We start from the raw sequence: 125,506 nt of genomic DNA, 5'->3' as shown, positions 1-125,506 counted from the left end.
GGACCCAAAATAGTTGTGATTAAGGCTGAATTGAATTGGGTTGTTTTTAAAAGAAAGAGTGCTTTCATTTAATGTTTTAGTCCTTCCTTGTATGGAATTGATCCTGCTAATTTCTTTCTTTTCTTCTTTTTCCTTCTTTGGGTTGGTTTTGGGAGTGGAAAAGTAAAAAGACAAAAAGGATCGAAGGATGACCAAACTCTCTTTAGACTAGTTGTTAATGGAATGGCACTGGTGCCTAGTGTCCCCTGACTATTGTGAATTTTAGCAGGTTCGTTGTTTCTGTTTCCTTGTTGTAAATGATTGGTACTTGCCTATCCAATTTTCTTCAAGTTTGGTTGGATATAGTTGCTATGGACTGAGGGAGAAGCTGAGGACTGCAGTGGCCAAAGCAACCTATTCCCTTATGGGGCCCCAATACATATGTACCAGTAAATCATGAATCACATTAAGAAACTACATCATTTTTTTTATTATTTAGATAATCTTTTTGTATACTCATAAAGAGATGATATAATTTGATTGGTATACATGTGCAGTTGTATTTCACCTATGTAAAGTGTCTCAATGTACAGGGGTGTCTCTTTGCATCATTTTGGATTTCTGAGTACAATACCATCCTTCATGGTTTCAAAAGAAGAATCAATCACATGTAAAACAAATGTAGTTACCCCTCCTGTTTTATTTATTTCCTGTCGATCTTACTAGAACTTAGAAGTGAACACATGACAATATGTTATATCCTCTACCACTTAAAGTTCAAGACTCCCAAGTTAAAATGCTAGTATGTTCTTGGAAAACCATACTCTGATATGATATGGATTCTTGCAGGTTGCTGGTGAGGTAAAATGCCACAAATATAGTAGGAGGTGCCCCTCAGAAGGCTGGAACTTCAAAGTTGAGAAACTAGGTTCACGTGGAAAGCGAGGAAGTGGAGGTGGCTGGAAATTTGTCAGCTTACCTGATGGTTCCAGCCGCCCGTTGAATGAGATGGAGAAGATGTATGTGAAGAGGGAGACAGTCAAACGCCACCGTAGGATACTTCCTTGATCTGTCCTTGAGTGAATTCTTCAATAATTCAAGGCAGCTGACTCTTTGTCAGCCAAGCTCCTCGAACAAGCAAGAAATTCAGTCTGCTTTTGCTTTGAGTTTAACAAAGGCTCTCATTCTTCCTGTGGCCTATGGGTAGTAGCACAGGACAACTGGTTATCCTGGTCTAAGCAGTTTTATAGTCTTGGGCAGGATTATCTCAAATTTGCCAGTAATAGCTTATGGCTTGGGTTGGTCGTTTAGACTTTAGAATTGGATCAGCGTAACTCATGTTTCCTCTGTTACTGAAGAAGGTAATGTGGCAGAATGAGATAGTTTATGTAGAAAGTAAATCTGAAAATGCATTTTTGCATTTATTTTTTAGTACTTATTTGGATCTCCACGACTCCCTATATATGAAACTGATTTTTTTGGGTATCAAATAAATCACATCTGGAGACATTTACTTGCACTGGTTTCGGCTCTGTATGTATATACACTGCAGCTCTTTGGATTTGATCTTTATTTTCGTGCGGACTAACTACTCAAGTTAAAGGACCATATTTTCATCTTTTTAGTTCCCTATATGTATCTTCTTATATGCTGATAACTAAGTAATGCACTTTATCTTGCTTCTGTGGGAATAGTAAATTAAATTCCACTGCCCACTGGCCATTAGTTCAGCTCCTTCTGAGTGTTATTTTTAAGTATAGAAAAATAACTAGTTAAACAAGCATGATGAGCATACTTAACCTAATAATTATGGTTGTTTGAATTTGAACTAATAATACAGGTTCTTCCTATAAAAAATAATAAAAAAAACCCATATTCTGAAAATGATCAAAAAAGAACCGAAGTTCTCAAACTGAAGTAGATCTTGGGTTTCATTTTTCCTTATTCTAGCTGGTGTTATGATTCAAAGAATACTTCGACTGTTCAAGTTACTAAAATTATAAGATATAGATCAGATGTTTATTTAACCACAGAAACAGTCATTAGTAGTTGCAGGCAAGATGCAAAATATTGGCATAGCAAAGCATCAATAAGATAAAGAAAAGGATACATATTGGTATTGTGATCACTTGATATTTGCATTGATATAGTAGAAAGATTTGGATACGCATGATACATCGAGGAAAACCTCAAAAATCCCATAAGCACGTTTAACACTGAACCATTATCATATCATCATCATTCAAGGAAAACCACACACACACACACACACATATATATATATATATATATATATATATATATATATATATATATATATGTTACGAAATTGCTCCTAATTAATTGTTCGGGCGTCATAATTGTCCTCACTCGAGCAACAACGCTTTTATGCTATTTTATGGTTATTTCTTAGAGCAAAAGAGAAAAAAAAAACGCAAGCCAACCCTACGAGAATAATGAAATGGCAAAAGGAGATGAACATAGATTTTATTCTGGGGTGGGGGCTGGGACCGTTGAGCTACTTTTAGCTGAAAAGAACAAGTCTGTAATTTTCTTAGTGGACTATGGACGGGAAAATCAGGCACTCGGTTCTCTGTTTTTTGGGTCGTCGATCTGACTCCGACACTAAAGTGCAAGCTGACGCTGCTCTTCCTTACTTCCGAACAACAAATTGGTTCAACTCTCCTCCGCTTTGCTGTAGCTAGCGAGTTAGCAACTCAGAAGTAGAACGTCCTCCTCTAAAGTTCTTCCAAGTGCATAGCACACATCTTCACTCTGCAACGCCAATATCTCAAATCTCGACTTTCAAGGTTTTTGCTTTTTTCCTTTAATGGCCAAGCATCTTGGATTTCTCTGGTTTTTTATTTTTAATTTTCTTGTGGAACGTGGTTTTGTTCCCAGTTTGACGAGATCTTCTATGGTGGATCTAGCTAGTGGAGTTTGTACCAACATAAATTTGAATGGAGTTGCCCATCTTCGGAGCGATGGGATTCTTCAATTAACAAACAAGACGAGTCATTTAGTGGGTCACGCCTTCTACCCATCTCCTCTCCGGTTCAAAAACTCCACTGATGGCACAGCTTTCTCTTCATCTACTTCTTTCGCATTTGCCATCGTCCCCAAGTATCCGAAGCTTGGTGGGTATAGCCTCGCTTTCGTGATCTCTCCAATGAAAGAGCTCAAAGGAGAACTTCCGAGTCAGCACCTCAGAACCAAATCCAACGAATGAGCTCAAAGGATCGGAATTCAAGTCCAATGAAAGAGTTCAATGCTAGTGATGTCAGGAACTTCTCCAACCATGTTTTCACTATGGAATTTGACACGGTTCAAGACTTCCAGTTTGACATCAACGACAATAATGTTAGGATCAACATCAATGACTTGAAGTCGAATGCATCTATTACCCTCGCTTATTATACTAATATCTCTCAACAAAGGAAGACCTTAATCTCAAAAGTGGCAAGATGATTCAGGTGCAGGTAGATTATGACTCGGTTAGTTTACGTTCTTTTTTCTTTTGCTCTGAAAAAGGACTACAACAAAGTCTAAAAGTGTTGTTGCTTGAGTGTGGGCAAGTCCAATATTTTAAGATATTTTTAATGATGCGCTGACGATTAATCAGGGGCAACTTTGTAATTTACAGCTTTTCCGTCTATTTCAGTAACCCAAGGGAGGATTTTGTTGAGTTATTTAAAAGTTTAAGGGAGGTTTTTGTTAAAATGAAATTAAAGGGGAGGTTTTTATGATTGTCAGAAACTTCAAGGGAGGTTTTTGCATTTTACCATTCTTTTTATTACATCTCATTTTTGAAACAACCAATGATATGCACTTTTCCAATAACCTAAATAATCTATTCTCCTAAAATTTCTCCTAAACTACCTCTCCTATTTTCTCTAAAATTATCTCTAATTCTTATTTATCTTCTAAATTATCTCTAATTCTTATTTATCTTAAAAATTATCTCTAATTTAGTAGAGAGTTTCTCTCCTAAATTATCTCTAATTCCTATTTATCCTCTCCCCTGCTTTTTATCTATTTCTATCTAAAAAAGTTTGTATTAAAAAATTTAAGAATTATTTAAATATTCTAACAAAATTATATAATAACTTTAAAATATTTATTAAAAACACAAAAACAATATTTCTATATTTTTACAAAATATATCACGAAATTATGTACTAACAATTTAAATTCTGTTTTTTATTGGATTATCAATTTAATTTTTATTCAAATAATAAAAACTTAACATTAAAAAATAAAATGTTATAATAACAAATATTAAAAACATATAAATAACTATATAACAAAATATTTAGTAATATGTAATAGCTTTAAATAAATAAAATTAAAATAACAAAAAATTTGAATATTTTACACATTATTTAAATATTTAACATAACTAGATTATAAATAGTTAAAATAACAAAATTATGTAATAAATTTAAAAAATTTCTTAAAAGTAGAAAAATAATTATAGCACAATATTCAAATTAATAATAATTCAATATCTTACAAAATTAATAATAAAATTATGTAATAATAGTATAAATTATAATTTAATGGATTATTAAATTCAATAAATAATAAATATTTTAAAGTTTAAATATTTTACATATTTATTTTAGTAGTTAAGTAACTAAATATTTTAAATAACAAAATATTTAACATAACTAGATTTTAAATTTAAACAATATGAAAAGTAGAAAAATAATTATAACATTGAAAGCAATAATAATTTAATATTTTACAAAATTAATAATTAAGTAAATTTAATAATAATTTAATATTTTTACATAATATTGTAAGTAACTAATTTCACTTATATCAATTAATAATTCGAGAAAATAACTTTCATAAAAATTAATATTTATTAATAATAATTTTAAACACTTAATACATATTTATTATATAATTATATATTCTAATATTAATATTTATTGTATTTTAGTAATTATTTATTGTTTCCTATGATAAATGTATTTTCAATATAATTATGTATAAATTTATTTTTGTTTTGTTACTTTATCAAAAAACTTTCAATAATTATTGTATATTAAATTACTATTATTGAAATTTTTAAATTTTGTTTATTGTACTTATTGAATTTATTGTATTTTTTATATAACTTATTGATTAATTTTTATTAGAGATTATACTATTTATTGATTAATTTAATATATTTTTAGTACTTATTGTATTTTTCATTATCAATATATTTTTCAATAATTGTGTATTTTTGCTATAAAATTTCAATAATTATTGGAGATTAAAATATTACTATTTATCAAAGATGAGACTGAAATTATGAATGTTCATGAGTTGGTTCGGTTCGGTTCGGTTATAGGTTGTTTTGCCAACCAAATTGACATGTTCAGTTGAAACTGATTAACCATTTGTGAAAACTGACCCACTCAAGTTATATTAGTTTGTGTCAATTTTTTGGTTTGGTTAGTTGGTTCAAAAAATTTAAACTTGAAAATTAAATTTAAATTTTAAAAATTATAGTGCAATTGTTAAAAAATAAATTTTAAAATTAAATTTATGATATACAACATTTTAGACTAAGAAATATGGGAAGTTTTTCATTTTTTCATATTAAATTTTATATTTAAAATATAAAATATTAACATATATCAATGGTCAAGTCATCCGATTTTGGTCGATTTACAAATGGCTACAACAAAACTGATCCAATATGGTCAAGTCAAGTTGATTAGGTTGGTCAGTTTCTTCAATTTAATGAATAAACCTAACTGAAACTAATTATTGTTATTTTTGTATTATAAAAATTTTATTAAAAATAGTATATAAAATATGAATAATTATTAATCATTTATAAATTTGAAAATATAAAATAGTTGTATACTCTTATGTAGGGGTGTCAATTGGACTGGATTTGGTCCAATCCGGTCCGGTCTAATGTGAGTCCATTACAAATGGACCTAGTTCAATGAATATTTTGGACCAATCCAAAGACTGTCTAATCTATTCAAATTCATATTAATTTAGATTGGTTTCAACTCAAACCTAGTCCGTTGACACCTATGTTCTTATTTTCTATCAATGGACCAGATATTTGTTCAATCCAATATAAATTCATTATGGACGGACTAGGTCCAATCCAATATGTCATATTGGTCCATCCAATCTGTCCAAATTCAACATGTCTTATTGGTCCGTCCAATCCATCCAAATGGATTTTGATTTGGACAGAGTCCAACCCAAAACTGGTCCATTGACACCCCTACTCTTATGTGTTTCTATTAGGGTCATTTAGTAGAACACACCTTAGAGTTTTACATATTTACTTAAACTTACCTTATAGTTTTCATTTTAATAAAATATCTTATATTTTACAACTTATTTACTTACTCAACATTTCATTAAGGAGTGTTTGTTTTGTCATTAGGGCCATAATTTTTTATTACAAAAATACCCTTATCACTTTTTTTTACAGAAAACAAAATTGACCAAATATAGCCAATAGAGTGGTTGCTTGTCTTATTAGGGGCAAAAATGGTATTTTTATTTTCTTTTGATAAAATTTATTTAAATAAACATTAGATCGACACTATCATTTTTCACTATCATCTAATGGAAGATTGATTAAATCCATAGTAAATTATATACAAACTATAGGGTAAATTTTAGTATATCCATGAAACTATAAGGGGTGTTTTAGTAAATGACCCTTTCTATTATTTAGCTTTCACTTAACAAATCCCATTACTGCATTGTTAAATTGTGGGTGCTTACATCAATTCTTACTCCTACCACCTATGTCTTTATATATATATATATATGTATGTATGTATGTATATAATCGTTTAAGCTAAATAACCATGAATAAGGAATAAATACATAAGAAACATATACTATACATTACAACAAGTACGTGGGAAAGTCAATATCATACAATAACTTCGCTAATAATGCATGTTAGTGACATTTAATCAACAAAGAGTCTAAGACACATTATATGGCTTTTTACAATTTATTACCTGTATAAGCCATTAACATATTATTAGTTATCCGTGTTAAATGTTTAATTAACAATTACATAAATATATAATCAATCTACATATTATAGAGCATAAGACAAATCATATGAAACTATATTTTTTAATTATTAAATAATCTATTTTAGATTTTATTATTTTTACTTTATATATATATTGCCAAAATAAGTTAAGTCAACTTTTTGGGAAGAGATCAAATGTCGGTTCATTGCATGTTTGCATTAGTTCAATTTTGCTTGTGTTTGATAGGAATCTATTTATGACTTGAAGATGACAACAAGTGATGAAGTGAACAAATATGGATTTCAAAACATGTTTGCATAAAAAATCGGATTCTTTTGGATCGGATATGGGTGATCTGACCCATCCGGTCCGAAGATCTAAAATAGGGATATTCAATTCCAACAATATAGGATTGGACTTCAGATCGGATCATGATCCAATCCATTTGCACCCCTATCAAAAGGGTTAAAACATCGTGTATATTGAGCATTTCGGTCTTCTAGATCCACTGTGGCTGCGTTTTAGCATCTAAGGGATTTTCTCTTTGAGTCTAAGTAAAATTTGACACATCAACGGTTACTGAATTGGATTAAATTTGCAACTGGCCGAAAACATTTTATTTTATAAATATAATTAAAAAATCAATAAATAAAATAACTAACAAAAGTCACAAAACCTCACATTCCCATACCATATTGTACGAGCAACAGAAAACTGATATTCCAACCACTGACGGCAACACAAAGCCTCCAAAGATTTTAGCGGAGATTAGAGTGATTATTTGAAAAATAAGTACTTATTGAGCAAGTGTTTAAAAATAAGTGATTATAAACATTCCACAAAAAAGCATTTATTTCAAACAGAGATGGAGATAGTATAGGTATTTTTAGCCCCTATTTGATCTCACTTATTTTAAGTATTTATTCAAATAAATACTTGAAGTAGTGGAACCACGCAATTAGTGAAAAATAAGCACTTATTCTTGTTTGACAAATAAGTCAGGAATAAGTGCTTATTTTGAACAAGTACTTATTTGAAAGTAAGCACTTAAAAAATAAACATGTTGAACGTGGCTTTTTTAAGAACTCTAACCCATAAAACTTTGGTTGTTTCATCTCCTTTTCCATTAAAATATACCACCGGCCGGCAACCAAAAATCGATATCTTCTTTTGATTTTTCATTAATATACACCGAAATTTAGTGCAATATTGTTTGTGTTTTTTGGTATATTTTGTTTGCGTGAATAAACAGATTTTTTTTTTTTTTTTATGTTCGTTTTGGTTGAGTATTACACCAATAATAGGCCATTATCGAATTTTTTGTTATTTATTTTACATATTCCGAATTTTTATTTGATTTTTGGAATATTAATGTGAATATTTTACATTTTTTTTAATTCTCATTGCAAACTTGTGGTGTGCTTCCATATTATTTTCTTCTTGCATAATACATATTTTTATTTTGGGATAATATGCAAATATTGATTTTCTAATTATTACTTATTATATGAAAATAATTAATTGTGTATTGGTGAAAACATTCCTTATTATTATTATTAGTAGTAGTAATAGTAGTTTTAGTGTTGTATTATTGCCATGTGTGGGTCCACATGGCACTCCATGTAGGTTACATGTGAACCCTAATGTGTCACAAAGCAATTATGTGGCAAGTTTCTTTGAAACATATAATAAAATATGTGAAAACCAATATTTATATGAGTGTGTATAAAATAGGGGTTAAAAATGTTATTTTCACAAAATCAAATACTTAAATACTTATTGAAGGAGTGGCTCGCCAAACATCCTCAGTTCAATAAAAACTTACAAGTGGTTTGGAAAAGGGGGTTATAGTGCAATGTGCAATAAGCACTTTTCATAAACCACTTGTTCATTAAATAGGGCCTTAAAATGATATGGCCTGCCAATACAGGTCTTAAAGGAAATAAGCCCAAAATCTGAAATTCTATAAGCACTTATTCGGGCTTATTTCCCCAGCCCAAACAATTGCTTATTGGTGTGGTTCCGGCCCAAAATAATTGCTATTATGCACTAAGTTTAAGCACTCTCGATGAACTGTTACGGCAAGTTGTGTACGTCAACAGAATTGTAACTGTGAATTGGCCCGCGTTCTCGTCTTCTCTTCTTGAACGCCGGTAAGAGAATCATTTTCTGCAATCTTGTTAATTGCTGTCAAACGGCATTCTCCTCTTTATATCTGTGAAAAGGAAATATGGGCACAGTATTTACAAGGATTGCCAGGTCCATGTTATCAAATATGATGGTGATTGGTGACGACGGTGAATAGAATTTGATCCACTATCTCTGGAAAAGTAATTATACGATTGGTCCTTGTTTTCCACCTTCTTTGTGCGCAACCTGAATGCCAAGGGAAACCTGCTCGGCGTTCGGGTTGGGATGCCTGGTCTGCATTTGGGTTTCTATATTGTGATGGTGCAAATATGGTTGGAAAACATGTTCTGCATTAAGCTTCTTCCCATGGTGGAAATCATGGTTCGGATCACTGCTAATCTATCCACTCTTGCTTATCTATACAGTACCAATCAAACATTGTTTTCACTTAAGAGATATTTGCTTTCTAAAACTTTAATCACTGTCGTTGTTCTGTTGCAGTTTGGTCTGAGAACTCCAAACTTTGGATTTTTTTTTTTTTGGTTGTCGTTGATGACCAGGGAGAATACGGTCTGTGAGGATGAGGGTTTTATTCTCTTATTTAATTATTATTTTTATTTACAAAGCATTAAGCCTGTAACGCACCGGATTCGGAGTGATATTCGAATAATTTTCCTTTGTACTGTAATTGATACTTTAACTGTTTAACAGCACAGCGCTTGTTAACTCTTAACTCGGGGGCGAACAACAGACAATCGAAGGAGAACAGAATGGCTGCCGTACGAGGAGTTCTCCTGGATGAGTATGTTCTCGTCCGTGAAGACGGCAATGGAAATATTTCCCTCCAATCTGGAGCAGAGGGTCTGCTTCGTAGACTGCAGTATTCCAAGCTTCGTACGGTATGATCGGGTGTCTTATTTTTCTTCTCTATCTCTGATCTCTTAGTGGGTAGACAAGCAAGGGGTTCTTGTTTATTACTGTCTTCCGGGGTTGTCTTTGGTCGATGATATTTTTTGTTTTCACTTTTCTGTTTGTTTTATTAATGGATTCCGCGCGTTTGATGAAATGGATATTCTTAATTCCCTTCGGAGTGCATGCGGATTTATTTTTTTTCATTAGTGGATTCAATGCAATTAAGAGATTTGATTTTTTTTTTTTTCATTAATGGATTCCATGCAATTGAGTTAATGGGTAATCTTATTTTCTCTTCGAAATGCTTGTGCATGTGATTGTTTATATTCATTTTGTCCATGGCAAAAATGGTGGGAATTTTTGTGGGAGGAAAAGGTAAATAACAGAAATTGCATCTAATTTGGTGGTTTTCTTATGACAACGATTCTTTTTATATTCATGTGAGGAAATAGATATCATTTAGTTGTCTATGAGGGGTCTTTGTTTCCACCCCAAAAGTAGGGACTTACTAAATCTGTTGGTTTTGTTTTTTCATTTTTGCATGAACATTCGTATGATAGTTGATAAAGTAGTGTCTCTTGTTTTCGAGGCTTGACAATTACGGGTAGATGTCTAGATTATTATATATAAATACATAACAGATAAACTAAGATGTTTTTTCCATGAGTACTGTATGATGATAGAGAAAAATCAAACTGAAGGGAAACTTGATAAGTACTGTTAGGCTGACCATGCTTTATGTGGAAGAAGATTTGGCAATCAAGACAAATCAGCTATAGACATGGCACAACTGAGATCAGTATGTTGAGATGCAAGATGTGAAGACTATGGTAAAAATAGAAAAAGGTTAGTTGAAGAGAAGTTAGAAATAGGCCCCATATATGAACAGGAGTGATTTACTGCAAGTTGCTAGCTGTGGAAGGACAAGGGGAGTTTAAGGAGTTGATTGATATTTAGATAGATGTTTTGAATTTCTTATAGTTTTATAAGTTTCAGATGTTTGATGTCAATTTGACAAGTGTGCATGTCACAACATTTTCTTGACAGGTTTGCACTTCATCTGCTAATCTCCTGCAATTATATGTCTAGTGTATGGGATAGATTCTTGTCTTTGACAGCAGGTGGTCTACCCCAGGGATATAGAGCTGTTGTTTCAAAAGGAATTCTTCAACCCCAAGACAAAGAGGGGCAAAATCTTGTGGAAATGTGCTAGGGGCCTAGGGTGGCCACATTGTGGTCCCTTTGGGAGGAGAGAAACATCAGAATCTTTAGTGACAAGAGAAGACCCAAGAAGGAAGTCATAGAAACTATCCAATGGACAGTTGTAAATTGGGCAAAACATATTATACTCTTTGACCCATTTACAAAGGATGATATTCTAAGGGGCTTGCAGCAGGTGGCAGATTCCTCTACCTCTAAATCAGTCATTTTAAGGAATGAATCTCCACCATCAACATACCAATGGAAGCTAAACTTTGATGGTTGTAGCATTAGAAACTCAGGACCTGCAGGAATTGGTGGGGCTACAAGAAATATGATTGAGGATTTCATTGCTAATTTCTTGTCTTTTTGGGACCAATAGGAACTACAGATTCTACGACAACAGAATTGAAAATCTGACTTTTATTTTTTTGATAGATAAAATAAAATTTTCATTAATAAAAGGAAAAAGTACAAGAGAAAGGTGACAAGCTATGACCCACGAGAAAACACCAGCACCAACTGAACTACAACAAGATCTATCAAAAAAAAAAAAAAAAACTGAACTACAACAAGCATCCATAAAAAAACAAAAAGAACTCCAAACTACAACTGAAACACTGAACTCCCCATAAGCCTCCAACCTCCAACACCACTCCCAAACCACGGACAACTGCCTGACTCTGCCAAAACAATACAAAATACAGAGTACAGATGTCATCACTATCCTCCCCTTCGAGCATCTCCTCCTGCCCCTTATCAGCCTTGTCCCAGACCGCTCTTGAAAGGCTTACTTCAAGGGCTACAAATTTCTGAAGGGATGAGTCTGGGCAGCATTGTAGTGGAAGGAGATTCAAGGGATATAATAGGCTGGTTAAAGAAGGAGACACAAGACACATGGCCACAAAGACATACTTTGAGGCTGGCTAAACAATTAGCTAGAGAACTGGGTGTGGCTTGGATCTAGACTAATAGATCAACAAACAGTGTGGCTGTTCACTTGCAAAACAAGGAGTCAGTAGGGATGATTTGTATTGGGGGAGTAATTTTATGATATTGGTTTGAGTTAGGTAGCTGAGCATAGCCTAAATCTTGTAATTACTCTGCATAAACCATTTTTAAATCAACAGATATACTTTTACTGCTGCCTATAAAAAACAAGTAACTTAATGGAACATTGGTTCCATTTTTCTAATATATTTTTCCATGAAAAGAAAGCCACAAACATGTACAGTTTTTTTTTTTTTCCATTTTAGTTTGTTGATATGTTTTTTTCATAACCAATGATACAATACTAAGGGAAAAAATAGTAAAGCTAAATCGCAATTGGAAAGATTTCGTGTTCCATTAAAAGCTCAGTAATATTAGTTGTTTTCTTTTGTGGTATTTTAACCCCTAGATCTCTGCCATAAGTGGTCAAGTGACTGTAGAAATTTAAATAGAAACTCCTTTTGTTTTTTCATTTCTTGAAGCTATGATTTACATACCTATCATTTTTGGTGGTTCTATCACACTTTTTACACAGCTTGGAAGCATAGCAGTAAAGGGGAGTTTCTATTTGACCTATGTAATGTCTGTTTATTGCAGGGAATTTCTTATGGAAAGGGTGTCTCAGACCAAAAGGTTGTTTTGTTCCCAATGTTAAATGCTCTTGCATTTCATTTACTATTTCTATTTTTAAATTGTTTATATTTCATGTGCTTATAGGATGTTCATCAATAAGAAAGCTTAGCTTTCAATTCCAGTGCTTCTAACATTTTACTGAAGTAGAAAATTCATTTTCCATATAACCATATCTCATGCCTCTAATGTTAACTAAAACCTAGTCAGATTTTTGGAATGAGTATATTGATACTATTATCTGTTTCATAATTGGTGCCATATCTTGCATCTTAGGGAAGATATTTACTAGTTTGTGATGATATTAAAGTCACATATGATCCTTTGCCACTTCCGTTGATGATTTTTCTAGATTCACTTAGTTATACTTGATTACTTGATGAAAGATAGATCGGAGTTATTTTCTGTTTTTAATTCATTTTTCATGGAAATAGAAACCTACTTTGGCCTTACTATTTGTGCTTTCCAATCTAATAATGCCAAAGAATATATGTCTTCTTCTCTTTCCAATTTCTTTGATGAGCATGATATTTGACATCTAACATCCTGTGTTCATACACCACAACAAATTTTCTTTTTGAAGATCAATAGAAAAGAAAATTTATTAAGAAAAGAGGGAAGAGTTCGAATAGGTGATAAGGCGCCACCTCCAAAGTACCGATACACCCGATACACACAAACAGGGTGAAGGTGTCTAGAAACAAGGTAGGCAGTACTTGACCTCACAAGTGTAGCAGTGCTAGCATTGGAAGAAGCAAACCGCTGAAGCTTTTCATACTCCTCAGGTGAGATAGAGATTGTATCTTTATTCTTACCAACATTAAAAGCAGGAGCATCTTTAGTCACACTAAGATTCCCAAAATCATCTTCCACCATGGCATGATTAGCCCAAGAAGATGGAGGCCATAAATATCATAACAAAAGTTGACTATGTGACCTTCTTGTCCACAACGTGAGCACTCATGAGCTGAACTACGACCACCACCACTATGACCACTACCACCTCTTGCACCTTCTACCTCTCTACTACCTTTGTGTCCACCCTTTGGGCCCACAGCCAAAACCCCTCACACTACTTTTGCCTCTACCAGTAAAACCTCCTCTGGAAGCTACCATGGCTGATCCCTCTGAATGTGGAGCATGATCACTATGTGGAGTTGAGTCTCTCCTTATGTGAGAGAAAACCTCGGACAAGGATGGAAGATCACTGCTACCTAAGGGCCTGTTCGTTTGCTCTGAAGTCTGACATCTGAAAGTGCAATAATTACATTAAAAGGTATTGGTATTGGTAAACTTTTCTTTCTTCTCAACTCTGAATGCAGAGAATGTTCTAAATTTTGAATTCTGAAAATGATCAAATATCCATTTTGACCCCATATATGAGAGCTTTTGTTATTATTTTGAGGGTATCATTGGAAAACAAAAATTTGTATGATTGCATTTTAAGAGATTAGATATAAGATGAAATGAACAACCGTTTTTCTCTTAAATTTAAAAGATTCCTCTTAAGAGATAAGAGTTAAGAAGAAATGAACATGCCTTAAGATTTGGGCCCACATTGGTTCAAATTCAGACCTCAACCTAGATAAAAACCTTGCAACATCTAGATGTTCTCTTTGGCCTTGTTGTGTCTTCAAATTAGTGGATATGTGTTGATAAACATTAAGTTCATTCCTTATGCTTTTTAAAGAAGCATAGTATTCTTAAACACTTTTATCCCCATGTTGAAGAGAAAAATAGTCCTGGTATAACTGATAAATTCTTGTTACATTGTCTTGTTCGGAATTCAGCTACTTGGCATGGTCCCGAATCTCATTGGTTGTGTCTAGAAACATGAGATTCACACTAATATGATCCTCTATACTGTTCCAAAGAGAAGTCATAATTTGGGCATTCTCTTGTACCCATTCATTGTACCCTTATGATTCTCCATACTGTCCCAAAGAGAAGTCATAACTTGGGCATTCTCTTGTACCTATTCATTGTACCTTTCTGATCCACTTTTCAGTGGCCCTCCTTGTACTTCAACTTACCTCTTGCAATGAGAGATACCTCAATTGACTTGTCCCGTGGGATATAATTAGTATCATTAAGGTTTTTTTGATACATCATTAGTACCATTAAGTTTCACTGTAATTAGTTGAGAAGTCATGAGATCTAATTCCACAACTACTATAGGTTCAGTGTTACTACTTGATGAAGCAGTGAGTATGAGAAGAAATTACTGGTGTATCACTTAGGTAAACTGTCAAACAGCTGGTATATACCTACTATAGCACACTTTTTCTTAGAAAAAACACCAAGAATCACCCCACTTTTACTTTAGAAACACTAGGGAAGCATCACACACTTACTACAAGATGTCACCAAACCAAAAACCACCAAAAAAATCACCACACATTGAGGAGCATTACCACACAAATTGAGACATCACAAGGCTGTCCTCTTTGAACTGCCGAGTAGAGGGTCCTTGGAAAAGCTCCAACAACTCACACAACACTGCAATGAGGTATTGAAGGCTCTTTTCCAAGGGGGCGATCAGTCATCTTGAGTTCTTTTCTCTTCCAATAAAGAGTAGAGAATGTTCTCTATTCCTAGGGCACAAAAAGGAGAGATGTGAACAGTGACAGTTGCCCTTAGAGCTCTAATACCATGTTCCAACTTCATCAATAAAGAGAAGTGAAAGAAAAAGAGAAAAAGAAGCAAGGGAAAGAAGTAGCAGAGAGATAGAAAAGAAGGAAGACAAGCAAGGAGAAGTCGAATTAACTCTCCTCACTGTTGACCGAGCTTGTATTAACATTTTACTGATTGCTGAAATGACAACAATGCCCCTAGATAAGTTACAGCAGATATAAGAGATTAAAGTAACAAGGGAGCAGACAAGTATGGCCCTGTCACTAATTCTAACAATTCTAACATCTTTTTCCCTCACTTTTTTTTTTTCTTCTCTTTCTATTTACTGTTCTGACCATATAACAGTCCTGTTTACAAGATCCTCTAACATTCAACCTTAGTTTTGGTTCAGCACTTCAATTTTGACTTTTTGTTGGATTATCCTTTTGAAGTTGACAGTTATTTCTTGTAGTTTTTTAAAACATTTTGTTTTGATGAGTAACTTTAGAATTTTATTGATTTAAATGAAAGAATATTGTATATACAATATGCCATGCACCCCAAACATAGGCTACTAGTTACTACCTATTCCTTTCCAAAAGACTGTATTACAATCCGCTCAAAATAACTTTGCCTGTTTACCTTTTCTTTGGCCAATCAATGAGCCAAACAATTTTCTAATCTCCTTACCTAAAGAAAATTGACTCCATTCCCCTCTGTTTTATGCCCCAATCGTTTCACATGCCTTGTACAGTTAGAGCCTATAAAGTGCAGTTAAAATATTAAATAAAGAAAAGAATTATTTTACCTGCCACATCCACCATATATGTATTTATCATACAAAGTTTACCACTTGTGCCCTATAACATAACCATAAGAGGATGTATTCAAGTTTCACTTCAATGAGAATAACCTACATAAAATGGCTCCTTAACCTACATATGATGCAAATATTCTGAAAAAGGCATTTTAAGAGGTTAAACAACCCGATAAAGTCTTCTTCTACTTGAGGATTGGTCCTTCTGGTCTAGATATGTTCTTGTCTTTTTTCTCTGTTGCTGTTTTCTAATATAAGTATTATTGGCTCTATTACCTATAAAAAAAGATGCAAACTGAACTAAACAATTAAAATAATTTATAGATAAATATATTAAATTTATAAAGTTACAATCATGATCTTAGTCTAAGAATCTTAGTTTTGCAGTTGTTATCACAGACTGCAGAACAAGATCCTTCTAGTGTTATGTTATGTAGGTGGCATTATGGGAGCTGCTATTTCTTCTTTCAAGAATTAAGATCTGTCTCATTTTCTTAACAGAGTCTGGCATCTGTAATTATGCATGCCATTTTTGTGGTTTGCCACTACCTAATAACCATACATATGGCGATTATTTACCTTTATTTACTAATTGAAAAGGAAGGAGAAATTATTCACCTACATTTAGTTATTAACACTTTTATCTGTTTGTTGTAGGGGACCTTTGTCAAAAAGATGGCAACACTATACTCAATGGATTGCTTCTTGCTGGATGTATCTTGCGTGGATGATTCTCTTAATGAGATCTTGCTAGCTTGGGGTGATGATGGAGGGAGTTTTCTTTACGTAACTTGTAGCAAGGATGATGACCTCTTTCTTAAACTGAGCAATCATGGCTGGGTGACTGTTTTTAAATGTGAGCACTCAATATTCAAGTTATGAAATTGAAAGTTTATGCCCAGTCTTAAGTAAATTTATACAAGGAACTGCCATTTGCTTTGATATGGGAGATTTATTGGCCCAAATCTCAACCTCACCAGCAAAACCTAGATTGGTAACTTGAGAATCCCAGGTTAGGTTTAGGGCCAATTGAAGCTCATCCTCCTCATTAATTAAAATTTACAAGAATTCCCCCTCCCTCTCAATAAAAAAACAGCTAAACCCAATGGAGCATAGCAACTTCTATTTCCCCCAATACAAATTTTTACAATTCAGCCCAAAAAGCTTGGTTTCTATTAACTCCTTGCTTAGCTAGCATACCCGCCATTCCATTTGTCATTCCTATTAACCCATTGAACCTTGATTTGTAGATTCCTAGTCAACCACTTGAGCTTCTTCATCAGATTTCTGTATGCCCAAATAACTTGTCCCCATCCAGTAACCAACTTATTACCACATTTGAATCACCTTCTGTAATTAGATTAGACACATCCATTTCCACAGACTTCTACACTCCAAACATAGCCGCCATAATTTCAGCTTTATTGAATCCCCATTACCAATTGGACCTGAAAACATTGCAACTAAATTTCCCTCATTTCTGAAAAGACCCCTATTTTGGAAAGCCTTGTATTTCCAACACTGCTGCCATCACAGTTCAATTTTAGGAAGCTCTTGCTCAGTCCTGTCCGTGCACAGATCTCCCTCCTCTTTTTTGAAGATGACCTACTACCGTGGCCCAATTTCTTATGTAATCCATAGATAATGGTAAAAACAGCTCCAGAGTTTTTAGCCAGGAAGCTGTCCTATAAGTGACACATTCAAAGATTTCTTATTATTTTCTTGTCATCGGATATTCTGTCATTATTTTTCTCCCATAAAGTCTGCAACACTGCTTCCCTTGCACATCTCCACATAATTCTTCCCCTTCCTTTTGGCCATCCACACAAGTAGGAGTATTACACTTGCACTAGAAAAGAGAAAAGAGCCTTTCCCAAATACTAAGAGCAATACATGAGATTAGTAAGTGTAAGCAAGATTTTTTTTTAATAATAAAGGAAAAGATTTCATGAAAAGAAAAAAATATTACAAACTGGTCAGGTGTTAAGGCAACACCTGGAAACATCACGAGATAGGGGGAAAAACAGAACAAATCCAAAATACAAAACTATAATCCCAACACTTCCCTGGGCCTGTCCCCATCATCTTCTCTTTTGGACTTGTGTGAATTCAGGCCACACCAAAACCAGTCTGAGACAGCTAGTGAGCTAGGGTAAACAAGACTGACTGTTTTCAGTTAGATAGAAGAAAAGAAGAAGAGAGAAGAGGAAAAAAAAGAAGACAGAATTGAGAGGGCCAAAAGTTCTGGCTGGAGGCACTGGATTTTGTTTATATAGACTAGGGTGACCGTACAAAATAAAAGGGGGGAAAAAGACATAAATGCTCTTATGATGTATAATACATATTACATCACTCCCCCTCAAGTTGGGGCGTAGATGTCAATCATCCCTAACTTGTGACAAAGATCATAATGCCACAATGAGTTTAATCCCTTAGTAAAAACATCTACAAGTTGTTCCTCAGAGCTAATGTAAGGAGTGCACGCTTCTACCTTCTCAATTTTCTCCCTACTAAAATGCTTGTCAACCTCAATGTGAAAGCCCAATTCATCCAATAGGTTCTTAATACATAGCAATTCAGGAACTTCATGTGACATGGCCCTGTATTTTGCCTCTACACTTGATCTCACCAACGCACTTTGTTTCTTGCTTCTCCAAGTCACAAGGTTTCCTCCTACAAAGGTATAGTATCCGTTGGTGGATTTCCTGCCATCTATTGATCTGATCCAATTAGCATCAATCTACACCTCTACCCTCATATGTCCATGCTTCTTAAAGAGAAGGCCTGTCCCTGGGAATTTCTTTAACTATATGAGAACCCTATTTGCTACCTCTAGGTGTGCTGCCTTGGGTGCATGTATGAACTGATTGAGGACACTCATGGCATATGCAATGAAGATACCCTGTTGGTATTGCCCACAAGTCTTTGGTATTGCCTTGGATCTTTCAAGGGCTCACATTACAGTCCCCAAGTTTGTGATTGACATTTATAAGTGTGTCAGCAGGTTTAGCTCCTAGCTTTCCTATATCCTTTAGAAGATCTAGGGTGTACTTCCTTTGGGAAATGAAGATACCATGTCGAGAATGGGCAACTTCAATTCCAAGGAAGTAGCATAGAAGTCCTAGATCCTTCACTTCAATTTGTGTAACCAAGAACTTCTTTAACCCTTGAACCTTTGAGACCTTGTCTCCAGTGATAACAATGTCATCTACATAGACAATTAAGGCTATTGTTTTTCCTTATTCCTTCTTTATAAAGAGCGTGTGATAGTTTGCCACTCTTTGTAAACAACAACCTTAATTGTCAATGTGGATGACATTGTTATCACTAGAGACAAGGTCTCAGAGGTTCAAAGGTTAAAAAAATCTTTATAAAGAGTATGTGATAGGCCTACTAAACTGAGCCCTTGGAGACTATATTAGGCCATATAAAGATATTTTTTCCAATTTGTAGACTTTATGTTCACTGCCCTTAGCACAAAATCTAGGAGGTTGATTCATGTATACTTCCTCCTCCAAATCACCATTTAGGAAGGCATTTTTATGTTTAGTTAATGGAGTTCCTAGTCAAGGTTTGCAGCTAAAGAGAGAAGAACCCAGATAGAATTCATTTTTGCAACCAGAGCAAAAGTCTTAGCATAATCAACCCCATACACTTGTGTAATCCCTTTTGCAACCATCCTAGCCTTGTATCTCTCTACAGTGCCATCTACTTTATGTTTCATAGTGAACACCCATTTGCACCCCATTGGCTCATTTCCCTAAGATCTACCAACTCCCACGTGCCATTTTTGTTAAGGCATTGATTTCTTCATTGCATCTGTCCACTTAGGAATAAGTAAAGTCTCTGCAACACTCTTAGGGAGGGGAACACTATCAATGGCAGAAAGAAAGGCACAAAATGACGATGAGATATTCTCATAGGACAAGAGATGAATTATGGGATGGTGTGTGGTGCATGATTTGACACCCTTTTTGTAGTGGGGAGGTTCACATCATAACTTGAAGTGTCAATATCAATGGGTTCCGGGGTATCAACTAGAACAATGGTACTTGGGTGTGATGAAAGATTCAACCCCTAAGAGTTCGATGGCATTGGTGGCATAGTTTTTGGTGGCTTTGTGGTAGTTGAACTTTGTTGGCCTTGACTTTTGTAACATTGTCTTCGAAAGATACAAAATGGAGGAGGATCAGGAAGATGAGGTAATACAACTTGTGTCTGTTTTTGTTTCTCCTCAATTGAACTCTCCCCCTGAGGGGAAATAGGAAAATAGGGAACATTTTCAAAGAAAGAAACATACATAGAGACAAAATCTTTTTTGGACACGAGGTCAAAGCAACGATAGACTTTCTGAGAAAGAGGATAACCTAGGAAAATACACAATAGCTTTGGGGTTGGGTTTACCACAAGTAGGAAAGAGATGATGAACAAAATATTGACACCCAAAAACATACATAGGTATAGGAAACATTGGGGCCTTAGGGAAGAGGAGTTGATGAGGAGACCTATATTCCAATAACCGAGATGGTGCCTTGTTGATAACATAGGCAATAGTCAAAACATCCACCCAAAATCTTATTCATTTGTAATATCAGCCCTCGAGAAACTTCTAGAAGGTGGCGACTTTTTCTCTCTACAATCCCATTTATTTGAGGGGTTCTGGCAAATGTGCTCATGTGATGGGAGCAATAGGAAACAAAGGAATATGTGAGGTCATTGTGAAAGTACTCCTTGGCATTGCAGGATTGGAAGATTTAAATCTCTATATGAAGTTGGGTGTAGACCATACGTTGAAAATCTATCACAAGTTTAGGGACTTCCCATGAGTGCATAGGATAAACCCAAGTGTATCGAAAAAAGTCATCAATAAAGGAGATGATATTTTTGTAGCCATTCTCAGTTGGAATATTAATAGGTCCCCAAACATCAAAATACACAATATAAAAAGGAAACTCTGATCTTTTATTGTTTAAAGAAAATGAAGTTCTACAATGTTTACTCGGTTGACATACTTGGCACTGAAAATCACTGACTGACATATACTTAAACAAATCTGGAAACAAGTACTTCAACGACTTAAAAGACATATGACCTAAACAATGGTGCCACAAAAGAACTTGACTCTTACTAGACTGAATTAAATACTCTGAGACTGCAAGACCAACTTTGTTCTCTAGCACATAGAGACCATCGACCATGTTACCAATTGTCCTCCTGGAGGCCAAGTCCTAAAATATACAAGAATGTGGAAGAAAGGTTACTGAACAATTCAAGGCACGTGTAATTTCGTCTTGATTTTAATGAAATGTGATATATAATTTATTAAAAAAAAAGATTAATGGGTAACTTTGGAACATGTAAGACATTGGATAAGGAAAGACCAAAAAGGCAAATATATAGATCTTCGACCAACAATGGAGAAGAAGGATCCATCGGCTAACCTCACTTTATATCCGCCCGAGAAAAGAGTATATGATTAGCAAGGTTGACTTACCAGTCATATGGTTGGAGGCACCTGAATAAAAAATCCTTGGGGATTCTAGGTTTTCAGTAGATACATGGAAAGCAGAGGTTGAATTACTTGAGGAGGAAGCAAATGAAGTAGAAGGTGTAGATCCGGAATCTGCCTATCCGAGGGCCTTACCATATTGCTCCAAGTTCTCTCTTTGGATGCAGATGGACCCCCCCACAAGACATAGCGAGTCTATTCAACCCAACCTTACTAAGATAGTAGAAAGTAGAGATTGAATTACTTTGGATGTATGTGGAAGACTGTACATGCTGCTGTGGTTTGGTCAATTTGTGAAGAGAGAAATCAGAGGATCTTTTATGGAAAAAGTAAATCCTTAGTGGAGGTGATTGAAGCCATCAAAATCAGATCAATACATTGGGTCAAAACCTTGGATTTGCTCAAAGGTATTCCGACAAATGACTTCTTAACAAATTGGATAGAAGTGGCACTCTCAGAACCACGGAGAGAAACTATAAGAGTGGAGTGGAAACCACTAGGGACAAATAAATTGAAACTAAACTTCGATGGGAGTTCCTTTGGCAACCCAGGAAGAGCAGGAGTAGGGGGAGTCTTTCGAGGTCATCATGGAGCACGACCTTGTTCTCGGGGCCAATCAGGTCTGCAGACTCGATCCAAGCTGAATCAAAGGCTCTATGGAAAGGACTGAAGTTTGTAGAACAGCTGGGGGCAAGAGAGCCAGAAATTGAAGGAGACTCACTTCTGATTATAACATGGACAAAGCAAATTGAATCAAAGGCTAATGGATTGACCAACTTGCAAATAGATTCAACTCTTTTTTCAATTGGGTTAAAAGGGAAGCTAATGGGTTGGCGGATGTATTAGCCAAACATGGAGTTAATAGACCATCCTTATTTTAGGCAGTACTGTAAACTACTTTGCTATGGAAAGTAATGTATCCTAATTTCAGATTTAAATCAATAAATGATTTTCTTTGCTGATAAAAAAAATCCTCAGGATCAGAACAAGGGGGTAATCCTGAAAGAACTCATGTTAAAAAGAACACCTTGATGTTCATGGGATGCTAAGTTTGCTGAAGTGAACTTCTTCTGATTTGGCTTCTCGCTCTGTTCTTATGCTGATTTCTTGCGCCCACTTTGGTTTCCCATTCAATTCCCAACAAGTCTTGCGGGTATGCCTGGATTTTTGACAACGAGTGCACCATAGTTTATCTTTGTCATCTACCTTTTTCTGGTTGTCCCTCTTTCTTGTTGAATCAATATTACCTCTTATAGCTAAAGCAATGGTCTCCCCCTCAGAAGGATTCATAGTAGACTTCCTACTTTCCTCAGATCAAACAAGTGCATATATCTCTTGGACAAAAGGAAGATCCTTGCTGCCCAAAATCTGTACCCGAATGGGTTCATACATGGGATTTAGATCACTCTTTGTTGTGAGACTAGCTGTTTATAGGCTTTGGCATCTTTCTCACTCTCCCATTGAAAGCTTTGGTAGTAACCTAACTCTTTCCATATTGAAGTGAGGGCAGGAAAGTAAGTTGATAAGCTCCTTTCTCCTTGCTTACATGTTGAAGATTCTACTTGCAACTGATAAATTCTAGCATAGTGCTGTTGTTTTGAATATGTTGCCTTCGCTTGTTCCCATATTTCTTTTGCTGTCTCGGCCCACATAAGGTTCTGCTTGACAGATGGTAACATAGATGTCAAGAGACAGTATAATCATATTCAGCAGTACCAGCCTAGGTTCCTTTATTTTCCCATTAGTTTATCCTGCCGTACCCCTGGCTGTAATATACAGCTGCATCTCCTTAGACCATGTCAAGTAATTTCTGCCGTCCAAGGGGGTAATAGTCATTGGAAAATTCAAGGAATTATGACCACTGTTAATTCCACCCTGATTAGTGGTGGTTCCTGAGGTTGCAGAGTCTTCAAAATTCATGAATAACACTTCCAAGAAGACAACAATCCTTCTCTTCAATTTGGACTCTTTGGGAAGAAAGGAATGCTAGAATTTTTCAAGAAAGGAAAGGAGCAGTGAGGAATTGAAAGACTGTGCTGAATAGGGCAATACCTTGGCTGAAGACTTTGGAAATCTTTCATCAATTCTTCTTTAATGACCTTTGGAGAAATTGGTCAGCAGTAGCGAGGTGTTCATCCCTAAAGGACAAATCAATTACAAGCTGGTCTCTTCCATCCGAAGGGTCACTAAAGTTGAACTTTGATGGAAGTAGCATGGGTAATCCAGGATTATCTGGAATAGGGAGTGCTTTGAGAAATGAGAAGGGAGAGATTTTGTTGCTCTACTCAGGTCCCTTAGGAATTGGGGACTCCAGCAGGGTAGAACTATTAGTTGCTGTACAAGGGGTGCAATTTGTAAACCAGCTGGGGGTACAACACCTAATAATTGAGGGGGATTCCAAAGTGGTGGTGGGTTGGTTGAAAAATCCTGAAGAGGCTATGTGGCGTTACAAGAAGGAAATGAAGAAATTTAGTTGGTTGACAAGGAATGTATTGGTCACTGTACAGTGGGTGGGGAGATCAGCAAATACTTTGTCAGATGTGTTAGCCAAGCAAGGGGTAAATAGGGAAGAATTGTTTTGGGCTCAGCTGTGATTCTTGCTTTTCTTTCCTAGTTTACTTGTAAGATTCAAGGAGGGGCTGCAGCTTGTGCCTCTCCCTGGGATGTTGTATGAACTCACTCTAAATCAGCTTCTGAATTAATAAATTTATTATCATTCATAAAAAAAAAACAGTCATTCTCTTCAATTCATACACACAAAGGATAACACAGCCCTCACTTTAACGTTTTTTTTTTTTTTTTTCCTGCTAAAACACAAACACAGCCCTTGCTGTCACACACATTCACTGCTGCTGCTGTACCAGCAAGCTGAACTAGGTCATCATGACCTACACAAGGTTCCACGTGCACACAGGTTTCTGGATCATCAGACCCACAGAAAAAGGGTTAAAACTTAACTTGTACCATTCGGTTAAGGCAAACCTTAACCTGTTCTTGGTAACAACACCGAGAACAAAAGAAGAAAAGAGTTTAGCTTCTGTCCCTGTTCAGTCCGAGAGGGTTCTGGGTTTTCCAGTCCAAGAAACAGTAGAAAATGAAGAAAAAATAACAACCGACCTCTTAGGAAGATTCAGTCAGTCATCAACCAGCCTCTGGAATCACCACTCTTGAGTTTCAGCCCAGAAACAAGAGAGAAAGGTGCAGCTGAAGAGCTCTCAGGTCTAGGACAGGCTTGCCTTCTCCATCTTGGTCCAGTGAATAGAAAGGAGGGCTTCGATCAGAAAAGAAAGGATTTACAGAGCACTGTCCTGCTCTAATACCATGTTTTCAGTTAGATAGAGGGAGAAGAGAAGAAAGAGTTGAGAGAGCCAAAAATTCTGGCTGGTGGCGCCAGATTCTGTCCCTGTGACATATAGTACATATTACATCACTCACCATTATAGCATACACCAAAATGGGGAAATATACCAGTTAGGCCTCCTTTTTTGCAATAAGTCACAGGTGTAAATACATAGATGAAGAATTTCCTGACAGTGAACTCCAATTTTAGGAGGTATAGGCTTACACAGTTACATCAACCTCCTTAATTGGAAAGGATTGCAGATCCTGGGAAGAAGGAACTAAGGGCACACGAGAAGAATCGAGAAGCATTAGGAGTCCAATATGGCCATTTTCTTTTCTAGGCTCAAGGTAAATCCTGTCCAAGATACACAAAAGATTAGAGACTGATAAAATTTCAGAGTCACTAAGCTTTTTCCTAAGGTCCAGATTCCAATCAAATCCCTTAGTAGAATTTGAAAGCACAATAAAATCAGCAAAGGGCTTACCCTTAAAAGAAGAAAGAGAAAACATTCTAAGGTGTTAATTCCTTAATACATAAACACATACATGCTGTGCAAGCCTGTGCTCGTCCTTTCTTATGCCTAAATTTGTATACACATAATTCTTTTATTTATTTTTTGGTAAATAAAATAAATTTGTATTACTATGAAAACAAATGGTCCTATTAACATGTAATTATTAAACAAAAAAGTTTAGCTATACAAGAACCTAAGTGTAAGTCAGATTGAGCTACTTGAGTCAAATACTACCTAAGGCTGTAAAAATCCAAATCAAACTGATTTAGAGATTTGATAGTCTTTCCAAATTGAAATTAGGCCAACCTAAGTTGTGCCTGTGCATGATCTTAACCATCCAAAAAAGCCATAAGTTGTGCGTTTTCAGAATTCATAAAATGGTAGTTTCAACTTATAACCACCCAATTAGTGTGATTTTAGGAAAATAAAATTGTTGTGGAAAGTTATTAGACAGTTATTTCTGTGTGATTTTACTTATACAATTTTCCATGCTATCTATGAAACTGAGTTGCACACTATGTTTTAAAACAAATTAGTGACCAAACAGAGGAGTTGGGACACACCAAACCAATTTTAACCACCATATCGTTTGTTTCCATCTAGATATTGCTATATTCTTCTACTAACATATGCTTCCATGCACCATAATGTTTTCTTATATGCGAATATTATCTTCTACCCATGGATCTTCAAAGATCAAGAAATAAGTATTATAAGCTCTCATTGAAACCATTACAATCAGAGTAGCTCATGGGGTGAAGTCTTTAAGCATATTTTTGCCCTTCTCTAGTGATGATATTGTGCATAAATAGGGGAGGTGGCAAATTCTTACTCTAAAAAAGTGGTGGTGCAAAAGCTGTGGCAACCACCTGATAAAGGCACCATTAAGTTCAATTTTGATGGCAGTAGTATGGTTAATCCAGGACCCTCTGGTGTGGGTGGTATTTTCATGGATGAACATGAAGGAGTTCAGCCAGTTTTTTCAGGTCCAATAGAGGTTATAGACTCCACTAAAGGAGAACTGTACTGTACTTCAAGATATTAAACTGGCAAAGCAAATGAACATCACTAATATGACCATTGAGAGCAACTCAGATTGTGGTCAGCTGGTTAATTCATGAAGAGATGGTTTTGTGGACTTACATACAAGAACTCAAGGAAATTAAATGGTTGCCCATGAATCTGGAAGTAGAGTTCAGTGGGTGCTTCTAGCCTATCCTCAGATTGTACATACCTCTGTAAATTTTCTATGTTTTATTAAAAAAGTTTATCTATAAAAAAAGAAAAAGAAAAAGATATTACCTTCCACCCAACCTGTAACCTGATACCTGTGTTTCAGACTCAGAATGGTGCAATGGTCTTTATGTTTAGCCATACATTTCTTTATTTAGTAGTTAATGATCTGCCGCCCCATACATTTCTTTATTTATAGCTTTAGGTTCCTTACAAGAATAGGAAATAAACAAAAATTAGAAACAATAAGACTAGCCGACCCAACTTAAAAGTACTTAGAAACTTCTAATAAAAGAAATTAGAAACTACTAATAAAAGAAATTAGAAACAACTAGGTGTGGGTATGAAACCACATACACTAGAGCCTGAGTGTGGGTATGGAACCCCATACTCGTGGCTAACCAATTATTTCTTCACTCCCCCTTAAGTTGGGAGTAGATATTTGTCATGCCCAACTTGCGTAGATCTGTCTCCAATTTGCTTTTTGTGACTATTTTGGTGAAGATGTCAACTAACTGCATGTCTGAGGCAATGTAAGGAAGGCATACTTCTTGAGATGCAACTCGCTGTATTGGGTTGTGGGCAATATTAATTACAGCTTGATTATCACAATACAGCATCAAAGGCTTCTCATAATCAGCCTCCAACTCATTAAGCAAGGATCTCAGCCATAACACTTCTACAATACCATTGGCCATGGATCTGTATTCTACTTTTGCACTGAAGCGAGCAACAACATTTTGTTTCTTACTTATCCAGGAAACAAGATTTCCTCTCACAAATGCACAATATCTAGAGGTGGACCTCCTATCATCAACACATCTAGCCCAATCCGCACTTGTATACACTTCTATTTTCATATGACCATTATTCTTGAAGAGTATACCTCTCCCTAGACATCTCTTTAAGTAGGCGACGATACTGCAACGAGATAGGTGGTCTTAGGAGAATGCATGTATTGACTGACAACATTGACGACATAAGAAATATTTGGTCAGGTTAGACAGAGATAAAGAAGTTTCCCAATCAGCTTTTGGTACATAGCCTTGTCCTCAAGGAGTTCTCCACTTTTTGTACTTATCTTATGGTTAGGCTCAATGGGAGTATCAGTAGGTTTCACTCCTAACTTGCTAGATCGAGCTACCTCAATTCCTAGGAAATAGTGTAACTTTCCTAGGTTTTTCACTTCAAATTCCTTGTGAATGTGCTGTTTAAGGGTTTCAATTTCACTAGTGTCATTTCCTGTTATCACAATGTCATCTACATAGGCTGCAAGTAGAGTCAGGGAATGACCTGTCTTCTTAAAGAAGAGAGTGTGATCTGACTGAGCCTGTATGTATCCGAATTTGTCCAAAGCTAGTCTAAACCTATCAAACCAAGCTCTCAGGGATTGTTTCAGCCCATACAAGGCCTTCTTCAAAAGAAAAACTTTCTTTCCTGCTTCTGTACTATAAAAACTAGGGGGTAACTCCGTGTATACTTCCTCTTGCAAGTCTCCATTGAGGAATGCATTCTTAACATCCAACTGAAATAGTGGCTATGAGAAGTTTGCAGCGATGGATAGAAGAACTCTGATAGTGTTCATTTTTGCAATAGGTGCAAAGGTTTCTGTATAGTCTATGCCATAAGTTTGTGTGAACCCCTTTGCAACCAATCTGGCCTAATACCTCTTTACAGTACCATCAACATTATATTTCACAGTAAACACCCATTTGTATCCATCTCTACTTGTATTGCTTCCTTCCATTCAGGTATCAAAAGAGCTTCTTGCACTTTTATGGGTATAGGAATAGCAGAAATAGATGCCAAGTAAGATCTGTAGGATTTTGAGAGACAATTATATGAAAGGAACTTGGAGATGCAATGGGCAGTGGATGAGGTGCAACGACGCTTCCCTTTATGAATAGCAATTGGAAGATCAATGTCATCTGTCGGTGAAGGTTGAACATCTGTAACGGTGGGATCAACAGTGGGAGTAGTAGTAGTGTCTGGATCTAGAGCTGTAGAAGATGTTGGAATTGGCCTAGATTGCTGTTGAGTACGGGAATCAACCTGCCTCCACCACTTTTTGTGATACACTCTCAACTCCCTGCATTTTTTGACATCCTTCTTCGCAACTCCCTCCCTCAGTAACCGGGATAGGTAAAGGAACTCTTGGAGCTGAAACTGAAATCCCTTCCTCACTATTCTCCTCCTGAGGAGAAGCCTTGTGATAATAGGGCATATCCTCAAAGAAGGTTACATCCATGAACACAAAGCGCTTCCCTGAAACTAGCTCATAATAGCAATATCCCTTTTGATTTTGTGCATACCCAAGGAAAATACACTTAGTGGCTTTGAGATCAAACTTGGAGCGATGAGGTCAAAGGATTTGAACAAAACAAGTACACCCAAAAGTTTTGAGTGGAATAGTGAATAGGTCCTTATCTGGATAAAGAAGACTGAACGGGGTTTGCATGTTTAGGACCCGTGAAGGAACCCTGTTAATGAGGTATATGGCTGTATGGTTTGCATCTCCCTAGAAGCATATGGGAACATTGGAGTTGAGCATGATGCTTTTGGCTACCTCTAAAATTTGCCTATTTTTTTTCTCAGCAACCCTGTTTTGTGTGAGGATAGGTGCTCTGATGAATGATCCCATGATCAAGGAGATAGGATGCCAAAGGTTTTGCAAAGTATTCCTTGGCATTATCAGATCTAAGAATCTTGATCTTGGTTTCAAATTGAGTTAGGATCATCTGATGGAAAACTTGGGTCAGAGAGGGGACCTCATCTCGAGAGTGCATAAGATAGACCCATGAAAACCGGGTATATTCATCAACAAATAATAAGAAATATCTGCACCCCCCCATGGTGGGAGTATGGTAGGGCCCCCAAGCATCGGTATGCACAATCTCAAGAGGAAGGTTGCTTCTTTTATTACTTAAAGGATAAGATGATCTACTATGTTTTGCAAGTTCACAACTTTCACATTTTAACCCAGACACTTCTACTGACCCAAACAAGTTTGGAAAAAGACTCTTTAAAGACCCAAAAGATAAATGACCTAAGAGGTTGTGCCAAAGCATAATCTTACTACAAGACTGAGAAACAAACAATTTCCCTACTTCACTCTGCTCCCCCTGTGAATGTTCCAACAGGTAGACTCTGTTCATTTCACAACCAATACCAATCACCTTCTTCGTTTCCAGATCCTGAAAAATACACTGATCAAGAAAAAATGTTACCGAATAGTTTTGACTTTTAGTAATACTACTAACTGAAAGTAAGTTAGCACTCTACTTGGGAACATGCAAAACTGAGGATAGGGTGATGGTATCTGATAATCTGATGTCTCCCTTGCCAGAAATTGGTACAAGAGAGCCATCATCAATAGAAACTTGTCTCTCCCAGAGGATAAACAATAGGTGCTAAATAGAGTAGATATGCTGGTCATATGATCTGAAGCACCTGAATCTATTACCCAGGAAGGTCTAGTTTTACCTGGGACAGAAGCATCGCAAGCAGTAGCTCTTGTACCTGTATGAGCAAGGGCTGAAGTAGGCTGTTGAGCTGATGTAGGCTGAGCTGAATTACTAAATTCATTTTCTAGCTGAGTTAGAGCAGCTCGGACTGCAACTAGGGTATCTAGAGGAGTGCCTCTTGTGCCTAATGAAGCTGTACTATCAGTATTGACAACCATATTGGCATTCCCTTTCTTATTTTTGAGCTTTGTTGGAACTAGATGAGGGTGCAACTTTCAACAGGTGTCCTTAGTATGTTTAGGTTTCTTGCAGTGTTCACATACTAAGTCCTTCTTAGCTTCCTTCTTCTCCTTATCCCCCCTAGATTTAGGTCTAACTGCTGCCAAGGCTCATTTAGAGGGTTATTGTTGCAACATAACCTTTCTCCTAGTTTATTCACTATGCACTAGGGAATAGGCTTGTGATAAAATCACACTATCTCTTGTCAACAACTGCTATCTCACAATATCATATTCAGAATTCAGACCAGTTAGGAACTCAAAAGCTCTGTTAGTTTCAATCTGCTTTCTATATGTTTGTGCATCTTTCCGACTCTCCCACTCAATTGTTTCAAGATGGTCAATTTCATGCCACAGGGATTTTAAGGTTGAAAAGTAAACAAAGACCTGCTTCGCTCCTTGCCTCAGATTTTTAACCTCACATTTTAGCTCATAAGCCCTAGCAACATTAAGGGGCTGAGAGTAGGTTTCCTTCATAACATCCCATATTTCCTTAGCTGTTTTTGGCCCATAAGTAGTTTCGGCTGATGTGTGGCTGCATAGAGTTGCACAACCATGTCATCACCATAAAATTCTCTTGGACCCACCTAGCATATGTAGGGTCCTCCTTGGAGGGTTCCTTTACATCCCCTGGCAAAAAGTTCAATTTTCCTCTACCCCTAATAGCCATCATGGCTGATTGGGCCCATTCCAAGTAGTTTGATCCCTCAAACTTAATAGTTGTAATATGAAAGGTGTTTTCAGTCATGTTAGCTGAACCACCAGTCCTTAGAGCACCTTACCCTTGGTTCTTGTACTCCATTCTAAGTTAAGAAGAGGCTTTAAACTACCGTGACAAGAAAAACTGTATTCCAAGGCTGATAACAGCCGACCTAGGACAATGATTTTGCAGTTAGATAACAGTCAACTACTGTCTCGGGATTGATATCAGTCCTGAGATTTTCTATCTGTACCTCTCTGAATGAATAACAAAGTCCTTTTGAGTATCAATCTCAAGAAAAAGGTACTTACTTTATGAAAAAAAATGCCCAGAAAACTGATTGCTACCTTCAGTCTTCAAACTTGATCAATCGATTACTGTCAGCACCTTGAATCTTAATCAAAGAACCAAGAAAAAGCTGATCGGCACCTCCAATCTTGACCAAGAATTGATCTTGATCACTCAATTCCTACCCGATTCTTCCTGATTACAAGAAGCTCTCTCCAATCTTAGGACAGCTGCTAAAGCCTTCTTGCAACCTCCAAGAATCAGCCGAAGTAAGTATCTTTCTGAACTTTCATCCCTAAACAGTTCTCATGTGGTTGGATGAATTAAATCCACATGAGAAACCCTTGATTGAAGGCTCTGATACCAATTTGAAAGAAGAAGAAGAAGAACTGTTTACTGTATTAGAGCAGTAATCCGGGTTCTAAGAGAAGAAGAAGAGAGAGAGAGAGAGAGAGAGAGAGAGAGAGAGAGGAGAAAAGAAAGAAGTGATTCAGTAGTTAATGATCTGCCGCCCCATACACTTCTTTATTTATAGCTTTAGGTTTCTTACAAGAATAGGAAATAAACAAAAATTTTAAACAATAAGACCAGCCGACCCAACTTAAAAGAATTTAGAAACTTCTAATAAAAGAAATTAGAAACAATTAGGTGTGGGTATGAAACCACACACACTACAGCTTGAGTGTGGGTATGGAACCCCAGACTCCTGGCTAACCAACTATTTCTTCACTTGTAATGCTTATTTCTCATTGGTAGTAAATGTGGATTTTACTTATAAAAAAAAATGTTGATTTGATTTTGTATGTTGAAGTTCCCCCAAGGGTCATAGGTTTAATTTTCATACTAGCTATTTTTAAGTCATTTTAATCATAAATATAATATCAAAGCTATTCCTAGTCTATTTTATTAATATTGTAATTATTCTGGTCATTCTTTTTATTTTAATTTATTCCTGATATATAATATCCATTTCCCATTTAAATCTGAAAATAGAACTAGATTCGGATCTAGGTATATCTGATCTGAGTCCACTCTCTATGCAGCCTGTGTGTATGCATTGGAGAGGAGGGTTTCATGCATGTATACGTGCATGCATGCATTTACATGTGCAGGGTCTGCAGGCTAACAGATTGCTGATTGGTCCTTCACTCTGTCTCTCAGTGTGTGTCAGTCAATGGATCAGTGATGGAGAGGCTGTGGTGTCTTGCACATTGTCCCTTTATCACTCCTTCAACCTTTCCCCTCTCTGTTAGTCATCTATTTCCCTGATTCCTTTGTTTCTTAAAGGAGAACATTTTTGTAGAGAAACTGATGTGGGCCCCACAGCTGTGGGGCCACTCTGTCCATAGGGTAGAATGTACCTAGTCTATTTGTTATGTTTTTCTGTTATTCTAGTTGTTATTTACTTTTCAGTTTCATATTGTTAAGTGTTATGATGTAAACACCAAGGGCAGATGTGTCCTTTCCTGTAACTAGCATAACATATAAATATTAAGTTGAAGTGGTGGCGGCAGAAGAGTTAGAATCTGTCCCTCCTTTCAGCAACTTGTGTTCTCTTGCTTCTCTTCTATTCTCTCCTTTTCTCTCATCTTCTCTTCTGTTTTACAAACCTAAAACCTTTTAGGATTCAAGACTGATTACAGTCTTGATCTTCTACATGGTATCAGAGCCTATCTAGGGCTTCTCATGTGTATCTAGTCCAGCCGACCACATGAGAACTAGTAAAGATAATTCTCATACATTCTACTTCATTTCTGAAAATAAATGAAAAAAAGAGAGATATTAAGAGGGAAAAATAACAAAAATATCTTTTTTTTTCTCATTTTGTTACATTGATCCCTGAGTATAGAATGACCTGACACATCTGGTTAAAATTTTATAAAATTCTGTGTGGTTCAGCACTCTTTTTTATGTCATCTCATCTCAAATCCCAAACCAAAATGATAAAAGGTCTTGTCACTGGTCCAAATGGTTTGAAATATGGGTTGGTCTAGTTTTTAAGGCAGTGGTTATAGGATGCATGAATTATTGTATTGATCTCCCTTTTTTGCCACTTATCATGCTTTCAGTGGAGCAGAAGATGGCCTCTCTTGACTTGGCTATGCACATGCATTTTCTTCATTTGCTAAAACAATGTTTTCCTTATGCATTTTCTTCTGCTGTTAAAACAATGTTTTCCTCCTTTATCTAGGTCCTGAAGGTGGTGCTGTGCCAGAAAATTTGAGAATGATGTTTATTAATAAGCTGGAAGAGTTGCTTCTTAGTTTGTGCCGTTTCAATAAGGTACTAAAAAAGATAAGAATTTCCATTCTTTTTCCCATACTGTTCCTACTAGAGGATGAAAGAATCTCGACTTGACTGCTTTTTAACTATTATTTATTTAACACATCAACTTATATCTATACTAGTATAATAGTATAATACCTGATGTTGGTTCAAAGCTATTTGGGGTCTTGGGAGGGGTGGACTCGATACAAACCTAACCATGGGCATTTCTTTTTTGCACTAAGTGGCTGCTATCTGAATCAAACCTACGTTCTTACACTTGTTGACTTGAGATTTTACCATTAGACCAAGCAATGCCCCTTATTACTGAAGTACATTGGCCAAAAAATTTAGAAAAGTGAAGTTAACTTGGGTTTTCTAATGGTTAGATTGAGAGAAATATGATGGCCAAGTTTGGTTATTCTGAAGCTATGAACAAGCTCATGGAGGACGAAGATTTTTTTTTTTTGGATCAATAACTTCAGATTAAATTAAAACATAATAAATAAATTACAATGGAGGAGAGATAAAAACTCTTAACTCTCCCCCAAAATTAATAGAATAGTTACAATTGCGCACAAAACAATTGATTTCTTCCCAACCCTTGTTTTGCCAAAATATCAACAAAACCATTAGCTTTTATTTGATCAGTAACAAATTGACATCATATTAATTAAAAATTAATTACAGCACTGCAGAGAGAGGTCGACTTAACTCTCCCCCAAAGAACAATATAAAAACTTACAATACAGCCATGAACATTTGATCCCTTCCCACCCACTGCTTTGCCAAAGTATCTGCAAAAGCATTTGCCGTTTTCTTCACTCACTGAAACTGGATTTCCAGCCCCCTAGTTAGCCATTTAATTTCCCTTCTCTCATTAGCAAATTTCCACAGTTCATTATCCTTTTGTAGCCAGCTTAATACCAGCTTAGAGTTGCCTTCAACAACAAGCTTTTGTATATTCAGTTCCTTTGTCTTCCTTATACCCTCTAGTACAGCATAAACCTCAGCTCTAAGAGAGTCCCCATCCCCAGTGGGATCTGAATGCATTGCAATCACCTTCCCATTCTCATCTTCTGAAGACACCTCCTACACTTGAAGGACCTGGAATGCCCTCATTGCTTCCACCAAAATTTAACTATATAACACCGAAGCCTGGTGGTGACCACACAGGACACATAGATGAACGAGCAGGAGCAGAGTTTGCCACCTCCATCCAGCTGTTCGGCAACATCCCCATAGAGACATTATCAAACAGGTCCATTGATTTCAACCAATGCACCACCGTAACTGTTATTACTTCAATAATACCTTCTTTATTCCTTTCACTTTCAGAGAATGTCCTGGGATTCCTTTCCTCCCATAAAGTCCAGCATATGGCAGCCTGCATACACCTCTACATACTCCGTCCCCTTTTCTTTGGCCATCTAAGAAAGAGGAATTAAACAAGCTTTGAATATCTGGTGGTGGGTTCCAGCTGCAACCAAATGGAGAAAGAAATCAGTCCCAAATATCAGAAGCAATAGGGCAAGAAATTAATAAATGGTAGGAGCTTTCACCATTAGCCTTGCAAAGAATGCACAAATTAGGAGACAAGCACCAAAAAAGGCCTTTTAACAAAACTAATTCTCACATCCATGCCTTATGTCAACCATTTAAATTTCTTCCTTTCATTGCAAGGTTCAAAATATCGATACAGCCCGATACGCTGGTAGGGGCTTATCGGGCTGTATCTTGGCTTGCTCTTCTTTTTTTTTTTAAGTTTTTCTTTGAAACTTGTTCAGGGGAGTTGGTTAAAGGCCCATCTACCCCCTGAAATAGGTGGGACCCCAAAACACCTTGTGTACGGGCGTATCGGGGGGCCCCTGATATGTGACAAAATTTTAATCCTTGTTTCGTTGTTATAATTCCATAGTCCAGCTTCTTCCTTTTGCAACCATCCCAACACCAACTTTGAATCTCCTTCTATAATCAATTTACTGATGTTCATATCCTTTGGTCTTTGCACTCCTTCTATCATAGCCAATATCTCAGCCCTTAATGAATCCCCTTCACCCATTGGCCCTGAAAATAGACCAACAATGCTATCCTCCTCATTCCTGAAAACACCACCAATACTTGAGGACCTGGGTTCTTTGCAATACTCCCATCAAAGTTCAGCTTTATAAATCCATTAAGGATGGGGATTGAAGATAGGAAGAAAAACTTTCCTTTAGGAAGAGGCTGATGAGGCCATTTGTTCATTCTAGAAGGGGTGTTGATTGGAAAAGATTTACATCGGAAGGGGAGAGGAAGTATGTTGTGGAGAGAAAGGAAAACATGAAAGGAAGTTTTTCAGTGTTGATTGAGTTGTTTGGAAATGGGGGAAAACCAATGCTGTGTTCCTCAGAAGGCAGGAGTCAAGGTTGGGAAGAAGTTTCAATGGCTCTCTAGTGAGTTTCCGCTCACCTCGGAAGCCTCTTTGAAGGGGCTTGACCTCCTGAAACAGAAGATGGAGAGAAAAATGGAGAAGGGAAGGAAGGAATAAACTGGACTCAGGGAGAAGAAAATTAAAGGAGAATCATTCATTGCTTTCATTATATGATGATGGCCTTATATAGCTGCCCTACAGGTGTAATATCAGAGGGAATATCCTCTGATTTCTGGGTAACTAACTCTGGCAGATAACATGGATGGAATATCCTCTGGCAGCAGAGTAACCAACTCTGAGTGTAACTAATTCTAGGGCTTTGTCACCTGTTCTCTCTGTCTCCTTGTGAATGGCTGATGGGTGGTGGCCTGCTCCACTTGCCCAGTGGGTTCTAGAAGGGTCTCAACAGTTCCTCCCCTCTTAGCACTGACCTTGCCCTCAAGGTCTAGGTTGGGAAACCTCTCATTCAGCCTTAGATAAGGTTCCCAAGTGGCATCTTCTGGAGGCAGTCCGGCCCATTCAACCTTGTCTTCTGGCACAACCTGCCCTCCTCGCCGAACCCATTGGAAATCCACAATCTTGATAGGCTCCGTGTAAATGTCCCCTTCCTCTGTAAATTGGGGTAAGTTGGATGAGGTAGGGGTATGATTCCCCACAGCTTTCCTGAGAAGTGAGATGTGAAACACCAGGTGAAGCTTCGAGGTAGCAGGGAGGTCCAATCTGTAAGCAACAAGGCCCACTCTCTCCAGCACCTTATAGGGCCCATAGTATCTGGGAGCTAGCTTGTGCCCAGCCCGCCTCACCACTGAGACCTGGCGGTAAGGTTGGAGCTTAAGGTAGACAAAATCACCTACCTGAAACTCTAGTGGGCGGTGGTAAGAGTCATAGTAGACCTTCATCTGTTGCTGGGGTTTAGTCAAATTGGCCTTGAGCAGTCTAAGGATCTCGTCTCTTGCCAGTAGGCGAGTCTCTACTTCTACCACCTTAGCCGACCCAAATTCATAAGGTAATATGGGAGGATGTTCTCTGCCATATAGAGCCTTGAAGGGTGTCATTCTTGCCGCTAATTGCTAAGTCGTGTTGTACTAGTATTCTGCCCATGGAAGCCAGTGGGCCCACTGTTTGGGCTTCTCCTCTATGAAGCATCTCAGGTAGGCTTCTAAGCACCGATTAAGAACTTCAGTCTGTCCATCCATCTGGGGGTGGTAACTTGTGGATGGGTGCAGTTGGGTTCCTTGCAATTGGGAGTATTCCTTCCAGAATGAACTCAGGAAGGCAGGGTCACGGTCCGAGACAATGGATCTTGGTGTCCCATGCAATTTTGCGACATCCCGTATGAAGATGTCAGCCACCGTTGCTGCGGTGTAAGGGTGAGGCAGGGCAGAGAAATGGCTATACTTGGTGAGACGATCAACTACTACCATGATAACCTCATTCCCTAAAGAACGGGGAAGTCCGGTGATGAAGTCCATGGAGAGGTCTTTCCATACTTGCTCTGGAATCTTAAGGGGTTGTAGAAGGCCCGCATGTGACTGTGAGTATTTCTACTGTTGACAGTTTTGGCATTCGGATACATAGTGTAACACGTCCTTGTGCATTCCTACCCAATGGTAGTGGCTGCTGAGCCTCTTTAGAGTCCTTAGCACTCCTGAATGTCCCCCCAATGTGGAATCATGAAACAACTTCAATAGTTCAGTTTTGTGGCTGTAATTTGGAGCAATCACAAACCTGCCCTTAAAGAAGAGGTATGGTCCTACAATTTGGTAACCTGCAATCTGGGAAGGGTCCTGCCTCCATTTTTCCTCAATGTCCTGCAGCTGCGGGTCAGACCTTGCCTCTTGCCATATAGCTTCAAACAAGGGAAAACTGGGCTGAGAGTAGGTTAGTTGGGTCAGCTCCTCTACCCGTGATAAGGCATCAACTACCCTGTTGGCGGGCCCGGGTTTATACTCTATTTGGTAGTCGAAGCCCATCAGTTTACTAAGCCACTTTTGCTGCTCCGGGGTGTGCACTCTTTGTTCTACTATATACTTCAGACTTCGTTGATCTGATCTTATGATAAATTGTCGTCCCAATAGGTATGTATGCCATTTCTGGACTGCCATTACCACTGCCATCATCTCCTTGACATAAGTGGACTGGTTCTGGTGAGCGGCTAATAGGGCCTTGCTGAAGTAAGCAATGCGCTGTCCCTTCTGCATCAGGACGGCCCCTACCCCTGCACCTGAGGCATCACACTCTATCTCAAAGGGCTGGGTGAAGTCCGGAAGAGTGAGGACTGGAGGGCTCGAAACTGTTGTCTTCAAGTCTTCAAAGGCCCGTTGGGCCTCATCAGACCAGCTGAAAGAATCCTTCAACATACGCGTTAGAGGGGCAACCATGAGCCCATACCCCTTAATGAAGCGCCTATAGTACCCGGTAAGCCCAAGGAAACCCCTAAGAGCCTTTACAGTGGTGGGCTTGGGCCATTTTTGGATGGCATCTATCTTTTCTGGGTTTGCCATGACCCGCCTTGCTGCAACCACATGGCCTAAGTATTGTATCTATTTTTTTCCAAAAGAACACTTGGTCATTTTGGCATGTAACTGAAGCTCCCTTAGAGTGGTGAGGGTAAGTTTCAGATGTTCCTAATGGGTGTCCCAATTGTTGCTGTAAACCAGAATGTCATTGAAGAATACTAAGATAAATTGCCTTAAGAATGGCCTGAAAATGTCATTCATGAGGGCCTGGAAGGTGGAGGGGGTGTTGGTGAGTCCAAACGGCATAACCAGAAACTCATAATGGCCATCGTGGGTTCTGAAGGCTGTCTTGTGGATGTCGGCCTGGTGAACCCGGATCTGATGATACCAGGATCGCAGTCAAGTTTGGAGAACACCTGTGCTTCTCCTAACTCGTCCGGCAGTTCATCAATGAGGGGTATTGGGAACTTGTCCTTCACTGTAATCTGATTCAGGGCCCGGTAATCTATACAAAACCGCTAACTACCATCCTTCTTTTTTACTAGGAGTAAAGGGGATGAAAATGGGCTGGTGCTGGTCTGTATATCCCCTTGTTCATTAGCTCTCTTACCGCCTTCTCAATTTCTAGCTTATGGAAATAGGGGTATCTATATGGCCTCACATTGGTCGGTTTAGAATCTGGTAAGAGGGGTATCTGATGGTCTTGGGCCCGGGGTGGAGGTAATTGGCTTGGTTCCTTGAACACATCACCAAACTGATCGAGTATCGATCGTAGTGCCTCGTGTTGGGTTTCCGTGGGTTGGTCACAGCCTTGATTGTTTAAAGTTGGAACTTTGGGCTGCATGCCTAAGTGCATAAATAAGGGCTGTCCAGTATCCTTGGAGGCCCGTAACATGGAAGCTATAGTATCACCTTGGGGACTAGGAGGCCGCACCCCTTGTAGATGGCAAGTCTGACCATCGTGATAAAAGTCCATTGTCATTTTGGCCCAATCACAAAGTGCAGGCCCTAGGCCACGTAACCAATGAATTCCCAGAATAATAACAGCCTCTGAGAAATCCAATGGGTGGAGATCTACCACGAAATTGTGGCCTCGTATAAGGAACTTTTCCTTCTTGCACACACCATCACATAACATCTGACTTTTATTAGCCACCTAGATCGAAAAGAGTGGAGTGGGTTGTATAGTCATACCTAGTTGCCTTGCTAATCGGCAAGTGATGAAATTCAGGGTACAGCCACTGTCAATCAAGATCATCAAAGATCGGCCCACCAACCTTCCTTCTACTCGCATGGACTGAAGAGGGTTGAGGCTCATGAGGGCGTGTAAGGAGATCTCGGCTCCAACAGGTTCAGGTTCATCTGAGATCAGTTCACAGTCTTCTATGTGTTCTAGGGTGGTCCCCTCCGGTTCTTCCTATGTCTGAAGGAGAAACACTCGCTGGACTCTGCACTTATGGCCCGGTCCAAACTTATCACAATTGTAACAGAGGCCCTTCTCGCGTCGGGCCTGCATCTCAGCCCACGAGAGGTGTTTGAAGGGCACAATGGGCCTGGGCAAAATGGGCTTCTGAGAATCCCCAACTTGTTTCATGGGTTGCTGTTTGGCCCGCTGGGGAACCCTCACATTTGGGTAGGATAGCTTGCTGGTTCTGCGCATACTATCAATCTTCTCTTCTTGCAGGCGAGCCATACCCACTGCTGCCATGACTGTCGTTGGTCGAAGAGCTTCACTTCCAGGCGGATGTCTTCTCTGAGACCTCCCACAAAACACCCTACCAAGGCCTTCTCCGGCCATCCATGTACCCTGGTCGCCATTCTTTCGAACTCGAGCTGGTAGTCTGCTACCGTCCCAGTCTGTTTTAGTCGAGTGAGGAGTTTGTCGTAATCCACTAACGCCATCGGCCCAAAATGGATGCACAGAGCTTCCGTGAACTCCGCCCAAGTTACCTGAGGATGGGTTTGTCGATACCACTAGAGCCAGAGAATAGCGTCTCCTTCTAGGTGAATGGAGGCGATGGCGACGCACTGGTGTGCAGGGGTTTCATGTTACTCGAAGAATCTCTTTGCTCTGAAAATCCAAGGAATGGGATCTCCACTGGAATAGTTGGGGAAATTGATTTTAGTGACCTTTCTGGCGGGGTAATACCCAGTTCCTTGGCTACCGGAAGCAGAGGCGTCAGCCCCTGCTGGATGACTGGTCTCGCCGGACTGTTGTTGAGAGGCGAGGTTAGAGATGACCACCTTGAGATCCCTGAGTTCGTTCAGTACCTGGTGGAACCCAATCTCAAGTTGGTCGACTCTATCTTCCATGGTAGAGGATCTTGTCTGCGGCATAGCTGGTCTGCGACTTGGCTCTGATACCAACTTGGTGAGTTTCTGCTCACCTCGGAAGCCTCTTCGAAGGGGCTTGACCTCCTGAAACAGAAGATGGAGAGAAAAAAGGAGAAGGGAAGGAAGGAATAAACTGGACTCAGAGAGAAGAAAATTAAAGGAGAATCATTCATTGCTTTCATTATATGATGATGGCCTTATATAGCTGGCCTACAGATGTAATATCAGAGGGAATATCCTCTGATTTCTGGGTAACTAACTCTGGCAGATAACATGGATGGAATATCCTCTGGCGGCAGAGTAACCAACTCTGAGTGTAACTAATTCTGGGGCTCTGTCGCCTGTCCTCTCTGTCTCCTTGTGAATGGCTGATGGGTGGTGGCCTGCTCCACTTGCTCAGTGGGTTCTGGAAGGGACTCAACACTCTCCATGAGTATTTGAAGTGTTTATAGACGTTTCATTTGACATTTGGGACTTCACAAGACAAGGAGTATTACCTTGTCATGGAAAATCCTGTTGAATGGGAGAACACTATGGTGGTAGGCAGAAATGTCATATTCAAAATAGTGCATAATCAGCATAAGGAGCATTGGGTGGTGTCGACCAAGCAGGATGTGAAGAGATTCGAAAGAGATTGCTGAAGTAATTTCCTGGTTTTCCAAGCTAGTAGGTGTGCTTTGATCACCCCTTTTGAGAGGAAGAAAGCTATCTTTGATCTACTCGAAGATGCTGTGGAGTTAGAAGCTGAAACTGTTCATACTCAAGTTGGCCAAGTGATGATCTCAAAGTGGTGTATTCTTTCCAACTTGTTGCAGAGAGGAAGACGAAAGGGTAGAGCAAGAGGTGCTACATGGCAACGTGGACCACGTGGTGCTTTCAAATGAAAACAGGGTTAACAGAGAAGTAGTAGAATCACCTATGGGCAGAGAAGCTGCACTCCAGAATTCCTTTAAATGATCATTCTCATATAAGTGTGCAGTCGATGCTTGGCTGCTTGTATACTCAGGTTTTGACAAAAGAGAAAGGAGCTGAATTGTCTCTGGAGGTGTTAGCGTAAGCGTTAGAAAAAATCATGTGAGACTTAATGCAACAGAAAATTTTGAGGCTGCAATTTCTTTTAAAGAGGTCTTACGGGCTTCCAAGGTGAGGAATATGAATGTAATCTAATTTCTGGGATGTTCTTGAAATTCAAGAATGTAATCTTGAGAATGTTTTGTAATTGGTCTTTGGTTTCCTCTCAACACCAGACCGTCTGTAATGACTTATTTTAATGAAATTTTCTTGCTATTATAAAAAAAAAGTTGAGGAAGACGAATAGCCAGGAGGAAAAGGGTAGTGCAATGCTAGGTGGGGTTCTCGATTCAGGGTCTAGGGTAATGAGGGGTGGTTTCATGTGAAGAGGATGGTTGGACCCAATGTTTAGAATGGGAAGCTGTTGGGAATACTGGATACATAATGTTTTAAGTTTTCATGTGTGACCAAGAGGTCTTAATGGGCGGGCAGGTGCTTTGAGAGAAGGGGCTTTTGGGTCAATTTAAAAAGTAGCAGAGGCGGAAATATCAGAACACTTTTTTAAGATCGAATAAAGCAAATTGGGGACGTTTGAAAGTGTTGGCAGAGGGTGACAAGCGGCATTTGGAGAAGGAAAAAATGAAAATGGGGTGGTGACCAAATTTGTTTGAGGGTGATGAAAGGCATCTGGGATGTTCTTCCTTGTTTTCTGCCCTTTGTCAGGTATAATTTGTGTTCTGGAAATATGGTAAGGTTCTGAGAGCATGTGTGGGTGGGGGAGGCATCCCTTAAGGATCAATTTCCTTCCCTCTTTACCCATTCTAGGTACAAAAACTTTACTACCTCGTCTTTTGTTTCTTTTGTTGGCTCAGGACATCAAATTAATTGGGAATTGGGGCTCAGACGAGGTCTCAGAGACTCTGAGTTGGATTTGGTGGGGTCCCTAATTCAGGTTCTTCAAAAGGTTTTCTTAGATCCGTCAAAGGGGGATTCCCGAATTTGGACCCTTTCTTCTTCTGCTTCCTTCAGTTATGCCTCCTTTTTCAATGCCCTGGCCCCTTCTTCTGTTTCTCCCGCCCTTCCTTTCCCTTCTAAAGAGGTGTGGGGAAGTCCGGTCCCACCTAGGGTCAGTGCTCTGTGTTGGGAAATAGCTTTGGAAAGAATTAATACCTGCGATCTTCTTCTTCAAAAAAGAAGCCTTTTTGGTGCTTGTCCCCACATTGGTGTTCCCTTTGTAAAGCTGATGGTGAGTCTTGCTTTCATTTACTTATATCTTGCCTTTTATTTCTTCCTATTTGGGAGTGGTTTCTCTCTTTATTTGGTTGCAGGTGGACTCCTCCATCTAGCATTCACAGTCTCTTCAACTATGCAGTTGGTAGCTGGATCAAAAAGAGGGGAAAAATCTTGTGGAGATGCACTAAGGCAGCAGTTTGTTGGACAATTTGGGAGGAAAGGAATCAAAGGATATTTGCGGAAAAGGAAAGAAGCAGGGACACAATTATAGAAGTAATATCCATGAGGGTAGCACAATGGGTAAAAACAATGAATCTTTTTGGGGATGCTTCAATAGAGACCATCATGAATAATTGGCAGGAAATAACAGTCTCAGCTCCTAGCAGAATCAATGTCCATCCGATGTGGCTCCCTCCAATGGAAGGCTTTATCAAACTCAACTTTGATGGGAGCAGTGAAGGAAACCCAGAGCCATCAAGGGTTGGTGGTGTGTTCAGAACAGAGGCAGGTTCAGTTATGGCTCTTTTCTCGGGACCAATTGGAGTTGGAGATTCCTTGAGAGCAGAAATTTTGGCCCTACTGGAGGGGGTCAAAAGGGCTAAGGAGTTAAATATAAGTAAGTTGATTATAGAAGGAGATTCACTGGTGGTAATTGGCTGGATAGAGAAGTCAAACTATGAGTTATGGTTTTTCATTAATGAAACAAGGCATTTTAAGTGGCTGACCACCCAAGGAATGGATGTGCATGTCTGGTGGGTCAAAAGATGTGCTAACTCATTTGCAGATGCTTTGGCCAAACAGGGGGTGGGAAGAAGCCAATTGTTTTGGGATACTATGCAATTTTATTGTTGGGGGGTGGTAAGAGGGTTTACCTCCCCCCCACCCTTGTATTTTAATCTTTTTTATATAATTAATGAAAGCTTTTGTTACTGATAAAAAAATGTTGAGGCAATGAGGTAATTCGTTCTTCGGTTGGATTTCCAGTTGATGATGGACCTGCTGATGGTCAAGAAATTTCGGGCTCTCCTCAGGATCCAAATACCAAGATTGCGGATGGTGGTTTGGTTGAGGAGGCGTCCTCCTGTGATGTTTCAGATGGCATCAAGAACCAGGATACAATTACTTTGTTGGGTGGCAAGAATGTGAGCAGTTTGCTTGAGAGGGACAAGGAAAGTAGTGGAAATGTTGAAGTGGAAGAGAACATCTTTGACAATCAGGTAGAGTGTCTGGAATTGATTGACACTGTAAGTTGCTTCGAGGTGGTGGTTGTGCAGCTAGGAGTAGATTGGGAAGAAAGGTTTCTGGATTCCAGGGTGAGGTACCCCCAAATGAGGTTATTGTGATTTCAGTGGTTGAGACGGAGGTGTCTGGAGTGTCGAAGCTGTCAGATACAGAGGTGGGAAGAGAAAATTTGGAACTGTTAGGTTCAAAAGGTTTATTACTGGAAAAATATAGGGCCAAACATTTAGATGATAAAGAAGATTCGAAGAAGAGAAAGAGAATGAAGATGTGCGAGATGAAGACATGATGTTGGATGACAACTCATGTTGTGAAGGGATTAGTTGATAGAGTGGTGGAGACAGAAGTTGAGGTTGGTAAAATTCTGGGTCTTTTCTGTGGGTGGGGAGGATTTCACAAGGAAAGTGTTTAAAGAGGTGGAGGAAAGGAAGAAAGGCAATAAAGACTGGATGATACTCTTATTTCTAAGAATTTTTCTGAGGATAGCGCAAGGGATAATGCAAGTAAGGTGGTTTCTGATAGGAAGGCAGTTGAATCTAGTCTTTCTGTAGTTAGGCGTTTTCAAAGTCAAAGAAGCCAAAAAAGTCAAAGGGACATCCATACAGTGATTCAAAAGGTGCGCCTAGGCACATAGGTGTGGCGCATTTTAGGGTGTGCACCTTACTTAGGTCCTAGGCACAACACTTTCAAAAGGCGCATGCCTGGTGCACCTTGCACTTCAGTCCAGAGGCAGGCCTTTTGAAAATTTGTGCATCTGTGCATTTTAGGGTATGCACCTCACCTAGGTCCCAGGCACAACACTTTTAAAATGCGTGCACCTCGTGCCCCTTTCCTCGAGGGACTTGGTACAAAGGCGGCTTGTAGAATCAGGAATGCATAATGTTTAGCATCACATTAGCTATTTGAAGTAATGCAATTGGGAAAAAAAATAAAGAGATTAAGAGTTTACATGCGTGAATATGTTTTATATGTAATTACACTTTCATCATTTTCCAACATTGAATAAAATTCTCTCCTACCATTGGCAATAGCATGAAAAAACCTCGTATTTTAAGAAATCAAAAAAAGAAAAAACCTTGTATTTTATCCCCCTCTTTAATCCATCTAACTCTAGACTTCTGCCTCCAACTTATTTCTCTTCTCAACAAAGTATCCTCCAAGTCTTTCTTTAAAGTTAGTCTCTTCCTCTTGTCATACTCATTCAAGGGGCCCAATCCTCCCCTCCTATCAATTTCCTCTGTTTGATTGATAAAATGTTCTTTTCTTTCCTCCTATTTCCCAAAGTGTATTTTATTCCACTCTTTGATTTTGCCTTCAAATCTAGCAATTTCCTAAAGAATCACATACTCTCCCATTTAAAATATGTTTATTGCTCACACCACAACTTCACCTTTTTACATAATCTGGATGACCACCCACGTTAGTCAATAGCCAAACAAATCCATCATTAGCATTCTTCAGTTTTATTGAAACTGTAAAACAGCCCACCAACTCTTCGAGACATTCTACTGTATCCTCTTGTCATAATGTTATTATTCCCCCTGAAGCTCCTAACCCATCTTCTATTAATCTCCTGCACCTTAGACTCCTGAATCAACAAAAAAATTGGCTTTTCCCTTTTAAGCACCTCTTTTATTGTCCTTCTCCAGTAGGACCTCCAAGTCCTCTCACATTCCAACTAATTATCTTCATGTTACTTGTTATGAACCCAAATTTCAGACTTCCTTTTCTTCTGCCACCTAGCACTAAATTCTTTTTCACCTTCAACATCATTAAAGAGCTTTTCCCCAACATTTTTACAGATGTTTTTCATGATTTACTTCTAATAATATCTTGTAGATGTCCCATTTTCTAGGGGACCTAATAAGATATTTTGAGAAGGTTACCAAGCTAAGGTCTGTTGGCTACAATTGGGTCAGACCAATAAGCCCAATTAATAATGAGGTCAATTCTGGGTTGATTACTTATAGACCTTATGGGGCCTTAACAGGGACTTGGTATCTATGTTCTTTAGTCATTTGACTCAATTTAGAGAAAGGTCTACCCTGACAAAGGTTCCAGCTAGCTTGCTGGTAAGGTCCCTTGTTGGCTGTAGTGGGGACTTGGGATCATATCCTGCCTTCACCCAGGGTGCGGGGGTCTTGGGGAATCTGCTCCAGTGTAAGCTGTAGACTGAAACTGCTGGAAACCCTACGTCGAATATAATATACCATATTATTTTTAAGTTGCCACCTTGGAGTGACTGCATTGGACACCTGCAGTTGAATCTGCTCCTTGGTATATGGTTAGTAGTTCCAGACTTCCAGGTTAATACTTAAACTATACTAGTTCCTCAGATGTATATGACGAAATGTAATTTTATGGCACCTGTATTAATGGAATTTCCTTATTCTTGTTCCACTGAATTCAGGCTATCGGTGATGGTGCTTTGACAATTGGTTATGTTATGAAACCTTCTCGTGAAGAAGATTTTGCCAAGGTATGTCCTTTGATAGAAGCAATTAAACTCTGCAAATAATTATCTCTTGTTTAAGTAGATTTACATGGGGAGTGTTCTCTGGTAATGCCACTGGTATACATGACAGATGTACGGGGAGTGGATTTTCTGTTTGCGATGGTCACACTTGTGATAATCACAACTTCTGAGTGTTAAAGGTTGAATTTGCTATATTGGTGCATAATCGTGCTCATGACCAATATTGAGAAGGCTTCTTAATCAATGGATGATTGCTAGATAACTACCTATTTTTCCATGTGGAGGGGTCTTGTGTCCAATCCAAGCCATTCTGGATATTGAACCCTGTAGATTGGTCAAATGTCCACTCTCCTAATCTGGATAAGTTCTATGGGCACCTTTTATTGGAATGGTGGAACTTACCTCGAGTAATACAAGCCATGACAAATTACCATGTTTTAATTTAAAATATACAAAGCAATAAAAAAAATGAAAGTAAAAATAAAAAAAAGTACTCCCAAAAAGGGGATTATTTTTGGCATGTCACAAGGGGGTTTAAGCAGCCCTGTGAATAATTGGAGGCTATAGGAACATTTGGGCTCTTTTGGGCCTAAACCATCTTGCTACATTGAAGATTCTGATTTCTGGGTTGTTTAGACTTCTTCATTGACTCAGCTAACAAATTGTCTGCCTTCGTATTTGTACATATGCACGAATAATTGTGTATAAATATTCTATTTTGGATCAGTAAATTTATATTTCTTACATATGCGTGTGCATATATTTGCATGTACTTTCCTTTGGTTGATGATCTGATTATTTTAATCATCTGATCTGCTTAATTGTTGGCTATATTACCAATGATATATTGAAACTGACACATTTCTCTAACAGCGAGGAGCCTTCCCGATGTGTTGTACTCAAAATGGCTTGAGATTTGTTCCTATGACATTTGATCTTCCTTTAGCATCTCAACTACAAGAGGTTGACGTGGTTCTTCATAAAGCAACTGATGAAATAGTCACCTTTGAGTTGGGAAGTTCTTCAGAATTTTCTAACAAAGTTTGTTACTCTAAGGGCATGCAAGAGCTAGAAAGGTTAAGTTCCAGAAACTGATTAGTTGTCATAGCTGGAAGAAATGTAATGAGTTCATCATATTGCATTTCCATGCATTCTGTTTTCTTTTCTTGCTTGTATCATATTTGATATGAGTTCATCAATATGTGAACTAAAAACTGAAGACAATGGGTGGTTTACAATGGCTCATAGAACATATAATATATACAATAAGACATGAATCTATAGACAAATAAGGGTCCGTTTGGTTCACAGCTGGAATCGGAATCGGAATCGGAATCAAAATCCCTTGGAATTGGAACTGGAATGGTCTATTCCCATAGTCTGTTTGGTTCAGACAGGAATGGGAATGGAAATTGGAATCAGCTGGAATGAGAATGAGATTCCAATTCCACCCAATCAAACAGTTGGAATCGGAATAGTCCACTCTGATTCCGATTCCAGACCCCTATTCCTGTGAACCAAATGGGCCCTAAGTGTTGCATGGACACACCATGTTTGATAATGATTAGCAAGCTGACATAAGTCCACGAGTCAACTCACATACAAGTATGGTTGTCTATTGTTAAATAGGTGAATGCAACGCTCCCATTCTCATAATTAACTGATGTAGGAACTTGATTGTTAGGCTGTTTGGAAGTGATTAGGATTAAGGTTAACAGGCCTGCTCCTGTCTTCATCAGGCATTTTGATAGCAGAAAGGCGATTTTTGATGTTGAGCTTGAGGAAGATATGGTCGATTTGCAGAAAGTAGAGACTTGCGTTGGTCTGGCATTAGTGGAACAATGGAGGGTCATGTGTTTGAGAACATTGCAAAGGCCATTGGAGGGGTGCTAGTTGATATCGATATCCATGATCTTCATGCTGCAAAATTTGGTATCACTGGAGTGAATCTAGAAGCCATTCCCCAATCTGTGAAGCTGCAGTTGGATGGTCTTTGGTACAGGGTTTGGATTGCGTTGGAAGCTGAAGCAATGCTGTGTAGGTGCAACCGGGAATTCATAGATGATGTCGATGTGTTGGGCTGGAGGCCATGTGGAAGAGGAGGAGAGGGAGTGGGAGGAGGTAGGGAGATGGGAAGAGGAAATGACAGAATGTGAGAAGACAATGAATGAGGCTGGGTCGGTTCAAAAGAGTTTTATGGAAGATGAAGGGACAGGGGGCAATCAAAAAGGTTATTTTAGGCAGTGCAAATTGACATACGGATGGACCATGTGGGCAATGCCACTTGGATCGTCGGTTTGGGTCAAGTAGGCCAGATGGCCCAATTGGTGTTGTGCCCATGTTGGTTAAATTGCATGACTGTTCTTTTGGCCACATGATTTCAAAGGGAAGGGTGATCACAGACAGTAACTTGTCCATTTTCTTCCCTTTGGGCTTAGATTGTGTTTCCCTCGAGTTGTGTGAGACAAAGAAGAAAAATAAGCTTGGGTTTGGTCATCTAGAGGAGCTAGATTGGCAAAGGTTGGTGAGACTAAGCGGTTGAAGGCAAAGAAGGTTTAAAAATCTCTTTTCAAGATCTCTCAATTGATTAGGAAAGAGGAAGATTGAGAAATTGGAGTGGGTGACTACAAAGTTCGTTTGCACTGAAGACTTGTGTTCATCAAAATGTCTGAAATGTTTTAAGGACGAAGTAGGCTTAGATAGGATCCTGCTTAACTCTCAAGCTCTATTTACTGGCTACCGACGGTGGTGCCCCTCAAGGCAGGGCTACAGTTAGGGACAATGCTTTGGTATTTGCAACAGGTTTTTCCTCTGTTTCAGATGAGGTTAAGGAAGGTGGTGAATGTGCTCCAGACATTGCTTTGAAAAGTAAGGTGCTTTCCATTGATATTGGCAGTAGGGAGTTGGATTTGGAGATGGGGGGAGAGGCGAGTTTCATTGAACTTGAAAGGTGTGCAACGAGGAAGATTTGAGGTACTTAGTCTTAATAGGAAAATTGGGGGCGGATGTAGGTAGGAGAAGAAGTGAAGGAGTTTTGGAGAATCCTATTACTAACACTTTCAATGCAGGGAGTTGAGAAAATGAAAAGGGTCGGGAAATGGGCAGCTTGTTCATGTGACCAAAGTTTTTCATCGTCTTAAGGGCGGGCTCGTTAGGGACAGTACTTGTTGCAGGTTTAAGAGAATTTACAAGGGGAAGGGATCGAAGTTCAAGGCTAGAGGTCAGATTTCTTTGAAAGATAGAGGCGAAGCAATTTCTTTGGAGTTAGGCTCGGTCAAAAAGACATCAGGTTTAGTTTCATTTAATCAAAAAGTTGAAGTCTTGCCAGGGGAGAAGGGGGAAAGGAATGGAATATAGTTTGCTGAAGAGAACGAAGCTGGAAAGGAGGACATTGAGCAAGTGACTGCTGATAGAGTGGGAAAAAGTGAAAGAAAGGGAGACCTGAAAAAAATTGTAGTCATGGAGGCTCAGGTTAAAGGAAGAATATAACAAATTGAAAGTAGTTGGGGAAGTGGGGTGAGGTTTGGGAGGAAAGTGAAGGGAGGGAAGCAGAACTTGTGGATGAAGAATGATGGGAGGCTGTTGTAGTATCTGCAGATGAGTGGAGAAGGTTAAGAGCTTTAGTTGAAGTTTTGTGATATGGTTGTGTGGGTTTCACCTTTTTTTGTCTTCAAGGATATATTAAAGTTTTGTTTTGTTCCTTTGGATTTCTTTGGGGAAGTCGGGGGTTTTATAGTTGTATCCTGGGCAGTTTTGTTGTGCATTTGGGTGTTTTGTTTCTCCTTTGTATGAAGTTAGGTGTTATCTTAACACCTTAGCAACGATTTTGTAGGGACTTAAAATGAAACTGATTGGTCTAAAGTCCTTGACTCTAGGCATCCCTTCCATTGTTGGAATTAGAGATACGAAAGTTGCATTTGCACTCCTCTCAACCATGTTTTACTGCCAAAATTCATTCATCATCCTCAATGCATACTCTTTTAGCACATACCAATAGTTCTTGTAAAAAGAGATTGAAACCATCAGGGCCTGGGGCCTTGTCACCCTTCATGATACTTACTGATTCCCATACTTCCTTCTCATCAAACTCCTTTTCCATACTTCCCTCTCATCAAATTCCCATCCTCAATACTTTTTACAAATTGAGGTAGAAGTTCCTCCTCCATTTCCTCCATCACTTCTCTTGGATCATCATTGTCTTTGTTTTCGTCCTCCAGTCTAGAGGTGAAATTTTATCTCCTCTTGCCCCTTGCTAGGGCATGAAAGAATGTTATATTCTTATCTCCCTCCTTTAGCCAAATTACTCTTGATTTCTGCCTCCACATAACTTCTTCCATATGAATCACCTCCAAAAGTTCCCTTTCCACACTTTCCTTTTCCCTTTTACCCTCCCTAGAGAGGACATCCCTGCCCTCTAGTCTCTCAAAATTTGCCATTTTTCTAAGTTTAGATTTTTTTGTTTGAAATGTTCCCAAAAACTTCCCTATTCCATACTTTTAAATCCTCCCTTGGAGCCATCAGCTTTCTTATCAGAATGTAACTTGTCTGGGGGTATCTCTATTTTCCATTCACTGTGCTCCCTGCCAACACTTTGTTCATCTTTTCCTGTATCCTAGGAAAGGATTCCTTCACTTGATCATCACCACCTTGAAGAAGAAACTAATGCAATTGGTATTCCCTTTTGTGTTATTTCATGATCAATTGGTGCCGTCTTTTGACTTCTTTTATAGTTCAAAACGACTTGATTTTCCATATCATTGTAACAACACCACCAGCTCCAACAAGAGCATTTTGCTCTTGGGAAAAGCTTTTAGAGGATGATTCTTGTTTTGTTAATTTTCATATTGATGCCATTGTTCTTCTTTGAAGTCACTCAACAGGAGTACTTAGTTTAAATGAAGACATCTCTTATTTTATTTTACTTTTTTTCTGATCAGGTTTGGTTCTTACCATTTTTATGACCCTGATTGCTGTATAGTCAACTTATCTTATGAAACTTGCTATGTATAATTTAGCTTAAATAAGGTGCTACCAGATCCTTTCTAATTGCATTTTGTTTCTATACAGGTATTTCCAAGATCACCCAGACTGTTGTGTAATTGACCCACTTAATAACATTTACCCTGTATTGGATCGGCTAAAGATCCAGAAGATTCTACTTGGGTTGGAGGATCTCAACACAGAAGGTCGCTGTAAAATAAGGGGCCCACATTTTCTAAAGGTTTTTAGTACGAAATGGTATCTATTTGATACTTACATTGCATTTCAAAGATGAAACAAATCATCCTGATGATGAACTTGGTTGTATTGTATAATAATACTTGATGATTCACATAATTCATGTGTATTTTGTTTCATGTAAGTAGTCATCAATTAACTAAGCACTTTATTAAGTGTACTGACAAATTTATAAACCAGGGTTATGACAGCTTATGCAGCATAAAATCATATCCTGGGGAAATTGTTGGATGTGTCTAAACAAGAGATCAACATTCAGAAAAAGAGGGAGAAAGTTGGCTGTTGATGTAGAAATCAAGGAGTTGTATTTGAAAATTTTAATTAGTTTCGGGACCATAGGGTTTATTGTGGCTATAGACACTATTTCCTGGTGATAGGCCTCTATAATTTGTCTGCCCCAATTTCCTCTCCTTTGGTATTTACATTGGAGTTATTGAGTTCTTTTGGCTTCCAATGTTAACATTGGTAAGTCCTAAAGGCCCTGATTACTCATGGGGAATTTGGGAAGAAAGGAGCAATAGGATTTTTGAAAATAAAGCTAGAAATGCTGAAGATCTAACTTCCTACATCACATAGACTAGCAATGGGATGTAGCCTAGCAAAACCACATAGCTCAGCAAAATCAGGGCTCTCTAGAGATTTCTTGTTTAGTGACAATTGTTTGCCTTTGTAATTCTTCCAAGCCACTCTTGTCTTCAGTACATCCTCTCATGTACTTCTGTTTTTTCTATCTTCAATAAAAGTTACCTTTGCTTAAAAAAAAGGGCCCTGATTGCTCAAACAAGTACAGAAATTGGCAATGTGCTGTTGCTCACCATGCCTAGTCTGCTATTGCATCACTTCTAAGTGCTCTTTATTTACTGTATTGATCAAGAAATTGTTAGAATGTAACTACTAGTTCTTGATGTGTATTGAGCCTGAGCCTAAAAAAAGCAAGATGTAAAACAATAAAGAGGAAAAAAAAGGAAACCTGAACTCTCTCTCTCTCTCTCTCTCTCTCTCTCTCTCCCCCTGTTCTGGAGGTAGCATCCCCTCAAAGTGGTGCCTGAGTTGGCCAGAGTCCAACACTACCAGTTTGTGGTGACAGGTTATAGCCATAGTTTTGAAGTCACCAAGGCGAGGCTAGGCAACAGGGGGCGCCTTGTCACCTAGTCACCTAGGCGGGCGCCTAGGCAATGGATTTTTTCAAGTGAAAAATACATATCCTAGGTAGTTCCGTAGGTTCCATAACCATCTTTCCTTAATAACTATCCATAATTTTCATAAGAAAATTATAAACTTCATGTTTATGTCTAGAAAATCAACATCTTTATGAGAAGAAAAATAAGAAAGAAAAGAAAATTCAATAAATACGGGGACTGAACCCCTATTTTTGTTATAGGAAAAGAAGAAAGGAAAAGGTGGAAGATGTGGAGGAAGAAATGTGTTGATTAGACAAAACTTAAAGTTTTTCCCTTATTGGTTCAAATTCTGAAGTCTTTGAGGGTTCAATACAGCAGTTAGCAATGTTTGTGTTGATTAAACCCTAACAAATAAGAAAATAATAAAAAGAAATTAGTTTATAAACACAAAAAATGAATATTTTTGTGTAGTAATGTCTATTTTATAATTATAATCTCAATAAAAAAACAATATAAAAGTATTTTGTAAGACAATATACAAAACTGCTAGGCGACTGGGCGAGGCGAGCCTCCAAGGGCGCCTTTTCACCTCTTCACACTGTAAGCTCACAGCTAAGCTTTGGATTGCTGTTATGAAATATTTTGGAGTTCTTGGTTGCTTTCCTGAGAGAGTGGTTTCTCTTTTCACCTGCCAGCATTTGGAAGGCCTTAGCAAAAGAGGGAAATAATTGTGGAATATGTATGTGCCCTACTGCCATCATGTAGGGAATAAGGCATGAAAGGAAGCCATATTTCTTGGAAGAAAAATTATCTCTCTCTGGGTGGCGGGATAACTTTGATTAAGTCAACATTGGCTAAACTGCTTGTTTACTTTCTGTCTGTGTTTAAAATTCTTGAGGGAGTATGTGGGATTTTGGAAAAGTTAATGAGAAATTTCTTATGGGAACTGGGAGAGGAGAAAAGAGATCATAGAGTCAGGTGGGGTATAGTTACCAAAACCAAAAGTGATGGTGGGATTGCATTAGGTAATTTGCAAATAAAGAATGAATCTCTATTGGGGAAATGGCTTTGAAGATTGACTTTGGAGAGGGATAAATCGTGGGCTCAAGTAGTCTTAAGTATTCATGGGCAAGCGGCGGATGGTTGGGACATAGGAGTATCATCTAGGGCTACAAGAGCTTCTCCTTGGAAATCCATTCATGCCATACTTCCTTCTTTCCTTCCTTTAACCAGGTATGACCTTTGATATGGTAGCCTTGTGAAATTTTGGGAACATGTTTGGGTGGGAAACACACCATTGAAAGAGATATTCCCCTCCTTATATTCCCTTTCACAATTTAAAAATGAGCCAGTCTCCACTTTTCTGACCACTTCTAATTCAACTGTTGATTGGAACTTGGGTTTTAGAAGGGCCCTTAGAGACTTTGAATTGAACCTTATTTCTGACCTGCTCAAAATTCTAGATGAGGTGGGTATTGATCCCTCTAGGAGGGATATTAGGATTTGGGTCCCTTCTCCTTCGAGTGTCTTCTCGTGCTTTTCCTTTTTCAAAGAATTGGCTCATTCCCCACCTGTTTTTGGACTCACCATCTCAGTTTTGGAAGTTTGGAGTAGACAAATCCCTCCTAGAATTAGTGCTTTTTGTTGGGAAGTCTTCTTAGAAAAGTGTAACACTTGCGATCTACTTCAAAGAAAAAGGCCTAATTGGTGTTTATCCCCGCACTAGTGCATCCTTTGTAAGGAGAATGGAGAGACTTGTCATCACTTACTAATATCTTGCCCATTTATTTCAGAGATCTGGTGTTGGTTTTCCTCTCTTTTTGGTTGTAGGTGGACCCCTCCCTCAAATGTACAAAGCTTGTTCCATTCTACTTCAGTTAGGGGGTTGAAGAAGAGAGGGGAAATCTTGTGGAGATGCATAAGAGCAGCTATCTGTTGGACAGTTTGGGAGAAAAGGAATCAAAGGAACTTCCATGGGAAAGAAAGAAATAAGGGTGCCATCATTGAACTGATTTCTATAAGGTTGGCTCATTGGGCTAAGACTATGAAGCTCTTTGAAAATTATTCAGAAGGAGATATCATCAGGAAGCGGAAAGAAGTGGTATGGTCAGCTCCAATGAAGACTTCATCTAACCCAGTTTGGTCTCCTTCAGCTTTGGGGTTCACTAAACTGAACTTCAATGGTGGCAGCGAAGGAAATCCAGGCCCATCAGGTATAGGAGGAGTTATCAGGGATGAAGAAGGTCAGATTATTGCCATGTATTCTGGTTCTATTGGATGGGGGGATTCTCTAAGAGTTGAAATATTGGCTGTTCTGGAAGGGGTAAAAAGAGCCCAAGAGTTGAATATCAGAAAACCGATGGTGGAAGGTGATTCTAAGCTGGCTATCAATTGGCTGCAGAAGGACGATTTCAGTTTGTGGAAATATCTGAATGAGAAAAAGAAAGTTAGACAGTTCACTCAAAACATGGAAATCAAGTTTCAATGGACTAAGAGGAGTGCCAATTCCTTGGCAGATTCATTGGCCAAACAAGGGGTGGGAAGAGTTTTTTTCTGGGCAATATTGTAAACTGAAATGTACCTTCAGGGAGGATTAAGAGATTTTACCCCTCCTCATGTATCTTTTTCTCTTAATATCTATTAATAAAAGTTTCTGTTAATTATCAAAAAAAGGAAGCCGCATTTTTTACTTCAAATATAATTCAGAAGAGGAGGTACTAAATACCAGTTGAAAGGCATATTTTTCTTTGCTGGGAGTTTGTAAACCATTTTCTTCTTCTTCTTCTTCTTTCATGAATCTCTTTTTGTGAACAGAAGTATATATCTGTCATGATTCTGTACATTGCCATTGTACAGTTTCTTATTGTACATGGACTTCATACTTTTTTCATAATAATGAAATACAGTACCTTATTCAACAAAAATTAAGGTAAGAAAACAAATAATAAACCATTCAAAAACAATGCTTTTCTCTTGTAGTGTTTTTTCTACTGGTTCCAAGGTCGAGTTTAAACATGTGATAAACTAAGAGGCCCACTGGTTTCAATGAGGGGTATTTGCTCCAAAAGGGAAGGTCTAGGTCCTAAAAGACTGGGCCAGTCCGGTTAGGCTAGGTCTGGGCCTCCATCACTATCTGTAACAACTACTGGTTTCTTGAAGAAGAGGACATGCATATTTTCTTTTTCCTCAATAAATGAAGACGTAGGTGATAAGGGGATGAGGAGATGTACAGACATTCATAATCCCAAAGTGGCAAAATGACACCAAAGTTCAATGGAAAATAATTAGATCAATATTCTATCCTAGGAATATCAGAACCAGCAAACTCCTCTTGGATTCCTCCTTGGTCTGTCTTTCTGCTGACAAGTAGTAGAAAAGACTTACTTCGCTAATCCCTAATAAAAGTTTCTCAAATGCCATGCACCCTCCACACTAGAAGACAACAGCCTATGTCAACCAGAGATTCTCCCTCTTAAACCAACTTGCTTGAAGCCAGAAGCTGTATGTATTTTGTTTTGTACCCAGGGGGTGGGGGGCTACTTCATATTTTAACTTGTAACCAAAAGAGCTTCTCATATTTTATCTAAAGGATGACAACATCATTTCTTTCCTTTCTGGTGGAAATCAACAAATAAAGAAATGAGGAACAATTTCATTGCATTAAATGGCACCATATTAGATGAAGGCAGTATCTTCACCTATGCATTGCTTAATATATAACCACTTCTACATTGGACCCTTTGTAAATTTTCAGTTGCTTATACAGGTATTAATACCCATACATATCTATGCATGTAAAGGAAAAGTAATTCCTTAACTTGGTTGCGGGAAGGCATAGTTATTCAAAATGATAAAAAGGATGAAAGTATACTGATAACCATTTCCAATAAAAAAATGAAAGTATACTGATAAAAAAGGATAAAGCCATTCTGTTTGAGGAAAAAAGACCCTTAGTATTTCTCCCTCAATTATCCTTTTTTAGTTAAATTAAGAATTTAGTCCTATTGTAGAGTAATTGATGAGATTTTTGTTTCTTAATGTATTTTATTGCAACTTGTTAAACAATATTTAATGCTTGTTTCCTACTTTCTATTAATATATGTGGCTCTGTATGTGTAGGTCCATTGATGAACGAGTTATCTGCTTTTTCTTATACTTATACGTGCTTTAATCTGCAGGTTGATCATTTTAATGATCATAGTTTAGCAGAATGGCTTTCTGAAGCCAAACTATGTCTTCCATGTATTGCGAAACCTCAAGTTGCTTGTGGTGTAACTGATGCCCATAGTATGGTATTGACTTTTTCCATGTTTCCTGTATGTTTTGGAATCTGGTTTTATGAATATGAAATCTCCTCGTTTTCATTTTTTGAAGTTCAAGTAACTGGTTGTCTTAATATTGAGCATGCTCCACTTGTTTGTCTTATCTTTCTTACTATATGCATGTTATTAAGTGAAATGGTTGTCTTTACCGAATGGACTGGGACTAGTCACTTCTTTACATCCTCCTTGACTGGAGGTGGGAGGTGTCTCACAAGCTGTGATTATAGATGAGGAGAGGTGCTGACACTCCATTGGAATTTCAATGGTACATTAAGGAAGCTAGATTTTTAGCCAATAATTTGAATAGCCCATAAGGTGCATAAAAGCAGCCAATGTACTTGCAGACTTGTATTAGTGGCTTGTGCTATAGGTAGGCTGAGGGAAGAAAAGGAAGTGGGGGAGCTCATGGTTGTCGATGAGCAGAAAAGAAAATAGTAAACAAAGAAGAAAATAGGAAGAAGAAAGTACTAAGATTTAACGTGGTTTGGTTCGGTAGCCTACATCCATGGGAAGAGAGGCAAAATGGCTGACCACTCTACAGTCTCACAAAAAAATGTCCACTCTCACTCAACCCTAATCATACATAATAAATGGCTCCAATAAGCAAAAGACCCAATTATATCAGAATTACACACAGGCCCCTCTTCCTTCAATAAATTATATGAGCCCCCAAAAGTTTTTCATCATTACAAGTATACCCTTGTAACCTACAACACCCTCCCTGAAAGAAAACTGAAATACAACCAAATACAATATATTTCTCTACACCCTCAAACTCAAGATGGGAAAACCGGCTTGAGTTTGCAAATAAGGATGGTGAAACAACCTCCATGAAAATTGGTGTATTGTTAGTGCAGCAGCCGCGAAACTTGAGGTGTTAAAGTAGAGTTGGCTTTTTGAAAGTTGAATAAGATAACAGCATGAAATGAGCTTGCATCGGAAAGCCAAAGTGCAGCCATGTCATGATCTAATAATCACCACACTGAAGCTGGCCAACAGAAAGCCAACAAATATCATGTCCAGGAATTGAAGTTATCCATTGAAAGGCCAATTGCAGTCACTGAACCGAAGAGCCAACTAGATAACCAAAAGTGCCAATAGAATTACCAAGTTGGGGTTGGCCAGCGGAAAGCAAACTGGAAAACTGAACCAAATTGGAGTTGGCTAGCAGAAAGCCAACTATGAACTCCATAAACTAGATGAAAGAATTACAAATGGGCATTGAAAGTCAATTATGGAAACTGAACCAGATTCCTCAATGATCCGAAACAGAACATGATAAAGAATCGCTGCTGAAAACATTGTGATGGAGAATTGGCACCAGACCAAGTGTCAAAAGTTGGCTTTCAGGGTTATGAAGAAGAAGCCTAATGTGGTTAGAGGATTCAATAGCCAGAATCTCATCGAACAATCCAAGTGTCAAAAGTATTTACAAAGATTGGACAGGGGTTTGTTTGGAATATAGGACCTACTAAGAATGTGAAGTCAAAGAGATGCCTAATTAAGTTTGCAGAGAGTTGTCTTTTTGCTAGAGAGGTGCTTTTCTATTTTGCTTTTTGTTTGTTTGTTTTTGTTTTTGTATTTTTTTTTTATGTTGTTTGTTGTGTTGTGTAGTGTGGTTGATTATGTTGCTTTTTAGAGACTAGTTTTGGCCTTTTGGAGTCATAGGTTTTTGTTCTTCTCTTATGTGATTGGTGGTCACCTTCCTTTGTATTTTCTTTGAACAACACAAATATTGACGGATTATAATAACTCAAAGTTCACCTGAATATTCAAAATACCAAATTAAATCACAAACAGGATCATATAAGAACTGATCATGACAACAGAGAATCATTGTAGAAATTTTGCACTATTGAGATGGTTTCTCAAACATCAAATAGTCACCTTGAGATCTAATTTCACATGCTGGTACAGATAATCATAAATAGATCAATAGATCAGAGAATCTGCAGAACTTCTATGACAAATCTTTGTAAAATTACAACTCCCAAAGAAGATACCAAACTTAACCAAATGACCAACAGTCAGCCTTTAAGACAATTAATCAAACAGATGATATGCAACATAAAAACCAGAATTTGCTTAAAGATGTGAACTAGTACAGATGCTAAGGAGCATAACCCACAAGACAAGGAGAACAAATATAAATCCTTCTGGAGATGGTGTCCTTCCAAAGAGCTAGAAAGAGGAAAACCAAAAAAAAAGGCTTTAATGGTGTTAAAATAAGAACTAGAAAACACCCTATTTATCAACCAGTTCAGATTTCTTTGCACAAATGACCATTTAATCTTCTTTATCATATAAAAACAACCTGAACTCTGCAACAAAATCCCATGTAAGTTTTTCCTAGTTTTTGACAAAACCAATGACAAGCAATATCACTCCTTTAGGAGCCTAGAAAAACTCCAGAATAATAATGAAAAATGCTCACAAATGTTCCTTATTGAACAGTAGTGTGAATGGTATCCGTGAACAGTAACTCGATTGCTAGGCCTCCTTAGTTTACCTAACTGATTCCCGCAATAAACATTTTATAATACCATGTCAAAGAACAGAAAAGAAGATGCTAAGCCAAGAAGAAAATAGGAAGAAGAAAGAGAGAAAGCACCAAGATTTAATGTGGTTCGGCTTGGTAGCCTACATCCATGGGAAGAGAGAGAAAACTATCTACTATGAGAGTAGGAGATACATGGATGATCTCTCTAGTCTCTACACTCTACAGTCTCACAACAAAATGTTCACTCTCACTCAACTCTGTCCCCAAAAGTTTATCAACATTACAAGTATACCCCTGCAACCTCCAACACCCTCCCTGAATGAAAACCCAAATACAAATATCAATAGAGGGAAGATATGGTTGCAACTTGCAGGTCACCTGTTTGAGAAGAAATAGTTCTGGAATTGGAAAGAATTAATGATGAATCTAAGAATCTCTTGGAGTTCAGGAACGCTAATCTCATAGTTAGAAGGTTCAAGAGTTAAAAAAAACTAATCGAAATGTTTTGGTCTGAAATGTATTTGCTAGATTAAAGAGGTTCTTTTTTGACTTGGCCTAAGTAAGGAGGTGATGAAATCTAGGAAAATATCAAAGTAGAGAGATCCCCTCTAACATATAAGTATCCTTTTCCTTGTTTTTTTGATCAATAACAGTAACTTTTATTAAAAAATATTAAGGAAAGATACAGTATAAAGGGAGGGGTAAAAACACTTAACCCTCCCTAACAATAAGGATCATATTACAACACAGCCAAAAAAAGATTTGCTCTTCCCACCCCTAGTTTGGCCAAAATATCTGCCAAAGAATTGGCACACCTCTTGGCTCACTGAACCTGAATTTACATGTTTCCAGTAATCTGGTTGATTTTCTTTTTTCAATTGAGAACTTCCACAAACTAGAATCTTTCTCCTGCAACCAGTTAACTGTCAGCCTTGAATCTCCTTTTCCTTCCCTAAATACATATAGGTTCCCAACACTTTATCAACATTAGAAGTATACCCTTGCAACCTCCTAAACCCTCTCTGAAAGAAAACCCAAATACTACAAAGCAGTGTTTTAAAAGGCGTGGGAGGTGTGCCTCCAAGCGAGGAACCCCCAAAACAGCCTGAGGTGTCGGCCCGTCTTCCTAATCTATTGAAGTTATTCCATGATTCCACAATAGGGGTCCATTTAGGAGTTTCACACTCAAGTGCCTTGCAAGTCACTGCTATTGGCCAAGCATGCAAAGGGATGTCCAGTAATATGTGGTTGAATGTGTTGTGCCAAGAACAGAAATACATCTCTCAAATTCCCTCAGGCCGGCCAAGTTGCATGGCACCCCCATTCTATTGTTTCAGATCAAGATTCCTCTTTCCTCACTCAATTCTAGAGGGAGTACTTGAACTTCAGATTACAAGGGACTCAGTTGAATAGATCCACCAACTATTCAGCTACCATCCCTGGTCAGATGGACAGATTGAGGTTCTAAACTGCTGCCTGGAAACATACCTGAGGTGTTTTGCAAGTGAGAAGCCTTTCCAATGGGCCCATTGGTCACCCTGGGCAGAGTATTGGTACAATACTGTAGAGAACATTGATGTGGCCCCCACAGCTGTGGTCCCACTCTGTCCGTAGGGTAGAATGTATCTAGTCACAGCTGTGGTTATTTTGCTATTCTGTTATTTCTAGTTTCAGTTTTATATTGTTTGTTATTTGTTAGCAGTTATGATGTAAACACCAAGCAGATACGCCCTTTCATGTAACTAGCATAACCTATATATATTAACTTAAAGTGGTGGCGGCAGAATATTGACATTCTGTTCTTCTCAAAATCTGTGTTCCACTGCTCTTTCACCACTCTTTCTTCTACTTCTTCTTCACTTCCTCTTCTCATCGAACCTGAAATCTCTTAGTGGTCAAGACAGAATAGCAGTCTTGAAAACCTACATGGTATCAGAGCCAAGTTAGGGTTTTTCATGTGAGTCTAATACCAGCCGACCACATGAGAATTCCCTAGGACTGAAAGCTGAAAAAGAGGAGTTCGCAGACTGATTCTTGGAGATCGCCAGAGGTGCTAGCTGCTGTTGGAAACTTGCTAGGGTTGCAGAGTGTTGGTGGTCAGGAAGGATCAGAGAAGGCTAGGGTTCAGGTAACCCTAGAAGGCAGTGAACTATTTTTCCTTGTAAGTTGTTTACTTTTTAAGAGTTCTATCAGAGAAGATAGGTTGGACCTATCTGGAGGGGAAGGCCGAACCATTCTAGTTCTTTCTCTCTTCGATTCACTAGGGTTTTACAGCAAACCCTGGCCGAACTGTATTTCTCTCTACTCTAGGGTTTGAAAGTGATCTGCGGCAAGCCCTAGTGTTTGACTGAACCCTGTGATCTACCTAGAGCTACTCTTAAGTTTATTGGTAGGTCCGATCAGATTCTAGGGTTTCTTATTAACCCTACTGCAAGCTCATCTATACAGTTTGGACTGTGCGACTGAATTGCTTCCTTTCAGGACTGATTAAAACTCTACTGCAAGCTCATCTATATAGTTTGGACTGTGCGACTGAATTGCTTCCTTTCAGGACTGATTAAAACCCTAACTTTCCCTAGTATATCAGTTTTTTTAAAGCTGTTCTCAGAGTTCTAAGGGAGTTAGAGATCTACGGACAGCTACTGCTATGTTGGCTAGTTGGTTTCAGATCAAAATTATTTCGGTTTTGTGCACATACACTGAGAATACAGATCAGGCCTATACTGTTTTGATTGTGATTGGTGATTCAAGTGCTGTTTTGAGACTTGACAGAAATGGAGTCTAAAATTCAGGCAGAAGGCAGTCTTGGGAACATCAGTTATGGTGGTATTTCTGAGGTGGGTAGTTAGATTACGACCATAAAGTTTGATGGATCAAACTATTTGGAATGGGCCCAATCAGCCATGATGGCTATTGGTGGAAGAGGTAAATTAGGATACCTCTTGGGAGATATGAAAGAACCTTCCAAGGGAGACCTGACATATACCAAGTGGATGCAGGAAAACTACTTGGTTATGACATGGCTGTGTAATTCTATGCAGCCTCATATTAGCCGGAATTATTTATGGGCAAAGACAACTAAGGAGATATGGGATGTTATGAAAGAAATTTGCTCCCAACCCCTTAATGTTGCCAGAGCATATGAATTGAAATGTGAAGTGAACAGCCTTAAACAAGGAGAGAAACCGGTGTCGGTCTACTTCTCTACCTTGAAGTCTCTGTGGCACGAGATTGATCACTTAGAGACTCTTGAGTGGGAGAGTCCCAAAGATGCTCAGACCCATAGAAAGCACATTGAGACAAACAGAGTGTTTGAGTTCCTGGCGGGACTGAACTCAGAATATGATATTGTGAGGCATCAGATTTCGACTAGAGACAATGTGACTCTCTCTCAGGCTTACTCATTTGTACACAGTGAAGAGACCAGAAGGAAGGTTATGATGCAACCCACATCAGCCTTTGTTGCCGCTACACCAAAATTAGGGGGTGATTCAGAGAAGGACAAGAGGAAGGAAGACAAGAAGGATGTAGTATGTGAACATTGTAAGAAACCCAAACATACAAAAGAGACATGTTGGAAACTGCATCCCCACTTGGTTCCTGCGAAGTTAAGAGACAAGAAGGGCACTGCTCATGTAGCCATGAACACGGATTCAGCATCCTCATTTGGCACAAAAGGAACATCTTTGGAGACCTTAGCTACAGTTTGGGCTGCCCTAATACAGCTAGAAAAGGAGGTTGGAAATTCAGCTCAGCCACCGCAGCCTCCATCAACCCCTGTCACATCTGCCTTCACCCATTCAGGTACTCGAGCTAGCCTATCATGCCTCAGCTCCAGGTACTACTGAACCTTGTTGGGTAATAGACTCAGGTGCATCTGATCACATGACTAGCTTGCCTTCATTGTTTACTACTTACCATTTGTCTTCTGGTAGGGATAATGTATCTATTGCTGATGGCTCCCTGGTTTCTATTTCTGGGAAGGGTGACATCAAGCTTTCAAATACTATCTCCCTATCATCTGTTTTGCATGTTCCTAAGCTTGATACTAACCTTCTTTTAGTCAGTAGTATTACCAAGCATATGAACTGCTCAGTAACCTTCTTCCCTGACCGATCTGTTTTTCAGGACTTGGAGACGCAGAAGGTGATTGGGACTGGCCGTGAGATGAATGAGATCTATCTGCTCGGGGAGCGGTTCCGTCAGGGAGAGTCAGTAGAGAAGTTGTCTTTTGTTTCTCAGTGTGTGAGTCCGGTTATGCTTTGGCATAACCGATTAGGTCATTTGTCTTTTCGATCTTTACAGAGTTTGTTTCCTACTTTATTTGAGTCTATTGAGTTGTCTCAGCTATAGTGTGAAAGTTGTGAGTTTGCTAAGCATTGTAGAAAGCCTTATTTATTGAGTAATAAAAGGAGTGATAATTCTTTTGATATTGTGTATACTGACGTTTGGGGGCCTTATCATATCTCTTCCATGGGTGGGTACAGATACTTTTTGTTATTCGTTGATGACCATACCCGTTTTTCTTGGGTTTATCTCATGCGTTCACGAGATGAGGTACCTTCCCTCACCCAAAATTTTCACCAAATGATCCTAACCCAGTTTGATGCCAAGATCAAAGTTCTCAGATCTGATAACACGAAGGAATACTTTGCTAAATCATTGACATCTTATCTTCTTCATCATGGGGTTATCCACCAGAGCTCTTGTCCTCGTACACCTTAGCAGAATGGAGTTGCCGAGAGGAAGAATAGGCACATTTTGGAAGTGGCTAGAAGCCTCATGTTTACTTCCAATGTCCCTATTCGCTTATGGGGGGATGATATCCGCACGGCAGTACACCATATTAATCGGGTCCCTTCCAGGGTCCTTGATATGTGATCTCCTTTTTCGCTTCTACACCCACGTGAGGACTTGTTTTCTATTCCCCTTAAGACATTTGGTTGCACTTGCTTTGTTCAGCTTCTCGGACCCCATCCCTCCAAGTTTGAACCCAAAGCCTCCAAATGCATCTTCCTTGGTTATGCACAAACTCAAAAGGGTTATTGCTGTTATGATCCTGTCTCTGGGAGGAAGTTTGTCTCCATGGATGTCACTTTCTTTGAGGGGACACCCTATTATCCTCGGGTTGCCCCTCAAGGGGAGAGTGGTGTGAGTGGGGGTTTGAGTTATTGTCTTCAGGGGGAGAGCAGTGAGAGTGGGGCAGTTCCTTTACCTATTCCATTGGGTGATGAGAGCCGCAATGGTGAGGGTGGTCAGAGGGATCGGGAGTTAAGGGAAATATGCAATGGTGAGGGTGGTCAGAGGGATCAGGAGTTGAGGGTTTATCACAGGCGGTGCAGGCAGGTTGATCCTGATCATCAGCAGTCCAGACCGGCTCCAATCTCATCTGTAGCTCCAAGTCCAGATACTTCAGTCCCAGAGCCCACAGAGACTTCCCCTACAGATGATCTTGACCTTCCAATTGCAGTCCGTAAAGGGAAACGACGTTGTACCACATCCACAGCCCACTGTATTTCCCATTGTTTAACCTATGATTGCCTATCTCCTACCTACAGGTCCTACCTTAGCTCCATTTCCAATGTCCCTATTCCAAGAACAGTGCAAGAAGACCTATTCGTCCCTGAATGGAAAGATGCAATGCAAGTTGAGATGGATGCCCTGTTGAAAAACAACACATGGGAGGTAGTTGATTTGCCAAAAGCAAAGAAACCAGTTGGATGCAGATGGTATTTACGGTGAAGCATAATGTAGATGCATCTATTGAGAGGTATAAAGCTCGGTTAGTTGCAAGAGGGTTTACATAGACTTATGGCATAGATTACTTGGAGACATTTGCACCGGTAGCCAAGATGACTACTATTCGAGTTCTATTGTCCCTTGCAGCAAGTCACACTTGGCCTTTATACCAAATGGACGTGAAAAATGCCTTTCTGAATGGAGATCTGCAGGAAGAAGTTTACATGCGATTGCCTCTTGGATTCTATGATGTAGAAATAGGTAAGGTCTGCTGGCTCAACAAGGCTTTGTATGGTTTGAAACAGTTACCTAGGGCTTGGTTCGATAGATTTAGACTAGCACTTGTGAAGTTTGGATATGTATAGGCCCAGTCAGATCATACCCTATTCATCAAGAGGGTGGAGTCCTCTTTGACACTATTGGCCGTATATGTTGATGATATTGTGGTCACAGGGAATGATAGCCATGAGATTGTCTCTTAAACAACTTCTTCACCAAGAATTTGAGGTGAGGGACCTTGGTGTACTCTAGTATTTTTTGGGTATTGAGGTTGCTAGATCCAAACAGGGGATCTTTATATCTCAGAGGAAATATGTCCTAGACCTGTTGGCAAAAACTAGAAAGTTAGGTGTCAAGCCTGCAGATACACCAATTGAACAGAATCACAGGATTAGTGCCGAGAGTGGGGAGCTTCTTGAAGACAAAGTTATGTTCCAGCAACTGGTAGGAAAGCTCCTATATCTCTGCTTCACTCGGCCAGATATTACTTATGCTGTTAGTGTTGTCAGCCAGTACATGCATTCTCCTAGAACCACACTTCTTGCGGCAGAAAGAATCTTAGCCTACTTGAAGAGATGCCTAGGTAGGGGTATACTTTTCAAGAACAACAATCACATGAAGGTGGAGGTCTATACTGATGCAGATTGGGCTGGGAGTGTTGATGATAGAAGGTTTACCTTAGGATATTGTGCCCTTGTGGGAGGAAACTTTGTCTCCTGGAGAAGTAAGAAACAAAGTGTTGTCTCCCGGTCAAGTGTTGAAGCAAAATACAGGTCCATGGCCAATGGAGTGGCTGAAATCCTATGGCTAAGATCTCTACTTGAGGAGTTGGGTATTGAGTATGAGAAGCCCCTGATGCTGTACTGTGATAATCAAGCCGCCATTAATATAGCACATAATCCAGTACAGCATGACAGAACCAAACACATTGAAGTTGACCGCCATTTTGTGCAAGAGAGGGTCTCATCTCAAGAAGAATGCCTCCCTTACATCACATCCAATATGCAACTAGCAGACATCCTCACTAAAGCCGTATCAAAAAAGGAAGCTAGAGGCGGATCTATCCAAGTTGGGAATGATGAACATATACTCCCAACTTGAGGGGGAGTGTAGAGAACATTGATGTGGGCCCCACAGCTGTGGTCCCACTCTGTCCGTAGGGTAGAATGTATCTAGTCACAGCTGTGGTTATTTTGCTATTCTGTTATTTCTAGTTTCAGTTTTATATTGTTTGTTATTTGTTAGCAGTTATGATGTAAACACCAAGGGCAGATACGTCCTTTCATGTAACTAGCATAACCTATATATATTAACTTAAGTGGCGGCGGGAGAATATTGACATTCTGTTCTTCTCCTAAAAATCTGTGTTCTACTGCTTTTTCACCACTCTTTCTTCTACTTCTTCTTCACTTCCTCTTCTCGTCGAACCTGAAATCTCTTAGTGGTCAAGACAGAATAGCAGTCTTGAAAACCTACAAATACTACATTCCATTTTGTTATAGGGATAACCCCATTCAAAGCTCTATATGGCATGAATCCTCCCACCCCCCTATTCTACCCTATGAAGGAGGTTCTATGGTTGTGGCCTCAATGGAAGCCCTTCTCCTAGTCTGTGAAGTCCTACAAACCCTCAGGAACTTGGAAAAGGCCCAACAAAAGGTGAAGGCCCACTATGACTCGCATCATTGGCACATTGAGTTTCATGTTGGTGACTTTGCTTACCTCAGGTTGCAGCCATATCAGCAGGTTTCTGTTTCTCGTAGGGCCTAGAATAAACTAGCACCTCAATACTTTGGCCCCTTAAAGGTGTTCTAGAAGGTAGGCAAGGTTGCCCATAGGCTGGAGATACTAGCTGCGTCCAAGTTGCACCCAGTATCTCTCCTCAAGAAAGCAGTTGGGCCCAACATCATTGTCACCCAATCACTCCCGAGGTTTACTGAAGAAGGGGCCTAGACAGAGCACACTCAAATTGTGGACTTTTGCTGGGCGTGAAAGGGAAATGGGGTCATACAAAAGCATTAATTGAATGGGCTGGTCAAATTCAATAGGGAGGAACTGTTAGGAGCAGCCCAGCTTAGGCAGGAGAAGGCCCAACACCAATTCCCATCACCCACATGTTCGACAAAAGAAGAATCTTTCGTGTGCCATGTCAGTGGCTCCCTTGTCATAAGTTGTTACAAAAGAGACCTCAGTTAGTTATACTGATACTTGTAATTGAGCCTTGATATATAAGGCGGGATCTAGAATGGAAAGAGCATTTAGTCATAGTTTACTATCTTCTTCTTCTTCTTCTCAATCTCTCTCTCTCTCTCTCTCTCTCTCTCTCAATTTCTTCCCTTACTAGCAGGGACCAGTGCGATGCACGGGTTTTGTTAATCAAGAGTGAAATAATAAAAACTTACAAACAACTTAAAAAATCTAAAAGAAAAGGTTCAATCAATTTGACAAAACACTAAAATAAACTATAATAAGAATGGCCAAAAACAAAATCAATTGCATGGTTTAAGAAAATAATCATAAATAACGTAATTTATGGAAAGAAAGTTAATGTAGTTCACTAATATTCACATAAAAGATAAATTCAATTAATCTCTAAATGATTAAAATAGTGTTGAATCATTCTAACTACCTCATCAGTGTTGTTGAGCTTATAACAAAAATATTGTATTATTATTATTATTATTATTATTATTATTATTACTATTATTATTATTATTGTTGTTGTTGTTGTTGTTATTATTGTTATCACTATATTATATTATTTTTGCTTTTTTAAGATTATATATCGTTATTATAATTATAATTATTATTACTATTACTATTATTATTATATGATATTATTGTTTAATATCACATTATTAAATAATATAATAATAATTACAGGAGTGACGTTTTTGCATCCTCAAGAAAGCTTACTTTCAAAGAATAAAATGAATATCTCAAAAGAAAATCAAGGAGAATAAAATGAAGCGTTATCCCAGAACAATCTATTTAAAGAACCATCTAATAGGTCAAAGCATGAATCTAGAACCCAAAAATCTGCTCTGTGTTCCGTGTGAGTCATTTATCTTTTATGGAAGAAACACAAAAAGAACCTGGATTTTATTTTTTGAAAAATTTAAAAAGTTAAATAACGGGAGCTCACATTGTTTGCCCCCGGGGAATAGAAAATTTTCTGTCCCATTTGAACATGTCTTTCATTCATTTGAAACCAAAAATTAACACCTTAACGGAGCCCAGACTTTAACGTCAATCTGGACTCTGAAAAAAATAAAATTCGTTTGTTTTAATATCTTGCCCACCCAATCAAACCCTCTCTTTCTCCCCTTTCTTTTTCTCACCATACCTCTGGTTCCACTCCTGTTACCAGCAAAAAAACAGTTCACAAAGGAATTAAAATAATAATATGATAACTACCATTGAATGAAAATAGAAGCTCCAACAAACGAACCTCTGAATGAGTTTATTAGGGTTCTTTGAGAAACAAAGAATGACTTCCTTAGTACAGGTACACATTAAATTTACACCATCCATGTACAATCCCATTACTTAAGCAATTCATGGGAGTTTGACAAGGTAGCAAATTGATGGAATTCTCATAAAGTTATTGTTGGGTTGAGGGAAATAGCAAGTGGGTATTGAAAGTTCATGCTCTAGTCGCTTGGTTGTTGATGATCATCTGAAAACCTTCCTTCTCCAAGCTTGAAAAGCAATTTCCTGATGGATATGTTATCGCTGAGATGGTGATCTGTTTCTGATAAGGCATGAGTACAGGCATAGCCATATCTGGTCAGTATGGGTTCAGCAGCTGGTTGCTACTTTCAGCTGATACCATGAGAATTGAGATTACCATTTTTGTTCCTTCTGCTGCTTACCCAGAAGCGGCTGGCTCGGTGCTGTGTAGGGAGAGGGAATAAGAAAAGAGAAAGAAGTGGGAGGGTGGCTGCTTGATTTTAATTGGATGAGACAGAAAGTGTTTCTCATTACTTTTGCATGTCTCCCTATAAGAGGAACGTGGATGGAAACCCAAACAAAAAAAATGAAAAATCTCAAAAAATGAGAACGCACCAAGGTGAGCTCCTGAAGCAACCACAGAGCAGCAATGTGCGTTTCCAAAGCAACCTCAGTGTAAGAATGTGCCAGCTCAGCACATTGCGCTTTAATATATAGATATAGATATAGATTCTCTCCCTTCCCCACCCCATTTCTGTTTCAGGAGGAAGAGTCTCCCTTGAGGAAACTCCTGTGCTGAGTAGATGTCACCAAAGTCCAACATGGTGGTTCATAGAGCAAATGTAGATTAGGCATTGAACATGGGCAATCAAGATTGCCTCCTCTGGTCAACAGTCTACATTGGCCAATGGATCCAAGTGGGTGATGTCCAAGAGCTCATCTACGCAAGAAATCTAAATGAGTATCTGAAGACACCTTTTCCCTCTTGTTATATACGCCTAGATAGATAGATATAGATATTTGCTTCCACTTTTCTGAAATTTTCAGTTATTTGCACTATGATCTGTAATCAGTTGATACGTGTCTGCCAAATTGAAAAATGTGTATCAATGATGCATAATGTGTTTCTAGTGGCTGAATCTCTCTCTCTCTATACCTGTTTGTATGGAATCCACTTACTGTATCAAAGTAGTACAGTATACATATCTTTGATTTTCTTTTGTGGAAATCATATTTATCCCTTTGTTACAGGCAATTGTCTTCAGAGCTGAAGATTTTAGAAACTTGAGTGTCCCTCTTCCAGCTATTATTCAGGTAAAAAACATGATAATACTCCTGTTTCTTCCTTGTGTCAATATCTATTACTATTTATCATATTGCTTTTCTTTCATTTTATTTTGATTTTCATCTTGAGATGCATCAACTGAAAATTGGATATTGTTGTAAATCTGAAGTATATAGGATATAGGGGTAGTTTGGTAATTGCTCTACCTTTTAATATGCTCAGATAAAAGCCATTGTGTGAGGTGCTTCTGCAGCATCATATTATCCATGGTTTTCAAAACCAGACCGGACTGGATAATTGGACTGGAAAACTGGTAACTGGTCAGCCCCCGGATCTGGTTATACTGTAAACCGGGGATTCCTTAAAAACCATTGAAAAAGTCAGAAAACCGCTGACCCAGGCAGTTGAACTGCTAAACCGTTCGACCTGGGCAGCGGTTCGCGGGTTATCATTTTTTTTTTGCTGAACTAAATAAAATGACTCCCATATCCCTGACCCCAAATCTTGCGAATGCTTAGGGTTAGAACGATCCCCATTTTCGTTCTAACCTTCCCTCCTCTCAGCCCTCACACCCAACAGACCACCTGTGGTGGCCACGACCTATGGCGTCCGATGGCGATTCACGGCGACCGGCGACCGGCGACGGCGGTCAGCTTCATCTAGGGTGGCCAGCATTGATTTTGCAGCAGGTCCAGCCATCTAGCAGTAACAGTTACGGCAGTAACAGTTTCGGCGACTGACTTGCAGCAGCAGGCAGGGTTTTCTAGAGGCAGTAACAGTTGCAGGCTTGCAGCAGCACTTGCAGCGGCAATCACCTGCGACCAAGCCCAAGCCCACCAGTGGCGAGTTCACCATCACACCACCATTACCGGTGGTGACCATCTTTGTTGCTGGTGCCATGGCGGGGGCAGTGATAACCAAGCTTGAGCATGCCAAGGAATTCATAGCTCAAAAACACAGAAAATTTACAGCCCCAATTAGCCCAGAAGCTGCTGCAGTGCCAACCCTTGCAGAGTTTCTGGTTTTCTTATGCTATCACTGTCTGGACCATGATCTTTCTGAGCCTCTTGCAAAGACTTTTGGTGTTTGGGACCTTATTGACGGTGGTGGCAATTTCGAAACTGGATAGATTCTGGTTCCCTCCGGTGATACAGATTACAAGCTTGACTGATTTTCTGTTGCTTCCTGTCATTGCCCCGTTGGTTTCCATCGCCGATTTAATTGAGAGCTTAGTCCTTGGCATTGGAATCTTGGTCATCATGACCATTGTTGAGCTCATCCGCACACATGCTGTGATTCACCTTCTTTTGTCTCTTGGCATCGGATTACCTCTAGTTCTTTTTCATGCAATCTTTGGAGTTAGAGATGATGGTGAGGATTTCCAGAGTAAATCCAATTGAATTCAGTCTCAGATTCTCATTTTATGGATATAGGATGATCTAGTTTTATTTTCTGTATTTTTTTCTGTTTTTATTTAATTTTATTCTATTTTTTATTATTTATAAATATTTTTTTATTTTTAATTTATTATGACATCACGGGTCGATCCGTTCGACCCGGACGGTTGAACCACTTAACCGGAAACCGGTCCCCTGACCGGTTCTGTTTACGGTTTGTTTTTAAAAACCTTAATATTGTCAACAGTTTGTTGCTCTCTCTCTCTCTCTCTCTGTCTCTCTCCCTAATTTATGATAGATAATATAGTAGCAGAGCATTATCTGCCATATATATCATTAAAACTGTTCACACTTCTATTCTTTTTTTCTGCAATACTTGCTAATTTGAACCAGTGGAGAGATTTATCAATTTCTACAGATCAAAGACAAGGCTTGATGTTATTTATTTTTTCATGACCGTGAGAGAAAGACTTGTTTTTTTGGTATGTCATGTTCACTTCGATGATGGTGTAAAAGCTTCCAGTGTGCAGATCTTCAGTGTTTTAGATAGCCATAGGGTGTATGCGATGGAGTGGTTCTGTGATGTGAGAGATGACAAAAGAACCCAGAGTATCTCATCCTATCATGCTCATAGGTGAGTTTTAACAACTCTGGGCAATTTCTGCATGTTGGTTTACAGGCTACTCTTTGGAGTGTGTCAAAGACAAAGTCTAGTTTCTTGGTTGATGCGAATTAATTTTCTGAACAGTAGTGTGCTGCCTGTATCTGATCCAAGTAAGGTGATATAATCGTGTTTGTAAATTGTTGTTTAATAGCAGCTGTTTAAGCTGTTTCTTGTTGCAATCCTCAACCATTGGACTCACACAAAGAAAACTAAAGCTGTCATCACAGCTAGGCAATCGTAACTAATGTTTTAGAGGGCATGGGAGGCATTTGCCTCCAAGTGAGACACCATTAAAACGCCTTGAGGCATACACCTTAAACCCTTATTGCATGTAGACCTGTTCATGGGACGGGTAGCCCGATGGCCCGGCCCGGTCCAGCCTGCACCCCGGTCGGGCTTGGTCATGTAATTAGGCCCGCGGGCCTAACAGAGTAAGCCCTATTGTGTTTCGGGCCGGGCTCAGGATTTGTCAAAAAAGCCCGACCCGACTCAGCATAATATATTTTATAAAATACATAATATGTATTTTATATATTATATAAAATATATAAATAATATAAATTTATTGAAATATATATATTTATAATTTAATATATACAATTTTTATTTTTTTCTTTATAATCTCTCTCTCTCTCTCTCTCTCTTCAGTTGCTTTAGCAGTAGTAACAGCATGGGTTAAATTTCGGGCTTGGGCCCAGGCCCGGGCTTCAGGCTTTTTATGAGGGTCGGGCTCGGGCTCGGGCCTTAGAAGAATCTGTTAATACAGAGTGAAAGCTCGGCCCAGCCTGACCCATGAACAAGTCTAATTGCATGTCTCATGCATGGCTCATATAGAAAGAAAGCAAGAAAGAAGAAAAGAAAGAAAAGGGAAGGGAAGGGTAGTCTGGCCAGGGCTCTACTCCTTGGACCCCCTTGGTCAAGGGCTTCACCCCCAACACCTTTCTAATGCAACACAATTTGGTTTCTTGTGATGTGAGAGATGACAAAAGAACCCAGAGTATCTCATCCTATCATGCTCATAGGTGAGTTTTAACAACTCTGGGCAATTTCTGCATGTTGGTTTACAGGCTACTCTTTGGAGTGTGTCAAAGACAAAGTCTAGTTTCTTGGTTGATGCAAATTAATTTTCTGAACAGTAGTGTGCTGCCTGTATCTGATCCAAGTAAGGTGATATAATCGTGTTTGTAAATTGTTGTTTAATAGCGCTGTTTAAGCTGTTTCTTGTTGCAATCCTCAACCACTGGACTCACACAAAGAAAACTAAAGCTGTCATCACAGCTAGGCAATCGTAACTAAAGCTGTCATCATAGCTAGGCAATCATAACTAATGTTTTAGAGGGCATGGGAGGCATTTGCCTCCAAGTGAGACACCACTAAAACGCCTTGAGGCATACACCTTAAACCCTTATTGCATGTAGACCTATTCATGGGACGGGTAGCCCGATGGCTCGGCCCGGTCCAGCCCGCACCCCAGTCGGGCTTGGTCATGTAATTAGGCCCGCGGGCCTAACAGAGTAAGCCCTATTGTGTTTCGGGCCAGGCTCAGGATTTGTCAAAAAAGCCCGACTCGACTCAGCATTATATATTTTATAAAATACATAATATGTATTTTATATATTATATAAAATATATAAATAATATAAATTTATTGAAATATATATATTTATAATTTAATATATACAATTTTTATTTTTTTCTTTATAATCTCTCTCTCTCTCTCTCTCTCTCTCTCTTCAGTTGCTTTAGCAGTAGTAACAGCATGGGTTAAATTTCGGGCTTGGGCCCAGGCCCGGGCTTCAGGCTTTTTATGAGGGTCGGGCTCGGGCTCGGGCCTTAGAAGAATCTGTTAATACAGAGTGAAAGCTCGGCCCAGCCTGACCCATGAACAAGTCTAATTGCATGTCTCATGCATGGCTCATATAGAAAGAAAGCAAGAAAGAAGAAAAGAAAGAAAAGGGAAGGGAAGGAAAGTCTGGCTAGGGCTCTACTCCTTGGACCCCCTTGGTCAAGGGCTTCACCCCCAACACCTTTCTAATGCAACACAATTTGGTTTCTTGTGCTAGGGGTCCTACCAAAGCAAGGCAAGATCATCCTTTTAGATAGCTTTATACATCCACATTCTTCTTATATACAAGACATCTTTCATCAAAAGAAAACAAGAAAAATAAGTCCTTCCCCATCCTCCTCTTGAGGAGGCTTACACCTCTTGTGCTCAGGAGTACAAGTGCAACTCGGGTCGGGTTAGGTTGGGTTGAAGTTAACCCTAGCCCAACCCAAGGTTTTGAACCCCCCAACCCTAACCCAACCCAACCCAACCTTCCCTAGTCCTCTTGAAATCTCATAAAATCTTTCAAGTTCTCTTAATATTTGATTAAAAGACCTAAACTTTTATGCTATATATATGTCATGTACTCCACTCAACAATAAAATTTTTAATACTTGAAATGTAAATAATTATCATCCATTTAAATTCCGTTTCAAACTAAAAAAATTGTAATTTAAAATCCATTTAATATACTTTCATTTAATTATAAATATGAATTAAAATGTATAATTATGAACAAAGTTTAATTTATATAATAAAAAATAACCATATTTTAAAATTGTTCATTATAAAATTTAAAATTAATTAATAAATCATCACAAAAATTATTATCTATTTACATTCTATTTAAAAATAATACAAATTAATAAAAATTATCACTTTTAAAGAGAGTTTTATCAATTTAAATTCCATTAAAGAAGTAATAATACAAATAACTAATGTGGTACACCATTTGTTTATATTAATGAATTAATGCTCTTAGTTACTGATAAATAAAAAAAGGAAAGGCAGAGAATTAAACCATGTTAGGTGCATTAAAGAGGATGATTAAAGAGTCTTGGTTAAAGATGAGAAAATCAAACAAAGATGAAAAAACTATTTTGAAAAATTATTAAATGAACATGTAGAGGACGCTAATGGAGGGGAGATTAGTAATGCTAACAGTATTAAAAATAACATGTACATTGTAAAATAGTATTGCTTGTCCTTTCATGTCTTGCCTCTAGGTAGTTTTTGGTTGATAACAGGATCATTATAAGATCAAATAGGAAATAATACAAAGCATCAATCTCTTCTAAACTCTTCTTTTTGTAGTAAAAGGCATTGTCCAATAGTGATCTCAGTTATTTGGAGTCTTAGGAGGGATGGACTGGATACGAGCCTAACTAGTATGGCATGGAAATGGACATGGGAGTAACCTAGTGCATGTCCAAGTGTCTCACCTGATAAGGCGACACGAATAGGAATGACAATGGGGTGGGGCAGGGACGGGGAGCCTCTCCACACCCCCGTCCTCGCTAACGGGGACATGGTTATCCCCATCCCCGCAGGGATCCCCACTCCCCGTGATGTTCTATAATGTCAACCATTTTGTTTTTATTTTTTATTTTACTTAAAAAAAATAAATATAAAATCATTAAAATTTACAATCCTATTAGAAAAGATTCAAGCATATTCAACCATATTTTTAAAAATATTAATATATGTATATATATGTGTATATATATAATATATATATAGTATGCGTACATATATACATATATATTAGTGGGGATCCTACGGGGTAAGGGATTGGGGTCCTCGTGGGGTGGGGAGTGCTCTCCTCATCCCCGCCAATGGGGATGAAAATTTCCCCATCCCCATCCCCATCCCCATCCCCATGGGGGGAAAATCATCCCCACCCCCTCCCCATTCAGGGTGGATCCCCGCGAGGATCGGGGAAATGGGTAAATTTGCCATCCGTGGACACAATATGACTCAGAAACATACGTGGAAAATCATATACCACTAAAGTTGCTTATATGTTTTGAATTCATTTTATATAAGAAATAGTATTCATCTTCTATAGTAACTATTAATTTCTGTCAAATAAGCTAGGAGATAAAAAGGAAATATTACATGTAAGTGTTGGGACTCTGATACATGTCTAACATGAACACCTCATCCATTTAGGAGAGTCCATGCAACGTTGGACCTAACCTTTGGCAAAGACATTTGTCCCTTGGAGGCATCTACCCCCACGCCCCACCATATCTTCTTAGAATCTAATCTTTCTAATTTTATTTCACAAAGAACATCATATACATTTAGTTGAAAATAAATAAATAAGGGAGGAGATAGCTTTCCAAGAGGCCAAAGATGCTAATGCTATGACATTCAAACTCACATCCCACCCATTATGCTTTCGATTATAACATACCATAATTTGTTTGAGTCCAAAATGGAACTCCACAACTACTTATCTAACAAGGAGGAATTCCTAAATACCAACCTCCCCATATCCGAGCCACCTTACTCTGACGTACCACAGACCATTAGATCAAATAGTCTTTTGGATGCTATGAGTAGGATTTTGAAAACCAAGAGATAGTAAGTAGGCAATTTGGCAAATGTGGACTTTATTAGTGTTATTCTACTCTCCAAAGATGCATGATTTTTCTTCCAAGCAACCAATTTCTTAAACAATCTACCATCATCATCATCAAATCCTTATCCCAATTGTATAGGTTATGCTTTTGTAGACTATATCAAGGACTGTAAAGAGACTGGGCCGAATGGGTCCTAGTATCTTCTCTTGTAATATCTTTTGCAGATTTCAGAGCTCAAGGGGTCTAAGTCAAGGTGACCCCCTCTCTCCCTTGCTATTTATCTGTGTATCGGAAGCCATAAGTATGATGGTGAATAAGATAGTGGAAGGAGGATTACTCAAAGGCTTCAAGGTGGGTCAAGAAGTGGAGGTAGCACTGCTACAGTATGCTGATGATACTCTCTTCTTTGTCAATGCGGCAGAAAATCAAGTGGAAAAAATCAGAATGATTTTGATTTGGTTTGAAGTGGTCTCTAGCCTGAAATTCAGTATGCATAAAAGTGAGCTAATGATAGTGGGGAGTGGTCCAAATTTGGAAGTATCGGCATATATTGTAGGATGCAAGGTTGGAAAAGTGCCATCAAAGTACTTGGGGATGCCGCTTGGGGAAAAGCGTATTTCTAAGAAGATTTGGGACCCGGTGATGGAAAGAATGGAAAGGAAACTTGCCTCTTGGAAATTGAGGTATCTATCAAAGGGAGGGAAACTTAAGCATTTAAAAAGTGTTTTGTCTTCTCTTCCTACCTACTTGTTGTCTCTCTCCTTTATTCCAGCTAGTGCAGCTAAGAAGTTGGAGAAGACAATAAGAAAAAGAAGGGAGTAGTTTGTAAGTTGGACCTTGAAAAGGCTTATGACTTAGTGGGTTGGGAATTCTTTAGGAGAGTTATGACTAAATTTGGGTTTGGAGCTAGATGGTGCAAATGGATCATGGGTTGTGTTCGGAATTGTCATTATTCAGTGCCAGTGAATGGGATAGTGGTAGATTTCTTTCCAGCCATTAGAGGTATAAGACAAGGAAACCCTCTATCTCCTTTCTTGTTCATACTAATTGTTGATGTTTTGGGGAATTTGATTCATAAAGCAGACTCCAGGGGATTTATCAGAGGTTGGAGAGTTGGAAGGGAGGAAACACCCCTCACTCACTTATAGTTTGTTGATGATATGATTTTGTTCTATGAAGGAGGTAATGTGAGTTTCATCAGGAACATGAAACTAGTGATACAACTCTTTGAGCAAATGTCAAACTTGAAGGTGAACTTTGGGAAAAGCTATGTAGTGGGTATGAATATGGAGGAGAGAGAGATTAGGGAGTGCAGAAGTGCTAGGGTGTGAAGTCTCGGGATGGCCTTTGAATTATCTAGGGTTGCCATTAGGTGACAACCCTAAGAGAGAGAGCTTCTGAAACCCGGTGGTGGAAAGATTTGAAAAGAAACTTGTCTCTTGGAAAAAGAATTACCTCTCTCTTGGTGGAAGGACTACACTGATTAAGGCCACGCTAACAAATTTACCCATTCATTTCCTATCAGTATTCAAAATCCCAATGAAGGTTTCTAACAGGTTGGAAAGGACGATGAGAGATTTCCTTTGGGAGCTGGGAGAGGAGAAGAGGGATCGTAGAGTTAGCTAGGAGGTGGTGACCAGGAGCAAAAACTGTGGTGTGATTTGGGGCTTGGGAACATTAGAAAAAGGAATATGGCTCTTTTGGGGAAGTGGTGGTGGAGATTTCCATTGGAGCAGGAGAAGCTTTGGGCTAGAATAGTGGCAAGCATACATGGGCAGGAGCAAAATGGATGGGATGTTGGAATCAGAGTTAGGACCACAAGCACTTCTCCTTGGAAAGCCATTCATGATCTGCTACCAGTTTTCTTCCCTCTTATCAGGTATGATTTCAATTCAGGTAACTCCATAAAATTTTGGGAACAAACTTGGGTGGGGATTGCACCCCTAAAAGACCAGTTTCCTTCTTTGTATGCTCTTTTTGATTTAAAAAATGAGCCAATATCTTCTTTCATCACCCCTTCCTCTTCCAGTTCTGCGCCTGGGTGGAACTTGGGTTTGAGAAGGGTTGTGAGGGACTCAAACCTTGACAGTATTTTGAGCCTCCTTGAACTTCTTGATAATGTCTTTTTAGACCCCACTAAGGTGGACTCTAGAATTTGGACCCCTACCCCCACTAGCTCTTTTTCTTGTGCTTCCTTCTTTAAAGTCTTAAGCCAATCCACCAGTCCTGTTACCCCCCTTTTCCCTATTAATGAGGTTTGGTGCAAACAAATTCCTCCCAAGGTTGGTAGTTTTTGTTGGGAAGCCTATCTGGAAAGAATCAACACTGGTGATTTGTTCCAAAAGAAGAGACTCAATACTTGCTTGTCACCTCATTGGTGTGTTCTTTGCAAAGCGGAGGGGGAGATTGGTTTCCACTTACTGGTGTCTTTCCAATTTGCAAAGTCATTGGGAGTGGGCCTTTTCCCTCTTTGGGTGTAGTTGGAACCCTCCATCAGACATACAAAGTCTTTTCTCCCCCTCTTTTTTTAGGTGGTGTATGAAAAGAGGAAAGACTATGTGGTGAGGACTGAGGGCTGCAGTATGCTAGTCATTATGGGAAGAAAGAAATTCCAGGATCTTCTCAGAAGTTGAGAGAGGGGCTGAAGAACCGAGGGCTATAAGGGTTGTACAGTGGCTGAAATCCTTAGATCTATTCATAGATTACATAGTGGATGACGTGTTGAGGAAGTGGGGTGAAATCGCAAAACTGTACACAGACCAAATCAGTAAGTGTGCCTTGGACCCCCCACCCCCACTCCCCCACCTGCTGGATTCTTAAAACTAAACTTTGATGGGAGTAGTAGGGGGAATCCTGGACAGTCAGGGATTGGGGGTGTCTTTAGGGATGAGAATGGGGTCATTTCTGCATTGTTCTCAGGCCCATTTGGAGTGGGTGACTCCCTTAGAGCTGAGATCTCTGCAGTTATGGAAGGAGTCCAGAAAGCTAAAGAGATGAATATCAGAAAACTCATGATTGAAGGGGACTCAGAGGTGGTGATAGGGTGGCTGAATAAAGATAATAGTGGCTTATGGAATTACAGCAATGAGAGGAGAAAATTTAAGTGGCTGGTGCAGGAGATGGAAGTGAAGATGAGTTGGGTTAAAAGATCAGCTAATTCTTTAGCTGATGGATTAACTAAACAAGGGGTAGAAAGGGATTCGGTGTTTTGGGCTAAATTGTAATTTTATTGTTTCTTCTTTTCCCTTTTTTTCTTCTTGAGGACTCAAGTTGTATTTGGAGGATAAGAGTATTTGTCTTCCTCTCTGTAATTATTTTCATGTTGAATTAATGAATTTGTTATTGATAAAAAAAAAAAAGACAATGAGAGATTTGCTTTGGCAGGGATGGAAGGATGAGTTTAAATTCCATTTAGTCAATTAGAGCAAAGCTTATAAACCTAGAAAGGTGGGAGGCTTGGATTTAAGGAATGTGAGAAAGTTTAATCTGCTTGTCTTGGGAAATGGTATTGGAGGTGGAATGAACAGACCACAAGTCAATGGAAAAAAATAATAGAGGCTAAGTATGGCTCAAGGAACTCAAGTTGGGACCCAGGGGAATCAAATTTATCTTATGGATGTGCGGTCTGGAAGGGTATTCATAAGCCAGAGAAGGATTTCAGACAAGGTTTAAGAATGGAAGTAGAGATGGTTCTAGAGTCATTCTGGAAGGAGGTCTGGTGCGGGGATCACTTAAGGATAGATTCCCAACCCTCTTTGATATTGCCATCAACAAGGAGTGTTTGGTGTTGGAGGTTTTTTCTCAGGTTGGAGGGGCAGGTGTGTGGTGTCCCAGTTTTAGAAGGAACTCAAGTTGGGACCCAGGGGAATCAAATTTATCTTATGGATGTGCGGTCTGGAAGGGTATTCATAAGCCAGAGAAGGATTTCAGACAAGGTTTAAGAATGGAAGTAGAGATGGTTCTAGAGTCATTCTGGAAGGAGGTCTGGTGCAGGGATCACTTAAGGATAGATTCCCAACCCTCTTTGATATTGCCATCAACAAGGAGTGTTTGGTGTTGGAGGTTTTTTCTCAGGTTGGAGGGGCAGGTGTGTGGTGTCCCAGTTTTAGAAGGAACCTGAATGATTGGGAAGTGGAGCAATGGGAGGAGTTGATGCAGATCTGAGCACGATAAGGTGGACAGAACAAGGGGGGACAGGAGGATTTGAGCAAAGGAGAAATCAGGTAAGTTCTCAGTCAAATCTTTTTACAGCAGCCTTTGCAGGGAGGAGGAAGATAATTTTCCCAAAGATCTTGTTTGGAGGACAGTGGCTCCTCTAAAAGTTTCCTTTTGTCTATGGGTGACAGCCTTAGGAAAGTGCTTAACAGCTGACAATTTAACAAAGAGAGCTTGGGTAGTAGAACCAAGCAGATCTGTCCTATGTGGCAACAACTCTGAAAAGTTGGAGCATCTCTTCCTGCACTGCAGATTTAGTTGGGTAATTTGGATGAAAATGTTAGAGGCCTTTGGAGTTCAGGAATGTATTGGACCTGTTACGGGGCTGGGGTCTAAGGGGTCTTTCGAGAAGAGGTAAGATTGTATGGAAGGTGTTGCCAGCGGTGGTGGTGTGGTCAATCTGGTCGGAAAGAAACATGAGACTATGAAAATCAGTCAAGATCAGAGGAGAGTCTTAAAGAGCATTTGGGGAAGGTTACATTCCTGGGTGGCAACGCACAAACTGTTCATGAATTGTCCTTACAGTTCTTTTTTGGATCCTTGAACTGCTCAATATCAATTGGAGGTGTAAACTGAATTTAGGATCCTTTGTTCAATGGAATGAATATATACTCGACTGAATCTTTTATCTTCTACAACTACTTCCTAGTCCTTTCAGTTAGGACTAGCATGTAAGGGCTTTTTCTTTCTGAAACATCTTAGTGCATGTTAATTTGCATGATCCATGAAACAAATCCAGAAAAGAATTATCTCTGAAGTTTTAAGACGAGTTTTCTTTATTCAAGCATATCTTAGCGTTATCGTTCTATGAGGACTCACTGAAGCAATAGTTTTATTACTAACGTCCATTGTCAGATTTTGATGTACAGATTTTATGAGGGTTAAGAAATATTATAATTTAAACAACAAATCTAATTTTGATTTTATGATATGATTACATCATGATGCTTTCTAAGAAACACAAAAAATTGTTGTTGTTTTTGTGGGTATCATGCTATTAATCCTGGCTGGTGTATTGATACAAACTTGTATGTTCTCATGAAGCTAAATGACTGAAGAGATACCAAAAGACTAGGCTATAGAAAATATCTGCTGGGTATACAGTCCTTCCGTCAAACATCTTCATTTTGCCTTTGAAATGCTTTCTTCTGTTCTGAATTTACATTAATGACAGTTCATCCAGCCAAGGTTCAAAGTATCGATACGTACCGGTCCATATTAGCTGATACGTATCGTGCCAGTGGCTTACCGATACGCCCCTCCAGGGGTTGTATCGGGTCAGCCACCGGTTCAGAGGGTAGCCGGGCCTTAAACCGGCCCCTCTGAACCGGTTTCAAAAAAATAAATAAATCTTAAAAAAATGTACCGACACAGGGCCAATATTCCCTACCGGTGTATTGGCCCGTGTCGATATTTAGAACCTTGCATCCAGCAAAAACAAGGATAACCATTGGGTTAGACCTCAAGAAGATGTCTGCATATGGGTGCTCCATGACCAGCAGTAAGCCTATTGAATAAATGAATAGTCTTATCTGAAGAAAAAAAAAATTTCTCTGGACTATGTACCACATTTTTGCATGACATCCAAAAGGGTTCAAGATCAAATTGTGATGTTCACCCAGTCATGTCAATTTTCAGCATAGGAGATGACATATCCTACACCATCTAGGCATCTCTACCATACTTGGTGGCTGCTATCTATTCTTGTAATTATTTTACAAGTGGGAAAAAATCATCTGCTTGTGCATTTGGGTCTTGGGATGAAATTGTTGGAACTGCAGGAATATGTGGATCATTCATCTGTGCTGTTCAAATTTTATGTATTGGGCAACAAAGTTTTCCATGCTGTAAAGATATCAACACCAAATTCTGATGTACTGTTGTCATCATCTGAGAAGAATGGACTCAAACCTATTGTCTTTGACAGGTATGCAATCTCGTTTTTCTGCCTTCATCTTTTGGCTGCTTTCCCAGGCTTTGAATTTCAAGTACCCTTAATGTTTTTTATTATTTCTTATTGCTTTTCATTTATCCCTCTGCAGTTTGAAATCTCTACCCACTGCTAAAAAGGATCTTTCTGGGGAAACAATTCAGTCCAAGGATGACAGTCCTCTTGATTTAGAATTAGTGAAAGATGCTGCAAATTGGCTCAAGAGAACTCTAGATCTCACCATCTTTGGGTTTGATGTTGTGGTATGGCCCATTAAGTTTCCCTAAATGATCTTTACTAAACTTTATTTACTATACTGTTGTTTAGTATTAGTTGCTTGAAGACTTGGGCTTCATGGGAATCTGTGAATCCTAATTAGGAGAAAGCAGACATTACTTCTAGTGATATATACATAAGCGCCTCAATTCTCAGAACCTTATGATGTCCTGGTAATAGCAATATCAGTATATTTAGTGGACATAACAGTTGGTTGGAGTCACTGAGTGAGTGGTTGGTCCTGTGTGAGACCTAACACTCATGAACATCTTTCAACCCATTTGAATTATGTGATGTCTCATTTGATGGCAAACCATCCCTCACAATTACTAGCGTGTCTAGTGTGCTATTTGATAGATTGCCTATGAGGTCTAGTTAGAGCGAACCTTGGATTTCCTCGTTGAGAATTAATGATTGTTGTTGTCTTCTCAATTGTGTGGGAACTACAGATTCAAGAAGGCAGCAGAGACCATGTTATCGTGGATATAAACTACCTTCCTTCATTCAAGGAAGTACCCAATGATGTTGCTATACCGGCCTTTTGGGATGCTATCAGGAACTCGTATGAATCAAGAAAGACAAAGTTAGAATCAGCTTGCTCCTCTTAATGCTGATTAGATGTTTTTGCAAGTTTTTACAATGTACCCATTGACAAAGAGTTGGAATAAGATGAAATCAGACATACTTGGCTTGTGAACGTTTATAGACATTGTGTTGATGCAGGACAAAGTAATCAGTATTGGAATTTTCTGAGTTATTTATTTATTTAGTTTTGTATTTTTGAGCAGTAAGCAAGGTTTAAAATATTGATATAATATGCTCAAAATATGATGCATCGCCCCACTAATTGATGATTGCAAAAGTTTACTCCCTTTGCTAGTAGCACATGTAGCTAAGAGAAATGCAAACAAGGTAGCACTTAGTTTCGTCAAGTTTGCTTGTTCAATTCAAAGCACCTTCATTTGGTCATCTGAACCGGATTTCGTTCTTAATCTTATTCTTAACGACAAATATGTATTACATATTCATAATAATGTATTACAAATATGGTAAATTAATAAAATAAGAAAAATATTTATCGGTTGTAATAAAATTGGGGTAAACATCAGAACTTTGAGAAAAAATAGCACCCTATCTTTCGCAAAGTTTCTACTTTTTCCTACTGGTTCCTCATTTCACAACTTAAGAGTAACATGAATTTATTTAGCATATGTAAAATGGTAATATTTCCATAATGAAGTACTTTTCTTTGGGAGAAACCAAAATAAGAGGTTCTCTCGGTGAATCCTCCTACAAACTGTGGATTGCGGAACTTTCTCCTGACACATTTGGAACTGCAGTCAGCAAGTAACTCTCACTCTCCGATGCTCATTCTATCTCGGACGCCAAAAAGAAGCATTTCAAACTCAAAGGTCCCTAGCAAGCGTTCGTACAGCTGCTGTGGAAGATTTTAAGGCACAAGAATAATGAGATATCTATTCCATTGACTTCTAAACTTTTTTCCACTTGTAGGCACCGCTTTTGAATTTAAAACAAGCAGGGTAGCATTACCAGTATGTTATTAGGTGCTGGCAGCACATGTGAGCTTTCAATCTTATGGGATCCACCATCCACCGACCAGACCACTAATATGTCACCAAGAATGAAGATTGCATTGAAGCAGAGACGATCCCCATGGAGGCAGATTTGGTTTAGGCCAAGGCTCAGTTTGCTCATGTTTTTCGCATCATTAGTGTCCGGTTTGGGAGGGCTGATGGACAGCGGCTTCTGGCTTCCCAAGGTGGGGACCACAAGGACAGCCTTTAAGTTATGTTTGATGAAAAATCAGGAAATGCCAAATTGGTCCAGTCACTCCTTCGAAGAGCAGTCAGCTTCAGCCTTTTTTAATAGCTTATACAGAGTTTCAAAGTAGCCAAACCAGCTTAGCTGAATCATCAATTTTTTTTTGGTAGAAAACAGGAGCTACACAGGACGGAGGTAGCTCGGCCAGCTGAATCATCAGTTTTTATTTATTTATTTTTACTTCGATTCAGTTTGGAAGAAGTGCTAATCCAAATATGTACAGTACAAATACGTACAAAATAATACAAAATGTAAAGTTTTACACTGTATTCCTTCCAAACTGATAACTGAGCTTTCATATTTTCCTGATGGGACTTTTTGGAAAAGTCCTAAAAAAAGGCATGTCAATGTCAATGGACCAATGATAGATACAATATGCCCTATCCAAAGCATATCACATTGAAATTTTGAACCTGGGCTCTCCTTGACAGGCCCTCAGAAACTTGGGTCGGCGTTTGGGGCGCCCAATATTCACATGGCACAGAGAGTTTTGAAATTTTGATCCTGGCTTCTTCAGTTCACAAAATTTTGCTTCCACCTGAAAGGCATTTTCAACACTTAACAGGGGGTTTCAGTAACACCACTACATGATCCTATATACATTTCTGCCTGGAGGGATTTTGTAGTCAATCCAGACTGCGCACTAGATAGGAGAAGTGAATTAGCTGTGTTCCATCCTGCAGTCCATGTCAACCCTATAACCACAATCAACCTTACACTGGAATTTTTCCCACTTAGTAATAGTCATCTATATTATTGTTCATCTAATTAATATAACAGATAGCTTAAAAATAATTATTTTTAACACATTGCAAGGTCTTCTAGGACCAAGAAAAACATCACGAATGATAACAGACGGGGGAGCATAGTCTCTTCGGGCTCCAAACTAAATATACATGGAAGATCTTTTGGTGTATAGGAAAACTTACAAAAACAATCTGACTAGATTTGGTAAGAGAGATTACAAAAACTTGTAAGCAAAATCAACTTCTTGTCATAGTGAGAAGCCACATTTTAAAAGAACTATATATGGAGAACAGGGCTTGATTTGGTAAGACAGCTTTTTTTTTTTCAAAGCAAAAAGATGAAAATCGAAAAATAATTCAGAAGCCATCACAAAGAACGGACTACTGCGATGATTGTGAACAGTATATTACAAAGAATGCACTAAAGTAAATTTGCCAACTGGATAACTTACCAGCCATAAAAAAATCTCAGAGAAGGGAGTACAAAAATTAAAAATAAAAAAATAAAACAAGTGCATCATCTCAAGCTGGCCAACTCCGTTTGTGATTGTTCTTTTTGTTCCTTGATCAGGTCATTTGACATGGCAGAAGGTATTCTGTGGCGCTTCAAGATCCGAGATGTGGCGACCTTTGCCGATTGATAGTTCAAAACAATTACCCTATCATCATCTAAATCAAATCTTAAGGTCTCTTCACTACAATCCTCTACAAGTCCGCATAGATGTTTCAGATTCTCAACTTCAACACCATTTACATTCTTTACCTACACAAGGCATGTTCATTTTGTCAGATCATGAATAACAATGTCTTGATTAACATACTTGGAATTAGTCCCTAGTATTTCACACAATGGATATCTGCAGATTCTTTGCTTAGAAATTTGGAGGAAGTGGCCAATTCAGTCCCTATTAAAACTATGATCAGCTCCATTTGGTCTGCACTAACTAATGAATTCACTAAATTGAATTTTGATAAGAGTACTGAAGGAAACCAGGGACCTTCAAGCACTGGAGGAGTTTTTAGGCTCATTTTTAGGCTCTATTGGTTCGGGTGTATTCACTTAGATCTAAGATTTTGGTAGTAATTGAAGATGTGCAAAGGGCAAAGAAGATAAATATCAGGAAGTTAATCATTGAAGGTGACTCAAAGCTGGTGATAGGCTGGCTATAAAAGGAGGAAAATGGGTTTTGGAGAAATATTAATGAAAGAAGGAAGTTTTTAAGTGGCTGACCCAGGGTATGGATCTAGGAGTGTAGTGGGTGAAAAGAAGCACTAATTCCTTTGCTGATACACTTCCTAAACAAAGGGGTGGGAAGGGATTGTTGTAATCTTGAATAATTATTATGGGGAGAGATAAGAGAGTTTATCTCTCCCCTTTTAGTTTTTGTATCTGCATTTATCTTTAATAAAATATTCCTGTTATTGGTAAAAAAAAATACTTGGAATTAGTTTGCTAGAATAAAAAATCAGTGACTGCACCACTAATGGTTGGTTTCCTGCAAGTATCCAACAGAATGAAGGAGTATAGAGAGAATATGGGTTATGGTGAGAGAGAGAGAGAGAGAGAGAGAGAGAGTGCATGGGATTGACCATGTATGGGTTCTTTTATGTTCTACGCTAAAGATTGAAGGACATAATTTAACAGAAAGTATGACCTTAGAAAAGGTTGAGAAAACTAGACCTGGACTTCGGTAACCAACTTCAAATAGTTGTGTTAAAGTTTAGCCGAATCAAGTTAGATAGAGTTTGGCATTGAGGCAGAAGAATTAACATGGCCAACTCAACAGAATTACATTTAGTAACCCGGCAATAAATTGGTCAAAATTCTTGACTAGATCAATATTGTTTAATGGGTTCTCCCTGAATCACCCACATCAGAAATCAAATTAGACTAAAATATTATACACACCCAGTGAAGTGGTTTTCCTTCTAGACAGTTCACTTTCCTTACCATTTTTCACCATCCAAAGAAATGTGGACAATCAGATGGTACAATCAGCTGACCAGCTGACATTTTGTACATTCTTTCTGCAAGCGCATTACTTGTCCTGATAACTATCAAAGATTACAGACTAGCCTTTCAAAAATAGGATATAAAAGCATAAAGATAGCAGTACCTGCATTTCTGCAAGACGCTCATACCCCGTATTGACATCATCCATCAACACCTGAAACTCAGAATATGAACAATCATCACCAAAAGAATAACATAATTATGAATCATCTTTGTGTCATTCAGTTTCAGATGGCCAATATGATGTTTATGGCAGCTCCTTTTGAAGAAATAGCAAATATATATGATGGAAGATGAATGTTATGTTATTACTTCTGGCTATTAATCAGTAACTGTTACTTTATTTTCAACATGCCCTACTTAGCAGCAAGAGAACATGGCAAACTCATGCCAACTATTAAGCAAGGAAGAAGGAAAGGAGGACAAAACATGACTAAGAAAATACCTGAGAAAGAATGACAAGTTGTTCACCAGCCTTCTTAGGCAATTTCCTCAATGCACGTTCACACAATCGACGGGGGGAAGTGTTATACCAGTCTTCCCCATATTCATGAAGGTATGGCTGGGTCAATGGAACAAAAACCAGACCCGCAAAAATGAAATAACTAGGCAGCTTATCAAACTGATGAACTGGAACTAATGGCTGCAACTGCAAATCGTCAAGCATTCGTGTTACTTAAACAGAAAAAGGTGACTACACCATTTGACCCAATCAATGGGTGATGGGTTAGACACTAAATCTCTTATCTATTTCCATCATTAACAAAAATAGTTCTCATTTATCAAGAGTGGTTTTGTTTAAAATGATTAATATACAATATTAGAGACATGCCCAATTTTTCTATGATTATTTATTTATTTTTTATAAAGAACATCAATTCCATTAAAATAATGAATAGATACAAGAAAATCCCGTTAGAGGCGCGAGCAGCAGCCTCTCCAAAGAGCGAACACACAAACTACAACAGAGAAAAGGAAACTATTCATGAATAGATACAAGAAGATCCCCAATTTTTCTACGATTATTATGAAACTTTCTATATTCTTTATTTTTATTACTTAATTTTTTTTGAGAAAAGGAAACTATTTTGTTTTATTACTTAATTTATGGCATCACATGTTGACTTGCTTGACACAAACACATAGTTGTTAAGGCACCTAGACGGTAAAAATTTCATAAAATACAAAACTAAGTTTTTCCTAATTCTGTAGTTTTTATATACAATTCAGCATGCATATTAATTGGAAAAATAGCAACTTTCCTTATTAATAACATCAAATTTCCTCTCAAAACATGGCAGATTAGCATATCTACAACTTATGTGTTATTCATTAGTTATACAAACAAGATTATTCAATTTGTAACGGGGATCAGGTACTTCATCATAAGATAAGATAAAAGTCATGGAGAACAAATGCTCACAGGTTGGAGGGTAATGTTGAATTCATACTCTACACCATTTCTCAACACCGTAACTTTAGCTGTTTCACTGGGTTTCTTCATTGAGACCAAATGATCAAACGTTATCCGCTCCCTGTTCCGAAAAGGAACTGCAGAAATCACACAACTAGGTAAAATTAACAGTTGAAAACCACAACATAAAAGATGCATCAATAAATAATGCTACATCCTTGGTTATGATGGATCCAATAAAGAGTGGTAAAAACTTGCAATGTAACATAGAATTACATATTATCCAGGTCATGAGGGATTCAATTAGTAGAAGTAGAAGTGAAACCACAGTATAATGTATGATACATTAGTATCATTTGCACATAACTTCTAATAGCTACTTTTGTAGGATAAACATGAAGCCCATTATCTATATAGAACAGCTATGTTTATGGTTGGAATGTCAGGACAATGGTCACAAAAACAGAAATTTGCAACAACAAATTTCAATTACGGACTCTAGTTTAGAATGCCAAACAAATACAAAAATCATAGAATGAAGCATCATTTTCCTTGCCGTCCAAATAATAAGGTTGGTAAGTATCATAAGAAAGCAATGCTAAGAATTGCTGGTTAAGGTTAATTTTTAAACTAGATATTTTCATGGGTCTCATTGATTGGTTGGTCCAAATGCATAACCTGTGCTGCATGTCCTAGTATGCCTTTGTAAATGGTATTTCTGGTCAGGACAATAAATTGGATTTTTCTTCAATAGTTTTTTGGCTTCTTGCTCAACCAGGAAGAAGAAAAATGGAAAAAAAAAAAAAAGGAATGATAAATCATAATTAACTTGCAACATGAGAACCAAAATAAGTGAATAAGGGTGAGCTGAAAATTGGAACCAACAACAAGAATAGACAATATATCTACCCGTTCCATCATTTGCTATAGGCACATCATCAAATGCAAGGATGATATCGTCTTTCTTTAGCACCCGATTGGCATCTGAAAGAGGATTAATCTTGCAGACAAGTACCCCCGTCATATCAGGGCGCATATGGAAATGCTCTCTCAGTTGCATGCTTTCTGTAGGCTGGCACGACAAACCTAGAGAGCAAAATCCAATGTATTTTCCACTTTCCTCTACACCACTTATAAAATGCTTTATTACAGGGACTGGAATTATATACCTGAATAAAATAAATAAATATAAGAAAAGAAATAAATGAAGTTATAAAGTCATTATTACAGTTGCACATACTTTTTCTCTTTCAGATTATTGACAAGCATTACTTCTGCATATTTACATGAGCAATGGATCAATACCAAAGCCTATAACTAGAATTTATAGGCATTTAAGCATTGTACATTTGAAGTGAAGTTATGTTTCATTCATATTTGTTTATTTTACACTCCATCAATAACAATAACAATAATAACATTCATATTAGATGATTTCATATTTATCTATACCAGTTCCATCTTTGTATCAAGTATGCATTTATTTACAATATTGAAGCATGTAAGGTATGGAATATAATAGATAAAAATAAAGACTCGGTCCAAATTTGATCCCATCTTATGGATGCATTACATATATAGAGGTAACAACTAAACAGATCAGACGAGGACTTAGCCTGCAGTTCTTCACAGTATACCACCCTCTACACCCAATACTGAAAAAAAAAAAAAAAAAAAAAAAAAAAAGCTGCATCCACTGCCAGATAATGATTTCAGTGATAGAGCCCAGGTTTTCTTCCCTTTTCATGTATGGAAACCCCAGGACTAAAGAATCGATGAATTTCTTGTTTTTCATGTATCAATTTTGCCTGAAAAGATCCAGTTGGTGCTTATCCCCACACTGGTCTGTTCTCTGTAAATCCAGTGGAGAGTCTTGCTATCACTTATTAAGACCGAGCACCTTTGTATCTTCCATTTGGGATTGTTTTTTCTTTATTTGGGTGTAGGTGGAACTTTTCACCAAATGTGCAAAGTTCGTTTGCATCTACTTTTTTTAGTTTGCCAAAGACAAGAGGAAAATTGTTGTGGAGATGTGTAAGAGCTGCTTTAGTTTGGACCATTTGGGAGGAAAGGAATGCAAGGATATTTTTAGAAAAGGACAGAAGCAATGAGGCCATTGTAGAGACTATCATTGTCAAGGCAGTTCAATGAGCAAAATCCTCAGTTATTTGACGCTTTTTCAGCAGGTGACATTATGAGAAAGTGGAAGGAGGAGGCTTGTTCAGATAGAAATAAGCTTGTTATTAATCCTGGTTGGTCCCCACCAACCAACGGCTTCACTAAGTTGAACTTTGATGGGACTTGGGAGTAGTGTAGGCAACTCAGGTCCCTCAGGTATTGGTGGAGTTTTCAGTAACGAGGTGGGCAGCATAATTGCTCCATTTCAGGGCCAATAGGTGTTGGGGATTCTTTGAGGGCTGAGATGCTGGTTTTGAAGGAAGAAGTGCAAAGAGCAAAGGAGATGAACATCAATAAGTTGATTATAGAAGCGGATTCAAAACTGGTGGTGTGTTGGCTACAAAAAGAAGCCAGATTATGGAGCTATAGCAATGAAAGGAAGAAACTTAAATTGTTGACACGAGGCATGGATGTGAGAATTACTTGGGTCAAAAGAACGGCTAATAATTTTACTATTGTCCTGGCAAAACAAGGGGTGGGAAGATATCAGTTGTTCTGGGCTCAATTGTAACTTTTTTTCATTAAATTTGGGGAGAGTTAAGAGATTTTGTCTCTCCCTCTTTGTATTCTATTTTCTGGTTTAATGAAATCTGAAGTTATTGATAAAAAAATTGCCTAAAACCATTTGATACTTTTCATTTCTCCCAAGTGCTTACCCATCCATAGCAATGGTAAGCTTTCCCAACCCATGTAAAGCAGAGATGACACCAAACCCTTTTGAGGCAAAGCCAACTTGTTTATTATTATGGCCATGGTTTGCAATAGCAAAATTCGGTGAAGTTTCACCAAAATCTCCCTATTTTGTTAGGCATTGATATGAAAGCTCCCAGGCTTCTTTTTCCCTCAAATCACTGCTATATTGTGAATATATCAGCAATATTTCAAATTCTGTTTCTAAATTATATGTTTAATGTTCAAACTTTCAGAATATTGTTGAAACTCTCTGCTATTTTGTTAACACTATCATAAATGTTTGTAATTGGTAAACCTATTTGAGTCCCCGTATCTTCTTTTATTTGATATGCACAATCATTTACTACAGATTTTTTTTGTTCTTAGATGTGCAAATTATATTTTTTTATCAGCAATGCGCAAATTATGTTTGTTCTAACCCCTTTAGGTCACCATCCATTTTTTTCAGTAATCTTCCACCAATTTCTCTACATTTTCTATATCTTAATGAAATTAGCTTCCATAATTTTGTATAACAAAATGTTCATCAATATTGAAATTTCAATCCATGATTGTGATGGTGACCACTTAACCAAGGTGAGAAAATAAAAGAAGGTGATGGAAATCATATTAAAAGAAGCTAGAACATGGAGATCCAGAATAATCTCATCCAAAATCCTCAAACAAGTTGTGCTACGCCTTAAGACTATCATGTAGGGTCTAGTCCATCTTAAATGTGTCATTCCTCTGGGACTTGAGATAGTTGAGTTGGAAGGAAACTCACAGATTGTCATTGGATGGATATGGAGTTCTCTATATAACACTTGTATGAAAACATCACATTAGAAAATTTAAAGCATGAAAATTCAGAACAAAATAGATCATTCAAATTTGTTCCAAGATAAACCAACTCATTGGTGGACAAGAAGGCTAAGGAGCAAATTGGAGAGTGGGTATGGGGTCCAGACCATTGGGAAAGCACTCAACTAGGAGCAATTTTTTTTTTTTTTTTGGTCTATGTACCTGTTGGATGCCTCTTTAAGATTGCTCATCTGGTCAAAATACTTGTATTGTTTTTGTTGCTACCATAATTATACTTAAATTGCTTTATCTTTCTCATTGTAAGGTGTTATATCTCCTTTTTGTTGTCTTTGAAGTTTGGAGTAAGAGTTTTTTTTTTTTTTCTTTTTCATTGGTAACAAAGAGCTCATTAAAGAACAAGAAGAAAGGTATGAAGACAAAGAAAAGAAAATCAGAAGAGGAGAAAGCAAAGAGAGGGCAAACAGAACAAATCCAATTAACCTTGCTCTCCACTCAGGCAGAGCTCAGGGATAGAAAAAGACCTCATTGGCAAATCAATTCTCTCTTCATAAGGAGAATTCAAAAACCACAAATAAGAATTCCATCATGATCTTGACTTCATTTGATGGTGCCAGCTAACATGTTGGTAAAGTCTCCCGCTGGTTGTAATGAATACCTAGGATCACATTCTACCTTCATCAGGGTTGGGGACAACATGGGCTTTGGGGATCGGAAAAAAGACTATTACCCAATGTTAGCCCCAGCTATCTTTGGTCTTGGGTGGAGTAGACTGGATACAGTCCTAAACTTCGGCCTTTTTTTGGCACAAAGTGGCTGCTCTCAGACTCGAACTAACATTCTCATGCTTGCCAGCCCAACTGCCCAAGGTTTTACCATTACACCAAGCGATAACCCCTTCTTTAGGGAAATATTCTGTTACTAAATTAATTTGAAGAAAATGGTTCTTTTGTTGATACATAGTTGTAAAGGTGATGCCTAGGTGGGCACCTAAGTGACAGGTGGCCATGGAGGGTGATGGTCACCTAGCATAAACGCCTAACTATTTCTACATGGCACCACAAAATAGCTTTTCTTGTGCCTCCTTTTCTTTAAGTCTCTCTAGTTTCTATTCATCTTCTCCCCCCCACCCCCCCCAGCCTTTCCCTGTTACAGAAGTTTGGCGTCAACCCAAGATAGGAGCTTTTTGTTGAGAGGTGTTTCATGGGAAGGTTTATATTTTGGACTTGTTACAAAAAAGAAGACCCTCTTTGTGCTTATCCCCAAATTAGTGCATTCTTTGTAGGTCCAATGGAAAGAGTTGTTACCACTAGATAATATCCTGTCCTTTTGCTGCAGATATTTGGGAATGGATTTTCTCTTTGTTTGGGCGCAAGTGGAATTTGCCAACAGAAGTAGATAAGCTTTTTGACCCTTCTACTTTTGTTTGGCCTAAGAAAAGAGGCAGGATCATGTGAAGAAGTGTAAGAGCATCTATAATTTGGACCCTATGGGAAGAAAGGAATGCTAGAATCTTTTCAGAGAAGGAGAGAAGGAAGCAGTAAGAGACTGTGTAATGGTGAGAGTAATACACTGGATAAGAACTTTGGACTCTTTTTTGCATGTTTCTTTTGATGATATTTGGAGAAATTGGGGGATGGTGGCCAAAAGTTCATCAAGAAAGGAAAGAGTTATTGTAGTTTGGAAACCTCTAGTGGAAGACTTTGTGAAATTGAACATTGATGGGAGTAGTCAAGGCAACCTAGGCCCTTCAGGTATAGGAGGGATACAAAGAAATAGAGAAGGATTTGTCATTGCTTTATTTTGGGTCCAATGGGAGTGGGGGATTTCATAAGGGAGGAACTGCTTACTTAAAAGGGATACAGATTGAAAGTGATTTAAACTTGGTAAATGTGGAGATTGAAGGAGATTCAAAATTGGTGGTTGGTTGGCTAAAGGAACTAGAGTCTATAACCTAAAACTTTAGGGAGGAGATCAAGAAATTTAAATGGCTTATTAGAAATATGTTTGAGAATAAGTTGGGATAGGAGATCAAGAAATGAGAATGGAGGATGCATTGGCTAAGCAAGGGTTAAATAGAGATCACTTGTATTGGGCTCAATTGTAATTGTTTCTCTTTCGTATTATGCTCTATAATTTGTGAGAGGTAGCACCTTGTACCATCTCTTTGGGGGTGCTTGTAATGCCTGTACTTTTGATTATTAATAAAATTCCAAAAAATCATAAGAAGAGAGGAAACCTCAAGTTTAATCTAGAACTTACCCAATATTCTCTGCACCTGAAAGGTTTTGAAAAGCTACACCAGCAACTTTGTCACCCATGATTGCAGGGCCTCCACTGTTCCCTGGATTAATGGCTGCATCAATTTGTATAGCCATGAGGTGGGTTGCACCATGGACATATTGAGTTGGTTCAACTCTAGAGACAACACCTTTAGTAATAGAGATATTGTCTCCACCTGTAACCATGGAGAAAAGTTATGTCATATAAAGCATCTATTATCTATTTTAATGGAGAATGTGTTCACCTTGCATCCATTTTATAGGAGAACATGTAACGCATAACACTGCCCATTCTTTCCTAATATTTATTTCCAAGAATGTTGCACATTTTTTTCTTTTTCTTAATCTTTTGAAGAATAAGGGAATTGCCAAGGATCATATGCCACAATTATGCACATGAAAATAGTCATTAGAACCGAGGAATTTTATACCTATATGGTTGAGATGTATGAGGTATATTGCAGAGGTTTCCAGTCTAAAAGTGTACAATGGAACAACAAATGGAAAATACAACTTTCTCCACCACAAAGTTCTAGATCAAATGTTCTACCATTTAAATATTTCCTTGGGAAGCAGCAACGAAAAGAAACAATTCCAACTTCCAATTTGTCCTTTTTTTTATTTTTATTTCATGAAGGTTAAGAGAAGAAAAGAAAGTAAAAGAATGCTTTTGATGTGTTTTTTATATAAATAATGAAAATTAAATTGCTAATAAATCCTTCCCAACCATTAAACTCTCCAACATAGAACCTCTCACATTAGCATCTATTCCAATATACCCTTCTTAGCACATGATAATCAATCACACATGGAGTACCAACATATCAAGCATCCATAATGCATAAGAACATTCCTAACAAAAAAGAAGTATTTTTTTTTTTGAAAGGTAAAGTAAGAAATTTATTAATTCAGAAAAGACTCATTACAACAGGAGAGCTAACCACAAGTAGCTACTCAGAACACAGGACAGGTTACAGATCCCAAATGGATTCAGATCTAAACAACTCGGGAACATTCAAATTTTTTAAATCAGGGGCTACAGACACCCAAGAAATCAGCTTGCTGACCGCCTGCTGCACAATCTCCTCAGTGCTCTTTGATTTGTTGCTAAAGATTCTTCTGTTCCTTTCTGACCAGATTACCCACATCACAGCCACAGGAATGGTTCTCCAAATTAATTTTCCTTTTTTCTTCAGACCTTGAGAATTCCGGCAGAGCAGCAGCTCTTTTACTGAATTTGGCATGACCCAACAAAGACCAACAGCTCCTATAAAATGATACCAAACTCTAGAAGAGATAGGACAATGAATGCACAGATGGTCTGTGGACTCACGCAATAGACCACACAAACCACACACCAGAGAAGGGAGCTGAATACCCCTTCTATCCAGGTTGAGTCTTGAGAGACATTTGTTCAGCACCATTGTCCACACAAGGAAGTTAGACTTCGAGGGAGCACAAGACTTCCACACTTGCTGACAGGGAAAGCTGGTAACCCCTGTTCTGCTAAGTTTAGTAGTAAGGGATTTAACTGAGAAACAGCCATCCCTACTCCAGGACCAACTCCATTCATCTTCACCAAAAATGTCTATTGACTGCTCCTGTAATATCTGCAATAGATGCAGCACTCCATCAATTTCCCAATCGAACAAATCTCTTCTAAATTGAGAATTCCATGCCAGTGTTGTTAGATACCACATAGGATTCTGCCACTGATATTTCTTGGTTAACTGCACATTGGTAAAGAAGGGGAAAAGCCTCAGCTAAAGGTCTGTCCAAACACCAGGGATCTTTCCAAAATTTCAGCCTGCCCCCATTTCCCACCTTAAAACTCACACCTTCATACTTCACATGAAGACATTTAAGAATCCCTTTCCAAACTGAACAACCCCATGTTGGGAATGGATCCCGAGACTTCCAATTTCCCCAATCCACCCCAAATTTTGAGGCAATTAAGGACCTCCACCAAGAGGATCTTTCTGAAGCAAACCTCCGACACCATTTACTCAACAGAGCCGGATTTACCACCTTCAACCTTCTTAGGCCCAAACCTCCCTCTGCCTTAGGTAGACATACTTGGTCCCAATTCACAAGATGCATTGTCTTCTCTTCTTTCAACCTCTCCAGAGAAAATTTCTCTGCAACTTCTCAAGTTTCTTTGCTATTTTAGATGGCATAGGAAACAGGGACATGAAGTAGGTAGGGAGGTTGGAAAGTGTACTTTTGATAAGGGTCACTCTCCCTCCCATAGACAAATATTTCGCCTTCCAGGAAGCCAATTTTTTTTCTACTCTCTCAATGACTGGATCCCATATAGCAGAAGAAGAACAATTAGCACCTAAGGGAAGGCCTAGGTACTTCCCCGGAAGATAGTCCACCTGTTCTGTTCGTGATTTAATTTTCTATGAAAAAGAATGCCCAAATTACTTGAGTTTGACTTGATCTTAGAGAACTATCCATCTATCTGCCTATCTCAAAATACAGACACATGGGTTTGTATGGTTATTTTAATTCTTATTACTTTTTCCAGGTCTATATGAGTTTCTAAACCAAAATCATGTTAGTAGGATTCATCTTCCTACAATTAGTTGAAGAAATAATCTTATTTCAATACAATTTTCTAATAAGTCCAAAAAATGGAAATGGAATTGTTACATTTTGGTTTTACATAGCATTGAACTCACACCTTCATCAATCATCACTTGAAATGGACTCATTACAGTTGAGAAAGAAGAAAATGCAAATGAATTTATTTCCTGAAATCAAGAAATGACCTCATTCGTATTTCATTTAAAAAATGGGAATGGATCAATTATAGATGCTGAACTTATATTCTAAAACATAAACAACAACGAATTTATCAAAAAAAAAAAGAAAAACATAAACAACAACGATATAATTCCATTACAGATGGACTTCAAACAGGCCATTAATGAATTCGTATTCTCTCAGTCAGATAAATTGAAAACCAAACCTTGTGGGTATCCAACAACAGCCACAGCTTCCTGTAAAAATGGAATATCTCCAAGCTCCAAACAATTCATTCCCTCCCAAAACTCTTCACTTTGAACAACAAGAATAGCCAAATCACATTCATGTCCAACCGCTTGAACTTCTGCTCTATACTTCGTCGGGGAACCATGCTTTCTCACAAGTACAAATGTATGATCAGCTACTACATGAGCATTTGTTAGGATCCTTCTCCCAGAGATAACAAATCCTACATTACATATTAAAGAAATACCAAGGTTAGACCGGCAAGGTGCAAAGTAAATTTCTCAAATTTAGATAAGCACTTCTTTTGGTCTATTAGATCGCCTCTATTATGTCTACAACACTTATGGCTCAGCTTGAAAAGATATTCAACCAGTTGTTTCAAATAAATTAGTCACCACAATACTTATAGTAGTAAAACCAGGCCTACCGAATAATTCTCCAATGAAATAACTAAAATGTGATTAATGGTAGTCTCAAGAATTACCGGAACCCATTGTTTCTCGCTGTGACTTATTCTGCCATGGAAGGAAATAGTTGGGGCTGCTCGTCACTGTGAATATCTTCACTACAGAGTCGAGAACGAGCTCTATAGCCGAATACGGATCTGTGAATCGAAATTCTTCCAATTTCTTCTCATCCGAGACTGGAGGAGGTACATGCCCATTGTTGTCATTGATGAAGTTAGTAGTAATAGAAGTAGAACAGAACGAACAAGCAATGGTAGTTGAAGTAGGGGAGCAGCGCAGAGGAGGAACTCTAGACAGAAGAGAGGACTCGGAGAGGGTTTCGTCTGAGAGAGGAAGACGACGAGAGTGAACGAGAAGAGTGCGAAAAGAGCAGAGCCTCCGAACTGTCCGAAAAGAGGAGTTCAGCATGGTTCCTTACTTCCTCTCGGAGCTCGTTGGTTCGTTTCCGCACCACGGAGAGAGAGGGACGAGTTTAGGTTTTAAGGTCGCGGGTTCTGCTCAGGGGTGTAAGCCGGACCGGGGTCCGGTCGGGTTGAATGCAAACATAACCCAACCCGAAGACTTCGGGTTGGCCCTTTTTTTTTGTTTTTGCTTTTTTTGTTAAAATGATCTTATTTCATAAACTCAAGTTATATTTAATATTAAAAGGACAAGTTTACCGTGACTTAGAAGTGTCATACTTGTATAACACTATAAATTTTGTGTCTTTTAACTTTAAATTGGGGATACATTTTCACTGTGTTTGATTTGAAGAAAAAAGTAGAGAAAGGAAAAGTAGGAAAACCTTGAATGAATTTCCCTATCTTTCCCTACCTTTCCCTACCATTTCCTTCAAACCAAATATAGCCTTTTGGGATAGGAGTGGATATGAGTAGAGTCGAACTAAACCATTTTGAGTTCGTCTCGATATAAAAGCATAAGGTTCAATTTTAGGCTCAAGCTCAATTTTAGTTAAAAATATTGACTCAAATTTGGCTCAATTTAAAAGCTCATATTTTTAAGAGTTAGATTATTATATGGTAAAGATATGATATATGAAAAACTTCTAACTAGTCAACTAGAATCATAAACGTGGTAGTTAATCAGGTGTTATTTATCAAAATTCATGGGTGGGTTTTGATTGGTCAAAACTCTTCATACTAGGTTTTTCCCACATTATAGATTTTCCCTATTTTATTTTTAAATTTAGTTGAACTTGATTTTGATATTGAATCAAGCCTATATAAACTCAAACTTGAAGTTTGAGTGAGGCCGTAAAAATTAACATGGCTCATGAATAGCTTGCTTCAGATCCACCCCTACTACTAACAAATTTTAGGTGCCACATTCTTTCTTGCAAATGGGCCCTAAAAGTTAATATGGGCATCCATAAGCCCAATAGAGTGAGCCTATATCTCACACATAATGGAGTAAGTAAAAGACCAATATCCAATTTAGATAGGATTAGAAAGTAGGCTAAGGTTGTAAATCCAACCTTAGGCTATATGAGTAAGGTGCTTAGGGAATTTGACTTTGAGGATGACTCTGTTTTTTAAGTCTCATCAACACACATGAAAATTATTATCAACAATAATTGCAAATTCACTCCAATTCTACTTTGAAGGGAAAAGAAAGAGTAACAATCTCTCAGCTCTCTTCTTCACATTTGAATTTAAACTCCCAAGGAAAGTCATGCCACTACAAAAAGGTCCATTTTTTAGAAAAATATTATTCACAGCCAATCAAGGAGGAAGCCCAAAGTAAAGAAAACTATGTCACGAAAAATGATGCTTTAAGCTCAAAATTACAAAACCGAAGAGAACAAGAAAGCTGCAAAATGTAGGAGATCCACTTAATTGTCATGATGACAAAATTGCAAGTACGGGAGACTTCGAGAAATACAAGCAATGCTTTAATCTCAAAACTAAGCCTCAGTTTGGAAGGAGTATAAATGCAAATATGTAGAGTGCAAAACCTTATGTTTTGTATTATTTTGTATGCATTTGTACTGTATATATTTGCATTTACATTTATATTTTCTCCAAACTGAGCCTAAAGTCTTTGGGTTTGTTGATGCAACTTTTGAGTTTGAAAACTAAGTCTTAGTTTGAAAGGAGTACAAATACAAATTTGTAGAGTACAAAACCTTGCTTTTTATATTATGTACTGTACATATTTGTATCCGTATTGTTTCCAAACTGAGCTCCCATGTAAGAAAACACAAAAATAAATTTATAAAACATGATTTTTTTGTATTCAATCAAAATAAATAGCATACAAACTCTTTGTTTTGCATTCTTTTATAGAACCATAGAAGAGATCTATTGGCCAAACCTAAAATGAGAATCTCATGGTGTGTTTCTCCCAATTTATCGATGATTAAATTTGTTTCTTTCAACTGAGCTTGACAGATTGATTAAGTAAAGGATTCATAATACTTTAATGAGCAAAGATATGAGTTTAGATTTCATGGATTGAATAAAGTGTTGTACTTCAGAGATGATGGAGATTACATGCTTCTGTTTGGTTTGAAGGAAAAAGAAGGGAAAGGTAAGGAAACCTATACAATAACACAACGCAAGGGTATCGCAAATTTGCTTGGGATATTTATTTGGTCATGTAAAAAGGGACATGCATGGGTAAAAGCAAGGTTTTTAAAACCGACCCAAAAATGGAACCGTTCTAGCTATCAGTTTCTGGGTCAGTGGCTCAACCATCCGGGTCAAACTGTTCGGACGATTTGCATATTAGGGCAAATGTTTATATGAGATTTTCCCTAATATGCAAACCTCATGTAAGAAAGAAGAGATGTCGGTTGAGAAAGCCAGAAAGCAAGAGAAAGGAAAACTATTGTCGCCGCCTCATATAGTCCCCAAGTTTTGTTTTGGTATTATATATTACACATTAGGATTAAGGTGTGGGGATATAGTGGGGATGTACATGAAGTCCACTGATTTTATCATTGAGGCTCACTAGTTATGCAGTTTTATCTAACACTTCCATGTTTGGAAGGAATGCTGGGTCATAGGGATGGCAATGGTGTAGGGCACCCTCTCCCGATCCCCGCCCCGTAGCCAAAATCCCTTACTCTATCTCTAATGGCAGGATGGGTTTGGGGCAGGGGTACCTCCTCTTGTCGGGGATAGAGAATTCTCGAATTTTATACACTTTGAGACAATTACTTAAAAATACATTATTTTTTGTAAAAGAAAATGCATTAATAGTAAAACCAATTCAATATCATGGAGCTTGCTAGATGGGTTTGTCTATTCTAGATTAATAATCCAATCTAGGCAATCAAAAAGAAAGAGACCCCTATCCACAAAACCCCCGTGGGCCAGCTTATGAGCTACACTGTTGCAATTTCTGTTAATGAAATTAAAGAAAAAATCTAGGCCTGCTATAGCAACAATGATGTCTTTTACCAAAAGAGAAATATCAGTTGAAAAATATTTAGTCTTCTCCTTGAGAGCACAAACAAGTGTCTCGCAGTTTGTCTCAATAGCACACCTTTCAATCCCAACAAGCTTGGCTAGGACAACACCCTATTTAATAGCAAAAGTTTCTACTTGGAGAGCTAAGGAAACAAAAATTGATCAAAAACAAGATGCAATGCTAAGACTAGAACTATCTCTGATTATTACACCAAAACCACCTTTGCCATCTTTAAAGCCACCGTTTGTATTAACTTTAAACACTATGTTTTTCTGGTGGTTGCCAAAAAGGGAAAAACTCCTGTCGAGCTTCAGGTGCACTTGTACCTCTTGAGAAGGGTTTCAAAGTCTCTGTCATGAGCTGCAATTGCCTGTTCACATTCCAGATATTCCAAAGTAGATAGGCAGTAGTTTGGAAAAGCCACAGTTTGCTTTCTTTTGACTGTGCATAGATTTCCAACCATTCAAAGAGCCAAGTGTCAAAAGGCCAGGTTTGTTGGGTACCTCTCCATGTTAACCCCAAAACAACTCAGAAACTAAACTTTTCTAGGGGTTTCACACTAACAAAGAGCATGAAAGATAGTTTCTAGTTGTTTTCCACACAACCTGCAAAGGTTTGTGTTCGCAAGTTTTCTCATGAACAAGTTGGATTGAACTGCAATTGCATTTTTACAACACCTCCAAAGGAAATTCTTAACTTTGGGTTCCACTGGGAGGCCCCAAATTTTGTTCCATAGATGGGGATTCAGCTGGATTTGGGTGGGGGAGAGGGTTAAAACATTAGCAATTTGTTGTTTAGCCACAAAGTAGGCAAATCTTACACTAAATCTCTTTTTTTTTTTTTTATCAGGCATCCACAATAGGACATCTTCCCACTCTTTTGAGGCCAGATTAATTCTTAGGACAGGGGAGGCAATAAAATCACCCAACAAATCTCTGACCACACTTTCTTTCCAAGATCTATCCTCCTAATTTATCAGTTCACTCCCCTAGCAGGGGTAACCTGGACCTGGCCTTGGCCCCACTACCTTACACCCCTCCATATAGGGTAACCAACAATCGTCCCAGATGGAAATATTATGGTCCTTCTTCACTAGCCAACATACTCCGGCTTTTACTAAGTCTCTACCAGCTAACAAGCTTTTCCACCCCTAAAACCCATTCTTCCGAAGGGTGTCCCTAAGGAAATTTTTATTCCTCAAATATCTGCCTCTAATAACTTGAGCCCACAAACTATCCTCATCCATAGCTAATCCCCAAGCTAGTTTTGCTAGGAGAACTAAGTTGAAGGAGTGTGGATCCCTAAATCCCATTCCTCCATCTGATTTGTTCCAAGCCAGTTGATCCTACTGGATCCAGTGAACTTTTTTATTTTTCCTTTCATTATGTCCCCACCAAAAATTCCTTTGGAGCTTCCCTAATTGGTTGTAAATTACCTTAGGTAAGAGGAAACAAGACATGGTGTAGGCCAATATTGCAGCAACCATAGCTTTGAGTAGCACCTCCTTACCAGCCTGTGATAGGTATTTATTACTCCAAGTAGTTGCTTTATCATCCTCCCTCAATCATATTTGTAAAAAGGTTTTTTTTTTTCAATTTTTTTTATCTCCCAAAATTTGTAGGCAATCCAAGGTACCTAAATGGATGGCTGACCCTTCTAATTTTCAAGCTATAAGCTAAAATCTTCTTAATTTTAGGATGGATATTTGCATTAAAAAAGACCTCAGATTTAGAGAAGTTCACCTTTTGGCCAAAGGCACATTCATATCTTTTGATGGCATCCACAAGGGTTGCACCTTCTTGAAGGGAGGCTTTTGTGAAGATGTAGCTTTCATCTACAAAAAATAAATGGGAATTAGTAAGGCAATGAGTATTTATCTTAATCCCAGTTAGAGCAAAGGAGTTCACTAGTTGATTGAGGTCTACAAAAAAGCATTATGAGTAAAGCAAAAACAAATAAGGGGAGAGAGGGTCTTCTTGCCTAAGTGTCACAAGTGTTCTTTTCGTTGTGCCATCAAGTGCCATCCATCGTGCCTACAGCTCCCACTCTAGTGTCCAAGTGTGTGTCATGGGAGGGCTATGCATTTACTTTTGTATGGGAAGATTGTCAATGGCATTCTTGTAATTATTTAGTATGATTTTTCATCCTTTTGATGTATCTTTATGTCACTCCCCCAAAAGTTTAACATACTCTTTGAGGGGAGGTAGGTAATCGAGTGAATCAAGAGCATGCAAAGGTTAAGCATGAGATTCCCTCGACACTGAACTGTGTGATTATGCTTGCCATCTATTAATGCAATACAATTTGCCTTTTGTCTAATTCGTGTGCCATATTTGTTGCCTTTTCTTGTGTTGTTACTTGTTGCTTAGGCTTACTCATCACATTCGAGTGCCGCATGGGGCCCCAACGTCTAGCCCCATGATAGTTGGTATCAGAGCAGGAGCTCCTACACACATTGGACCCTGTCAACCGCCCCTAATTCAACACAATGAAGAGCAACCGCGACATTGCTGATGACACACTACATAGGCTACACCAAGCCCGTGACACCAATGAGGCTCCACTTGAAGAACCCACCAGGACATATCCCCAAAGGGCCGCACAACTAAAGCTAGCAAGTGTGACAAATCAGTCGACCAGCTAGCTAGCATGGACATGCACATCCTTCATTGCAAGGCAACAGTAGGTGAGACTTGAGACCGGATCAACGAACTCCATCTCAACACGGAGACTGTAGAGAATGTTGTAGTAGAGTTGGAGAGCCGCTTCAACGGAGCCCTCTAAGATGCCCACAACACCTTGCAACAGTTACAAACCAGCTCTTTCCAAAGCAGCCTTCAAGGCATGATGAACAGCTTCCAAGCGCAATTGGATGAGATGAGGGCTGAACTGACAATCATGAAAGAGCTATGGCCAATTCCACCGACTCTTCACCCGCTCCATCCACCCACATCAAGGTGCGCTAACCAACTCTATACTTTGGTGCCTGTGATGCTCAGGAGCTTGAAAACTTCTTGAGTTAACTTGATCAGTACTTCTCCGCGATTGGCACCCATGATGACCACTCAGGTACATATAGCTGCCATGTATTTAAATGATATTGCAATGTTATGGTAGTGTAAATGTTGCTAGACATTGGATGTGGCACTCAGACCCTTAACACTTGGGCCGATTTCAAGAGAGAGATCAAGCGACAGTTCTTCCCCAAAAATGTTGAGTACTTGGCACGAAGAAAGTTGAAGAACTTGAAGCACCGAGACTATGTCCAAGAGTTCTTAGCCCTGAACCTTGAGATCTCCGACATGTCTAACAAAGACCTTTTGTTCAACTTCATGGATGGTCTTAAACCATGGGCGGAGCTCGAACTACAACGGTGTGGGGTGAAGGACATAGCAACAGCCATGGCGGTGGCCGAGCAACTAGTTGATCTAAGGAAGTCAAAAGAGGAAGACCACCAACCACATAGCCCATGTACCAATAGCTTGAGTGGGGGAGATCAGAAATTAACCTCTATATAGGAGAAACTAGTGCCCACTAACAAGTCCAACAATTACCAACAAGGGAAGAAGCCACAAGGAGCCCAGAGTTATAAGGGCCGCCGATTCACTAGGAGACCAAATACTCCTCTTGCGCCTTGTTACCTTTGCAATGGGAATCATTGGACGAGTGACTGTCAAATACGGAAGAAACTCACTTCATCGCCAAACTCAGTGACAGTAAAGAGAGTGGTGAGGAGAAACCCAAAGCGGCGCCAAGAGTAGGTGCCCTCCAACTCATCAATGCCATGGTTAAAAAAGATGCCACATCCAAGCGGCCCACCAAAGCCCACAAGGGGCTAAAATATGTTGACATCACCCTCGGTAAGAGGCCGTCCCAAGCCTTAGTGGACACTGGGGCCACCCACAACTTCATCTCGCTTGCGGAGGCAAAGCGACTCGGCTTGACCACCACCAAACAGATAGGGTGGATCAAGGCTGTCAACTCAGGGGCCAAAGCAGTAGAAGGCATGGCTCATGGAGTAGAGCTCCAAGTTGGGTCATGGAAATGACCCATCAATCTATCTATAGTACCTTTGGATGATTTTCAGGTTGTCTTGGGATTGGAGTTTCGCGCACAAGCGGAAGCAGCTCTCATGCCACACAGACAGTTTACTCATCTTGGACGAGTGTTATCCTTGCATGGTTCCAATGACAATAACCTTGAAGGTACATGGGAAACAACTTTTGGCCCTGCAATACCATTAGGAAGCAGATATCCATGAAGCCAACACCGTGCCTACAAGGAAGACCCCGTTTCAATCATCTCACATCAGCATTGGGATGGGTTGGGAAGTCATCACCAGGAAGAAGTCTCCCCCAAAGCCATTCCAACATCAACGCCAACATCGACATCAGCACCAACACCAACACTTGTACCAATGTTAGCAATAGCACTAGCGCCAGCATCAACATCAACAACGACACCAACATCAGTGCCACGAGCCGACAACACAGAAGACTCCTGGAAGACCCAAGGCCATCTCTAGCCACAACCAATTCCACTATGACAATCAACAGGGAGAACGAGTACCACCAAATCCACTTAGGTACCCTATCCGCCACCAAATTGATCAAGCCAACCCTCATAGGAGCTTTGTGAGGAGCACCCCTTGGGGGAAAATCATCAGGGGGAACAATACCCAAAAAATCCAAACCTTCCTTTTGACCTAGCCCTGGCCACAATCTTTCCTACCACCAAAGCAGAACATCCAAAATCTTACCTTGAAGCAGCCAGGCAAGGACTGAACGTAGGGACTAGCCATAGGTTTTCCCACCATCAAGAACACCCTAAGGGCTTCCACCCAACCTCATGCCTGGGCCTTGGAAGAGACCAAGTTCGTGGAGTAGCTGAAGAACCCTCTTTCATCAACAGTAGATTTGAGCCTCAAGCAAAAGCTAGTCTTCGAGGACAAAGACTGAATTGAGTGGGGGAGACTGTTACAAGTGTTCTTTTCGCCACGCCATCAAGTGCCATCCATCATGCCTATAGCCGCCACTCCAATGTCCAAGCGTGTGTCATGGGTGGGTTATCATGTACTTTTGTATGAGGGGATTGCCAATGGCATTCTTGTAATTACTTAATATGATTTTTCATCCTTTTGATGTATCTTTATGTCACTCCCCCAAAAGCTTAACATACTATTTGAGGGGAGGTAGGTAGTCGAGTGAGTCAAGAGCAAGGAAAGGTTAAGCATGAGATCCCCTCATCACTGAACTATGTGCTTATGCTTGTCATCCATTAATGCAATACAATTTGTCTTTTATCTAATTCGTGTGTCATCTTTGTTGCATTTTCTTATGTTATTGCTTGTTGCTTAGGCTTACTCGTCACATTTGAGTGCCGCACGGGGCCCTAACGTCTAGTCCCGTGACATAAGTCCTTTCTTTGGAATTAGCCTACCAAAAGGGGACCCATTAATTAAAATTTGGTACGAGACAGTCTTAACACACTCCATTACCCATCCTATCAACTTTGGACCAAAATCAAAGACCTTTATCACATTTTCTAAAAAGCTCCACTCTACTCTATCATAAGCCTTGCTCATATCTAACTTTATTGCCATCAAGCCCTTCTTCCTTTTTGTTGTTTTCAGGTAATGGAGGATCTCATGTGCTACTAGGACATTATCATTAAGTAGTCTTCCTGAAATGAAGGCACTTTGGTTCTTATTGATCAGGTTGTCATGGGGGTTTCAGTCTATTCAACAAAACTTTAGCAATTACCTTATATGCAACATTGCAAAGACTAGCAGGCCTATATTGGGAAGCTTCCTTAGGGTTCTTGACTTTGGGAATTAGTGCAATAAAAGTAGCATTTGTTTCCTTGAGGATATAACCAGTTAAAAAAAAAAGAACTTTGGATGGCCTTGCAAATATCAAATTTGACCACTCCCTAATATTTTTGAAAGAATAATTAGGGAGTCCATCTGGCACCTTACTAGGCTCCATCTGAAATAAGGCGGTCTTAATCTCTTCCTCCGAGACATCAATTTCTAATTCCACCCTGGCTTCATTTGAAAGTCTTTGCTTTATTGATCTAGTGCTCCTCTCAATTTCATTAGTCAAAGGATGAGAGGATTTAAAAATTTCATTGAAGTGGTCTGTCAAGACATGGGATATCTCATTTGACCCTTCTACCCATTCTCCATTCTTATCCTTGATTCTCTCAAGCCTATTAACAACTCTCATTTTAAGAATGGAGAATGGGTAGAAGGAGTTGTTCCAAGTGTTTTAAACTAATCAAAGCCTACAAATGAGTTGTTCCAAGTGTCTTGGATGAGGGGATCACACGAATCATGGGTAGTCCAAGCTTATAGGAATTTGAAGGATTTCTTCCTCTTTTCCTTTGGGGGTGTAAGTCTATGATTAACTGGCAGTGATCAGACCCTGAGGGAGGGTTCACTTTTACACTAGAATTTTCAAAAGTAATTCTCCAATCAACCTTATAGAGAGCCTAGTCCAACTTTGCTTTGACGTTTCCATTACCTTCTCTTTTGTAGGACCAAGTAAACACGGGGCCATGAAAGTTTAGAGTTGAGAGTTTAAGAGTCTATCAAAGCCCTACTCATTTGGATTATAGACTTTTTGACCTGTCTATACCCTCTTTGTTGGAATTATGAAAATAGAGATTTAAGTCTCCTATGCATAACCAAGGTCCATCTATAGTCCAAGCTACTGTTTTTCACTTTTCAAAGAAGTTTTTATTCTTGGTAGCACATTGTTCTCCATAAATGAAGGTTCCTCACCATTGCCCTTTTTGGTCATCCTGAATTTTGGTATGAATGAGATAAGGGTCTGTAGCCAAAATCTTTAACAATGTGCTACAGTCCCAAACTAATGCAAGGCCACCTTTCTTCCCTACAACATCTACACCCCACCAATTCCAATTCCATAGACCTTTCAACTTATTTTTACAACGCAAAAAAGTTCTAGTTTCACTCAAAAAGACAATGTTAATGTTTTTTTCCCTTAGGGTCCTAAACAGAGCATGAATTGTTGAGGAGGACCCTACCCCTTGACAATTCCAGTTAAGGATTTTCATTGGTCAATCCTAATCCACTTATTGCAACAAAATTGATTAGAAAAGGAGAGAAAGCTCTATGTCAACAGTAGCGATAGCCCTTGGTTCAATCTAACATAAGGTGTCCTCAAACCCACTATCTTCTGGGGGCGAACAAAACCAGATCGACTGGAGACCCTTTCCAAACCCTTAAAAGGCTTTGAATGCTACTTCTTGTTTAGATATTTCTTACCCCTATTGCTTTTTTAGACGTTCTCTTAAACCTGACTCGATGCCTATGAAGCCATAGGCGATTCAGTAATTTTGGTTGAGCAACATAATAGGGTACATATAGTTAATATATCAAGAAAAGTCATTTAATAGAATGTTGGGATTAAAGCAAATGCATACCTCATCGCTGATGTCCAAGTTAGAACCTCTATCGGCTAGAGCTGAGTCCATGAATTTTCTTCATCAGGATCGATCATCTCATTGTCCTTGCTCAGAGTGGGCTTTGGTGCCGCCATTATTGAGGAGGTTCTCTCACTATAAATGAACTCTTGAGAGGAGAGTCTAGGGCTTAGATTTGATTTGGGGTTGTTTATCTTGGACTTGCAAACCACTCATTCGTCTCCATTTTGGACTTTTTAGGGGAAGTTGGGTTTTGGCCTAGGTCCAATTGACCCATCCAATTAGGTCCACTTTTCATATCCACCACCACAATGGTCTTGCTTTTCTTTACTACTAGGGTATCTGGTACCGGTTCAACTAATACGATGCCTCGCCCTTTCCTCTTTCTTGCTCCATCTTCTACCTTTTCTTCGAAAGTTAGGGTCCACTTTCCTTTCTTGTTATCTAGCATAATCGCCAAATCCTCAGTCTTTTCCTTCTTTCCATTTTCCTCTAGGTTGGCTGGTGTAGGTATCTCTATTAGCTTTACCACAAAAGTCGTTTCGAAAAAGGTATTGCTTATTGTCTCATCCACTGTGTAGCAGTTGTTTTTCACTAAGATAACAAATTTCCTTTTTGGGGATTGACCTGTCTCAATCTCTGTTTTCAGCCACCCTTCATCCCTACTGGAGTTAGGTTTCTAGTGACCCTTCATCGGCTAGAGCACGACGTTGGAAGTTCCACCTACGACTTTGCACACCACCTCTTTTCCTAAGTCGGTTGACAGGAGAGCAAGAGTGTCTCTATAAAGAGATTCTTTCTCTTCTTTATTCCTCTAGGAATTACCCTTCATTTTGGATTTGTCATGCACAGGATCATCTATTTTGGATTTGGGTTTATCTTCCTTGTTAATGAACTTGAACTCATAAGCATTGTTCACAGCCCGGAGCCAGTGGCCATAACTTGCCCTTCCTTTTCTCACTTGTAACTTCCTACGAGGCAATCCTATCAACAAGGTCATTTATAGATTTATTCATTGAAATCATCTTGCATGTGTGCTCATAGTGTCCGATGATGCTACACCAGTAGCATAGGATTGGGAGTTTCTCATACTAATAGGAGTACATTGTTTTATCGGATGGGGTTGTTTCTAATGCCGGTTGCTATGGGTTTAGCGACATCAGTCCTTACCCTCACCCTAAGCAAGCAACTCCAACAAGGGTTGTTTCGATCCTCGTATCACCCTAAAAAGACCTTGATCACTCGACTTGCTTTCTTTGCCAATCTTCCAAACCAAGCAGTATTTTGCATTTCGACTGGGACATCATGAATCCTTATTGTTAAGTCTAGTTCTAAGAATATTGGCTCGCGCAGGATCACATTAGGTTCTCATCTTTTGAACCGGACTGGAAAGTCCTTCACTAACCATTGTCCTCAGTCTAGAACCCACTCCACATCCTTTGAGTTTTGGAAAGTGATCCAGAGGACGTTTCCCATCAGCTAGTCCACTTCAAACCTAAGTGTTCTACTCCACATGCTTCTAACTATGTCTAACACTCCTTGGGCATTAAGTTGTTTATCAGAAATCACCTTGCCATACAAGTTGCTTGTACAGAAGATTTCCATTGTGCAATCTTGCTCTTTCTTCTTTTCTGGTGAGTTCGGGTTATGCTCTGCCATTGCTATAGCTTCTAGAAGAACCTTTGAAAATGTCAAGATGCTCTAAGAAGGAGAGCACTAGAAACTCTATGAAGGAGAGACCAAACTTAAAAATACATCTTATTTTGGGGTATTTTAGAAATTGGATTTTGAAAATTTGGGGCTACTTTAAAATTTGGATTATGAGGTCCTAAAGGTTTTAAGGAATTTGGGAGAAATTTAAGGTTATTTTAGGAATTAATATTAAACCTAGGCATATTTTAGTAATTACCATTGGGTTTAGGGAGATTTGAGGAATTATATGTAAACCCCGCCCCCATTTAAAACCGTGGAAAGGCAACCTAAATCGGAGTAGGGTGGGGTGGGGGCCCCAAAAAATTGTCATCCCTAACTTATTGACCATTTCATCTACTGGATCATCAGCTCTAATCCCCATGTTTGGAGTGTTTAGAGTATCGCTCGACTTTTGAATTATTGTTCCAAGGTGATTTCGATTAATAGATTATACAAATGTTTTGAATTATTAGCAACTAGCAAGCAATGTTTTAAAGCTAGTGGATGAACCATTTCCCCGGGTTTGGATCTGCTACCCACAAGTTTTTCCCACATCCCTAGCCATAGGGCATAACAGCTGCGTATTGGGAATATCTCCCTTTTCATTCATATGGAGATGTTCCCAATACATGGTGGTGGTGTTCCGTGGGTAAAGATGTGAGAACATTTTGTGGGTAGCAGATCTGGAGTGCGTTTTCCCTTCTAGGTAGATGGGCCATTGATTTACCATCTAGGCCAAGAAGTCAATCCATTAAAAGAAATAAAGTAATAAAAAGTGAAAATTCTTGATTAGTACCCTATACTTTGGACCTAGTGCCACTTTGGTCCTTGAACTTTAAAACGCGACAACTCAATACCTAAACTTTCAAAACATGTCAATCTAGTACTTGCCATTAACCAGCCCGTTAACCAATTGCTAAGTGGCATTTGAAAAGACACAAATGTCCTTCGAGTATCATCTAATTCTTTTTATCAACCATCCAAACATTGATAAAAAATGAACATTCTCAAATCTTTGCTCCTTCTATTCAAGAAAGTTGGGATCACCAGAATGCCCATTAAGACATGACCCCAACTTTCTTGAATAGAAGAGGCAAGGATTTGTGACTATTCATATTTTGTCAACATTTGGATGGTTGATAAAGAGATGACACTCGAAGGACATTTTTGTCTTTTTAAATGCCACTTAATGGTTGGTTAATGTACTGGTTAATGACAAGTATTGGATTGACACATTTTAAAAATTTGGGTACTGAATTGTTGCATTTTAAAGTTCAGCAACCTAAGTGGCACAAGTCACAAAGTACAAGATACTATTCAGGAATCTTCTCTAATAAAAACCCTAATAACCTAGTAAATGGTCAAATGGGTCAATAGTTCAATCATTTGGATTGCAGATTATGACACACTAAAAATTGACCAGAACCAGAATTACGACCAGGTCACCGGGGTACCGGTCTGATCAGGTGGGTCAACAATGGGCTGAAAGCATTGTTATGATGCAGAGAAGCGAGAGAACTATCCCATCTCTAACTAAGCATTCCTTAGTGAGTTTCCGTATAGAGTGAAAATGCTTGACAAATTAAATCTTCCTTTACATCATTTATCGGAGTGCTTCAAATAGGATTCTGGTTGGGCTTACAATGTGAGACGTTTCACATTCTGGCTTCATTTGTAAATGGGCTGGCTATTCTGGACTAGAATCAAATATGATCAGATTCCATTGCTGGCCAGTTGCATTTGAATCAAAATTATAAGTTCGGGCTCAAACAATCAATCAAATCTAGAGCTCTCATTTTTGGGCTTAAGGTATTCATTTCTGTCTCTTTTCTTTTATATCTCATTTTGATTGCATTTGATACTAGTGACCCACAAGTTATTTTTCAGAGGTTCAAATACTCTAAAGTCAGTTAAGCTTAATTTGTTTGCATTGTGAATTTCATTTGCAGTGGTGTAAATGCATGGGATTGCAAATAAGTTGAATGTATATTCTGGTTTACCTTTCTTCAGATTTGATTTTGTCTTTTTTAATGAGAATTAAAATGTAGAGATCTTCAATTTATATGAAAGAGAATGGAGACAGGAGGAAGGTTATTGGTTAATGAGGTTGCAAACAAGGTCCTACTTTACATGAGAAAGAATTGAGGTAAGAGGAAAGTGGTGCAAATTTTATATCGTCAGTTATTTTTGGATGCAAAAATTTGCATTTTCCTTGAGTACAAATAAAACAAAAAGTATAAATTTTGTATCAGGCAGGAGAACCAATCATATTCACATACAAATGAATGCAAAACTAAATTAAGTGCGAAATTTGTGTCTGATTCAGATTTGCACTACAAACAAACAGAGACTTGGGTACTTAGTTAGGGGTCACAAATTCTTATCTTATTAGTTACCTGTGGATGATCGGACCAAATCAGATATATCTAAATTTACCAAAAAATAAAAAATAAAAGACTCAGATGTACCTAGACCCAGGGACACAATTTGGGTGGACTTAACCTAAGCCCAACCCAACCCAAGTTGGGCCTGGTCTAAACTTGGGTTGGGCTTGGGTTCAGGTCCTGGATAGCTCAAGCAATTATGACATTGAATAATATTCACATCTATGTAGATGTATACATAGTATATATAATATGTATGTATTATATATATTACGTATTTATAATCATATACAATACACCCTAGAGCATGATTTTTAAAACTAAACCGGTCAGGGGTTTGGTTACCGGTTTGAATGGTCAGACCGTTCGATCCAAACGGTTGGCCCGTTCTGACAAAAAAAAAACAAATTAAAAAAATTTAAAAATTTGAAAAACGGTTTGGTTTTTGGGGAAAATGGAACCAATCAAGTGACTGCTTCCTGGTTTTTTTGGTCCAATCGTTCGATCCAGTCCGGTTTTGGAAACCATGTCTATACACCAAAACCATCATTTAACTGGGCCCAGAAAAGCCACTGGTTTCCAGTTTTCATGGTAATGATCGTTCAGTACGGGTTAAGTATATATATATATATATATATATATATATATATATATATATATGTATGGATGTAAGTTTATATGTATTTATTTATTTATAATATTTATGCATTTTTTTTATTAATTTACTGATGAATTAGTCTACTAAGCCCAAAAGATTGTGGAGGTACAAAATACATTTGAAAACCTCTTAAACGTTAAAACATGACCAATCCACCCAAACCCAGCCAAGCTTGATCCTGACCCAAATTGTGTTGGGTTAAGCTCAAGTTGGGCTTGGCCTGTAAATCGGGCTTGACTCAAGTTGGGTCAGGCCCAAGTTGGAGATTAAGTCTAAGATTTATATATGATGAAAAATATTCATTAATAAACTATTTAATATTAAAAGTAGGCAAAAAGTATATAAATTTAAATAAAAAGATTATTTTATTTAGGAAGAAAATGTTATAAATGTAAAATAAAATACAAAATGAAATTTCAGAAACATGGCTTTCATATTAAAAAGAAAATATATAAATTAGTTATAAAAAATGAATTGTACTTCTATATGCATAAAGAGAATTATAATCAATAAATAAATTGCATATTGTATCTATGTATGTATATCATATTTTTGAGACTTATGCCTTGGCCGTCTTACATAAAACCTTGGTTTTGTCTTATATATAACAGTGATTTAGTCACTGGTCCTTACAAACAGTTCATCCAATCAAAGAGATCTCATGGACTATCAATCCATGTGCTGGGCTTGAGAAGATATTCTTCCCAAAAAAGTCAGTTTAGAACTTAACACATCTATGATCTTGGGAGTTTTTTTGGTACAGTGAAGTTGTATTGCTATTGCATTTAGGATTTGATCAATACAAATCTGTAAGAGAGATTTTTCTTACATGAAATGCTTCAAAAAACTTTTGAGCTGAGCAATACAAATTGCTTTTTCTACCTAAATGCGTCAAGTTTGATGTTTTTCAGAGACATGCATTTTCTAATTGAAATGACACTTGTATATGCAACACATATTTCTTATAAATTATATTGATAAACCCAAAACATTGGCAAACTGGCAACAGAATGCCACTGTACCAAACACCTCTTTGAATGGTTAATAAGTGTTTTGAGGCAAAAAGGAGGAAGTGAACATGTGTAGTTGATTAGCCATCTCTCTCTCGATATCTTGTGAAGGACTACACAATGGGGGTAGCCCATCCTCCAAACCTAAGTGCAGATGGGATTCAATCCCAAGTCTCCACTACAACCAACAAGAGACCTTACCAACCAACTGGTTAGCCATCTCTTTAATAGATCATGAACTTGAAATCACACCTAACAGTTTAATTATCTAATCTGAGATGAAATGGTCTTGGTAGGGAGCCTATTCCAATTGATCCAATCTATAACTAAAGAGTTAGGAAGATGCTATTTCCTGGCTAAAATATCCATGTCTGTTTTTTGGAAGGTTTAAATTAAACGTTAGGCTCAGTTTGGAAGGAGTATAAATACAAATATGTACAGTGCAAATACATACAAAATACAAGGTTTTGCATTCTATAAATTTGCACTTATACTCCTTCCAAACTGAGCCTTAGAGACTAATTTGTTTGAAAGGCAATTTTAAGTATTTGCATCCGTGCAAAAGCATGAGATTGAAAAAGAATCAAGTGTAAATTCAGACCTTTTGTTCTAAATTTAACTTCTTTTGTTTGATCGCATTGTAAATGAAGTAACTTAAAGCAAAGTAATGTAAAAGTGAATCCGAAGCAAAAGTAGTCAACTAGAATTTGCGCTTTTCTTATTTGTATTCCCATGTAATTGTATTAATACAAATGGTAGTGCATTGCAAACAAATAGAATACAGAGGAATGCAATTAATGCTAGTGAAAATAGGTTTAACTAATGCATCTCTTGGTTTTTGGAATCATTGATTCTCTTTTGTCACCGTAGCAAGCACACATCAGTCATCTCCTTGAATTAATATTAATGGAGGGAATCAAAAGTTGTTACAATTAATCTTCTTTGTATTCAAGAAGAGAATCAATGTCTTCGTCTCCCCTGTGATATCAGGGAATATCAGGGTATTCTGGTCCACTACTCCTTGGTCCCACTGATACAGTGGTCCCATCAAAAGTTGGCCATATCTTTTCATGGGCCCCACCTTATCTATTAAAGCCAAGAAACAAAATCAAAATCTGCATATTTACCAAAATTTCTCCAAACATGGTCTCAAATTTAATGGATTGGTCCTGGTCCATGCAAAGAGGTATAGGGATGTGGGTCAAGTAAGGTATGGAAATTTGCCAAAAAATTTCAATGACCCAAACCCGAACCAAATCGGGTAAACCCAAAACCTTTACCTTCCCAAGCAAACAAAAAGTGACGTACAAAACAATTAAACCAGTGCTCTACCCGAATCAGATCCGACGACCCAGGGGGTCCCAGTGAGCTTTTAACAACATCAAGTCATCAACATGGTACAAACGAGAAGAAGTATTATATCAACAAGTCGAACAGGCTTTGGAGTCCCATCCATTTGGTTACATTGACAAGGTCCAACTCACAGAAAGAGGAGCAGACCGTGGGACGGTGGATAGGACACATGCGTAAAGAGGGCGCCAACCCAATAACCACAGCCACAGGAGGCCCAGCTCCAGACTCCAGTCCGGTAGTGGGGACTCGGATCCCAAGAAACTCAAATGAAGGCAGCCACTCGTACCAACTTGCCCAATGGATAATCCGAAAGCCTAATTATGCATCATCCATCTACTTGACCAAGTTTAGGGGGGAGGGGGGGGGGAGCTACGATGATGCCACCACGACGCACGAGTGGTCTAAAATCTAAATTGATGAATCCTGGGGTTAGGAGACATGTGGGCATACAGAGCTTGACTAAATAGGGACGTAGACCTAATGCTTTGGAGCTCAAATCAAAATATTTTTTTAATCTTCATGTGAACTCGGTGGGGTGAGTTTGTGAGGAGGGTGTCAGCTGAAATTAATTGAATTATGTAAGGTTAAATTTAAGCCCTTGGAGGGTTGGTGGAGTTTGTCATGGAGGGGGACAAAAGGCATGTATTTAAGGAAGAGAGAGGCAGGTGATCCTCTTGACATGTTATCTCTCATTCTTTTTTTCTTTGTAGGAAAGCGTGTTTTGGCAAACTTCAAAGAGAGAATACAGAATAGAATGAATGGTCAAGACTGAAGGGGGGATTTTATTTAATTTTAAATGTGGTAGAAGAAAGAGACAGAGGGGAGAGAGAGAGAGAATGAAGAGAGAGGAGAGAGGAGAGAGGGGTCTCATAGTCTTGGCACTGTCCAATAAATGCAAGCATTGAATATCCATTCATGGATTATATATACACATCTTTAATTTTTGTTTGTTTGGGGCTTGTGGGGTCAGAGAGACAACCCGAAATAAATGCTCCTTTTGCTTTACAAATTTGCCCCGTGAGGCGTGCTTGTGTCGGGATATCCCCCTACCCCAACAACCGTCCCTTTCTTTTCATGTCACCATGAACTCAACTCAGTCATGACTCTCACCCCACCCCCACGGCCTCGCCCTCTCTTTCCCTTACCTAACCTCACTCTAGGGTTTACTACGGATATGGGAAAAAATAGCCAAGCTCTTGTCTTTGATTGTTGATGGAGGTGACATCACAAAGTCACCCTTTTCAAGCCATTTGGGGATTGTGAAGTGATTAGGCTAGACCTAGATGGGTCGGTTCCCATGATGAATGAATGACCCAGCCCATTGAGTTGATCACGTCTACATAACTAATGTCCACATCACCCACACATCCTCTATCTTTAATGCATTAGATGAGAGACTTGCTTAAATTGGAACTGGAACAATAAACGAACCCTAACCCTAGATGTTGATTTTGGATCATGAGCTCAAGATGGGTGACTCTAGCTCTTGTATTGGGTATGTGTTAATCAAACTGATGGGGCCAATTGTCTTTGATTGATTCTTCAAATGTGAGTGAAGGGCTGCTGCCACTGCCCTAGCCAAACAATGGATTTTTGAAACCTGCAGCCAGTGGAAAGGCAGTTGTGATTATTCATTATTTGAACGCATGTTACACGTGGGAATTTATTTGCTACTTATTCAGATTGAAATCTGGGGTGATTTCTAAATCAATTATATCCTACTTAGAAAGAAAGCAACTCATGGAGGGGTTTAGGGTTTTAATGGGTTAGTGTAGAATTGGTAAGTGAACATTAATTATATTAAATCCTTCCTTCAGTAACCAAGGTTTTATACCTAGCTACGTACTGATGAAAACCAGGGCCCAACCCCAACCCCCAAAAATAAATGAGCCGATGAGCAAAACTTACAATTGGTCAGTGAGAGGCATTGTCGTGTAGCTGCCGTATTGGACCAATGGAGCCCTGCTTCTGCTTGCATCCCTATTTTGATAGAAAAAAAGTACATGGATCTCATGTTGATTTGCAGGTTTAATGCATTAATTAGTGGACTTTCACTCAATGGGCAATGGGGTGTGGGTGGGGGGGTGGGGGGGAGCTGAAATGGGCCGTAAATTAAGAACCCATTTGGTTGATTAAGCCCATGTTTGAACCCTAAGGGGGATAAGGGACATGCTTTTGAATGATGCATCCTTGTACATCCTGGAATGAACCATGCGTGCATGACCCACATGTGGCCCATGCGTTAGTACTGCGTGAGTAAGACATTGGCATGCATTTAAGGATGGGGTCATCATTACTCAAGTACGTCATCATTGCCATGCCATGTTTTTGACTACGTTTGAATGAGAATAATTTATTTCTTCTCTCCATCTTTTCTGTTCTCTCGGTATTGGACCTTGATTGTGCATTTGTAGGGTATTAAATGCTATGCCCCTCTCTCTCTCTCTCTGTAAATTCCTTTCATCCTTTTGTTTTGGACCGAAAGGGAGAAGGATTTGGGAGATTGTTTACCCTGCCTTTAATTTTCACCACTTTACTCCTGTTACTATAGCTTTTTTGTCTTGTTAAGTTGTCTTCTCCTTTTGGAAATGCTACAAGTTTGACAAGCACTATTGCACCAATACAAATCAGTTAAAGCAATAAATTCAGATATGACACACTTCCAGAGTGAGGTGTGTCTGTAGTCTGTACATGTGTTATGCGTAAGAGAGAGAGAGAGAGAGAGAGAGAGAGAGAGAGGTGGGGTATGAACATAAACAGTAGTCAAGTTTAAGAAGATTTCTCTTGATCTTAGTGAGTTTGTATTTCTAATTGTGATCACCTACTCAAACAAATCAAAGGTTGATATCCAACAGAACTACTTGCTGATAATATAGATCTATGAATGGTCTATATATGCATTGTATATATATCATGTATAGAAGTCTAGCTTTCTATCTTTTGGCGATATATACTGTTAAAAGATGTCTTTTTGGTGAGGAAGAAAAGTTTTAATATATCCAATACAACTGTTCATGATGATACAATAATGAGATCGATTAAGTAATCACATTATCTTGTTTTATTGTGGTTAAGATCCATGCAGCTTTACCACTCGATCAGACCTTCAACATTAAGAGCATGGAGTTTTCTACTTTTCTTCTCATTATCCATGAGGTTTTTGTGCTCTGCTTTTTTTTCTTGATAGATGCCTTTTGTCTTTAGTTTATTACATGATTTACCTATTTTTTTCTGGTTCAGTGAAATTCTTTTATGTCGTATGCCATGCTTTTATGGGTTATGGTCCTTCCATTTGCATCATCATTAAGGATGAATGAACCCATTCATGAGAGCTACATAAAAAAGATAAAAGTATTAGTTCCAATATTTATGTCCCCTTTTTATTACTGGGAATTTCAGTGGGCAAAAACAGAAGAGAAATGCAAAAGAATGAAACCCAAGGAGAAATTGATAACCCCTTTGAGAGTAAGACAATGGCAGTGAGGAAAGTGATATTTTTTTTAATTAGTTTATATCAATTAAAATGTCTTGAGATTTTCAATTGACTGGTTTGTCATCTTTAGAGCCAGTTTTGGTTTTAGGAAGGTAGTTGGCAGAATATGGACATATCAACAACATTTGCCTCCCCATTTAACTGAATAGTAGTTGGGAAACAGAAATATACATATTTGTTTTGGATGATCATCAGTCATCAGGGCAGAACATTCACTTCGTAAAATTAAATGACATATCCCCAATTAATAAGTTAATAGGATAAATTATCCTTCATGCACAGTTTGGAAAGAGTATAAATACAAATATGTACAGTACAGATACATAAAAAATACAAGGTTTTGCACTCTACATATTTGTACTCCTTCCAAACTAATAAGTCATCATTCATGAGTGCTTTTCTTTTTGGACAAAAGCACAAAAAGGGGGGAGGGATACATTTGGGTAAAAATGATTTTTCCCATAAAAATGGAAATGAAAAATAAACAGATTATATTCTAATGGTTCTGTTCATACCCCTGAACGCATATTAAGGAAGAATATATTATTTAAGGAGGTGGGTTTGGATTTATATGCCATTTATACATATGGGCATCCAGGGAAATTTGTATGTGATTAGTCCTTCATCCACGGAACCAAAAACATAGTACATAGTGAATGTTAGGATGTAAATATGGAACTAAGGTGCAACCATGGCTTATACCGATAGTGATCTATCCATTCAACTCTGTAAAGCAAGTGGAGAAAACAAATAAAGAAAGAAAAACAACAACAACTAGTGCGCACGGCGCATGTTCGAGGAGGTCCTACAAATCTTTGTTACTGTTACTTTAGCTCGCAGCAAGAGTACAGTCTCGGAAGAAAGAGAGGTGATAGAAAAGAAGATGGAAACAACGAAAGAGAGAAATTTAGAAAACCAAGAAATGTATATATGGAAACTATTCATATCAACCCATATTTCTTTGATGCATTTCATCTCTCTCTCTCTCTCTCTCTCTCTCTCTCTCTCTCTCTCAAAATCATTCCTTTCAGACCTGCAAGACAAACTATCAATTGGTTAGTATAATTTCTACAGAAAACGAAAAGAAGATTTGAATTGCTCATTCATGGATATATCTCTAAAAACCTTTAACATACATATTGCACTCTTTATCATATCTCTCTTCCACATAAAAAAAGGATACAGTAAACTAAACAAACAGGGAAGATTATAAAGCTTACAGAGATTAATTAAAGATCATCACTAGGGAGATAATTAAAACCGACTGGACTGGAAATTTTTACCAGTAAGATGAACTGGGGTAAGTATATGATCCATAGAGAGGTAACCCTAAGAGGGTCCAATGCTCCGGAGATCGTCACCACCTGCGGCTCTAGTCTGCTGGAACTGACCCAACTGGCCGAGGCTTGCTGATACGTTCATGGCGACGAGGCTTGCATCGTAGGCACTGTTAGCATCAAAAGCCCGGATCATTTGCTGTTGATCCCTAGTGAAGAACTGGTGATGATGGTGGTGGTCGCGGCCACCACCCAGAAGCCCAATCCCAATCTGGGGGTGGTTGTGGGTGCTAGCGGCCGCAGCGGCAGCCGCGGCAGCGATAAGGCCATGGCTTGTGATGCCAACGTTCTGGTACTTGGAGAGCTCGGACTTGGCACAGCTAAGGTCCATCTGGAGCTGGCGGAGTTGGTGCTGGAGCAGTGAGATGACACCGACGCAGCCATAAACGGGGTCTCGTAAGCGCATGTCGGCCTCGTAAGCCAGTGAATTCACAGCGTCCTCGCGCTGGTGTGGGTGCAGTTCATTTAGCAGCTTCGTTACGTTGCTTGCACCGAACACCTTGTGTACGTTTGCAAATTTCTGTGGCTGGTCCGGTGGGAAGTACGGTGCAAACACACACTCCGGATGGCATTTACGCCGGAGAAATTTACACGCGGCACAGGGAGAACTAGACGACGATGCCATCGATCACAGTAGTAAGTCTTATACAAATATTCTGTTCGAACTCTTTCTTTTTCTCTCTTTTTTGTTCTTTGCTGCCTTCTTTTGGTGCTTTGTGTTACAGGTGCAACTGCAAAACAAAGGACCCGCATGAACACCCAGAAATAAGTCAAAAAACACAATTCTGATTTACTGTTCTGAACTGTTTGAGATTGGGAACAACTTGAGACATAAAAAAACAAAATAATTTTGGCAGAAATGCAACTTTTCTTTTCTTTTTCTGTTTTTGTTTTCTCCTCTTTTTAAAAGAAAGTGGTAATCAAAGAAACAGAAGGATCGCAAATTTTAATTGTGCCATGATCGCAGTAACAAACCCTAAATTAAGTTCAAGGTACAGGAAGTGGCAAAAGTTGAAATACCGCACTAAAGACTGTCATTTTCTGCAAATTTAACTTGCTTTATAGTAGCAGAGTTCAAACGTTTTCAAACAAAAAATACAAACTCAGAGAGAGAGAGAGAGAGAGAGTTACAATCTCAGCTCGGCAACCAATGACGGTGAAGCGGCAGGAGCAAAGCTGTACTTCAACAGAGAAATGGTGCAATTCCTGCATCACAGAGGGATAACTGAATGTCAAAGATCTTCTTCTACTAGAAAAGAAAAGGAATAAAACATGAAAAATCGAACTCTTGAGTTTCAAAAATGAAAAACAACAATAAAACGAAAACAAGCAGAAGATGGGAAAACAAGCAGAGTATAGAGTCGCTGAAGATTACGTACCACCTTCAGAGACTCTATACTCTGGATATGCAGCCTTCTTGGTATGTATATTATGTTTTGATGAATGCAATTCAAGGTTTCTCGCCAGGCTTCAGAGATTTGATTTAGAGATCGAATCAAATAAAATCTTCTTTCAATCTTCTGGAGTTCGCTCAGAGCTAAGCTGGAAGCCTGAGGGATGAGCTGTAAAATAAAATAAGAAAACGGTGAAGAAATATGAAATATATAAGAAACCAAATACAAATATTCCAATGGTAAACACAGGATGAAATATATTCAGATCTTCTCTAGATGTCATAAGATCTTTCTCACCCTTGCTCGCCGGCCGGAACCCAAACCGACGACGAGATTTCGGAGTTGTTCCAAAATGAAAACAGGACGATTTTTCGGGGTTCGAGGGAGTACGCAGCTGCTTTGTAGATGGGATCACGTGAACGTGAAGTAGGAGGAGAATTTAGTTGCTCTTCACTTTTTTCCGAAGCAGATCTTGCTTGAATTTGATAAAGGTTTCTTCGTTTCACTGTAAAGTTTGGATCTTCGGAGGAATAAACTACAATAAGAACAAAAAATCTCAATAAAATAAAGCACTTAAAAGTTGAAAATGAGATCTATGATGCTTAGTTTAGTTCTTTCTCTCTCTACCCAAGCACCCGCCTCGATTTCTTCGGTCAAACGCCTTTCTTTTTTCTTTTATCTAAGCTTCAGCTCCAATATTTCTTCGCTCGCCCGCCCTTCGAAGTCCGAAGTTCGATGTCTGCTTAGCTTTCTACTCCTCTTTTTCCCCGGTTTCAACTCCCTTTTCACAAACAAACTGTCAAACACCTCTACAAAGTCATCTTTCTCTCTCTGGTTAGTCTTTTTTTTTTTTTTCTTTTGTTGTCAACTCTTGACCCTGGAACAAGGTTCTCGGGTATTCTCGCAGATTTCTCCTGCTTCTTGCTCCGGAATTGGTTCTGATTCACCGGAAAACACAACCCAAAAGCAGAAGAACGAGGGAATATGTAATATGGCAAAAGAATATGACGACGGAAGGTCGGCAGGGAACAAGCACAGAAAGATGATGAAAAGATGAGGAAATGAGATGAGGGGTGCAGCGAAGACTACGAGAAGTAAGAATATTTTAAGAGAGAAGGAGACAGAAAGAGTACAAAGAAGAGAAGAAAGGAGAAGAGAGTCGAAAAAGAGGAGGGGGAGAGCAAAAGGCGAGTGGTGGGTGAGTGGGACTGGTGCTGAGAGAGAGAGAGAGAGAGAGTTGTTATCGGCGGGGACGGAAGAAAAGAACTCTCTCCCCCTTGAGCTGAGCCGAAGGAGTCGCGGAGAAAGCTTACTCACTCTGGCCTTTGCTCACTGGCGCTCTCTGCTACTAGCTTACAATACAACTCTGCTCTCTCGCTCTGTGTGGGTGTGTGTAGGGACATATATTAGGACCAGAAGCATATGATTACATGACCTCCCCCTTTCTACCGCAGGGTCTATCTTAAATTTGTATTATATGCTGGATTGCTAATGGATGAGTGGCACGTGCTCAATGCACGTGCAATCAGGAGAGAGATGGGTATTAGACTTAGTGGAGAGTCTAGAGTCTGGGGTCTGGAGTCGAGAGAGAGAGAGAGGGGGGGGGGGGGGGAATAAAGTAATAAACAACGGAAACATGGTGGTCGGCAAGGCACGTATTATATACATGCAGTAAAGGTCTGCAAAATGATGATTTATATATCCATTGAAGAGGTTCTTCATCTGACCTGATCCGGTAGTCCAATTGGTGATCCTTTGAACTAAGGCTGAAAATGAACTAGATTTAATTAATCTGACTCAAAAATTTGAATTTGATTTGTTTAAATTGGATTAGTCCATTTATTCGTCATATCTAATTTAGATATTATTTGATTTAACCTAATAAGATCCATTTATTCTATGTAACCAACCCTGGGACAAAAGATTGATGATGATGAAAAATTATTAGGAAGTCCGGGTTTATTCTTTTGAGTATTCACACTGACCTCATAGTTTGTATCAGTCGCA

General features: G+C 38.7%; 2 protein-coding genes and 1 pseudogene across 10 annotated transcripts; 1 reads left to right on the top strand and 2 right to left on the bottom strand.

Annotated features, from left to right (window-relative positions):
* The first annotated feature begins 8,851 nt into the window (after nucleotides 1-8,851).
* On the top strand, nucleotides 8,852-84,649 carry ITPK4 (inositol 1,3,4-trisphosphate 5/6-kinase 4). Of its 7 annotated transcripts, none has more exons than XM_088964059.1 (14): nucleotides 9,072-9,512; nucleotides 9,633-9,701; nucleotides 9,843-10,030; nucleotides 12,831-12,866; nucleotides 16,951-17,149; nucleotides 33,814-33,905; nucleotides 46,987-47,055; nucleotides 47,926-48,128; nucleotides 52,120-52,273; nucleotides 57,590-57,703; nucleotides 70,956-71,018; nucleotides 83,460-83,605; nucleotides 83,721-83,871; nucleotides 84,334-84,649. In XM_088964059.1, exons 3-14 carry the CDS (start codon nucleotides 9,902-9,904, stop codon nucleotides 84,490-84,492), a joined length of 1,515 nt encoding a protein of 504 aa, XP_088820185.1. In that variant the 5' UTR covers nucleotides 9,072-9,512; nucleotides 9,633-9,701; nucleotides 9,843-9,901; the 3' UTR covers nucleotides 84,493-84,649. The 7 variants fall into 7 exon arrangements, with proteins under 7 accessions (XP_088820183.1, XP_088820187.1, XP_088820185.1 ...); XM_088964055.1 differs by having other exon boundaries at nucleotides 9,375-9,512; nucleotides 9,848-10,030; XM_088964057.1 differs by lacking the exon at nucleotides 9,633-9,701 and having other exon boundaries at nucleotides 8,852-9,154.
* A 2,120-nt stretch (nucleotides 84,650-86,769) lies between these two features.
* DEG10 (DegP protease 10) lies at nucleotides 86,770-99,769 on the bottom strand. 2 transcript variants are annotated; one of them, XM_088966117.1, is made up of 9 exons: nucleotides 99,333-99,768; nucleotides 98,826-99,071; nucleotides 95,832-96,027; nucleotides 90,810-91,069; nucleotides 89,910-90,037; nucleotides 88,932-89,135; nucleotides 88,590-88,640; nucleotides 88,424-88,500; nucleotides 87,026-87,235 (listed from the first exon to the last, which is right to left on the bottom strand). In XM_088966117.1, exons 1-8 carry the CDS (start codon nucleotides 99,721-99,723, stop codon nucleotides 88,468-88,470), a joined length of 1,509 nt encoding a protein of 502 aa, XP_088822243.1. In that variant the 5' UTR covers nucleotides 99,724-99,768; the 3' UTR covers nucleotides 87,026-87,235; nucleotides 88,424-88,467. The 2 variants fall into 2 exon arrangements, with proteins under 2 accessions (XP_088822242.1, XP_088822243.1); XM_088966116.1 differs by lacking the exon at nucleotides 88,424-88,500 and having other exon boundaries at nucleotides 86,770-87,235; nucleotides 99,333-99,769.
* Nucleotides 99,770-121,564: 21,795 nt separating this feature from the next.
* On the bottom strand, nucleotides 121,565-124,894 carry LOC148873504 (protein ASYMMETRIC LEAVES 2 pseudogene; annotated as a pseudogene). The gene is made up of 6 exons (XR_016112838.1): nucleotides 124,127-124,894; nucleotides 123,797-124,034; nucleotides 123,485-123,667; nucleotides 123,237-123,311; nucleotides 122,052-122,836; nucleotides 121,565-121,801 (listed from the first exon to the last, which is right to left on the bottom strand). The product of XR_016112838.1 is annotated as a protein ASYMMETRIC LEAVES 2 pseudogene (transcript).
* Nucleotides 124,895-125,506: the final 612 nt, after the last annotated feature.

This window comes from Nelumbo lutea, chromosome 1 (assembly GCF_056320005.1).
Source record: "Nelumbo lutea isolate HS-2025 chromosome 1, American lotus-T2T, whole genome shotgun sequence".
Taxonomy (NCBI): domain Eukaryota; kingdom Viridiplantae; phylum Streptophyta; class Magnoliopsida; order Proteales; family Nelumbonaceae; genus Nelumbo; species Nelumbo lutea.
Note: the sequence above shows the minus strand (reverse complement) of the source record. Positions and strands in the feature narration are given on the sequence as shown.

Bases quoted from the DNA above. Each gene is read 5' to 3' on its own strand.
- ITPK4 (XM_088964055.1), top strand. From the start codon at position 9,417: ATGCCTGGTCTGCATTTGGGTTTCTATATTGTGATGGTGCAAATATGG. The intron at 47,056-47,925 runs GTATGTCCTTTG...TTTCTCTAACAG, and splicing joins GTGAAGAAGATTTTGCCAAG to CGAGGAGCCTTCCCGATGTG. The intron at 83,606-83,720 runs GTATGCAATCTC...ATCCCTCTGCAG, and splicing joins AAACCTATTGTCTTTGACAG to TTTGAAATCTCTACCCACTG.
- DEG10 (XM_088966116.1), bottom strand. From the start codon at position 99,723: ATGCTGAACTCCTCTTTTCGGACAGTTCGGAGGCTCTGCTCTTTTCGC. The intron at 89,136-89,909 runs GTGAGCATTTGT...GACGATTTGCAG, and splicing joins TCAACATTACCCTCCAACCT to TTGCAGCCATTAGTTCCAGT. The intron at 88,641-88,931 runs GTATTTTCTTAG...TCTGAGTTTCAG, and splicing joins AACTTGTCATTCTTTCTCAG to GTGTTGATGGATGATGTCAA.